We start from the raw sequence: 144,179 nt of genomic DNA, 5'->3' as shown, positions 1-144,179 counted from the left end.
AACTGGAGGACTTCAAGCCCTCTAAGATAGGTCAGCAATACATTTGAGAGGAATGGGGATGCAGGGTTACTCAAACATCAATAAACGAAATGACTCAGAAGTTGGCAAAAAGATAACTGTTTTAATATAATTTATCTAAAACAGGAAGTACAATGGACATCAACGGAAATCTCACAGCATGATCTCAACGAACTTTATAAAGAAACAAACTTTTATACTAAAATCTCATTATAGGTGACGTACAACCTGCGTATTACTAACGTCATCCTACGTGGCAAACTACAAAAACCTACTGAAGAGAGTGATAGGGTTTAAGGGAACATCTAAGTATACAATACATACTGGTTTAATGAGCGTGAGAAAGGTGATAGATTTCTTAACATCAGGTGGGGCAACTAAGCCCTTCCCTAAAACCAGGTCACTATGAACGTCACTAAATACATGACATCCTATTGGTTATTTGACTATAGGACCCCCAATCATGCGATCCTCTATCATTGGTTGGCTTCTAACCTTGGTCAGCATCCTTCAGCCCACGCTAGCCGCACGCAGGCCAGGCTGCCAGGTGCTGATGAGTTAGTCTTAAACATCTGCTGCCCACTAATTAGAACATCAGTCATCATCACCTCAGTGGTCGGTTGTCAATTAGGGTCTTTGAACTTGAAGTGTTCTTTTGCTCTGGAAGATACATGGGCTTCGGGGCACGCTCTGCCCTCATGCATAGGTGTGACCATCCTGCTCGTCCAACTCTTTCTCCCCACGTGAGTGAAGACCACGAATTTGAGCTTTCAGTGTATTCAAATTTTTTTTTTTCCAATGAGTCTATGACGTCTTCTTTGTTCTCTCCAAGCTTCTGAACAGGAGGTTCATTCCTTCACAAGATTGTAAATAATTTCTGTTTTTCTCAGCCAGGTACGACCTTGACTTCTTAGCTCGTTCAACCTTGCCTTCTGAACTTCATTTGTAATCCATTTATTTTCTAACTGCGCCACACTTGGAAAACATGACCTTTCTTCTTACGCTCAACTCTGCTCACAGTTCATAATGGGACCATCCATTCTTTGCTCATTCCTATGTATCCATACATTGGCGCTTGCTGCAATCTATTCACTATAAAGCTAGCCTCATGAAAACTTTGTCTGCTTGATTTATTTTGCGTTTGTACACGTGTAAACTGGCTTAATATTTTCATCGTTTCTGTAGCATAAGCCTCTTCATCTTGATCCCAAGATGTTGCTTATCTTTGATACTTTCTTGATGCCTTATAGAATATCTGCATTCTCTCATCTCTGCATCTCCTCTATTGTACGTCTGCTTGACTCTCGCATGACGTCACCACTCTGCTTCTCAAGCAGGCGTCCTGCTTCTTCTGGGATTTCATTTAAACAGCCATCATACTGTCTTGAATGCAGGTGTGGTATTCTCAATGGGAACCTAGCCTCTGTCGTTTTATTCGTTCTGTATAGGTCACATAATCTGGTTGAGTGGTTGAGGTGGGGGTACTTAGCTCCTCATCTACAGAACGCTCTTCAGTGTTAATATGTATATTTGAATATTTATCTGATATTGCAAAAAATCTTCATCAGACTTCTCATACATTGATTGATTGATCGTTGTTGGGTCCATGTTTTGTTTATGATTCGTATTCTTGTGTTCTACCCTGCACCATTGGTTCTCATCATCTTCCCCTTCTGATTCCATATTATATGGCCACCCAATATGGAATCAGAAGGGGAAGATGTACAACTTGCAAGAGATTATCATGATAACCGCCTGATAAGTTGCATTACTGAACTGGCGACTTGAAGTCATTGCAAAACCCCTGGTAGCAATTCAAATAAATGCCAAGAGAAGAAGAAAAACAACACTTCTGACTCAGAGTCCAAAGTCCTAGAGGTAAAGTCCAGTACAAACCTAGCTTTATAAACTAACCAAAGCAAGACCATTGCTCAGAAGAGTCAACAGAATGAACCGCCTCCTGAGAAGGTGAGTCCTGGAAATTCTGGGTCTTCCACAACCACACTTCAGAGCATTGATGATTCTAAGCAGCCTAATTACGTCTGTCCTCATTATAAAGGTTCTAACCGCATCATTGAGTTTCGTTATAGCCTAAATTAGCAAAGGACTCATCAAATTCAGACTTTGTTCGATGGACCAAGAGAGTTAGATGCGGGGCCCAGGTCATAGATACTTCCCATGTCTCTAGGAAAGGTACATTTTCCTGACATGAGATATCTGAAAAGGTTGCCAGATACATCTATGCCACAGAGAGGAGATAACTCAAAAAATTGCAATTATGAGCCTGGTGTAACCCCTTAGAAATATGATATGGTAGTCATCAAGAATCAATTGGACCCAAGAATGATGCCAAGATCCCCCTCCCAGGGTAAACCATAAGTTTGGGGAGAATCCAAATTATCTACAATTTCCTGAGCACTATAACAGAGATCCCAATAACCAGTATATGCCTAGATTTCAGCAATATGAACAGAGAATTTGGAAGGTCAGATGAGAATGCTGACTGAACAAATCTGGAAATTATTTGGCAGCATAATGAAAAATGCAAACTGGTCTGGATCTACCATCCAGCTAAAATATTTGATATAGTTTTGATATCCATGTATATCTAGAATCTTGTATGAACGCTCTACAGTGTTCATATGTATATTTGAATATTTTCAGTGCGGCTACTGCATTACATGAGAATGCTCTGAGCACCACACCGAACTCAAGCAAGTGAGTAATTAAAAGAAAATTGATTCAATACCAACCAGATACTCTGGGAAATCAATCAGGCATTGTATCCATTGGTGCATTTAGGGTTGGCACTATTGAGAGTTATGACCCAAAGGTGGGTACCCCAGAACAAGACACAAGTAAGGAAAAAACGAGATACCAAAGAGAAAGATCAGGTTTGATCTAGGATGCAACTAAGTGAAGGAATTCATATCAGAGATAGAATGCCCCAAAAACAGAGCCAAAAATGAAAGATACACCATCTCAGCCAGTATGTTCCAGCGAAGAACCAAAAGAACAAAAAATAAGACTGAACCCTAAGTGTAGGACTAAGGTTACCAGAACTAGCACAGGAAGGGTACTGCGAGTGTGCTTTAGTACCTAATCCAGGCAACAACAAATATCAACAAAGCAAGAGTGTAACACAATGTAATACAAACGTATTAGTGGGGCTAACATTTTCTTATGCTTGAAGACATATGTTGGTTCCCATCCATTGCACTTATAACTGCTTAGGTTAACCATGGCAATGCACAGTGTTTATATGAAGGCGTCCTTGATTTCACACTTAGTAGACTCCTTTGGTTAGTGTTTGTAGAACTTGAAAGATATGTAGAAAGACTATAAAGGTAACCTCTCTATGTTGCTTAGAGAATCCTGCTATCCTAGTTTCTATGGTAGCCTGTCAGTCCCGCCTAGAAGATGTTCTAGGACAGCCAGTCTATTGCACTTGGTAGATTTGAGGGTAGCCTGTACATAATGCCTAGAAAAGTCTATGACGGTATCTGGCTTTTTCTTCCCCACAAGAGATTGGATGAGACAGCAACATTCAAGTTAAGCTCCGTCTAAGCTTCAGGTATGCATAAACGCACCACTTTGGTGGACATTTATCCATCCGCGCACTTTAGAATGCAGTTACAGCTATGAAAAATTCAGTCTAGCTAACCACTTTCACGCTAAATAACATAACCACTTTCACACTAAAACACCTGACTTGCCTCAACACCTCTGCCATTAGAATACAATGACACCCTATGAAACATTTGGTCTAGCTGGGTACATATCGAGTCTGTCGTGACCTCCCTCAGCTTCGATCCACATGCCTAGCCTCTTGCGTTATTTACTGAAGCCTTGCCTGCCCTCCCATGTCCTAAATATTGTCAAAATGCACACATGCATTGTACGCCTCCTCTGAGAACTTTCCCATACCTGGACTTTGGTCCCTGAGGGTGTTCCTAGCACAGATCACTTTGAGGCCAAACAAATGGGAAAAGGCGACATATAAATGACTAATACAATACAATAAAATACAATGCTCAATCAACTGAAGATGAATTAATAATGGGTGGTGCAGTTTCCTATAAACCCTCAGAACCATCACCTTCAGAGTGGATACCTGTAAACAAAGGAGCATGCCAAAAGGTGAAAAATTCTATTGACATAATGCTGAATAATAAAAAAGAATGGGGTGAGGGAAGACATGGTAAAGACACAATAGAAGGGAAAAGTGAGAAACAAAGTCGAATCTTTCCGGTTGACATGGGAATTATGGTTTCTTCATCTTCCAATGTAGCTAACTACACATCTGATCCCAACATGACTGAAAAGAATTTAGCCAATGAACCTGACTCAGAAGATTGTTTTATTCCATAATTGTTTGATGATGGGCAATTAGCAGGTACAGTAGATATATCCGGTGCTGTCTGCTTTTCCATTCAGTCTCCTATGTAGGCTGAAGGACATGTTCAAGAGTGGGAAGAAACCAGAGGTCAAATTGCTGTGACATACTGAGAACCCAACCCAGAGGTAAGTCTATATGTGGATGGCAATGGAGGGACTGAAAAGGAGAGTGCACCATGAGTCAGTTTAAGAAAATACTGGTAAGTGTCCAAATTTCTCTTGCAAGCGTAGGAAATATGTGAAAGACATATCCAATGAGAGAAGTCAGGCTTCATTTCACATGACAGTATGTCTTGCAAGAAGTATGGCAGGGTTAAGGACATTAAGCCCTAAATTCAGTAACAATTCTAATTTTCTGTGCACACTGGAAATTGTTGGAGACCAGTATTATGCACCCATTACTATTCAGGGCCAATGGCAGGTAATTCACATTAGTTGACAAAGGATCTGAAGCGCCAATTATGACCAGGTAAATTCTTGAATCAATAAACGAGGAAAAGGAAAAGGAGCAACATCTGAAAATGCAGCCAGTACAAGATCCAGTATACAAATTTGATGGAGAAGGAATCCCAATATAAGGAGTTGTCGAGGTCGATATCAAGATAGGAAAGCATAAACTGAAAGATTCAGTTTAATAACACCAATTCAGGAGACACCAGTCTTGATGGGAAATGATCTGTTAAGAAAACTGTCACCATTATGTGATGGACTGAATGGGGTGTGTGGTCTCTAGCCTGCAGGTCTCTGAAACTGCTAAAAGTGAACAACAGGATGGACGTTTCCTTGGGTGTCACACAGTGGCAAGATAAGGTTATGAAATCATCAATCTTGGAAAACAGGCTTCGATTAGAATGGCCATCAGCGAGGATCATTACACTGCAGATAAGAACAATCTGATGATTGAGAACATACCCAAACCATGTGTCAACAACGAAGGAGTAACAACCTAATGTTTTCAAACAAGGCCGGAGGGGATTCAGCATACCCACATGAGGTTTTGGATGTAATACGTCACTCTTAAAATGATCAGAGATGACCAAGAACAAGATGATAATGAAGCTGCAGAAAAACGTGATGACAAGAAAAAAAACTGCATACTGGAGCTAAGGTTTCTTTACTAAAGGCACAGTGGTGTAGAAAAAAAGAACTTCCTAGGTTGTAAAGTGCTGATTTAAGGTCTTAATATGGGAAAAGAAAAATATTGAAGCATTGCAAGAAGAAGATGCTACAAATGTTAAGGAATTAAGTAGTGACTATGACCAGTTACAGTAGAAATTGTATACCCAGGTAAGCTTAAATTATGCAACCTCTTACCAAATTGTTAAAAAAGGGCATTCCTTGACAATGGGGAAGTGAGAAGCGCGGGGCACTCATTTCACTGAAAAAGTGCATGGCTCAACCCTGATGTCTTGCTTACCCATTCAAAGGTCAGAAAGGTTTCCTGGAGACTTTATTTTCTGAGACCTGTATGAATGGAGTAGGAATAGATAAACAAAGAAGAAGGCGATAAAAACGATACTACTAAGTTCATCTCCCAAATTGAGTGCTGCTTCAATTAATGTCAACGTGCGTTGTTGCCGACCATATGAGCGCCACAACATTTTTCGTCCAATCATCCGAGATGAAAGGGTGATAATGAGACTGCAGTTCAACCTTTGCGATAGCTTCCAAGTAAGAAAATTAGGCTCACAAATCTTGACGATTTTATTATTACCTCTTTGATTTTATCAATGCAGGATTTTCTAGTAGAAATCAGTTATGGGCAGAATAAAAAGAATCTAATTACTCAAAGATTGGCAGAGTTGCATGACTGTGCACAAATAGAGGATACTGAATAATTACAGTGTGATGATAACCTGGAAAATGACTTGAAATCCCATCCAAAGATTTAATAGCTGCCCAACGAACATATCCCATCCTGAGAATATTTTATGCTTGTGTTGAAGTTCCTGAGAAGAATCCTATTTCAGAAGAAAATTGTGCAGGAAAGGAGTATTGATGAAGAACATTTTTTTCTCAATTTTTCAAGGCTCTTTGAACAGAGACCAATATTAGGATTTACTCAAAGGGTTCTACCCATATCTTTCAGTGGGTTGATGATGCATCATGCACATGAGCCATTACTGCAGGATATGGGGGAGGGAAGATATCAGTGAGGTAGGCTGTGAAGGTCTGGAAGAAGTGAGAGGTGTAGGTGGAGGGCAAGTGTTTGCTAAGGGAGGGATCGATGTGGGGGCAGAGCAAGAGGCTTGCATGGGTAGGCAAGAATCAGAGTTTATGTGAATTACCAAGGACGATGATGGGGTGCACCTGAGTCTGAGTGGTAAATGTATTCCTCGGGTGATGGCAGGGAAACACCAGGCCTTCAGAAATGTCCTGAAGAGGAGGTGGTCCTCTATGCAATGGATGGTTAGTGGGGTTCCAGATTGTAGGTGCTTGAACTGAGAAGGAAGAGATGCCAAGCTGTGCATACTTGATCACTAGGTTGCTGAGGAGAGATGCAGAGGCTGATCTGAGGGGTCTGGTGGGTATGTATTTTGCAAGTATTCAGAGCCTTTATGATGGAAAGTGTGATGAGCCATGTACATGGCTTTTCAGGTGATTCACTGAGCAATTGGGAGCCAGTGTAGTATGTGGAGGGCAGGTGAGATTAGACCCCTCGATCTTAGGTGTAGGAGCAGTCTTGCTGCTGCGTTCTGAATTCGCTGTAATTTTCGCAGAGGTGATGAGGGAGCTCCGAGGAGAAGCACATTGGCATTGTTTTAGCGGGAGAAGATGATGGTAATAATTGCAGACACTCTGTGTGAGAAGGTAAGAAATGGGAAAATGTGTCAGTTGGAGTGGGGACTGGGAGACCCGATTTTGTTGTCACTTGCTGCAGAAAGGGCATTTCATTGTGTGGGCTGGCACTTCTTGTTTGCGGTATTAAAGCAGGTGGGTCTAAGACCTCGCCTTAGGAGAGTGATTAAATCGCTATATGACAGTCTGGTGGCGCAGGTGATTGTGAATGGAAGAAAGGAGACGTGGTTTGGATTGGACAGGTGAACCAGGCAGGGTTGCCCGCTATCCCTCTTAATGTTTGTTTTGGCCCTTGAACCTCTGGCAAGGCAAATCAGTATGATCTCATTAAAAGAGGTATTCAGGCAGGGGATCAGGAATGTATGCAGACTATATGTTTCTGCACCTGGAGGAGCCCCTTGGGTCAAATCCCAGAGGATCTGAGAGAGATGACGACTTATGGTCAACTAGCAGGCCTCAAAATAAACAAGGGGAATCGGTCCTTTTTCACATTCAGAGCTGAAATGATGTAATTTTAATTTCAATTAAGAATGTTTAATAAATATATGCTCTCATATACGAGTTTACCTGTGACATTCAATTTATATCCCTAATCAGTTCATAGAATTAAAAAAGATCTTGGCAAGTGCAACAAAATGCATACTGGGCGCATTAGACGTCATTGTACATGACTGGAAGAATCCTGACTGAATACAAATTAATGTGAAGAGACAATAGGGGTTTCTAGCACATGAAAGTTAACCATTACACTTTAAAATCCCTACATAACATTATATCAGGTGCTTGTTATCCCCCACAAGGTCTGCGCCTAAATCTTGAATCGTTCTGTGGACACAGAGTTTAATGATGGTGGTCGATCAATTAGAAGAAATGATGGAGTTGCCAAGTGTGGTGATGTTACAGTAGACAATGACGAATTTGCATTGCAGGATCATTTATGATAAAGATACATTGACATGAATGTGTTCCTTACATACAAGGGTGATTCCTCCACCCCTTTTACATTTACAGTTAGCATGAGCATTTTTAGGTGGGTTAGCCCCAAGATGAACCACTTGGTAATCGCGTGTCAGCCATGTTTACATAATGAAATGTAGGTCTAGGAGAAGGTTGTAGGTGTCTCTTCTGTGTTTGTAGATTATTTACGCATTGATCGTGATTAGGAGGCAGCGTGTTCCTTGCTTGAATCCTGATCCCATGTAGAGTCTGTCTGTGGATCTTCCAGCTGTGTCATAATTAGTTTGGTTGTGCTTCTTCAGTTGGCTGTATTTTTTTTTCTTGATGCATAGGCCTTTCTTTTGTTCTCCTCTTCCTTTTCCTATTTTCAGGCTGCAAGTGTGCTGGGTCTAAGTGCTCTGGTTTGTGTATGGATCTTTGCTGAATTGGCCAAGCCTTGGGTCAACATCCATATAGTCCCTTTGGTCAACTTGGGTTTTGAGACATGCATTGAGTGTTGTGCTTTGTCTTTCGTGATGATTATTGGTGTGTCCATCAGTGTATTCTATGGTAGAGCTTTGCAATGCACCCGCAGCTGAACAAAGCGGCAGCTTGGAGTTGGTTTATTGTGGCTCAAGTGAGGACTATAAAGGAGGTTCATTTCTGTGACCTTTTGTGTGTTTCTGCATCTTCGATTAATGTGCTGAGGCTGTTTTGTCCCCCTTGTAATTATTCCTGTGGTTTTTATGTTCATCAGTTAGCTTTGCTTTGTCCCTGGCCTGCAAGTGTCTTGAAGGTTTTCTGGTTTCGTAGACTGAGATGTGAAGGGTTTCTGGTCTGGCTGCTGGAGGTGTATTCTCCTGTTCCTTTCCCTGAGTCAGGTTGATTGTGGGTGTTCTGTAGATCTGTGGTTGGGCTCTTGTCTCCTTTCTAGCAGTGTTCAATGGATTCCTCCTGTTCAATTCATTCCTTCTGGTTGCAGCATTCCTTGCTTGTTGGCGTCATAGTTTGGGTTGGTGCATTAACCTTTTTGGAGGAGAAGCTAATGCAGGAAAACTTGACTGGCAACAGAGCGCCTGCCTTGTCACCAATTCTTAAACATTGTTCCAGGAGTCCTGGGCTCAAAAGGCAGCAGCAGCAGGGACATCATCCCTTACAATGGAGAGCCACAACCATAGCTTTACCCCTCCCCCTCCCCCATCAAGGGGAAGATTTGTGCTATGGAGGGGGTTGTTTCCAGCCACCTGCAAGAAAAATTAAGTGCGAGAAATACAAGTACCAGAATCATTAGAGTCAATTAACTTGCCACACCTGAAAAAGAAATGAAGACATGCCTGAAAAAGCAAAGAAACACAGCCTCCCTGAAGATTGATGGAGTCATGAAAACGTGCGTTTGGAGGAGAAGCTAATGCAGGAAAACTTGACTGGCAACAGAGCGCCTGCCTTGTCACCAATTCTTAAACATTGTTCCAGGAGTCCCGGGCTCAGAAGGCAGCAGGGACATCATGCCTTACAATGGAGAGCCACAACCATGGCTTTCCTTCTCCCCCCATCAAGGGGAAGATTTGTGCTATGGAGGGAGTTGTTTCCAGCCACCTGCAAGAAAAATTAAGTGCGAAAAATACAAGTACCAGAATCCTTAGAGTCAATTAACTTGCCACACCTGAAAAAGAAATGAAGACATGCCTGAAAAAGCAAAGAAACACAGCCTCCCAGAAGATTGATGGAGTCATGAAAACGTTCGTTTGGAGGAGAAGCTAATGCAGGAAAACTTGACTGGCAACAGAGCGCCTGCCTTGTCACCAATTCTTAACCTTTTTGGGAGCCTTGTGTGTCATCCTTGTGGTTGTGTGCCCTGATTTGGAGGTTTTCTTTAGGCCCTGGTGAGTTTGAGACAGTTTGGTTTGGGCGAGAGTACTCCCCGTTGTTCAGGATCTTGAGGTTTATTAGGTTGCAGAGGTCTTTGGTCTCACAGGTGTATGATTTTTGGGCCCATTTAGGCATAGCGGCAGTGTATTAAGTGAATATGCTGACAAATGGTGAAGAATAACTCAGCCCCATCGAGGAGAGGAAAACATACAGAACAAGTCCACATCTCAGCACAATCTGTCAGCCACCACATACTACCCAGCTATAGATTAGTGGCCCACTTCCCAGAAGTCACAATGAGTTCAAACGTTAGGGAGGCAGCAAAGACGAAATGTCAATGAACAAACCCTTCCTCTAACACTCTCCCCTCCCATCAGCGTTTGCAAAACCCTTTAATTGCAAAGTGCTACATCCTCTTTTACGCAGATCTTTCGGAAGGCCTATCTGCGCTGTAGCATGAGGGCTGCACATTTGATATTCATTGCATGCACCTCTGAGCTCTGTGGCTTACTTCTAAAGGGGGAAGCCACTGCCAGTGAGGGAAAAGAGACAGAATAATGTAATATTATTGTAGTTGCTCATTTAGCTCCTTCACTGCCCTGAGCCCGTGTGAAAGCACTAAGGGGGGCCTAGCGAGTGGGGAGGAGTAGCACAGATAGGCCAGGAAGCAAGGAAGGAGGAAGAGGACAATATGGAGTTATGTTATGATAGCTGTTCACTAATGCCTACAATGCACTGGCCAATTTCATGGTACTGGGGTGGAGAAGAAGGGGAGCAATAGTGGTAGGCAGGGGAGGTAGGGAGAGAAGGTGGGGAGGAGAGGAGGTATCCCTCTACAGAGGGAGGAAACATATTGTTATATTACATCAGTTGCTTCTATCACAACCACACCATCCTGGAGCAGTTTCAGTGTGTCAAGGGTGAAGGTGAGACAGAAACTCTGGGCGAGTTTTGCAGGGATGTGGCTAGTAGAGAATATTAATAAATGCCTGTGCTACATTAAGCCACAAACTTCACAGAGAAGCACAGATCTCTGAAGCTGGCATTGAAAAACCCTCATTATAGTCATTTGCTAGAAGTCTTTGCTAGATAAAACAATTAAACATTGGACAAAAGACAAATTAATGGAAAACAAGGCTTAAATATATATTTATTACCATCCAGGGCGACACACACATCAGGTTCTAGAACTTTCAAAGCCCTGTGCAGCAGAGGATGTCCTGGGCTCCATAATATGCGTATGTATTAACCTTACTGAAAGTGACATCACAGAAACTGGCGCCACAGGGAATGACATCAATGTTGTTAATTGGGTGCATCATTGGAAGTGACATTACAAGAAGTTATCATGTATAGGTCAAGGAACCAAGGGACGTGCAATAAATGTATGGTCACTATTATGATTACATATGGGGTAACAGCATGGATTACTGAATATGATTATAGCTTTGTTGAATAGCATTGTATGGTGTGTTGACAGAACTCCCCATTCTAATATTTGAACGCGCAAGACGCAAAGGACTGGGTTAGTCTGGCCAGAACCCAATTTGCCTCCCACACGATGGAACGAGTAGGATCCTTGAGGCTTACCAACCCAACCAAAGTGTGGTGTCATTCCATGCAGGGTGTCTAAAACCTCTCTATCAGGGGTGTTTAGAACCTCAAACCAAAACAGAGAGTATAATGCTCAGGACCATTGGCACACTGTTTAAACAGTGCAGATGTCAAACCTAAAACGTGATGGGAGACACTCCGGGTTCACTGTTGAATGTTCAAATATTCTACAGCTGGCGCTCGCTGAGCTTTCCAGATGAGCGAAGGGAGGAGGTGAAGTAACCGTGAGCCGCCTGGTCAGGCAACAAGAGTGCAGGAGACCATCTGTCTGGCCCTAGAAGACACAGAATGCTGCCTTCAGAAGAGCTGCTTTGAGATAGGGTCCAAGATGGCAGCGATGTTGCAGAGCACCATTCAAGCAATAGAGACAACAGTTGAAAGAAACGGAGTAATTAACCAATGCAGAAAGGCTCATTGCTACCAGTTTACAGATCTGTTAACGGAAACTGAAAGAAGTACCCAACCCAACACCCATAGACAAAACCAAACACCTAAAACAATTAAAAAGATATAAGTATATGTTGAGAACTATGTTGTGGAGAAAGCGAACCCAACCAGGTCCCGGAGAAACCTAATCAAGTGAATGTTTAAAAGCAGGTTGTGGTTAGAGCTAATCAAGTGCATGTTGTTGAGAAACAGGTAAACTCCCCAGTGAATCCCTTTTTTTGATTCTTTGCACCTATAAGAATCTGGAGCCCAGCCACAGCCATATGACACACAAGTCTGGGGCACTCGGATGTTTCTTAGATGGAAGTGAAGACACCTATCCCAAGAAGCATATCATTATTCACATCATCCTCTTCTTCCTCTAATGATGAGATGGCAGAGGCAATAGGTTGAAATATGAAGAGATTGCAGAAAGATTAAAGGAGGGACCATGCATTCTGCCCTCTTGAGGCTCAGGAAAGTATCTGGCAAGCAGTTCTCAGAGCTGACAGATGTTAAAAAAGCTCCAGCCCAAAACTCATCCTGAAACTGTCTGACCAGGAGGGGGGAGGCGACTGTTTCACTCCACTGCTGCTCAGGTGGATTCACTGCTCCTCACATTGCCAATAGCAAAGCAGTTTCGACAGATGATGACACACCTGTATCATGGATCGTGGCATCTTACTTGAACAATCCTCAAACATGGGTGGGCATCAAAGGAACCGTCTTAAATAGTTCCTCTCCAGCAGGAGCCAACTAATCAGAATCAACTCTTCCACCTCCTCTTCCGGAAGCATCGATCGTGGCATCAGCAGGGCTCCTCTTTGCTACCACAGCTTCTCAACATCTGGATGAGACCCTTCGCGCAAGTGATTGGTCATTATCAGCTGTCAGCGCAAATTTACCTTGGTGATGCACAGATCCACCTGTGATTGTACCAAAGTCTTCAGCACCAAAACAAGACCTCAGAATTTCTACTTGGTGGATGTGTCTAATGCCTTTAAAGCTGAAACGTTAATAGCAATAGCAAGGTAGATAACATGCCTTTTGCCAGTGCTTCAAGAACTTGACACTGGCTACAACTCCAGTTGTGAAAGCTATGAAGCAGTGGATCTCGCTCTGTACTTGACACGGCTTACGTGTTTAGCTTTAGGAGCTTCAATGATTGTCACATGCAACATCTGTATGAGGGTCTAGCAAGTGGAGGGGTCTCAGCACACGAGTCATTTGGTGCCTAATTTCCCTGGCCAGCATTTTTTCACAGACCAATTGGTCATATTATGAAGAGTTGCCAGTATTTTCTTAATTTTTAGCCTAAAGCAAATTCATCCACATCCTGTCTCCAATCTTTCTGCCAGATGTAAAGGCATCCCTTTTACCATCTGGGTGAACCAAGACAGAGGCAAAAGTGTGCACAGATTGAAGTGCCTGTAAAGCTTAGCCAACTTTCTTTTGTGCCACTTTCTGACGATGTCAAGCAGTGAATCCTGGATCGTCTAGCTGGCGGGCATCGTATTCCTTTGTTGAGCTGTTGAATAGCACATGGGTTGTGTATCATCAGGGATAGTCACCATCGTGAATTCATACCATGGCTCTAGTCCAGACTCTAGAATCATACTTTCAGCTTGTGTTTGCTTGTGTTTAATGCCTGGGTTAATTATTGGTAATCTTCATTACTCAATGCCTTACTCTTCCTTGTCCCAGTTCTTGTTTGAGACTGGAATGGGAAACAGAGTTGGGGGCCCCGATGGCAGATGGGTTGTGGGAGCGTGCCTTGGGGTATCATAAAAAAGTATCGAGGAATGCCAGGTTTAAGCAAATACAGCTTTATATAACGCACAGGGCATACATGACCCCCTTGAGAATATCCAAATTTCGGGACACTGGACGCCAGGCGTGCCCCAAGTGTGACGAGGAGAATGCAGACATGATACACATGTTCTGGGCGTGCCCAGTAATTGCAGGCTACTGGGGTGAAGTGGCGCAGAAGCTGGCAGGAAAGGGTATCACGCTCAAAGTGGATTCAGCCTGGGCCTGCTTACTGGGGGGATATCCCAGAGCGCGTAAACTCAGACATGTTGAGAAATTGAAAGATTTGGCTTATGTGCTTGCTAAACGTAGGATTGCCATGGGATGGAAGGAGTGTCATAAGCCACGAGTGGAGGTCTGGTGGAGGGATCTCCAAAAATGGGCGGAGGCCGAGACGGCGGTGTGGCGGGATACCAGTATTGCAGGGGAGGAGGAGGAAATGTGCTCCCTCGCGGCATGGAAATTGATGATAGCCGAGCTGTTTGGAACAGGGTCGGCTCAAATTGAATCTGAGAGCGATGACGCCCCTCCGCTCGCAGCGGATACCGATGGCGGACACCATACAGGCTCATAGGGGGGAGGGATGGGGATTGCAGTGCTTTTGTTGTTAAATGTGTTTATTTATGTTCTGTTGTATTGTTGTTTGGTTTATATAAAATAAAAATATATTTAAAAAAAATAAATAAATAAACAAGTACTGGGATGAGGTAGCTGGATGTGGATGTAATGCTGGCTTAGTTACCCATAATCTTCATTACTCCTAATCCAAGTCGTCCTCGTCCCAGTACTTACCTATGAGGCAACGTGGAGAATGAGATGATTGGCAGAGAGATGATTTTGGCAGTTGGGGTGGTAGTCAAGGCCAGCCCAGAGTGTGGTGTGACCTGTGATTTTTTGTAGGATGTGGGGATGGGGCCCTCAGCAAAGCCTGCAGAGGGCCCCCATAATTTTGTACTATGCCACTGAGTATGGGAGGGCTATGTGGCGTCTCCGCCTGCAAATAATTCCGTTACAAAGTGCAAAAAAAACAGCATTTTCAGCCGCAGGATTTTTCCTATGACCGATCACATAGAACCAAAAAAAGATAGTAAAGAATAGTTATGTTTGTGTTTAGTGGTCACCAAAAACCTGAATTACACTGTTCAGGAAAAGCACATGTACCAGAAAATTGGGGAAAGAACTCCACCAATATTAGTTCCACCTGAGTAGTAAATACTACATCAGTTATAAACACACATGAAATCATATTCCAGAGAGTTCCAGAAAGAGTTCTTCAATTCTTTTATCTGTATGAACCATCCTTTATTAAACAAGCTCCTTCAACAGAGATGTCTTGAGTGGCAGAAACAGCAGCCATGGCCAATGCATTTCGGACTCGTGTCCTTCATGAGGGCGGTCTCTGGAAATAACATAATATAACACCTGCTAGGGGCCAGACAATCTGGCTTCCGTCCCCAGCATGGCACGGAAATGGCCCTCATTGACCTTAAGTCCCAAATTGATGAGCTTAAAGATAAGGGGACCTCAGCACTTCTCCTCCTTTTAGATCTCTCAGCGGCCTTCGTTCTTGTTGACCACTACATGTTATGCAACCACCTCAACACAGCAGCACATTTCTCCCATCAAGCCATCACCTGGATTAGATCCTTTTTAAATGGCAGAACAATGAGGGTCTTCTCGCCGCTAGCGCCCGCTGACCCCATACCCATCACCTGTGGTGTGCCTCAGGGATCTTGTGTCTCGCCAACACTCTACAACATTTTTACTAAGCCCCTTTTGGATGATCTGGATCATCTTGGTATCACCTACACTAACTATGCAGATGATACCCAGATACTCCTCCCGCTTTCTGGGGATTACGAAAAGGATTTGGCCTTGGTGAATAGAGTGTATATCATCATCCAGGCATGGATGGCTACTCATGGCCGGTGCCTGAACGATGATAAAACGGAACTCATCATCCTAGGCACTCAACCCAACCTAAAAAAACTAGGACCCAAATACTCATCGTTCACAATCGATGGTAACATCATAAAAGTAGAGCATGAGGTAAAAACACTTGGCTTCTACCTCGATTCACAATTATCATTCACTAAACAGGTTAACTCCCTTGCATCTTCCACAGCATACACATGCAAATTGATACGTACTGGCAAACCATTCCTTTCAGATAACAGCTGCATTACTTTAGCCAGAGCTCTCATCCTCTCACGTCTTGACTACTGTAATGCACTCTACTTAGGATCATCTAAAGCCATTATCAAACGCATCCAAATCCTTCAAAACAATGACCTGAGAGCTGCCCTAGGCATGTCCCGAAAAGAACACATCTCCCAGGTTAGCCGACAGCACAACTGGCTCCCAACCTATGAGAAAATTCTCCTGAAAACACTATCTCTGACTTATAAATCCCTCAACAATGCCGCTCCCATCTATCTTGTGGAGAGATTCCACAAGCAGACATCCTCCAGACCCACCAGATCTGCCAATAAAGACTGTCTTATCGTACCCACTTTCAACCGGGCCACAATTGGAGGTAACAGTTTCTTGGTGAAAGCATCCAAACTTTGGAACAATCTGCCTCCTATCTTAAGAATGAACCAAACCTACAACAAATTCAGATCAAACATTATTACATGGCTAAAATCTGAACAAACCCACTCACTTTACAAATAGTAGGCTATCTATCTGACCACGTAGTCCTCTGTATATTATGTATGTAAACATGTCTCCTTGTAAATAACCCCCACATGCCTACACTATGCATACTGACATGTATATAAGCCTTGTATAACTCTTGTATAATTTCTGGTGTATTGCTATTGTCATATTTTGTGTGTAACCAAGTCTCGCATAATCTTGTATCTGCTGCGCCCTGTTACCCCTGGGTATGATGCGCATTATAAATAATAAACAAACAAACAAAGAAACAAACAAACAAACATTACTTATTGAGGTCTCTCTTCTTTCTAGGGAATACCAGTGTCATATCTAAACATGTCTTATCCAACACAAAACAAAAATGTACCTCTCTGGTAGATGACTCATACCTGATAACAAGCAGTGCTTAGAACGAGGGTGCCTATTGCAATGAACCATGCCTTAAGGAATGTATCCATCATGAACATATTTGATGCTGCAGGTACATCAGGCTAAAGCCCAAACTGATTAAGGGCCGGTCCACCCCTGAATACAGATGTTTCACTGCAATGACTTTTACTTTTGCTTGGACCAGGATTTGAAGTTGGGACATCCATAGACTTACAAAGTGGACCTTTACACTAAACATGTCAATGGTGAATATGTTCAGTTGCTAACACAATCTTCTTGAGTCTTCAGGAACCATTAGGACACCCGTCCAACCAGCCAAGAATATATATTATTTGTTTATCTTGCAATATCAAACCAAAGTGTGCCACATGTGGCTTTGACTTTCGTTCTGTCTTTGTTCCGACGCTTGTCCCTCAGAGGAGAAACGCTGCCTGCAAAAAGACAAGGCCTGCAAGTAGACTACAGAGGAAGAAAAAAGCTGCATAAAATAGAACGTAGAGAGAAGAAGAAGGAGACTCAAGAAGCCACAAATATTGTTAGCCCAATTTTCAGGAGCAAGAAACTGTGATTAGGCCAAATATGTCTCAATGAACAATAATGCAAACAGGCTCATGTACCTTGCTGTATGATGTTGCACTTAAACTAAAACATTATAAAACCAGAAGCGAGAAGATAGAATTTCTGTGCTTAGTCTGAGAAGAGTGTAAGAATCCAACTGGCAGGAAATAAGACGGGTCAACTGCGTGTAGTTCTCCCAGCCTGAGGGAGCAATAGCCATCCGCCATCACTTTCTATCTGAGGTGCCCACACACTGAAGCCTTGAGGATGATGGTCTGACATGCCAACATCATGTCAACACTGGAGCACTCAGCACAAGGGAATACATTGAGAGTGAGAGAAGATAAGTAAAAGGTTACGAATGCCATTCCTGGTGGACGCAAGCCATTTGCCAAAGAACAAAGGACAATAGGGAGTAACAGGCACGTATGTGTCTTACACTTTATGCCAGCTGCACTGATCATGTGATGTGTTTAGACCAGTGAAACAAGCAGCATCTTCCATCTCGGTAGCCTACACTGACTGCAGAACAATGGCTGACTTCAGAAGAAGCAGATTCATACCCTCAAGCACCTTGCCTCATAGGTAAGTACTGGAACGAGGGTTGAATTAGGAGTAATGAAGAGTACAGGTAAGTAATCAGAGAGTTCAGCATACACTCTCTCACACACACACAGTCACCCATACATGTACATGTACAACCTTTCACCATACGCTCACACACAGGCAGCTAACCATACATCATGCACTCACTCACTCACACAAGAACAGTCTCGGGAGGATAGCTCAAGTGGCAACGTGCTCGCCTTGGAAGCACTACGACACGGAGCAACACAGGTTCGATCCCCGGGTCTGTGCTTAGAAACCCCTGGCTATTAAGCATGTTATACATAACCTATCATATCATTACATTATGTACACATACACATTTGCATGCATGCACACACATTTACGCAAAATACATTTTCTTACCTTTCAATCCGTTGATCCACAACAGAGAACGACACCGCCGGCTCCATGCAGCAGGAACGCGTGGCCCCATCATGGAGCTGGAGGCCTCCATATCAGGGTGTGCAGGGGATCCCATTGACTTAAAAAGCAAAAAGGAGTCCTCCAACCTAGAAGCCACCATGTCCTGAGGTGGGCTGGGGGGCGCCTTTGACTTCAAAAAGAAATCGTTTCTTTTTTAAGTCAATCTAACTGGACTTTAAAAAGAAACTAGTTAGTTAGTTGACCCCCTAACCCCACCTCATGACATGGAGGCTTCTAAGTTGGAGGCCTCAGTGTTGCAGGGTGGAGGGAGCCCTATGACTTCAAAAAGAAATACTTTCTTTTTGAAGTCCTTCTGTATTCATAAAGAAAGGATTTCTGTTACATTAACGGAAATCATTTCTTTATGAAGTCAGAGTGACTTCAAAAAGAAACTATTCCTTTTTTAAGTCTGAGCCCCCTCCCCTCTCTGCCAGGACATATTGCAGCGAGGACCCCTACACTGTGGGGGCTGCAGGGGCCTCTTATACGCCACCGCCCATATGCCCCTTACATTAAATGATTACTCTAAGCCACTCCCCACATATAATTGAATTCAAAAGTGCAAAAAAGAATAGTTTTTTCGGCTGTAGGATTTATTCCCGTGACCAGATTATTTTAGTTACATTGACCTTAAACACTCCAAACCATTCATATAACTATTGTTTACTATCAAATCACAACCTATCTGCTCAATTTAAGTTGGTGCTCGCCTTAACCTATTTCATACCTGTAGCAATAAAGCTCAGGGGTTGCTCTCCTGTAGATTGATGTATGCCTCCCTGCCCTTCCTCTTCCATCTCATGTCGCTGGGCCCCTCGAAAGACAACACAATTGAAAGGGACACAGCATAAATAAAGGGTGTGTGAAACGTGGCCCTCCCGCCTGCAGTCATCAGGGCAAACACTAGTCATAAGTATCTCCATGCCTCGTGTTCCCAAGCATTGCATATAGCCTTTAAAAAAATATATTTTTAAATGTTTGTGTTTGGTTTCAACAGAACCTTTACAAAACATGACAAAACCTTAGCAATTAATAAAAGCAATACAAGATATCATAGATACCTAATCAAAAAACACAAAAACAAGTATATGTAAAAAAAACTATCTGTGCAAAGTAATTTCAACATATCATAAAATACAGATTATTTAAAGATATATGTATAAGTGTTTGACTATACCACACAGTAATACATTCTAACAGTATTAAAAACTCAGTACACCGCAAACGCAACAGAGTGACAGAGCATGTTGAAGACATTTTGTTCACAAAATCAATCTATGTACAAAAGGAAAAAAGAAGTACTGAGAAATAGCATAAACAAGAAGTTAAATAATCACTTAATATTTCAAAATATACATAATTAATCATCAGTTCTAGTCAAGTGAGCAGTGAGGGAAGCTTCCATTTTATATAGGAATCTTTTTAATGCTAACAGCAGTCCAATGCTATCCCATTCATGCAGCTAGTCCAAAAGAGCTGTCTTGCAAAAACAATCAATCGAGGATAATGAATACCTAATAGTTTAACTCTGTCATGTTCAAAGATGGAGCAATATAATACCAAATGTTTAAGAGTTTCAAGGGTGCCTTTACTATGACAAAATCGGCAATCACTATTTTGTACATTGCCCTCTAGTTTGGTCCAGCCACAGATGCGCACATATGTTGAGAATTGATTTAATTTAAAGCGCAAATAAATTCTTTGTGCCTTATCGCATGGAAATTTGGATAAGTAAGCTGATCTTAGAGAGCTCTTTCTTGGGAAGGCGGCATATTCAACATATGTTTTGTAGTTGTTATTAGTCTCAATAGTGCTAGTCCGATCAGATTCAAGAGGTTTTCTTTTAACACTCGGTAGTCCTGACGTAAGCTCATCGACAGTGGCAGTTATATTAGATAGTGTCTGATTCACCTCCAGTTCAAAGTTAACAAGAGAAGGCAGATTGCCTCCAATTAATAGTGTATTCAGGTGTTGGTACAAGGAGTTACGCGGAGGCTCTAACATTTTGGCATAGCTAGAAAGTTTACGCCATTTGAATCTGGTGGATAAAGATGTAAGCCCCAACTCATGGCGTATAATTTTATTAGAGATTGATAGAGCCAGTCCAAGGGTTAGTTTCCAAAGCGTCCCTTAGATTCTATCGAGAATAAATTCAATAAGCATGTGTCTAAGCCAAATAAAAGAATAGGTTCAACCTTCAACAAATAAAAATCAATGATGGGTGTTAATGTAAATGTACAGAATGTTTTCAAAATAATCCTCATTTGCGAAAGGGTCTCAGCTTAGTGTTGAATATGGATGCCCAAGATTTTATCTAATTCATGTGTCTGATTGTGCATCCCAAATATTTCAAAGAATCCATGCGTTGCAATGTGACATTAGAATGTTTCCACATAGAGGTTTACATTTTTTTCTTGTTAGTGAAAATGGTGATTTTTGACTTAGCTGAATTGGCCTGCAGATTCCGCATACTCAGTAAATATATTTAAAGATATTTAATTTATTCTGCAACCAATGCAGAGTCCTGTAAAAAAATATGACATCATCAACAAAGCCCATCCAGTGCAAGCTCAGACTACCAAGTCTTATTGCATAAAGGGAGTCATTGATCCATAGTTCGTCCATGTCGCAAATGTATACATTAAACAGTGTGGATGCAAGGTTGCACCCCTGCTTGAGCCCTGTGGATGTGGGTCTGGGAGCTGTAAGAGCACGCTCTTGGTTTATGCGAACTTGGAATGTTGTGTGTGTGCAGCATAGCTACAAGATGCACCACTCCACATGGAAAACCAACTTGAGAATTGTTGCCCATAAAATTTCTCTGATCACGCAATCGAAAGCTGATGACATATCTAGTGCAGCCATATATATAGGTCCTGTGTTAACTATTTTAGATTTACCCATCACGTGTGCCATTCAAGGAGGCGCCCATGGCCTTATGATAGCTTACCTGATATTGAGAATAAATGTTGTGATCACAAATGTAGGTTTCATGATATGTGAAGGTTAAAATGGCAAAAACTTTGGCTGCAGCCTCCATCAGAGCGATGGGATGATAATTCGCTAGCTCATGCGGCTCTCCCTTTTTGTACACAGGAATAATTATAAGCAGATAGCTCACCGCTTTAGGTGCATTCAAGTAAGATCTGTGCTTACAGTATTCGACTCTAGGAAGGACCAATAATTTTCATTCGGATGTTGAGGAGCTGTGTCTTAATTAATTAATTAATACATTTTTTGTATACCTATTCAAATAGCTGATATTAGAAAAAGATCAGCAAAAGTGCTGTAAAGCTGGGCAAGCAGAATCATGACCTCTGCACTCTACGGTTGTATCCGCAGCAGGGTATTTGAGTGAGAACTTCAATCCTTACTATGTTGTGTATGCAGAGGAATAGTTGAACATTTTTTGTTCTGGGCTGGAGTCCCTTACTACCCGGGCTGCTGGTGGCCTCCCAGTCTAGCCCTGTCTATATTGTGAATATCACAGCATGTTGGCTAAGTAGTGAAGCGCTTTAGAACACTTGTGAGTCCCTCTTTGTACTCGAGGCTCAAGCATTTTGCCAGGAGCAGACTGGCAAGGCTCCGGCACCTGTCAGATTATGCCAAAAACATGTGCGCAAGCGCAGAGAGGCGCAGAGCGCGCACGAAACACTGGAGAGTGACCAGAGTGCCGGGGGGAGAGAAGCAGCCACCAGCCAGCTTCAAGGATCACATACCTTTTACTCTAGTTACAGTGGTGAATCAACTGCTGTGCAACATCCAGGGACCCCCACCCAGTTATATTATTGCCTCGTTGATAAATACTTATCTGCAATAAAACCCTTCATGCAGAAGCAGAAGCAGTGTCCAGTCAACTGTACACCACTACACATATGATGAAGCTCTTCCCATTGTTCTCTGCATTTCATGTGCTTTTTCTGCCTTACATTCTTTCCAACTATTCCTCTTGCTTCTGTTTATTGCTCATTTCTTTCCTTTCTCTCGTTCTCTCTGTTCCCTCTTTACAATGCACTCACACTGTCTCCTCAATCGCTTCCTTTTATCTTCACGACCACCAGATGTGCTGGGCGTTGGGTGGCATAAAATGTGTGGCCCCCTCTTTATTTTTTATACATGGTGACATCAGCGATATTACAGAAAATGATATCACAGAAAGAGTCTTTAATACACAAAGGTATAATGGGAAGTTAAATTAAAAACTCGTTGCCACGTGTAAGGCAGGAGACATACACTGCAACCTCCAGTATATGTTTTATCACTGTTTTTACCAATGTGACAATATCAAGAGTGAGGCTTTGAGTAGGGGACAGTGTTAGCTGAACACCTGGTAGAGACTTCTAACTTTGGCAGATAAGGCACAGGATTTGCACGGGAACACACACCTTGGTTAAGTGGCAAAGTTGGGATTTGAGACAAGTCTGCAGGTCAGGAAATTGAACACATCTCTTCTCAGATGTAATTGGTAGAAATATTAATTGCAAAATGTATTTTTGAACTTTGGTTTGAAAACACCATCTGACTAAAGAAGTACTTCTTCTAAAATATGGTTATTGTGCTTTGCTAACTAAAGGTAACTGCGTTTTTTTCGGAAGTTTGATAATTGTTTTAATTTTTATTGTGTATATATTTGGCTATATTGTCCAAATTAGCAATATGCTTTTATTCTAGAAGGGACCGATCAGGATTACGTTGACTGCCATAAGAAATTAACTCCAAGAAGGTTCCAAGGATGTCATGTTAGGGCAAGGATTTGGTCTGGGACAGACAGAGCATGTTTTGTATACGCCCCATCGCCTTATAGTGTAATAGAGCCTATTTATTTGGGAGGTCTTGAGGCAGTAAGTGTAAGCAATTTTGCAGGTCTTCAAATGTACAGGGATCAAGTCCTAAAAAAACTTGGGGCTCTATAATATGCACATAGGAGCTGAGTACACAGGGGGCCGAGGGCATAGGGGCACCTGTTCTCCTTGAAAATAGAGGGAAGGAGTTTATTTTGGCCCCCGGAGAAATTCTACAAAGTATTTGCACGGGGCGACCAAAAATGAAAAAAATCCAGATTGAGTGCCATGGACCTCCAGGGTTGTTGCTAGGTCTTGAAAAGACCCAGGGCTATGCTGATGTCAGAACTGTCGGGAATGGGGCTAGCTAGCATTTTGGTTGGAGTTCCTGAGATTCTATTCGGGGCTACAACCAAAAGATCAGGTGCTATAGATCTTTACCACCCCCCAATCCCCCAGCAACGCCTCTGTGGACCTGTAAATCACTGTGTTTGTCAGGATTTCTGACTCCTCTCCTGCTTGGTTCAGGCTTGGTGAAGTGTTAGCATGTATCTTGCAAAATGTCTCGGAGGATAGCTCAGCAGCAACGTGCTTGCCTTGGAAGCAAGACGACACGAAACACCACAGGTTCGATCCCCGCTATAATATCATATCAAGTGCTGCACACTTCTAAATGAGAAGCAATCCCCATCAATGTACCACCTGAGCCTTTATTGGCGGGGGAGAGCAGGCCAAAACAGTTTGGTGGGGCGCATGAATTGCAGCGGATACTATGGCAGAATTTCACAAAAGTAACTCAGCAGGTTAAGTGACTGTTCCTCAGATGCAATAGGTTTATATCTTCCTGTAAAACATATGGCTTTTTAAAATGATATTCCTTCTTCAAAATGTGCTGTAAATTGTGGTGTATCAACCTGGGGTTTGGTATGGATCCTTTGCTATACTTGATGTGGGAACTTCTGCACCCATATTGAAAATCAAAGGCTGGCACCTATATGTACACTAAGTGAACATGTCGTAAAGTCAAATATACATTAATTTGACCTTCAATTGAAAGAAAGTATACAAAACAAAAATTCATCCACACTAGAAAAATAACCAGAGAGGGGAGATTTTCCAATAACTATGCTGGCAACGTATAAAAGGTACCCACCTTTTAAAGGCAACAATCTATATTGAAACAATCCCTGTATAAACACAATTCCGATATGATACATTTTCTTTGATGACACTTTAATGTAATCGTGTAAGCGTCTGCACTTGGAACATGACAAACTGGGTCAAATGGTGGTAGCCAAACACCTGAGCAAGATTGCTTGCCTCAAAAACACCCAAGCGGTGTGGCGTGTGCCCTCTGAAAAAAGTGTGTATACCCACATGTATCCTCTACTTGTGTTCTGAAATGCAACACATGGCTACAACGAGGATTGCAACCTCCCTTACACATTCTGGGCAAATATTCATGAGTCACTTGCACACTCATCATTTCCCCTCATCACCCGCCATATTTGACTTTGAACAGTGCTCTGTTTTATAAAGATGACCTGAAAAGTACACAAACCATAGTAAGGTACTCACACAAATATATAAACCCTTATATGAAATATGTTAGGCAAAGAGTGTACAACTGTGACATTATTCCCCCCATCTTGAATGGGAGACCAGAATGCAATTCAGTAGAATGCAAAAAGAATTCTTTGGCTTTTGAAAATGTACTTTCAAGACTTAGGGGGTCATTATTAGTTTGCCGGTATCCCGCTGGCAATTACAGCAGGGTACCAGCAAAATAATCTGCCGTTTCCACCGCCTGATATCCTGGTATTACCGGGATATTACAGGTGGTGGAAAGGGTGATAAATCCCCATTCTATGGAGTTTCATAGAACTCCATGGGAGGGATTGGCAGTATTACCGGTGCTGGAAATATAGGCTGTTTTTTGCCAAGGGTGCCCCGATTTACCTCCAGCTCTTGGCTGGAGGTCCATCAGTGAACCCCCACCAGCGAGTAGTTAGCCGGTCCAGAAAAAGTGCTGGTCACAGAATTACCAGCACTTTTCCAGAATGGCAAACATATAATGACCCCCTTAGACTCATAACGAAAGGTAATGGGTGAAAAGGTTACCTGTTTTTGGTTCAGTGTTTGACAAATGCAGGCTTTATATATGGTGCAATGAAAATATTACATTCTACCAACAATAAAAAAACGTGTTGGTGTGTCAAAAATTAACATCTGAAAATAAAGTTAGTTTAAAACTGTTTTGTGTGATATATTCGAATTGGCCTCTAGGTAGCTATCTGATGCTTTGTGTGTGCGGTCAGAAATAATACCGCTTTGAAATTCTTAACACGGAAACATAAAGAAAGTCTTGTCCAAAGCAATGGTCTCCTAAATGTGCATGACTTGTGTAGCATCGCCCGTGATCACCTGATAAGGGACACAGCGGTGTGCGTGACGTGGTCAGCTGACCAAGGATTATGTGAGCATGCCGTGTGCGCAAATAAAGTAGTTTCTGTTTGACACTCATGGTGTGTGGTTGTGTCTTTGTGCTGTCCGCGCTGCTCGGGGCCCAGGTCCTACGCCTGAGACCAAGACCTCACACTGGCTACGAGGTAAACCAGCGGCACCAGCATGTTGCAGCATGTTGCTGCTCATCAAAGCAACTCCGGTCCCCACTGGCTCAGGAGATCAGTGAAGCGTGGGAGGGGTGGAGTATCAGCCGGCTCGGCAGTTTTCACACAGGCCAGACGGGAGACTGACTGAGGAAGAGAAAAGCCTGCCCAGGGTCTGCGAGACTTGCTCACTGTTAAATCCAAACGGTGAGTTGAATTGGAGCGCCAATACAGCAGCTACACCATGGGCCTAAAGCACAAGGGGCATGTGAGGTTGTCAAGGCCCAGGGATATGGGGAGAGGCTGGGAGGTCACAGGGCTTCGTGTCAGCCCACCCCAGACCATCATGACCCTGCCCATAAAATCCTAGAAAGGAGCCAGCATGGGTCCGCCTTCTGAATTACTCAACAGGGGTAGAGCGCCCTACCTTGCCCCAACACCATGTCTGACCCAGTGCAAGGACAGGACCAGGCAGTTACAGCTCCCAGTCCTGCTACAAAAAGGGAGAGATGTGTTCCCAGTACCGTCAATAATACCTTTTGACACCATAGACAACACCAGTCTAGGTCTGAGGCGGACTAGGTGGATGAAAGAATTCAATGCCTACTTAGACTCAGTTGGCCTACAAGAAGACACGAGCATCATGTGGTTGCTCACAGTCACGACTGGCCCAGAGGTATGGGATATTATTTTTGAATTACCAGAGGATGTAGAATACAAATATGAAGACCTCAAGAAAATATTAAAGGAACATTTTGCAACCGACAGAAACAACGACTATGAGAGACACATGTTCCACAACACGACACAACTCCCGGGCGAAAGCATGGACAAGTTTGTGACACGCCTTAAATCTAGAGAAAAAAACTGTGAATTCTACCTATACACAATGAGGAGGACATCAAGTCGCACATAATCGCAGTGAGTCCATAATAGTAAAAAAGAAACAGCTACAGGTACCACACACATTAGCTGAAATCTTAGTCCTGACAAGAACGTCTTCAGCTCTGGAACTTCAAATATCCACCCTGAGTAAAACTCACATCTCTGCAACACCAAATATCAAAGAAGAGGGAATAAATAAACTCATGACTCAACAAAATTGGCGCAATACACCAGACAGGAGAAACTATAGTGTTTTTGATGCAGCTATGATCTCCCACAGGCTGGCTTGTGCCCAGCCATCGGCCAAATATGTTCTGCCTGTGGGGCGAAGACCATTTTTGCGCTATGTGTTGGAATCCAAAGGTTGCAAGAACTAGCTCTTCAGAACAGAAACCACACCGGCACAAGTCACCACCCCGGCATCACCGGGAAGAAAGGACGAGGATCCCAGAGAGAAGACACTATAAGGAGAGAAGCCACATGAGAGGAAAGACTTCCTAACACCTGTCACCTGACAGCCGCCACAGTGGCAGGACGCAGATTCACCATCTGCACATGAACACGCCATCCAGCACGGATAGGAAGAGGAGAGGATACCTATATGCCCTTGGTAATCCCACCACACCTGAATACAGTCCCACTCTGCTGCTATCCATTCAAGGACAAGAGTTTCAGTTCCTTGTAGACTCAGGAGCCACCATTAATGCAATGCCGGAATCAGAGTATCAGAAACTTACACACAAACCCAAACTGAAAAAAACATGAGTGGCTATTTATGCATATGGGGTCAAGAGACCTCTGCAATGCCTGGGCGCCTTCAAGACCCCCTGCAGACACAAAGACAAGCAAAATTGCATACTCGTCCACATCCTGGCGACAGAAGCAGTGAGTGGATGTGTACTTTGTTTTAAATCGGCCGTTCAAATTTGACTTATACACATACTTTATCAGATCATGGCGAATAAATACATTTAACCCACTGCCAAAATAGCAAAAAGCTTTCTCCAACTATTCAAGGGGATTGGAGAACTAAAAGGACAGAAGATCCAGCTGCATGTTGACAAAACAATGAAACCTATAGCCCAACACTTCAGGGGTATCCCTTTCAGTATTCATCACCAGGTAAAAAAAGAACTAATTTCTCTCATAGAGGTGGACATTGTTGAACCTGCATCAGGACCAATGTCATGGGTTTCACAGGTGGTGCCTCTGCCAAAAAGGGGCCCGGAAGGCCAGATAAGACTGTGCGTGGACATGAGGGCACCCAACCAAGCCATCCTCAGCTGAGCCTGAGTTCGGGATTTCATCAGCCGCGGAAATATTTCAGGAGGAAATATGCGGGATCATCTTTCACATACCGCACTGCATCAATTACAGAGACAATATCTTAATATTAGGACATTCCCAGGAAGCCCATGATGCCACTCTGACGAAAGCCTGCGCAGCACTCAATGACGCCAACCTTACACTTACCAAAGACAAATGTACCTTCAATAAGAGTACACTAAGGTTTTTCAGCCACATTTTGTCCGAAAATGGAATTTAGCCTGTCCGGGACAAAATCTGCACATTGACAGATGCCCCTCACCCATTGAACAATGCACAAGTAAGATCATTCTTAGGCTTGGCGAGCTACTGTACCAGATAGATTTTGCCACTAAAAGCGCCCCTCTTCGCTTACTCATGAAGCAGGACAGACCCTTCGAATGGGGTCCATCAGAGCAGGTGGCCTTCCACTGAATCCGGAGATACATTGCCTCGGCCGTGTGCATGTCCTACTTGGACCCCAACATGCACACCAAAGTCACGGTGAATGCAAGCACAGTGGGTCTCGGGGCAGTCCTGGCTCAGCACTCAGTGAGTGAGCATGCACAGAGGAAAATAGTATCTTATTCTAGAAAGAGCCTCACCTAGGCCAAAAGGAGATACTCACAGGTGGAAAATGAGTCCCTGGCAGTTGTCTGGGCATGCAAACACTTCCACTTGTTCCTTTACGCAAAACCCTTCACAATAATTACAGACCATCAGGCCCTCGTAACCATCTACGCGCAACCAACTGCTCAGATGCCGCCTAGGATAGCAAGATGGGGATTGTGCCTGCAGGAGTATAAATACATCATCATACACAAGGTCGGAAAAGACGAGAATCCAGTTGATTCTCTCTCTCGTCGCCTGTTCACTGGCCCCCACACATCGAGCAACCGAGTGGATGGTTCCATAAATGATATCATCCACCATGCAGTGCCACTGGCCATCTCGATGGCGGAACTGACAAAGTGCACAGCGGAATATGCAACGCTCTCTCTTTTGACTTCATGCATCAGAAACGGACGGTGGAACTCAGTCGTAGCTTCTATACGAGATAACCAGGCATTCGATGGGCCCTTACTCATGACACTAGCTAAATCCAAAGACGAGCTGTCCATGTCTCCCTCGTCTTTGATACTTAAGGGGACTGGATTGTACTGCCAGCAGCCATCCACCAATGCACGGTTGAAATTGCGCATGAAAATCACAGGGGTATCATGTCTACCAAACGCACGCTTTGAGGAAAGTATGGACAAGATGATCTAGAGGATGTGGAAATCATGCCACATATGTTTCAATTTGCAACCCCCAGCATTCACAGAGCATGTGCACATGACCCCACTCCCGGAAGGGGTGTGGGAGGAAGTAGTGATTGAATTTTAAAGCCCACTGAGATCGAGGGAATACGTACCGGTAGTACTAGATGTACAATGGAGATACCCCGAATCAGAAATAGTGTCCTCCACAGCTGCCACGGCCATAATACCTGTGCTAGACCAGATCTTTTCGACATTCGGTGTCCCCAAGGCGGTGAAGTCGGACAATGGTCCTCCGTTCACCAGTAGAGGCTTCTACCATTTCACCACATACATGGGTTTCCAACACTGCAAAATCACACCACTTTGATCCCAAGCGAACAGAGCTGTGGAGCGATTCATGGCAAACGTTAAGAGAGCATCCGCATAGCCCACATCACCCAAATGCCCATGGAACAATCGCTGTACCAGCTCCTGCGGGATTTCTGGAACACGCTGCATGACTCCACAGGAACATGTCCAGCTGAACTGATGTTTTGTCGCCGCGTGTGTTCGAGATTGCCCCAAGAATGCCAAATCTCATAGGAGAACGCAGAAGAATTTGAAGTAAGTAGAAGGGACGGTCAAGCAGAGGACAGAATGAAATCATATGCAGAACAAAGGAACCGGGCACGAGACGCAGACCTGAGGGTAGGAGACCAGGTCCTAATATCGCAGGCCCAGTCCCAGAAGGACATCTCGCCTTTCTACCCTCTGCCCTTCACCATTACTCATGTGAAAGGATCTATGGTAACGGCGGAAATGAACGGATGGGTCGTGACAAGGAACAGCTCACTTTTCAGGAAGGCAGGCGACAACAGACCATAAGTAGTTTGATTATGGAGCGAGAAAGAGGAGACTTTGGATATGAGGATGAATCGGAAGATGGGGAACAAAGTACACCTGAAGGAGCAACTGAGGTTGAAAGTGTATCACACAAAATCAACAACAGACCCTGCCCCACCATTCGAAAACCGAGATGATGGATCGAGGAAATGGGGTAGGACAATGTTATTTTGGGGGAAGATGTAGCATCGCCCATGATCACGTGATTAGGGACACGGTGGTGCGCGTAACATGGTCAGCTGCCTAAGGCTTATGTTAGCGTGCCTAGCATGCAAATAAAGTAGTTTCTGTATGACACTCATGGTGCGTGGTTGTGTCTTTGTGCTGTCCGCGTTGCTCGGCGCGCGCACCCTGCGCCTGAGGCCAAGACCTCACAGCTTGTAAATCACTCTTACTTTAAATGCTCTGCTAAAAAAAAGGAAGTGATAAGCAGTAATTATGGGATTTTCAGCATTTAATGGCTCGCTGCTAGAGGGTTTTTGTCCTTAGAGCATCATAAGGGCTAAACAAGTGACTCTGTGGCCTCACGCGGACAAACGTGAAAAGAGATTCGTACAGCACAGCCCCTCTTTAAAATAATATTACTTTGAATAGTGGAGGCAGGCATTGGTGCCTATGCCCCTGCCCCCCATGACAGCAGGTCAGTGGGTGGCCACCAGTGACCCGCTGCCAAGTGGGGGCATGGGGAGCTGACAGATGTCCATGCTGCCGGCCGGCTCTGACTACCTCCATGCCTCCCATTTGTCACTTGCCTGTCTCGGGTGTGCATCTAGACAAAAATTTCAGGGTGAGGGGGAGCTAATCCTTCAAATTTTGGTAGACTAGGGGCTAACTACAGAGACTGTGGGGAAGGGGCAAACTTACTTGTGTGGGGGCAACTAACTTCTTTACACATTTTAATGAGACTATTCTGATACACCTTCAGTGTTACAAACAGTTAACTCTCTCCTTCACATATGAAACCACACACTTAAGGACTGCTGTGAGAATGAGCGGTTTCCGGTCCCTGCTACCCTTCCATTCACTCCCTTGACATGCAAGTGCTAACAGCCCATCACGTTTTCAATTGTTTGAAAAGTATGTATACAAATGCAGCTGCTAACAATGAAATGTTTTAATGTTTTAAATTAGTAATGGCAGCGCCTTTGTAAACTGCGCAGCCACAAGCACTGATTATTGTCTCTATCCTGTCCTTAGATCAAGCCAATATAACCCAAAATGTCCAGGGGGGTGAGGGTGCATAAAGCTCAATTTGCCCAACGATCATTGCGCCGCTGACCTGTCTCTTTTCCCTTTCTCGGCTGCCCACTTTCCACCTCTACCACCTCCCTGTCCTGTCTCTCTGTTCTCCATGCTGCCTGCCAGTGCACTCGCCCCCTCTTCCCAGCAGACGCGCAGTGCCAGGCTTCCGCCGCCGCCTCCCACGCGCTGGCCTAATAAAGGAGCGAGGCCTCCTCGGTGCGCAGTCGTGCCGAAGCAATCCGGCAATCTTCGCCAAATATTTCATGAGATTGTTGCTCATTACTCTCGGTTCGACGCCCGGGGGGTGCCGATAATATATGATATTGTATCATCACTAAGCCTTAGTCAATATTTGCCTCTTCTCATGAGCATGCCAGAGGCCTGGATCACAGGCAGCTGGCGTATAAAATGGTTTCCTGCCGGCACTCAGCGCCCAGCCATGGGAACAAAAGCGGCTGCCTCTTCATTAGATTACTACTGCACCTCACGGCCAGGTAAACAGCCAGCAGAGGCGGGCGAAGGCAAACACGTCTTTATCAAGCGCGGGCGCAAGCTCTCGGGGCTCTGACAAGCAGGAGACCCTGGTGGAAACGGGCAGCTTGCATTTACACCATTCACTGTTTATCTGTAAATGCTCTACAGCTTTTTGTGTTAACTGCTGAAGGGTGATTAACATCACTTATCGGTTTTCATGTTGTTTAAACTCGCTATCGGCCCGTGTTTGTCTACCATGGCAAGCCCCATGGTTGCAATGGAGGATGCTGACTCCACATACCAGACTGCAGTGTAGTTAGGTAGCATCTATGGTCGTCACCCACTTGAGCGTTCAGCTCAGGTAACAAGGAGCAGTGCTGGAAATGGAAATTGTTTACTGTGGGATCCCACAAGCGATGGGTAGGGTTGGTCTGTCCCTTCCCCTATAACGTTCTCATGATGTTTGTGTGATTGCTACCAATGTCCATCATAAGTGCCACAGCCCATAAAGTAATACACCTGCCTTGCCACAGGACCCGGTCCCATCTGACCCTGCTCCCCCTGCCACCCCATAGACACACAGACACGCATACACACACATTACCACATAGACAGTTTTTAAATTTCCAACCTTTCGGCACAGTCTCTTTGCTACTCCTTCCACATCCAGGGTCACATGCACAGGAACCACGTGGTGCTGGAACCAGGAAATCACGTGCACTGCATGCAGCTGGTGTTTATGTTGGGGATCTGACACGTGATGCTTCGGCACTTCAGGGCCACTGCAGGTTCAGTTATAGCCGGGACAAACTGCATGACCGGTTTGACTAATGCTGGCACTAGCATAATGTCACTGGAATAAGTATCCCCTACATAATTAAATATTCTATATTCAGAAACGCAGAAGTAAACAACGGAGCCCCCTTAAACAAGTCACACAATTGCCCCGCTGCTTTCCTCTTTTTTGGAGTCATCTTCTGTCTTTGACCCTTTTCAGTCGGGTTTTCGCCCAAGCAGGGGTACTGAGAGTGTCCTAGTGTCCGCAGTCGATGATTTGACCATATTGGTTGATCGGGGCGTTTGGGAGCCCTGATACTATTAGATCTGTCCGCGGCATTTCACACTGTTGACCATGCCATCCTGTTATCTCGCATACAGGAGGCAGGCCTCTCAAGCCCAATCCTGGCCTGGTTCTCTTCTTTTCTACTGATCGTGGCCAATTTTTTTCTCTACCTCTCTATTGTTCACCTTCTCAGATTCTTTCTTGAGGGGTCCCTCAGGGTTCGGCCCTGACCCCATGTTGTTTAATATCTACATTCAGCTGCTGATTCACCTCATCCGTTCCTTTGGTTTTCGTTGCTACTTCTATGCTGACGGCACTCAGATCCTGGTCCGTTTGGATCAGGGACGTGATACGGTGGCCGCAAGGTTTCTTGAGTGTCTGTCGGTAGTAGGAAACTGGATGAGTGCGAATTGGCTGAAGCTGAATGAGGACAAAACTGAAGTCTTGGTGGGGGGGTTCTTCTCTGATCACAGCGGAATGGTCGGGTTCTTTCTGGCCTTCCACTTTGGGTGACTGTCCTACTCCTGTGAAGGTGGTTAAGAATCTTGGGGTCCTTCTGTCTTCTGATCTGTCTATGTCACCGCAGGTCAGTGCTGTTTGTAAGACTGGCCATTTCGTTCTCAGGTTCTTCACTGTGTCCTGCCTTTTCTGCTGGAAAAGCTGTGGCCCCTAATGGTATTCTCCTTGATTACCAGCCAGCTAGACTACTGCAATGCACTATATCTGGCGCAGCCCCGTAGGGTGGTGCACCATCTCTAATTGCTACAGAATTTAGCGGCCAGGGTGGCGACTGCATCACCTTATGGTGCTCATATAAGTCCTGCACTGCAAAGGCTCCCGGTGGCCAAAGACTCCAATTCAAGTCCCTGTGTCTGGTACACCAGGCTTTCTTTAAACAAGGACCTGACTATCTTCAGGAAAAGTTCTCTCCGTATGTCCCAGGCAGACCCTTGTGGTCGGGAGATGCTAAACTACTGGACATTCCAAAGATACGTAGGGCCTGCGTTTTCTTATGCGGCCTGCCGGCTCTGGAATAAGCTGCCTGCTGACCCGAGAGCCGTAATAGATCATTTTAAATTCAGGAAAGCTGCCTTTGGGTGATAGTGCGCGTAACAAATTGCCTTAACATAACATAACAACACCCACCGCCAACGAGCTATTAACACCCATTGCCACACATGCATAAATAGGGGTGGGCAAGCCAAGAAACGTACGGGGAAAGCCAAGATAGAGCTCGGGCGTAGCCCTTAGAACCAAACCACGAGCCGAGCCAAAGGTAAAAATTCATGTAAAAAGCAAATATTTTGGAAAATAACAGACCATAACATAATAAACGTGTTTTATTTATCAATATAATATACTATAAAAAAAGAGAAAACATTTGTAATAATTTATCTATTTATTTTATTTTGTATTTACATTTGTAGAGCGCACACAAACCAGTGGGCATCAGGGCGCTTGTTCCAGTTACACGAGCCCTGTTTGGGCATAAGCATAAGTGCAATAGAACACCTTACAGGAGATATAGTTCGGGAAAGGTAATACAGATGTGGATTGCTAGAGTAGATACACAGAAGAAACCAGAACACCATAAACATATTGATGGTGCAGGCAGGCTGTGGACTAGTATGAGGAATTAGATGAATAACCAGGTCTTGAATTTTTTGCGAAAGACCCAGTAATATTCCTCCGCTCTGAGGGCAGGTGGGAGAGAGATCCAGTAACCTGGACTAGAAGGTCCCTCAAGACTAATTTAGTCCCAACATTACTATGAACCACTTGCATGAATGCCTAGAGGAACACTGACATCATGAACTCTGGCCTTTGTACTTACTGTGGTGTGGTCGAATGCCATTAAACTGCAAAATCATCACACTTCATCATCAGTATACCAGGCTTGAGGTTGGACTGAGCCCGAGGTACACATTGCACATTTCAGGTTCACTGGAACAGACTGGCACAGAGCCTTATGTTTTCAGTGGCCCTCATTAGGAGTCTGCCGGTAACATGCCGGTGCTACCAGCGGGGTACCAGCAGACTTGCCTTACCGTTTCCGCAACCTGATATCCCGGTGCTACTGAGATATTACAGGTGGCGATAGGAACGGTAAATTCCTATTCCTGTGGAGTCCTATACGACTCCACAGGAATGGGAACCCTGATTTTTCAGTGAAATATCTGGCGGTAGGGACCAGAACCCCCAGCAGGTAGGCCTGCTGGTAATTCACAGCCCCTACCGCCAGAATCGAAGTGAGCCGGTCTGGAAAAGTTGCCTGTTACGTTGTTACCGGCACCTTTATTTCTGGACCAGCTCACTTATAATGCGGGCATTGTCTTTCATTGAGGGGTGGTGGGTGGAAGCTATTGTGCACCGTTTCAGCTTCAATGCCTGGCCAATGAATGCCTGAGATTTTCTTTACCAATTTCCCTGTCTTTACTCTGCCTATTTCATGCAATGGTAAAAACAGATATTAGAGTAGATGCATTGCAAAAAAGTTTTTGCCAAACATGTTTCCATTTTCTTTCACAGTGAGTTTGGACTGTTCCTTGGATTCTGGGATGATAGTGTGTGTTCCACTCTAGTCCTTAGTTAGTGCACTGATGTTTTAAAAGGAGGCAGCCACCCACACAGTTTTTCCATGCACTGCATAAATATTGGCTTTAGAGGGCACGATAGACTGTGCATATGCTTCTGTGATCCTCTATGTGTTTGCCTAAGTGGGTGACCGCTGCTAGGAAAAGCAGTGTCCATAGTTACACTTCAAGATAAATTGACTCACACCTCACTGAGGGAAATCATTTTACAATTATCTCCTACTCATCTTGTTTTTTAACATGTATGTACGTCTCCCCAAATGTCCTCATGTCCTTCTCAGTCGCTGCTTATTCGCCTCTACTTTATCTGTTCACACTCCTTGTCTTTCCTTCATCTATCCTTGCCCACCCTTTCCCCTCTAACCCTCTTTTTCTTTCTCAATCATCTTTCTGTCTGCCTTTTATGCCTCTTACTAGGTCCCACCTCTGGCAAAGACAGCACGCCAAAAGGCTGCCTCGGCTCTTGTTTGGCTCTGGAATTTCAGAAGACCTAGAGCCAAGTTAGAGTCAGACTCGCCCTCTTCCATGCATAAATGCCACCGGGAGCACAGCAGAGTACCATCTACTACTAAAATATACTCCTAACCTAACTCCGAAATATAACTGTCATTAGAGAAAATGGTCCAAATACACGTCCCAGGAATCACAGTTGTAATACGAATTGTATAATCATCCTGCACCCAGAGGGGAAGCCACCCAAATCCAGCTCCTCATCCGATATTAATCATTGCATTAACAGGTGCAGAGACTGAATTCACCTTTGTTACTGAAAAACCCTGAGTACCCCATGTCCTACCAAGTTCAGAGAGCATCCAAGGCTTCAGCAACCATGTTGCTCTGGCCTCATCTCCATCAAGTCAGCATGAACAGTCACAGCAACACAAGCCCCACTCAACAGCAGACCAGATGCCTGCATGCTGTGGCTTCCTCTAATTATCCTAGACACAGAGCCATCTTCTCGAAAAAGATGCCTTCTGCAGCCATCCAGGCCTAGGCCCCTCTGGCCCAGCTGGTAAAGTAAGGGCTGCTATTGAGGAGATCTGTTGGGGGCCTAACAAAGTAATGAAAGGCACAATGTGTGAGCGTGGGTCTCGCGAGACGAACTGGGACATTGCTGGTTTCTTGCGAGCCCAAGGCTTAATCAGAGGGCGTGAGCAAGAAGAAGATATGCCTGCTGGGAGAGGAGGGAGGGTTGCATGAAGGAGCTGCTCCCATCCATTACACTTATTGAAAATTGCACATGCTTTGTAAAACAAAGCAACGCCTTTACTTACTTTAAGAAATGCATGTGAGATTGATTTATAGAATTAAACAAAGCATATTGTATCAGATCACAATATTTTGGCCACAAAGTCTGAAGATAGGTAGTTTGTGGCCCCTGAAGAAGGACTCTTTACAAGACATGACTGGACGATATGGGATTTCTATTTGTGATTTCAATCTACCATTGGAGGAACCTTTCTAAAGAACCACAGACTTTACGTAGAACTCTTTTGTACGTTTACACAGGAGGTCCTTCCAATCTCCTTGATCACCATTTCAAGGAACCTGCCAATGTCAGTAAAGAGGTCATCAGAAGTATGTCGGAGGTTCACAAACCAAGAAAACGTAGAGTTGTATTGGTTGACGTTTTATACCAGGAAACAAGAGCTCCCTGAAACAGTAGATGACTTTGTAATACAGTTAGGAGGAATGGTGGCATTGTGTGAGTATGGGGATTATGCTGAAAGCATTCTGCATGCTTCCAGATATGCTCACAGTACATACAAACTTCAAGAAAGTTCAAGATAAATTCATCCAAAAAGTAGGTGTCATTAGACAAAGGGGTTCAGATTGCCAGAGTATCTGAAGAGACACAACGAGATGGAAGACACTCTTAAAAATTGAAATGCACGCATTATAGATACGCAAAAAAGATGGAAAAAATACCACCCCCACAATTGCTACATTCCCTTTCCTTGCCAGCCATTGTCTATCACTGGCTAAGTATGCCATTTTTCAAAAGTATGCATCCTAAAGGACTGTAAATCAATGCCTGGTAACACTGACAAATGTGAAGGGGAGGATTCATTGTCAGATGAGGATGATCACACGGTACTGGCAGTGCATTCATGGAGGACTAGAACAAAGAATCTGCGTTGTGATATCAAGATTGATGGTAGAGAAACTCATGGGATGGCAGATTTGGAGTTAGATCGGACTATACGGCCCATATGCAATTATAAGAAAATGCCAGGACTGGACAGTCTAGCCCCCGTGTTTCTTCATCCGGTCCCACTGGAGTTCGACATTGCCAATAGGCAAGGGTGGAACCACTCAGCCCCCCTCCTACCCACAGACCAGCTACAAAGAGAAGGGCCCTATGCAACCTGCAATTTAAAAGATGTTAATTCCTCCCTGCACAACAGGAGATTTGTGTTCTTACCCACCATAGCCGCTGTTAACAACTTTAAAAGTACTGACACCAGGGTTGATATTTTGAAGCCCCAATGGGGGACCTCTTTTCTTTAATAACCAAAAACAAAGTGTTATGTATGGCTTGCCTGGGCAAGATGGAATGTGGTGATGTCATGTGGAGTGTTGATGCTTGAGTGTTGTAATGCATGGGTCAAAGTTCTAGCCTGGTCAGTTGGTCAACCCTCTGCCTGGGTGATGGGCTGCCAGTGTTTATTGTCCTATATGTGACTTGAATGTAACTTATAAAAGTACTTGTAAAGATACCTGTGAAACCGGTATTAAACCTAGCAAGTCAACCTATGAAGGCTGGGAGCTGCTTCATTTCACAAACCTTATAACCTTGAATACTTCTTCACTTCTCAAAACTCCCTTTTTGTGTGTCTGTACCCTGAGATGGTACCCCTCCCTGGGGCATGCTCTGTTAGCCCATCCTTTCACTAGCGAGTCATAGAGGAATCACCAGGGGCTGGGCAAAGGGAACAAATCCCTTCTCCCTACCTCTGACCACCCACCCAAATGAGTAACCAGAGGATGGCCTTGTGGCCTGCACCATAGCCGCGACAGCCTCTGGAAGTCTGCCACCTCCACCAACCCTCTCACGTCAGGACTCGTACCGTATAACCCTTCTTATTCTTGCAAACCTCCCAACTTAACTAAATCGCAATAACACCTACCTACTATATATATATATATATATATATATATATATATATATATATATATATATATATATATATATATTCAGTGAAAAAACTTTGTTAAAGGGACGTTATGGTTAAGTTGCGCTACTAAAAACCTATGAAATTCAGTGAAAAACCTTTGTTAAAGGGACGTTATGGTTCAAAGTAAAACCGAAAACCCCCTGAAATTCGGCATAACTCGCGCCACCGTGCACTGCTAACACTAACACCCAGGACATCAAAGATGACATCACAAATGGCCCCATTTTGCCTATGTCACGATTTACAGACTCCAGCGGATGGGGTCTTCAACTGCCAGGTGCAGGTCCAAATATGCAACTTCATGACCCTCACCATTTTATGGGACAATCGCCAAGGACCAATATGCCCTTACGCAGTACTAGCGGCTACAAACAACATACCAACCAATAGGGTGGTCTAATGGCTCGTTGTTGGAGCAACCTTCCGATTATCAGAGCGACCATTTACTGCTTTTATCATAAACCAACAGCCCATCTACCGCAAAGGAACAACGCGTGGCTCAAAATAAACTTTTGCTGATCGACAGCAGAGACAATAGCAAATCGCTGAGTATTCACTAAACATTTCATGTGAAATAAATGTACTTTACCAAATGTACAATCCTGCTGTTTACTTTTAAACCACAGTTTCATATTCCGAATTGTGGCGCACTGAGTTGTAAGCTGATCTAACACCCTCTGTACCGCAAAGGAACATCGCGTGCCTCAACATGAACTTTTGCGGATCGACAACAAAGACAAATGCAAATTGCTGAATATTCTCTAAACATTTGATGTCAAATAAATGTACTTTACAAAATTTACAATCTTGTTGTTTGCTTTTAAATCACTGTTTCATATTCCGAATTGAGGCGCGCTGTGTTGTGACATAATATGTGTTGTCTTCCGGGTTCTGTGTAAAGTCACTTAGGACTGCAGAGAACTGGGCGCGTTTGATGACGCACCCTGTAACGTCACAGAGAGAGGCGGGGAATATGAATGCTTTGATAATATCAGGCTTAGGGGCGGGAGATATGATTTAGTGTCGCAAAAGCAAGTCAGCCAGGTCAATAGCACCAGTCATAGGATTATCACATAATGTCGGCGCACACCAGCCGGATTTATCGTTTCTTTAGTGGACAAAAAGTCGGTTGACGCCCATAGGAAATTGTACTATTAGCGGACAAAAGGAGTGGTCTTAAAACACTTTCACCCTGACAACGAACAATACAAACAACGTTCTCAGAACACCCCCATTTTGTGTAATTGCAACCATTTCGGGACACTGCAAGTGTTCTTAGAACACATTCAACTAGACAGATTACAATACGGACAGCGTCCTGAGGACACCCCCAGTTTGCGTATTTACGAACAATTAAGTACACCGCGAGTGTTCATAGCTCATTTTTACCTTCCTTGTGAACAAAAATGACATATACTCCGTCCTCTAAACACCCCACCATTTAGTTTATTTACAAAATGTCAGAACAGCTGTGTTCTCCACGGACAAATCGAACGCAACAAAAACATCTAGCACATAAAAAAAAAACATTGAACCTATCTCATACTCCCCCACCCTCCCCAAACACTCTTACACACCAACACACGGCACTAAATACAATTTTTTATCCACGTTTCACCGCGCTGTACGCGGTCGACGGCGAATACAAGATGCCGGGCGCACAGAAAATCTGACGCGCTCCACGCCCCTCGCCGTCCAATCAGCGAACACGTTGCATGTCTGCGGACATGATGCAAGGCCATGGGCCAATCGGGGTGCTGTCCGCGGAGCGAACAGGGAAGTCCGTCCGCGAAGCGAAAACAGATATCACTAATTTTTTTGCCTTACGTTTTGGTCATTTTGTAAAAAACTACGGGATGGATTTACACCAAATTTGCAAAAGCACACTTTTGGGACCACACCCCCGCTCCTGCCGCAAATTTGGTGTAAATCCGTCCAGCGGTTTGGCCTGTGGCCGTGCGCAAAGTTTTTTCCCCATTATGTCTATAGGAAAAAACACACGTTTTGGGACCCCCCCTATAACTTTTTCCCCCCTGGACGAATCCTCACCAAACTTTGCAAAAAAATCCAGAGTGGGCCATATACTTTTTTTGCAAAGTTTGGTGAGGATTCGTCCAGAGGGAGCGAAGTTATAAGCCACCCAACAAATGCTCTTCCTATGGAAACACCAACTTAACCATAACTACATGGACGCTACCGCGTCCATGTAATATCAGGGATCACATACGGTGCTGCTGGCGGGCAATTCTAATGTAAAATGTGGCAACAGGCCCCCATCAGATCTACTAGATAATGCAGAGGATCTCTTGCTACGAGTTCCCTACCCAGAATTCAGAATTGATGGATCCCAGAATGTGTGGGGATGGGCTTAGGTTAACATATTGGTTGCACCAATGGGGCCGGATATCAACTAATGGTCGTACTAAGGGTGATAGACCGGGAAAAGCAACATTTAGAGGCTCTGAAGGATGCACAACAATTGATTACTGTTGCCTCTCAATCCGTTTTTTGAACAGGATTAAGGATTTCTATATTCTAGGGGATGTGCTTAGTGATCACCATCCTTTACTATTGGAACTTGTGACCATTAACGTGGAAGAGAAAAGGGCCATCTTGCATCTTGGTGCAAACATATTGGAAGGCACTAAAGGCACAATAAGGTGGCAACCGAACAATAAAGACAAGTTGCTGCAGAAGATCTATAATAATGTCTTACCGTTCCTTATTCAAATGAGAGAAGAACTCGCTGAGCCCCATTGAGACACTAATATATCAGATGATTTGGATCTCTTGTGCAGGAAACTGACTGCAGAGTGCCAGAAGGAGGCCATTCAATTTGTCCCAATAAAATAGGCCTAAATTAGGCCTGTTAGTTTAACGGCAAGTGCAAGAAGCCAAAACTGCCTTTGCTTGCTCTGTTGAAAAGGAAAGAGACAAAATAGAAACCTTATATGATCAGCTAGAGCAAGTTACAAGCAGATAGTAGTGGAGTGTAAGTGAGATCTAGCTAGGGAGGCATGGGATGACTTGGTGGTGGCCGCTGAGAATAACGACACCTAGAAGTCTGGGGACCTAGTGTGATGCTGGAAATGCATCGGCGGGACAGAACCTCCGAATCCTTGTCCTATACTGATTTTTATTGTGTGTTCTGTTGTGGTTTCCTCTCCTTTGGTTTTGGTGAACGGACCCCATGGGATACCCTTATGGCACCCATGGGTGGGGGTGCAACCCTGTGTGCCACTAGTGTATGTTTTTGGGCACTTGTGTGTGGCCCACAGAGCAGGGTACAGACTGGTGTTAGCTCCGTGCTGAGTTGACTGGTGCCCTGAGCATCCTCCATTTTGGATGCCCAGGCCCTGTCATTGGAATCGGTAGATTCCGGATGGAGACAAGATGGCCCCCGTGGCCTCTTGCCTTCCATCGCCTGTTACCTTGATCTTCCCGAAGTCCTGGAAGCCTTGACTCTGTCCCTACCCCCTGAATGGCTGTTGGGTGGAAGTTCCATATACGGTAGTGTGGGTAAGTGCCGACCAGACTGCTGGAGCCTTCCCAATGACCGTATGTTGTGGGTACGCCTGTGGGTGGGACCTGGGTGAATGAAGTGTGTGACGAATACACATTCTGTGTTGTGGATGTCTGGTATCTGGTGTTTGACACAATGACTGAGACAGCCCTGCCCGAAATTGGTATGAATGCAGTGTGGAGTGTTGAATGGCTGGGTACCTTTCCCAATACACATAACCTGTTGTGAGTGTCTGGAGAGAAGTGAATGGCTTGAATGCACTATGCACCTGATTGGCTGCCTGCCTCCATGAATGCCCTTCGCAGTGATTGGATGCTTGAGTATGACCCAGCAAAATGAATGGGAGATCAACAGTATATCTGGGGACCTCCCACTGCTAGGAATCGTGTTCAGACGCTGAAGTCCACTACGAGGAGTATCTGGAGTAAACCCGAAGCTTAACCTTGAAGCCCTGCTGGAAGAGAAGAATTGTTGTTGCTCTCCTTCATCAATCTGAAAGCTGCTGTGTCTCCAAGGACTGACCCAGGAAGGACCTGGTAAGACGCCCTCTTCCCGAGCTACGAGGGACCATCGTGCACCAGCTGACCTTTGCCAAAGCTCCCTGGTAGACAGACCTACGACAGGCTGCCAACCGGAGATGGGGCTGCCGTGGAATCCCAAAGAGAAGCACCCGGACTGTCGCTGACCGGAGCTGCCGTGCTCCCACCGGAGCCGCCGTGCTCCCGTTGCCTAAGAACTTCATTTGATCCAAGGACGATCTTGCCTGCACCGCCGCCCACCTTATCCCGCCGGAGAAGGCCAGGCGGTCGACGCGCCGAGGAGCATCCACCGGTGGGTTTCCCGCCACCCAACGGCCACAGAGACGCTGACGACTCGACGCCCCTGCTGGGCCACAGTTCTTCAAACTCTTTGCGGTCCAGAGCTATCGACACCGAGGTGCCCTGCATGCCTCTTCCTTGCAGGACATTTACGCTTTCCCGTCAATGAGCACCGCAAGGAAAGAAGCTGCCACTTCACTGTCGTAGCTCACCCTGTTCTCCGTCAGACGTTCGACACTCAAGAATGGCCGTCGATTCCCCGACGAGGAACGCTACAACACCAGGTACTTTGGGGTTGCAGAACTATTGGAAAGTGTCTTGTGAACAATATATGGACTGGGCTTGTGATATATCTTTATTCTCCAGGTTGCCCAGGTGGGGGGATCTCCACACAGAACTGTGTCTAGGTATCGGGGCCAGTATTCTGCCAATTGTTCTAACCAACTGCTTTCCTCTTATATCTATTGTTGGCTTCCTTTACGAACTGATTTGTGTGACATTTAACCGTACAGTTGATGCACTTTAAAGAGATCTAATAGTAATTGTGGTACCACGTAGAACTGTATATTTGCCATTATAGATAACCGAGTACAAAGTGAGTTATCGTGATATTTTACATAACCTTGAATATCAATTATATAAAGACTGTGTTTTAACTAATACAGTGTGCGGACATTCCTTTGTGGGTGCTTGGGGACTACACTGTACTTAAGAACCAGCCTGGATCACCTCCTGAGAAGCTAGGCCTTGATTGCTTGACCACGTACCAATAATAGGGAATTTTGGCTGGGGTCCTCCATGCCTCTACTCTACCCTATAGAGAGCGGACGTACAGACTCCCCTCTCCGGTTCTTCACACCTAGTCACTCTGGGTCCCAGTTGGTTGATGGGTTAGAAACTAACATCGCAGATACAGACTGGACTGCACACGTTGTTACCCTTTACAATCATCCTGAGGTGGCAACAGGCGTGGAAAATACTGACCTACATGATGCACTTAGGTCTCTAGAAATAGGACAACTGAGAGAGGAAGTGCAACTGGTGTCATTTTCCAATGTAGAAGTAGTAGACGTCATTGCCAATCAGAGATTCGGCTGCTCACCAGATCCGGAGAGCATTCCGGCTGACCTGTTCAGAGAAGATGTTGAACTATGAGCTCCAGTATTGACACATTGATTTAATGCTATTTGTGAGAATGTGCAATTCCCAGAAACATGATCATCCAATCCATTTACAAAAAGGGTCCAAGAGACACCCCTTTCTCGTGTACAGACCAATTTCTCTCCTTGACTCTTTGTTCAAGATCTTTGGAAGAATTCTGCTGGGTAAAATCGAATTTTGGATTGATACGAGCAGCATTCTTGATGAGATACAATTGGGTTTCCGCCCAGGACTGGGCACAAGTGAACACATTTTACATCTCTATCTGATCCTGGCTAATTCACTTGATTTAAAGTGCAAACCAATATATCTTTCGTTTATGGACCTTTATGGACCTGAGCACAGCCTTTGATAAGGTTAATAGGAAAAAGCTATGGGCTGTGCTCGGGTCGCAGGGCTGTCCGATGGGGATAATAGATTTGTTCACTGGTTTGCACAAAAACACCCAGGCCTGTTTGAGAAGTGGCTCCTTTGGCCATTGCACTCTTTATTTTCAGGTTAAGGCGGGAGTACGCCAAGGACGTGTAATGACCCCTGTTTTGTTTTGCCTGTAGATCAACGGGCTAAGGGAGGCATTGATGCAGGCTAGTACAGATGTGGCGAAAATGAATGGGAAGTCATACCCAGTCTTTGCATATGCCGATGACATGGTCCCGATTGCTCGTACACAAAGAGCCTTGCAGAACCATGTCACAGTGTATACAGACTTCATGACATCATTAGGGTTGAAAGTTAATGCTGCCAAATTGGCTGTCATGTCGTGTCACCTGTGTAAGAAGCGCCTGAAAATGGCACTAACGCTTACGAATGGTGAAATAATCCAGAGAGTACTGTCCTTTTATTGTCTCGGGAAACATCATCCTCCAAACCTGAAACTAGCAGCTCATATTGAGAAACAAGGGGTCATGTTTAAGCAAGCTCTTGCGGGTGTTAGTAGATTCATTGTCAATGGGCCTCATTACAACCTGTCAGGTTAGGACCGCAGTGATTCTGTGACGGCGGTAACACAGTTTCCGTGTCCGCAAGGTTGCGGAAAGACCGTCCGATTACGTGCTGTCGGTCGCGCGCACCACATGGACGCGGAAACATTGTTACCGCCATCACGGAAAAAGCCACGGAAATGGACATAGCGCTGCCACAAGTAGCGCAAAACCCGTGTCCGCTTCCGTCGCCACGGACATGGAACCGGAAATACCATGATCGCCAAAACAGGAAACAGAGAGGCGGCCATCATATAAAGCCCAATCCATTGCCATCCAGAGTCAGCACAAGCAGAATCCACACTGTGAGAAGGCAAAATGGACCACCAGCATGTCTGCCAGGATTCAGCTCAGAGGCAGCGCAAACAGCGCTTTAGTGAGGTGGAGCTAACTGTTCTGGTGGAGCATATAGTGGAGCATGCAGAGATGCTGTTCAGTGCCGATCAACGGCGTGCCACACAGCAGCGGAGGAAGGAAGTGTGGGCGGAAACAGCACGCAAGTGTACCGCTGTGGACGTGACTGTGAGGAGCGTCAAGCACTGCCACAAGCGGTGGGACGACCTCAGGCTGAGGGTTCAGACCCTGATCTCCACACACCGCCAACGCAGCAGTGGGACAGGTGGAGGACCCCCCTTCCCCCCTGAGGCTGCAAGCATGGGAGGAGATTTGCAGCAGTGTCCTCCACCTTGAGGGCATCCATGGGATCGAGGTGGCTGAGGCAGGAGTGAGCTCACCTGCAGATGCTGGTAAGTGGTGAAACATGAATGCCACATGAGAATATGTTGATGGCAAGACTGGGCCAAAGGACCCATTAACAACCCCACCCCCCAAAGCAGTGCATGACTGGGACAAAGGACCCATTAACAACCCCCCCAAAGCAGTGCATGACTGGACCAAAGGACCCATCATGATCTGTATGGCAACCAATATCACAACAATGCATACCCCCAACAATCAGATGCATGTAACTAACACTATTGAATGATCAACCTGTATGATGCATGTGATGCACCCATCAGCCACCACCACAACACTAATTGCATGTCCTCTGTGTCCCCACAGCCGTATCAAGTGACAGTGATACTGCACAACAGGCCAGACAATCTGCACCAGCACGTGTCCAAGCCACCGCCCCTGCACAAGAGGATGCTGCCAGCAGTTCGGCATCTCTGCCCCCAGTACCAACTGCAACAAATGTGCCGGCCACCACCACCAACATCCCCAGCGTCTCCACGCTGCCTGAGGCAACACAGGTGCCACGGGAACCCATCATGCCCACCCAAACCAACACAGAAGGCAGCTGCACTGCAGAGAAGGCGTCCTGTAGTGACAACAGTGCCCCAGCAGAGCACTCTGATACTGGGCCACAGGGGGAGATGGCCACATTTGATGACCTGGGATCCTTCCATCAGCTGGAGTTTAGCCCCACATCACTCCGTAGTCCCATGAGGTCACCCACCCCATCTATGGCAGAGCTTAATTCCCGCATGCAGCGGATGGAAGAGCAGCAGGCTACCCTCACCCAGCTGGTGGAGAGGCAGCTCGAGGAATCTAGGCTGCAGAGGGAGTGCTACAGTACGTCAGTGCGTCGCCTATCAAGGTCCATTGAACGCTTTGCCAGCACTATTGTCACCCTGGCACGCCATGTGCGGGAGGGTAATGACAACACCTCCAGGCTCATAGAGTCCATGTGGATTGGGCAACAGGCAAATATTGCACGCATGCCATCTGTACCTGATTCTGTGCCATCCAATACCACCACCCCTTCCAGCTTCACTACTGCCAGTCCAAGGAGGCGCTCGAGTCGGCTAACGGGGCTCTCGGGCAAGGATGCACAGGCACAGAAGCGCACAAGGAAGTGATGGCATGTGTGTGGGGCACTGCAGGACACACGTGGACTTGAAGGGTGTGAGGGGTGGGTACGTTTGGGTGGTGGGGGAGGTTGTTTTGGGTGTTTGAACATTGGGGCCTGGGCGGGGATGGGTACATTTGGGTGGTGGGGGAGGTTGTTTTGGGTGTTTGAACATTGGGGCCTGGGTGGGGGTGTGTACGGTTGGGTGGCGGGTGGGCACGGGTGTACAGCTTCCCTAACCATTGCACCTCCTTCTCTGTTGTTAATTCATCAATATATCATCATTTGAAATCAAAACATGCATGTGTGGACATCTATCATTTCATTTGCAGTACAACAAATCATTAATTGTCATGACCATGTCCATCCATTGCTGTGAATGTGCTGTGTCTCAAAAGTAAATTCGAATCAGTTCATCCTGTGCTCTTTGGCCATCAAGTGGACCCCCAGGGGGAGGTGGTGCCATCCCATCTCCATCTCCATCTCCATCCCCATCTCCATCCCCATCTTCTTCATCTGCGTCTGGGGGCATTGGGATGTTCCTGCGCAGGCAGAGATTGTGCATCATGGCACATACGAGCGTGACTTTACCCGTCTTCACTGGGCTGTACAGCAGTGATCCGCCAGATCTGCTCAAACAGCGGAACCAGGCCTTCAGCAGTCCGAATCTCCTCTCAATCATTCCACGTGTGCGGACATGTGCCCTATTGTACGCCTCTTTATGCCTGTTCCTTGGTCTTCGTACAGGTGTCATCATCCATGGCGTGAGTGCATATCAAGCATCACCTACATGGGATGTAGATGGGGGGACATGTCAGTGTTTGTGGTATCATGCCTTCATCTGATGCTGTGCTATCTTGTATCATTGTTCATTCATGCATGTGTGCCATGCAGTGGTTGGAAGTGTTTATTGGCCATCACAGTGGATGTAACCAAATGGATATTGACCTACACATTTACGTGCATGTGTACTCTGCCCTGCGGGTGACATTTGATTGTGAGTATGGCATAGTGCAGTGATGTGCACACATGGCAGAGTCACTCCACTGTAATGAAGTAGTTAATGCAGGACGTCTCATTTACAGGCATCATGTGCATTGGGAGGGCAGTGTTCCATTTGTGGGTGGGTGTTTGCAGTGGCACAAGGTGTATGGGACAGTGACAGTATCGGCTGTGTGTGTCATGTGGCAGGGTGTGTACGGGCACACTGTGTTGACCTGCCATGTCTTCCTTTGTGATTTTTGGGATCCGCTGTCTATTTGGTTGATGGCAGGGGGGGGTGATGCATGTGCGATCACAGCGGCACACTCACATTGCTCATTGGCTTGGAGACACACACACCACTTCAACAGGGTCGGAGCATTGTCACCTAATAGCCATGTGGTTTGTCCAGCATAGCGTTCCATGTACCGTGGTAACGTGGAATTCCGCAGTACCATTGAGTCATGGGTTGAGCCTGGGAAATGTGCACAGCAGTGTGTAATCAGTAGCGTGGCATCACATACCATCTGTACATTCAACGAGTGATACTGTTTCCTATTGCGGAACACCATCTCAATTGCACGTGGTACTGTCAGCTCAATGTGGGTGCAGTCAACTGCACGTATGCAATTTGGAATGCCTGCTATGGCATGGAAGGCCGACTTGGTGGTAATGACCTCGGGGAGGGTACGGGGTAGGGCTATGTGTTCCGACACATGGCGCAACAGGGCATCCAGTACCTGTACCAGGATTTTTGAAAAACAGGGTTGTGATATGCCGTGCAGCTCACCGACCGTGTGTTGATATGTGCCAGTGCCAAGGAAATGCAGCACAGACACAACCTTCAGGAGGGGGGGGGTGGCGGTGGGGGTGTCTATGTGGCTGCTGATGTTGTCCTCAATCATAGCAGTGATGTACAGTATTGTTGGACGGTCCAGCCGGTATAGTGTGTGGATCTGTCCTGGGGTAAGGTTCCAGGGTGAGGCCCTGATGCGTGGTATTGCAGGCTGTCTGCGGGGTTGTGCTGGCTGGACAATGGGGTTTGCTATAGGTGCAGGGTTGGATGGTTGGTGCCTGCGCCTCCTCCGCCTCCGCCTCCTCCTCTGCACCATTACTGCCATCATGTGCAGTGCTGCCTGTTGGTTGAGTAGGCCCAGTCCAAGTGCTACTAGAGCTGCTGCCTGCATGGTTCTGTGTTGTGTTGGGCTGGGTGTGGCCCTTTTGTAAGCTCCCAGTGTACTGCTGGGTCCAGCTGGGCTGATTTGGTGCAGTTGTGCCCTGATTCAGTTGAGCAGGCACTGTTTAACGTCATGTTCGCGGTGGCGGTGGTACCGCCACCGTGATCACGGTTTTAACGCCATTTTTCTGCCGGTGTTTCCGTGTCCGCGCTAGTTGTGATGCTCGCAGTGTTTCGTATTGCCGGTAACGGAGGGGTTTCCGTGCAGGTGGACTTTACGGGACCCTTAACTCCGCGGTGGCGGTTGGGGGAGGTGATATTTCCGGGGCCGCGGGTCATGATTGGGCGGACGTGGAAACGGTGCCGGTATGGTTTTACCGGCTGGGTTAACTCCGGACCTGTGTACTTGTAATGAGGCCCAATGTCTAGTACAAGTCACTAGACCTGAGAAAGACTGTGTGCACTGGCAAAGGATAAGCAGCTGTAAAATATGGAGCCTCATTATGGGTCTGTGGCAACGCACAGAGCTTCCAAGTTTCAAAGAATTTCTTGTTAAAATGAATCCTCTTCTTTCCTCAATCAGCACCATGCTAGTGCGTCATGTTGTGCTTCGGTGATGAAATGGTGCTGGAACCAATCTTGCAATGGTTTAGACTATGGGCGAATCCGAAGGCTGGTGTAACACACTCATAAATTTAACATTTGTTGGCCAAAGGGGGGGGGTTCAGACAGTTCCATGGCTGTCACATGTGAGGAAGTGGTTGGTAAAATGAAATGCTGAACACCATCTGACCAACCCCGCGCTCATCACTGAAGCTTCTGCGACACAGCTCAAGCATCAGCTGTTAACCATCTCTAGAGCTGAGAGAGAATTTATGGAAATGCAGAAGGGCACTAACAGAAATGTGGCCTTTATTTCAATTGATGCAATTCCAAATGATTTATTATGGGCAAGTAATCCTGCAGAGAGAAACCTCTTGACTCGAGCATGATTTGATTGCCCCCCTATAAGAGCTACAGAGTCCTGCTTGTCAGGGTGCGGGGAAGACAAAATGTCCCCCTTTGGTTGCAGGGCAGAGGAGGAAATTCTGCATTTTGTCCTCTTGTGTCCAGTTTTTAAAGACATCAGAGCAAGAACGCTAGTTCCAGCTCTAAAAAGATAGACAATTTGCACAATATCGACCTGCCTTGTTATATCTCCTCTGGGCAGAGAGCCTGTATGTGAGCTGGTCGCTTCTGTTGTTTCTACGACAAGCCTTTGCTAGAAGGGTATCTGTGTTATCTATTATTTGATGGATGTCCCGTGCTTATCTGGCTCATAAAAACAAATAGGGCAGAAACATATGACTGTGTGAAAGTCAAAGAAACCGAATGGGATGGAAATCATTTTAGCATATTCAAGCTTCTACCTTTTATGCTTTTGAAATGATTATCTATGTATAGTTTTGTCTTGCTGAACCGGTATTTATGAACAGGTTTTGAAACCTAGTATCCATGGAATTCTTATTAATGTTTTAGATATTTGCATTTTTGTTAATGTTGTATGTATATTTTTATGCTTTTATGGCTATATTGCCGAAGTAAAGTGATTTGATTTGATAGTAGCTGCCTTGTAGTTTTGGTTAAGTTGCTCAACCCATAGGAAGAGCACTTTTTGGGAGGCTTATAGCTTTGCATCCCCTGGACGAATCCTCGCAAAACTTTGCAAAAAAAGTATATGCCCTGTCAGATTGATTCTGCGAAGATTGGTGAGGTTTCGTGGAGTTGGGGGGGCTGGGCAAATTTATAGGGGGTCCCAAAATATGTGGTTGTTCGCATAGACGCAATGGAAATATTTTTTTCTGCTCACGCCTACAGCCCAAACCGATGGACAGATTTTCACCAAATTTGCGGCAGGCGTGGCGGCTTGGTCCCGTAAGCGTGCTTTTGTAAATTTGGTGTAAATCCGTCCAGTAGTTTTTTTTTGCCAAAAAGTAGGTGCCAAAAAATGGTGATATCTGGGTTCTGTCTGTGGACTCACTTCCCTGTTCGGTCTGGTGACGGGCCTCCGATTGGCCCAGAGGGTGGCGTGATGTTTGCGGACATCGGACGCTCCCGCAAATTGGATGTTGTAAAGTGTGAGGAGCGTCATATTTCTGGAAACGCATGCCATTGTGGATTCGCGGACAGCGCCCGTTGTCCGCGAACATCGTAGTAATAACATATTAAAAAACAGAACAATGCACTTGTCAAACTAATGGAACAATCTCTGGAGAGGTGAGGGGTGATGAGGATGGGATGGGATATGGCTCAGCGTTTTTTCATTTCTGATGTCCGCAAACAGTCTGGGGACATCCTTGTACATTTCTGATGTTCGGGGGCATCGATACATATTTTTGCATTGCAGGGTTGGTGAAAAGCAGATTTTGGATGGCATATAACTTTGGTGCCACTCAATGAAACTGTATGATATTATTCTAGACGTGACCTTGAATGGTTCAGCAAAGTTTGGTGCTGCTTTGCCATGAGGGAACAAAATTAGAGGGGCAGTCCCAAAATATTTGAAAGGCTTATACATTTGGTACTGTTTCACAAATCTGCACACAAGTTTGCAAAACGATTCAAGATCCAGATTTCAATATTTTTGCAAAGTTTGGAGGGATTTTGCGAAGTGGGGGCAAAGTTAAAGGGGGTTTTAACATTTTTAGATGGGTTATAACATTGTTGCTGTTTGACGAATGTGCACAAAAGATTTTAGAAAGATTATAGAGCAAATCTTGAATTTTTGTGCAAAGTCTGAATCAATTTTGTCAACTGGGAGCTAGGTTATATGACTATTTTATGTTTGTACATTTTGACACTTTTCAAAACATAAAACATGGTTGGATTTGCCGGGAAGTTGTGGAAGCAGCATTGGCAAGGACTTGAAAGCGTGGTTTTGTAAATGTGTCCGTGTTTTATTTTTTGAAAACTGTCATAATGTAGGTACAAAAAATTTCAATATGCCATTGGTGACTGAGGTATAGCTGGAGGCCATGGGCAGTGGATAGATTGTCCGAGTCATGGCATATGGCTAAAATTCTGCACAGGATTGCATCAACAGATCGCCGTGATTATCACTGCATAGACTCAGAGACAATGCTAATCAGCAGATAATTACCAAGCACGCCAAACCAGGTGCCCACGTGGTCACCAGGCCGTCCCTTGTAATTATTAATCACCCTTATTTGCGACCATTGGGGCACAAGACATTGGGATTGGATGCTGGACTCAATTCCACAACCTTGCAGCAATGACTGGCCTACAATCCATATGCCTTGAGAAAGACTCTAGAGAGTCGAATTACTTGTCGGCTGAGTTCTAACAATAAATATAGCATTAATAAAGATTTTGAAGACTGCTTCATTGTGACAACAGTTACTTATTGAATAACCCAGGGCTCTCTCCTATTCATAACCTAGGGAATGGCACCTTCACAAATGTACCCCATCACCCGGAACAGGGTAATCTGTTTAAAGTACTAGAAATAGCGCAGTGATCTACCCATTCTACCACCCTGCAATTACTGGATAATGATGTACTCTGATTTGATTATTGGGGCATGCAGCATGGCCGAACACTTGGTTTGAATGGGAAGAAATATTTTGCTTGCGGCTACAGCCTGAAGTGCTGTACTGAATGACAACAAACCTGCGCGAGGAGCATCAGCAAGGACATGAAAGCATGGTTTTGCAAATCTGTTTTGTGTTTTATTTTTCCAAAGTGTCCAAATGTAAGCACAACAAATAGTGATATAATTTTGGTGCATGGACAATGGGCCTGGCCCTCGGCAAGGACGAATACTTACTCTGAGTTACTTATTGTGGAATGTGGCATGGCTGAAGTTCTAGGTTGAAATGGGAAAAAAAATCTGATTGCGGCTGCAGTCCTGAGTGCTGGACTGGATTGCAGCAAACATGCGCACGGAGCTTCAGCAAGGACCTAAAAGGAGGCTTTTGCAAATCTGTCTTGTGTTTTATTTTTTTGAAAGTGTGGAAATGCAAGTACAAAAAAGTGATATAACTTTTCTGCAGTGGGCAGTGGCACAACAATTAGTGATATAAGTTTGGTGCATGGATAATGGGACTTGCGCTATGCAAGGACAAATGCCTACTTTGTTTTACTTGTTGGGGTATGCAGCATGGCTGAAGCTGTAGGTCTAAATGGGGGAAAAAATGGTTTGCGACTGCAGAACGGAGTGCTGGACGGGATTGGAGCAAAGTTGTGTGAGGAGCGTCAGCCAGGACCTGAAAGGATGCTTTTGTAAATCTGTCCTGTGTTTTACTTTTTTGAAATGGTCGAAACGTAAGTACACAAAATAGTAATATAACTTTTCTGCCATGGGCAGGGGGCCTGGCCTTCAGCAAGGACAAATGTCTACTTTGATTTGCCCATTGGGGTATGCTCTGCTGATAACGTTGCTAACAATATGTTTATTAAAGAATGGTTATAGTTTTTTCAAATATGTTAAAAGAGGAATTATTAATAACTTATATGTAGGGATGTAACATTATTAAACATTTTCACGTATCAAAACCTATTCAATTGACAGAAAATACTCTGTTAAAGGGACGTTACGGTTAAGATGTACCCCACCCTTGCGACTCCTCTGACACAGCAGTTAGCTAGTGGCCTGCCATTTTGGGATCCTTTGGCACTTCCGTCCTGGGCTCCCATGAGCACTTGTCCATCGTACTGCCCCTTTTATTTTTGGACTTCTGTCACTGCACAATGCATATGTGCATTTATACGTGCACTATGTACAATTGTTTGGTATACGTATGGGAAATGTAGATGCAAAAGATTTGTAGAACATTGTTAAGTGGCAGTTGGCGGGTGGAAGTTTAATATATTGATAGGCTATGTGTGAATGGTTTAAAGCAGGGAGTGCTACAAACATAACTGTAAAAAGAGCAGAAGGGCTGTTTTGTGTGATGGTGTTCAGGTTTTCTAATAATGCATGGGCTAGACAGGCAAATGCAGACACTGTGGATAGTTATAAACAGCAATGGATTATGGTGTTTATTGTGTAACTAAAGAGAGGAATTTCGGACAGAAATTTGTTTCTGTGCTTTTTTCTTTTTCTCTAGTATACAATTGTCCGTTATTTCCATTAGCATAGTAGAAAATACTGAGGGGAAAGTTGGAGAATCTTATTGGATCTAATTACTTTACTGAAAAAAGTAAAGTAGGCAGAGCCTATAAGCTTATTGGTTTAGTTCTATTTTTGAACTGTGAAAGCTGGTTCCTAAAGAAACCTTTTTTATTTTGTTTTATTTGATTTTTAGAAAGTAAGTTGGGGAGGGAAATGAGGTACGGGGCACTAACCACACATGTGGAGGGGCACGTGGACAGGGGAAGATGTTGCGCGTGTGTTACATCTAAGGTAGGGGTAGTGTTTCTCATGTTCCTTGATTACAGCTTCAAAATCACTTTGAAATTGCTCCCCCTTGCAGAGTGGTGTGTTGCAGTATATACAGAGTAGTGTTGTTTTAGAAAGATATGGATCAACAGCCTCTTTCATTGTTTGCAAGGTAGCTGGTGGGAATTCTTCCCACAGAAGTAGGCTGTGTGGTTACAGCATTGGTTGAGGAAGATGAGGTAGAGGAAGACAGCCTACTACTTCCTAAGAAAAGTACAGCCTTTCTGAGAACATTGTGGTTGTATTTGGTGTGGCACTGCATGGAGGTGGTCCTATAGGAGTAGTGATTAGGTTGTCCGTGACTCAGTACAATGTTGCACTCAGTGCATTTCACTTTGGTAGCTTTAGCATTTGTTACATTTCCAACAGTGGTAAAGAACTACAACACCCATGATTCTCTCTGAGTGCTAGAGGTAGGCAATTCTTCTTCCTCATCTTCCTGGTCTTCTTGATTGTCTTTTGAAGTATTGCGCTTCTTTTGTTGTGTAGGTCCTCCAGCTGGTGGTGGTGGCTGTGGTGGCTCGTGGGGAGGAGGGATGGCAATAGCTGATGCAGTTTTTAAGATAAATAGCAGTTTTCCTAATATTCCTCCAAGTATGTGCTGCGTGCTAGGTTGTTAACGGATAATGAGGTAAGAATAGGTGTAGGAGCTGTGCAAGGGTACATTTTGAGCTTCAATGTCCCTAGATCATCAGAAACTGCAGTTCCGTACTATTCGCAAAGCACGGACCTGTTCGCTGATTGTGGACGCGTTCACGGACATGTCATCATGCAATGATGTCAGAAGTTTGCGAACGTCGGCGAACACAAAAATAGGGGAAAAAGTTGCAAAATGTGTATAGAAGTGTTATAAATGATACTAGAATGTGGGGAATGGCAGTTTTAAGGTGAAACTTCATATATTGGAGAACAATGTTGCTAAATTAGGGTAAGTATGATATTAGTAAGTTGTAGCAAATAAGGGTGCACTGGTAAAAACCCATGAACTTCACTGAAAAAACTTTGTTAAAGGGACTTTATTGTCAGAAGTAAAACCGAAAAGCCGAGAAATGTGCCAGTTATGATATGCTAAGAAACCATAACTCGCGCCACCACCGTGCACTGCCAAGACAAACATCCAATACATGAAAGATGACATCACACATGTGCCCTGCTGTCTCTTGGGGCGCTGCGTGTTAACCACTGTGACCCAGCCTTTACCATATGCTCCCTTTGACCATCATCACCCCAGGGTGGCACTGATGGTTGAGGGTGGGGCGGTGCCCTCCAACGCAGATGGAGGCTTCCTTCGCTGTGGTTCTTCACCTGATCTGCTGCAAGGACTTCTTCTCTTTGCTGGCCTCACTAGTGACACTTTTCCTGGTTCCTGTGCTTCTCCTCACATACGACGTACGTGGCGCAGGAGCAGTGATCTTCTGGGTCCACCCAGATGGGCCCTGGGGCAGGCAACATTCCTCAGGCCACAGTGTTTGGTCCAGCCAGCCTATGGTCCCGGCTGGGTGACCCTGTTCTTCACCCATGCCGCACCCCACATTTAGCCTTGGACTTTCTGCTTCTGGACCAGCCTAGCCTGGCCCCAAGGTGAGCCGACAAGCCTGCCAGCCATGTGGGTGCCTGTGCTGCACCAGAAACACAGCCAGAGATGCACAAAACAGAATTCACAGAAACTGGAATATTCTACTGACATTGTAATGCCACTGAAGTAACACAAATAATTGAAACATTTGAGTGACATGTAAAATGGTAAACTTTTTTATTACCACAAGTACAATAGGGTATAAACACTTTACACAAAACAGCATAAATCAGTTTTCTTCTCTTTTTCTTTTCTTCTCTTTCTATGATTTAATCATATTATTTATATAGTTTTTTTATTTGATTTATTCAAAACCTTTACAATACGGGCTTAAACGTTGATACATTAAATACATCAAGAGAAAAAATACAATAAATATCATAAGACACAAAACATCAAAGTCTTCGTTACAAAGAGCACAATACACTTCTGTGTTAATACACTATCACAAGATAGATTTCTTTGAGTTACCCTTTCTCTTTTGTTAGCTTTTGATTTCTCATACAATGCAAGTTTTTATAATGCAGCATGTTGAATATCTTTACCCATGAACAAACTCACGCAATTTTGTATTCATAACAGTTAAAAAATGAGTGAGGGAATTAATCAATGCATTGCTTTCACCCCACATGAGACTTGACCATAAGAAGTTTCTGGAAAAACTCAGTTTCACCAATATTATCCCGACCAAATGTTTTGAGCCTAATAGGATCAAAATGGGGACATAATGTTGCCAAGTGTCTCAGCGTTTCTAATTGAGAAGAGCTAGAACAAAACCGACAAGTCATAATGTGTAGGTTCACCGCCGATGCTGCCCAATGTTTTGTATGTTCTCTGGTTAAAAAATTATTAAATTTAAATCTCATGTAGAGTGCCTGTGCATTGTTACAGGGGAAGCGCATCAGATAGGGGCATAAATAATCTCTTTTCCTTGGAAAACAAGCATACTCCCGATGCAGCCCACAGCTACCCATAGAATCAACAGTGTTAGTCCAGTCATGTGTATATAATATTTTTTAACACTCTCTGGGCGACATATTTATTCTTCCTCACAGGCTCCTATATCAAACAACAATGATTGCATCCTTGACCCATATTTTAGTACAGATTTAGGAGCACCTTCTTTCATCATTTTATTCAAATCCTCATATAAGGTGTTATGAGGCGGATCTAAAAACTAAGAATAGTTGAGTAATAACCTCCAGAGAAATCTGGACGATAAGGATACAAGCCCCAATTCAAGCCTAATTATTGCATTAGATAAGGAATTAGAAAACCCAAGAACTTCCTTCCGTAGGTGTCCCTGAATGCTATTCAAGTAGTCACCCAAGTCAAGAAAAATTGGTTCAATCTAAGAGACATAATATTCGATTGCTGGCAACAAAGAGAATTTGCAAAGCTTTCTGAAGAGGCACTTCATCTGGGACAATTTGCTTACCAAAGACTCCTTCCACATATTAACCGCAGAAGAATTACATAAATTATACCCAAGGTATTGAAGGTCCAAATGACAGTTTTTGTTCTCTTGGAGCCTGAGAAAACTACAATTTTGGATTTGCGAGCATGCACCTGTAAATTGTGAGCGCTAGTATATTGCATAAAAAGATGAAGTTTGGTTTGCAGTCCGATAGATGTCCTATTGAAAAAAATCTAATAATCAGCAAAAGCTAACCAATCGAGTCTCAGATTACCTAGTCTAACAGGAGTTATTCTTAGATCTTTCCATATGTCATCCATGTCACACAGATAAAGATTGAACAACGTGGAAACCATTTTACACCCCTGTTTGACTCCAAAATGTGTCTGGATTGAACGAGTTAAGGATCCTTCCTGATTAATACGTGTTCTATATGATGTCTCTCGGTGTATTCTAGACACCAAATGAATCAAATTTACAGGGATGCCATAGCTCAGTAATTTCTGCCATAGAATTGATCTAATAACAGTCAAATGCTGATATCATGTCTAATGATGCAATGAATATTGGACCTGTAGAACTGTGTTTGGCTGTCTCTAAAGGATGAGCCAAAAGTGATGTTCCCATTCTTTTGCGCAATCCTAATTGGAAGCGTGATAAAATAGTTGATTGTTGAATGATGCTCTCCAGATCTTTAAGAATTAAAATAGAAAAGACCTTTGAAGAGGCATTAGTGAGCGCTATTGGTCTATAATAAGATGCATTGGGGGGGGGTCACTTTTTTTATGGATGTATATTTGTATATGAATGTCAATGTACCGCAATACATGCTTGACACCCAGTATCATTTAATATGTGTTTAACATATATGGACATTCTACATCATTCTACATATATTTGCTACTTACGTTATGGCTTCAAATGTATCAATGTAAATATGTTTATCAGAATTAATTACATGATGGAAAAAGATGGATTGTGATTGGTCAGTCTGCCTTTCCTGGGTGCGAATACGTTTTTATATTATCGTAATACTTGTAGTTTACCATTTGCTCCGAGACAGGGGTACACCAGAAATTATTTCAGGAACAAATATCACTTCAAATACCTTTGAATGCTTGCCTTTGGGGGTCAACAGCATCAAGCTAGGCTTCTGAGTGCTTTAAATCGGCTGAGTCAATATCTTGAATTGGTCAAATCATCTCAAAAGTGTCACGCAACGCAATGTGTTTCTTCAACGGTGATTGTGTCAAAACCACTGGAGCGCATTCATGCAATGGCTCGCGTCAGCGGCTCAACAGCAGGTCGCAAAAGTGGTGATTGTCAAAGGCAGCTCTTGGTGTTCTCAGTGGCTGAAAAAGCATCTTAAAGCGGCTGAGCCAACTCAAAAACAGATCAACGATGGAAAATGGTTTTGTGATGTCTCCGCAATAAAATGTGTTCAAAGACCATTTGGTCAATTTATCATTTTCTTTACACATTTCACTGCAAAGCGGGCAGAGACCCTCACAACCCTGCCACACCCTCCACCTTAATAAGTACTTAAATCTAACCCCCATCTACATTTGCGGCAAAATACTTGAACAAATGGGCCTCGAACAAATGGACTAGTATCTGGAAAACAGCATTGAGAGCTGGGTGTGGCAGTCAAGGCTCTCCAGAGGCCAGGTAAGTCCTTTCTTCTGTATTTTGCAACAGGGAAGGTATTAGAGAGCACTTTGTCACCCCAGTGAACAGGCTGCTGGGTACTAGTGATCTCAGCAATAGCATGCCTGGGCCCGCAAACAGATAATCCCAAATGACCCTTGGGATAGTTATGGGGGAAAGAGCTTGCCTCTTCCATGGCGATCTTGGTCTTTCACTCAATGAAAGAGGACTTTGGAGCAGACTGTACACCCAGCCAGGTTCCAAGACAATCATTTTGCTTAAAGTGTCCAAAGATTAATCCACTAAGGAGAAGGTCGCCCCTTGTCTACGCAAAAACCACAGTGGATTTGTTCCCTTATAGCCCTGTGTAAGGTGACAATCCTCTAACAAGAATCCTTTGCCTTATACTGTCATTCCTTGGGTGCTCTGTCTGCAGGGAGGGTAAAAGGAAGTTTGAGAGCCCTATGGAATGCCAAGATGGTAGAACCCCTCCTACTCTGAGGGCCCTCTCCTATGCTACGTTAACTCTGCCCCCGTCCTCTGCCAGCCTACTTGAAAGTCTCCCATAATCAGCACTCTGGTGATAATGGCTCATTGTACTGATAAGGTTGACTTTCAAGCACTGTTTCCGAGCTAACCCTCAAGGGAGAATTTCTGTGCCCTGGAGAAAGTTACAGGACTTCTCAGGGAGGGAGGTCAAACAGAGGGTTTCTTTGGTGGGAACCGAATGGTTGCTTTGGGTGAGCCCGGCCCAGGCAAATTAATACACACCAGCGCCCTGCCAAGAATAAGTCACTGCTCACCAAGCTGACAACAAAATGGTATCAATTGCTTGTGGCTGTATAATTGAGTAACCCCAGTAGCCACCAAGTCACAACCAGACATTGCTTATATTGAGATAATACTTAATCTGCCACCTGACTCGAATCCCAAAATGATATAATTTTGATCAGGGCTACTTAAGGTACAAAGCAGACCATGTATGTTGCAAATATAGTTTTCAGGCTTTGTTCAGGAATGCACATGTGACCTTTGAACTAGTCATATTGCCACTACAAGATAGCTGCTGGGGATGCCAGTAGGTACATGTGTGCATTATACATTTTGGGATGGAGCATTATGAAAATGAGCTTCATTAGCAGAGCTTACTTTCAAGGGCAGAATTACCTGCATCATTTTTTATCACCAATATCATAAAAGCTCAGGCTATAATGCCCTCAAATATAACATTCTGACACATGCCCACAGCCAAAAATGGTTGACGAAAATCCAGGTCTGGCACATCGTCAAGGTGAAAGCATCTTCAGAGGCCATATGCATTGTCGAACTTTGATTCAGTTTTATGCTGGATGTCCAAATTCTGTCCTTGTAGGATCTCGACTAGGACAGCAAGTTGTGATTACTTTTAGTTTTTTTTTAATTGTGGTTTGGTTTATAATATAAACATTTCACATTCTCAAATGATACAATTGATCATTCAATTTATCCCAACACCCCAAAAAATACATGGTTATAATTGACACATAATTTCTAAGAACAAGTAAAGTGTGCAGTGTATACTTAGAGCAGATAATGCTGATTTGGTTTAAATATGGACCTTTCACGTTTTTAAAACAATGTAATTAATCATACACTACATCATAACAAAGCCTATTGATACATATGTGGGTGTAATTCACAAGCAAATGCTCAAGGCAGATAAAATTTATAGTTCCTACTTACAGTGCATCATACTGATGGTAAATCCCCACCATCAGAAATCATATAATTGATCTAGCGTAGAATTATCCCTCAATTCTAATAAAGATTACAACATGTAAATATCAATGGTGAATCACATTGTCCAAAAACATTTGTGTTAATTTGGCGGCAGCAAAGGTCAAAGGTGTATAATATCCTGAGGACATTCTATGCCAGAGCCAACAGATCATGGACAAATCCACAGAATGTACAAAAGGACTAAAAGACAATAAACGGCATTGTATTGTACCTGAGCATTTACTCAGTAGATGTCTCCATGATTCTGACTGTCATAGTTCATTACAGAATTTGCATGTTACGATCATAACTCTTGGTTCGGCTTGGATGTGTTGGGAAGGGGGCAGCCCCGTCCCCCCCTAGGCGCTTTTAAAGTAAGGTGAGATGCATTTGAGGCACTGTGATGAGCCAGGCGGCGGGAGCACAGTGAGAGGGGCGCCTTCCCATCCAGCAGGTCCCCATGTTAATAGAACCAATTACAGTTTAACTACATGGGGTGTCCCAAGGCACGGGCGGCATCACTATTTTGCATAGATATTAGTAATCCTAGGTAGAAGGGAAGGCCTGCGCAGTAAATGCACCATTGCATGCACTAGACCCAAATTCACTAGACCACAGAAATCTCCAGTCATGCCAGATCTCCAATGAGGACAGTTCCCAACCCCACCCACCCGACCGTCGATTAATTGTTCTAAAAGTGTTGCAAAAATGTGTTTTAACCCAAGAGGATTGTACCCAACAAGCCCACGATCAGAGACCGGTGCCTGGTGTGCATGTTATCTCACACTGGCCAAAGCATGACCCGGCCCATTCCCGGGTGACCATGAGTTATAGCCCTGAATAAACCCTAAGATCCCTGAATGGCACCAGGTTCCCTTTGACCACCAACCCCAAAGTAACAAGTCCTGAAATGTTCAAAGAGGATGGACAGGGCATATTGTTGAAACAACAATCGTGTGAATTGTATTGGTGCTGGGAGGCATACATTATAGTTAAAAATGAGGGTGGAGACCATGGAGCTGGATGGCGCGGAGAGAGTGAGTGAAATGTGTGTGCAAGGTTAGAGTGCCCCAGAATCTCCTGTGTGTCTGTCTTAAGGCCTGCCAAGTGCACAGTATGAGTGATAAAACAAGCTGAATAGTAGGAGTATAATTAATTTGTTTTCTGATCTTTGATGTGAGAAGATGAGGCCTGCAGCACCCACGTGATGTAAGACCGACGGACTGGGCTTGGACCAATAAACTTGTATCCCTTATGGATAGATGTAGTACATGTGTAGGAACCATCCGATCAGCCGTGTCAGTCTGTACCGTATGTATTTATGACAATGTTTTCCTTTATAAGGTTCTGCTTGTACTACTTTCCAACAGACCGTTCCTAGCAGCAGAGTTCTTTGCTGTTGCTCTCATCTGTGTGTGAGATTATACTTGTTATCCTTACAATATCGACTTGGGCCTTTCTTCCTCAGTGGGTTGTATTCTCTCTGGTGTGGGGGCGTCCCTTCAGATGTTAACTATTTTGGTACACAGTCAAATATTTAGCCTGACCCTTAGAAAAATGTCTCTTAAATAAAAACTGGGAAATTGACATAAATACAAAGGAAGGGATTCATGTGTTTTTACCTCCCTATGCAACAGTTTATAGAATTTCTAACAAGCCAAAGTCTAAAGTGCATTCATCCTGTCCGATGCCCACAATTGCTGTTCCACGCCTTGGCATAAGGCGCTTTATAAATCAATAAATAAATACAAATACAAACCTGGTTGGGGCGCTCAGTAAGAGTCAAAGGTTCTACATTTAGATTATCAAGATCAGCGTGCTGAGTGGATATTAGTGCATTCAACCAGAGTTGTACATCTTCAAATAGTGTATTTTTGGAGGAGAAAGGAGTTTGGAATAGAATGATAATAAATTCCATTGCAGACAGGATCTTAATGACTTGAGGCCTAGTTCGAAGTGAATTGCAGAAACCAGAACAAGGTTTTGGAGACCCAAAACAGACATTCAAAAAGGCCTTCTAGTTTCTCCAGAAATGTCCCGCCGTACACGGACCATAACTCCAAGCCATATATTAAGCTAGGAATTATTTTCTGTTAGGAAGTTTTTCTAAAATCTACCCCTGGTAGGACTTTAGAAGAATCCAACTCTTAGGTTTGGCCTGAACTACCCAAAAGGTTTGGTAGCATTGGATGAGCAGCCAGGCTTAGTCTAGGAGGGAGAATGGCTGTAGTTGAGTATAAAAGACCGCTGAACACACTTATGGTCAAGGAAACACTCACATGCTGTAGTTATATAAAATTTGGTTATTTATTATATACTAAGACAATGTTAAAATCATGACAATTCAGGTTAGTAAAAATAAATCACACAGATAGAGATATACAGTAGACATTTGCTGTTGCAATACTCAGTTCAATAGTATGTTATATAACTAATGCAGCCTTATGACAACCAAGGGCGAGCTCTTGATTTACGTTTGATTTGGTGCTTTTGTTCTTTGGGCTGCAGTGGTATGGTGCTCTTACATTGAGGCTGCCCAATGTACTGTAAAAATGCAAAAAAAAAGATAGAATCACCTGTGTTACTGCGCCTCAAACAAATTGACTTTAGTAGTAAATAGCAATGATGACCATTAGATACATGTGTTTATGCAAGGGTTTTCTTTTAATTGCTGCAAGGTTTTTCTCTTGTTGAGGGTAATCTCAAAATGTTACTTCACATCAAAAGGCGTATTTGTCGCAAATCCCTCGACTCGTGTTTCTCCAAAACAATCAATTGGTTCTTCAGGAGGGTTAGTTTAACATTCAGACATTGCGAACATTCATGTGTGTGATTATCATCATAGGTTGAAATTCAATATTGTTCCTTTGATTGAACTTCTGTAGTTTTCTTACAATTTTGCCAATATATTTATTCTCTCCTTAAGGAGCTCGATTTGTACCCAATGTTGGGGAATATCATGTTGAGCCTGATTCTTAAATATGTAAACAATCTTAATTGTAGAAGAAATGCTCTGGCATGATAACCGCAGCTGTTTTACTCAGTTCAATATATACCTTTAGATGAATAACAGTTAAGTATAAGAGTAGCTTCAGGTTAGCAAATCATTCATCAACCAACATTTACTTAAAATAGCAATACTGGTATGTAGACTACTTTAGAAAGCCTCTTCTTTAGAAGTCCAACCCTATCTGGGGTGTAAGAGGATTCAATTCAACACTACAGCTAAGTCAACGCCTAGTCTATAATACTGAATGAAAACCCTTATTGATATAACTTTATGTCCAGTTCATGCGTTCTGGATGACTACCCCTATATAACACCCCTCTCTTGGAATCCCCCTGACCCCACTGAGCCAAGAAGTAGTTCTGTTTTGCAAGTTAAAAGGTTTATTTGATAATTTAAAATATATATATATCACACTTTATAATAAATTAATAATTGAATATCACACTTAATCTGATATGATAATGATTAACAACGGAGAATCTGGCACTAACACGCTTCTCTATAATCAATAAGGAGTTGGCATGAAATGGATAAGGTAGCACACAGGTGAATAGGAACAAAAGAAGAAGGTGATACAGAATGCTTTATAGAGTTCAAATGGATGCAAGGTTGAATGAATGAAATGCAGTATAGAAATACTCAATATGATTTCAACAAAACAATGTAATCACTTTTCTCTGGCAATCCCCTCCCCCCCTTGATGCAAGGTAAGGAAATGGAAGGAAAACACACAGTTCTCAGAAATGCAATCAATGTAATTCAGTTCAATCCCCAGCAAGCTTAAAGAAAACAGATAGGAGTTTTGAAAACACAGGCCCAAATGCTTTTATATGTGCTAGCAATGGATGAGAAATATGCTGGAAATGCTTTTAATTCCCTTTCAGAGGTTCAGGGTGAGTGATAGCTACTCTCTATGAATTCAGGATCACCTTAACAATGCTTTAGTAGTAACTAGCAGGTAAACAAAGTTTTTGGCAAGGAAAAGCAAAACTGCTGTCTTTTTACACGTGGAGACATTTGCAAATCGCGGCAAAATTCGCACGTGCGTTTTCCGTGATTGCGGTAAAACTATAAGGGGTAGGAATGTGCTTGGTGCGATTCAAAGCTAAGATTCTAAGCTTTCAAATGAAAGTTACTGCAAGTCTCTAGCACAAACGGTCGCGGAGATATGAGCGATTAAATAAAGGTCGTTTTTCAGATTTGAAATTTTAAAGTTCAAAAAGACAAGTGCAGCTTGCAACTAGAAAATGACAAGTCACAGCTTTACAAATGACAGGTGACAGTTAGGAGGCAGTTCTACTTAGATTAAATAGATTGAATCATATTATTTTAACTAGGAGATTGGTTCTGCACAGTTTTCTAGGTACTCACACTATATTCTTGAGTGAAATGGGCCTTGCCATGGATCTGGTCAGGTTTTAAACTCGCCTCTGGTCTCTGCACTTCACAGTGATCTGGGTCAGCTCTCTCTGGTTCTCTGGTCTGGGTCTCTAGTTCTGGATAGATTGAAGTCTCTAGTTTGGCTCTCTGGAGGTTTGATGGAGGTAAAGTATGGATTTTTCCGGCAGAGCTTCCAGCGGCAGATGGATTTGAAAGTCCCTATCTGTCCTGTCTGTCTGCTTTTATGTGTTTAGAATGTGGGTGTGTTCTAGCATCACTGATCCTACCTCTCTCTCAGCTTCTAATTGGTCAAACTTCCATTTGTCATTTGATTGGGGAAGGAAGTGTGTGTCAGCGTGATGTCATTTTATGGCTTGCAGAGAGTCCACTCCTCCTGTCAACTTACACACAAATCTAGATTTGAAACAAATACATATTTGCAGAGGTACATATTGTTTTAAAATCATATGCACCCATCATGCATTACAGGAGGTATACCCTGTTCAAACTCTGCTCTTCCTGGGAGCTTGCATTCAGAAATGGCACATAATTGACTTTTTAACTGATTTTTCAATTTCTGACATTGACCCAACTTTACATACATGTGCGCGGGGAGTATGGACATTAACTGATGAAGTTTCAGATTTTTAACATGCATACATTTAGAGTAATATCCACTTTTCCGCTAAAACCCCCCTGAACATACCACCGGTTCTAAAAACCTCTTAAACTGTGGGCAGAAAAATCACAAGAATTATGGTATCATTTATAAAATTTTCACATGTCTGCTCTATGAATGATCCATCTTTTTAAAGTTATGTTCTGGCTCCAAAGGGGTGTGGTTTCCTCTCAGCACAAGGTAGAAATACTGGTTTATCCAGTTCTGCCAAGCCAGCTTGCTCTCACAGGCAGTGCCCCTCCCAGCTTCTGCCAAGAGGAAGCTACATTTTACGACGGCTGTAATAAAACCTTTGCCTGAGTCAGGAGAGGCTTTGTTCAGAGCTCCTGTAGAGCACAGGTAATTCAATTATCAGATAGATGGCATATCCTTAGTGTTGCCAGCAAAAGGCAGATAGCCTGGGAACACAGTTGTGACTCAAGTTTCACTCCTGATGGGGGTAGCTGTCAAGCAAAATCAAGTTCCTTAAACCAGACTTTCAGCTAACTGTCATGTTTTTTGTTGCTTTTTGAATTAACTTGCACTTTTACACATGCAGCTAGAATGCTGATTCTAAGTTTAAACTATGACATTTAAACAATTGCAAAGGCATGTGACACCAAACATAGGTCACTCATTTAATCTAAACATTTTCGATTTTAGTGTCTTTAAATCCAGTGCAACTTAAACTGCTGCCTCCATAGCAGTTTTGTTATAAGCATTGTTTTGGGCTCTTCATTTCCCAGATTTTGTAGGCCCACAACACTTCATTCTACCAAATGTCTGCTGGTGTCCAGTGAGTTTTTAGATGTGTTGCAATGTTTAAAATAGACAGTTTGAGCCTGCCTTCAGAGAAACACAGGGTGGTTTTAAACTGCCGGCTTTTGGATAGTGGTGAGTACTGGTACTGCACCCATTTTTGTGATTTAAGAAAATGAATTCCCAACAATTCTAGGTTGCATTTGGCAATCAGCATTGCCATTCCCAATGGTTTCAGACTACTGTGCGGGTAGTCCAATGGTGGTTTTAGGCACTTTGAAGTTAACCGGCGCTACTGTTTTTCCTTTGGCAACCCATTTCCCTCATGGCAACCCGGCCTTTCATTCTCGCACTGGTGGGTGGCAAGTGAGGCAACCATTTTGGTGTGCGCACAAACTGCGCAGCTTTCCTGGATTTCGGCGCACATGTGGGTTTTCTGCCATCTTGAATTTTCTAAGCCCACAGCACCAAATGTTGTGGCATGATAGCTTAAACGTGGGTCAGGACACCCAACAGGGGTATGAGAGTCTCATAATGTCAGATGGAGACATTGAAGGACAAGTGACCCTTGGCCAGTAGAACAAAGGAAGGCAGATGCTAACAAAGTTTTCAAATATCAGAAGAAGCTTTTTTGTAAGATATAGGTAATGGAATTGGATTCAAATGGTTCACAGGCATAGACAGGCCCTCTGAAGTATTTCAGCCTCTAGGTCGGATGTCCTAAGGTCTGGGAGAACAAGGTTGGGTCATCCACCCCAACGTGACTCAGGACGCTCGGGAGGAGCAAGCAGCAACACAAGAACTGCCCAGGTAAGTACCCAGGAGTTAGACAGTACCTTCTATGATGATGAACAGCAATGTCACAAGGGGTCCCCAAGGTAGGATGACAGCAGCTCTGGTTTGGGTCTCTGGCCTTGTCGGCTAGAGGAAGGACTTTTTGCGGGAGCAGACAGTGAGGCTCGGTCACAGGGATGCCCAGCAGATGCTCTTCGTGGCATTGGTTGTGGAGACTCGACACATGTTTTGGAGTAGCGATGGTATTTACCCAACAGACTTTCTTCCTTCTATCGGCCCACAACTCAGCTGAGGGGACTTCTATGATCGGATGGAGTCTGTGTAGGCCCAGACAGATGCCCATAACTTTGCAACCAGAACTGCACTTGATGAGATGATGCACTGTAGCAATGCCAGATGTTCCAGGGTATTTGGGTATTACAGGCCTGGAAGGTTGTAGCACTTTGTGGGATGGCTCAAACTGTAGCTTGTCTCAAGTCTAGTTAGGCCCACCAGTTGTCTGGTCTGGATCTTCCCTGCTACTCAGAAGAGAGGGATGGAGCAGCAGCAGTCACTCAGTTGGTTTTTTGCGGTCGCTGGAGGTAGCTGCAGACCTCCTCTTCTTTTTTCTTCTTTGGAATGGATCTTCCAGTGGTTGACTCTGGCCTCAACATCATAAGCCTGACCTTTTTTGCAGGAACTTAGCCAATCAGCCTACATGCTACATGCAAACCTTGGGTGGTGGCTGTCCAGATAGGATAGACAGGCACGCCGTTAGAACGGGATCTAAGCAGGCACACTGGAGGACAAAGACCTCAGTAGTTTCATTGTCCTCCCAGCTTATTGTCCTCCAAGACACACTGGCGCCTCTGGGCTGGCTTCCCAATGAGAGTCCATCGAAGACAAAGGAGTGAGCATGACCTTCCCCACCCAGGTTAGCAGAGGAAGGCTCACGAAAGGGTCATCGTGAGTTGGAGAAAAAGGAAGACTTTTTAGGTCTATGGTAACCCATGTGACCTTTAGAAAATATTCACTTCCAACAGCTACTCAGATAGACTTGCCACTGTAACTAGACAGTTATAGGAGAAGTGAGAAAAGGGATACTATGTGTCCCCTCAGCCCTCCACATAAGGTGGGATGTGGTGGGCTGAACTCACAAAAGAAAAGCAAAGGTAGGAAAAAAGGTATCCCCATATCCTGGAAACATCATCTTAGCACAGGAAAATAAAAGAAAACCAAAGAGGGAATCTCACGGAGCATCCGGCAACCCGGAAGAGAAGGTGCTGCAGACTGCAATAGTAAAATACAGATGCCACAAAAAGATGGATGAATGCAGACTCCTTCAAAGAAAAAAGCTCCCACTCATTCAGAAAAGTAAGAACAAATTCCAACAGTCCAGCAAAAAGTGCTGGAGAACTCACCAAGTGGTGAGAATTACACACAAAATCGAAATTCTAACCAACACTTTTCCATTGTAAAAAATGATTAGTGAGATGTAGGAGAATCAGCGGTGTCCATACCAAATATGTTTCATTTGGGCCTCCAATAAAAGCACCCTCCTTTTCAAGTGGGCATAAAAAAGTTCTAGGCTAAACTTATCGTACGTTTGGAAACCTAGGTAAGGAACGTGTTGGATTTGTTCAAGTCTGGATTCCTTGCGACACAAAGAAAAGGATGTAGGTTTTCTTTTTTTTAGTGAAGTGGATTTGATTTGTTTTCTGTGTATTGAGCTCTAAGTCGTTCATGGATAAATATATCTTTAGTGAGGTGAGAGCTCACTAAACTCACTGAAATTGTGATTCTCTCCATGCCTTGCCATTAACCACCCAAGTGGTCTGTGGTCAATTTGGATAGTAAAATCTTCTCTTATCTCTCCTCTCTTTCTACACTCCTTCCGGCTCCCTTCGCTCAGCTGACCACTTCCTTCTCACTGTTCCTCCTTCCCCATGTGCCTCCTCCCGTTTCCGCTCCTTTCAGCTCCTAGCCCCCATGCACTGGAACTCCTTACCTCTCTCGATCCGCTCTATACCTACCTTCTCCTTCTTCCGTACTTTCCTGAAATCTCTCCTCCTTCATTCCCCGCCAAGAAACCATCCACTCCTCTCATTCCCTCTCCTTCCCTCAAATCTTCCCTATGATCCTCTACCTTCCCCTTCCCCTTACCCTCCCTCATTCTCGCCCTTATGCCCTGTCTGTCTACCTCCTCCGTCCCTTCCTCACCCTTCCCTCTTCCCTCAGAGTTTAATTGCTCTACTTACTGTTTTGTTGGTTTGATTCATAATTGTAAATTGCTTCTACTGTTATAATGTTATATGTATTCTGTTGTTAAAATGTAAAGCGTTTTGGATTAAAGCGCTACATAAACACAATAAATACAAATACAAAACCAAAAATGACACACAAGAAATGTAGAGTTTCATTTTGCATACTGCCTCCTCAATTTGGCCCAGTTTCCCAGTCTCACGATCAGTCGCATAGTAATGTAGGCAACAGGATGTTTAAGCGCTTCTGTGTTTAGCTGGGCTAAACCTGCTCCAATTCCAAATTCACAGGTTTATGTCTGGATAATGCACTCCTATCCATAACCTGTTATCTTTATAAGTGGGTCCCTGAACAAACCATTCGCCATAGCTCGGCCAACTCACTTCCGCGTTGTCGGAAACAGAGAAAGTCACACAAGGCGGAAGTGAGTTGGCCGAGCTATGCCGGCTTGTGTTAGACGAGAGCATTTCACTGCAACTTCGGGGCTTAGGTGTTTTGAAAATTTATTAACATCAGTGCGTGGACGTTATAAGTGAACTCACGTCGGATTGATGTCCATCGGCACTGTGATTCGCAGTCCGCCACAAATAAGACCTTTGTGTTGAATTTTGAAAATTGAACAGTTTTGTAATATTTCCAGCTGGTTTGACGACATCCGTTGATAGGATGTGTTTAGGACCCCTACTGCACAATATTGAAAGAATTTTAAACTACAGAAAAGAAGTTTTTGTTTCCCCTGAAGAGAGTTCAGCCATTTTGAGGCATCAAGAACTGAAACATGTTACATGTCGGGAATATATGTACTGTCTGGAACACATTTGTTTTATGATATTGTGATATGCTGCTAATGTTGTGTTCATGTATGTGGTGTAAATGTTTTATGTATAATGGTTTTGTATGTGAACGGAGTAACTTTACTGTATTTTTTATGATCAGTTATTGTGCAAAATTGTGGGTCTTTTTCATGTATTGAATTTTTCATTTTTTATGTGTAATAAACATATATATTTTTGTATCTTTCTGTACTCTATCTATTTTTTCAAGATACGAGTACGCGATTTCTAGTCAGAGATACGTGTAGGTTCTCAGTTATACACTTGGATTCTATTATTTCATTGTCCTATCTCTTTGTTTAAGAATACATATCTTTATCTCCCCTACAGGTAGAGATAGTGAATATTAGGTGTCATTTCTGTTTTGCCCTTTTTTGATTCACTGGCCTCCTCCATGAGACAGCAATGAACCTGGCCTGTTTGGGTCTATCCTTACAGGCTGGATCTCCCTTATTATGGGTCAATTCACCACACAGAGAACATGCTTTGGGTGTTGAGGTTGTTAGTGCCCCAGTGTGCTGTCACTATTCTTTTCTGTGGGCCTTTCTAAGAAGAAGGATGAGAACCTTTTTCCTTACCCTGCTTTTGATGTCTTTCATCAGAAGCCTTTTTGGTGTGCGAGTTGTATTTTGCCTAGGGTCTCTGATTTTCTTGGCTACTAGATGCAGGGGAAGCTGCCTCACAATGTATGGGAATATTCTTGCATGCAACCAAACTATACATTACCAAGTGTGTAAGCGCCGCAAAAGTTTGATTTACCCTTTTGGTGAGTTCTCTAAAACTCCTAACGTATTGTTCTGGGCCTTGCCGAACTTGAAGGTGGCAGCCATCATTTCGCCTCAGGAGCTAACTGAATAATTTCATATGTACCCTCAAAGGCTTAATAGAGTGCTTCAAACCAATCCAATATGTCTTTCCCCACATTATATGACTGAATTATGTCCTTGGGTGCCTGGGATTTCCCTGGGTGCCACCACTGAAAAAACTTGCTGCCCCGTCAGAGCTTTGTCTACCGGTCTCCCTTTTCTCCTCAAGCTTCAGCTTGCACTGCTGCAGGGTTACCCAGTCCTTCTGTTTTCAATCTGCTCAGGCTATCTTCCTCTCCTCCAGAACTTGCTTCTTAGTAGCTGAGTCAGTTCTAGTGTGGCTACCCTGGGAACAAGCTAAACATTGTGACCAAACTGAACAATGGGATCTAGCTGGAATGCAAGATCTCCGGAATAACACACTACTGCCCTTTAGGAAGAATGATGCAAACAATTATAACTATTGCTATCTGCCTCCACTTCCAAGCCCTCACTAGAATGGGTTCTTGCCCAATGGTTCTCCTTCGCCACCCCAGCTCCCTCAAATGATTTGAAGCTCTTTAGCATTTAGTGTTTGCTAACCCTCTGCTCTGAGGGAGTCCCCTTTCCTGACACAGCTCGCAAAGGGCGCTGTACTTCATGCCCTTCAATGCATGTGCTGCTCCATTGTGCAAAAATCAGAAAATTGACTGTCAGGGGTTCTAGCGTTTCATGTATGGTTTCTTATTTTGGCTGACTAAGCTGCAGGCACGGTCTGCACCAGATCCAACCACTAGCAACCAGTGTGATGAATGGAATACTTTCTCTTGCTCTCCCATAAATGATGGCACCCATTGGGAGGTACTTGTTGCATCCTTGCTGTTCTGTTGGGTCATCATTTATGTCTACCGAAATTGCACTGTCATGGTCCAGGGCTCTAAGCCCAACCTCCTCTCTTCAAACATCCCCATCTCCAACCCTCTCATTACTCCTCTCTCCTGGTCTGATCATGCTCTCCTTTCTTCTCACCTGGACCTTCTAGGTTCCCTGGCTAAGCCCCAACCCACACTGCCGGCCTCCTTCTCTGTCATTTAACCCATGAAGCAAGTGTCAGTTGCCGCTTTTGCCGCCACCTTTACTCCCGCACCATCTCACTCTCCACCTGCGGAATTCGTTGGCTGTTCAACATCTACATTGCTCCCTTAGCCCACTTGATCTACACCTTCACTCCTAACCTCCAGTGTTATGCGGATAACGTGCAGCTCTCCTTCAAGCTCCCTCCTCTTCCACTTCCTCCATCCTTCCCGTCTGCCTGTCTGCTATTAAGGCATGGAGCTCTGCTAATGATCTCTGCCTTAATGCCAGTAAGAGAGAGATCCTTCTCATTGGGACCCCTGCTCCCTCTTTCCCTCCCACACTCTGGCCGCCCTCCATGGGCCCGCTCCCCTCACCCTCTTGTGAGTAAAAAACCTTGATGTGATCTTTTCGACTCATCTCGCTCCTTCTCTCCTCACACCACGGACCTTTCCAAGAAGGGCCACTTTCAGCTGCACCTCCTCAGAGGTATTCTCCCTTTCCTCACCTTCCCCCAGAAACTCAATGTCCCCAGAGCACTAGTCATCTGCAGGCTGGACTACTGCAACAGCCTCTTCCTCAATCTGCATAAATCCTCCCTTCACCCCTTCAACTAATCCAGAATAGGACTGTGATGATATGATATGATATGATAGTTTATTTATATAGCGCCTATACACAATGTGTTTCAAAGCGCTTCAAGGCAAGGGAGGGAACAAGGGAAAAAACAATGACATTCTTACAGTCCATGAACAGTAAGGATGTGAAATTAACTATCGTACTCGGCCTGACGACATTTCAGATAGTGCAAAAGCTAAAACATAGATAAGGAAGGGAGGGTGAGAGTGGGAAAGAAATGGAAACAGACAGGCGACTACCGTACTAGGCCTGAGCCAGAAAAGAAACAAGAGGTGAGGGAGAGGGGTGCAGAAAGGTAGGGGAGGAACAAAACAAGCGACTATCATATTAGGCCTGACGACATTTCAGATAGTGCTGGAGGGGGATGGGGAGGAAAAAAACAGTAAGGGGAGGGAAGAGGAGACAGAAGAGGTTGCTATCATACTAGGTCCAGGGACAATTCTGATAGAGTAAGTGCATATAAGAAAGTAAGGGGAGGAGATAGGAAAAGGGAGAAGGGAAAGGAGGAGAGAACAGAGAGTTAGCAGTCAAAAGAGTGGAGAAGCAAGGAGAGTGAATACAATTGCAGTCAGTAGTAACACATAATGTTGCAAGCCAGGATACAAGATGAATATGCGAACAGCATGATTCAGGGCCACCATGAGTACAAGATGCAAAAGAAGTTCAGCATGAGAGTTGAGAAAGGGTGACGCACCAATAAATGAATGAAGTCCATAAAAGTCAAATCCAGCATTGTCCACAAGAAGGTGATGGTGAAACCAGAATGTATCAGGACAGACTCCTGCAGAAGTAGGCTTGAGTGGGGTGAGGGGGGAGTAGGGTAGAAGAATGAAGCAAAACAGGCAACACCTGTGAGCTAGAATGGAGGAGCACAAGGGAACATCATGGGGGACCAGAGGGAGTAACACATGTTGGTGCATGCCTACCTGCTGTCTGAGCAGGGGGTTGGGCCTTGGGTCCTCCTGGTCCGAACAGGTCCAAACAGGAATTCCCCTTTTCATCGTCTGCCCTTCGCTTAGGATGCCTGGGTGAGAGACGCCCTTGATCTAATAGTTAGGAGCAGGAAGGAAGAGACAGGGCTAATCTTTGGCCTCTAGCTCAGGGACCACATCTCTACAGCCCTAAAATCTCTACACTTGCTCCCGGGTTGCTTCAATGATCAAGTTCAAGACCCTCTGCATCATCCACAAGGCTTTTCGGGATCTCAGAGCCCTCTACATCCAACTCTCTCTCCCTAAATACCACCCTGCTAGAGCCCTTCAGTCATCTAGCTCTAACTCTCTGCAGATCAGACACTCTTCCAAGCAGAGAGTGGGGAGTAGATCTCCCTCCTCCGGAGGAGCCTCCTCCTGGAACAGCCTCCCTGCCCCTCTCAGACTTGAGCTGGTTCTCCTTAAGTTCTGCAAGCTTCTCAAGACCTTCCTTTTCTCCTCTTCCTTCCCTCTCCCCCTCTCCTGCTAATGTCCTTGTCTGCTTCTTGACTGGCTGCCTGGTTCCTTCAGAGTCTTCAGGGCACCAAGCGCCCCTATTCCAGTCTACTCCTGCACTTGGTCTCCCCGGGCCCCCCCTCAACCTGCACTGCCCTACCGGACCCCTCCCCTGCACTGCCCTGGCTGTGTGTACACCCTGTAGCCCTTCCTTCCCATTACCTCACGCTTAGCTTGTGGACCTTCCTTCCCCTGCACTCACTGCTTTTCCCCTGGCTCTGCTCACCTGGCACTCACTTCTGTCACAGGGCCTTCTCCTCTGACCGGCACTTCTCTACTATCACCTCTCCCCTGCACTTCTCTTATTGCACTTGCACATTCCGAATGTCACAAGGCCTAGTAGGATTGTTTTTGGTTTTGTTTTATACTCCCGCCCCCCACCCTCTTGTCTTGTTGCACCTCAAGCACATTGTGTATAGGCATATTATAAATAATCAATCAATCAATCAATCAAGTAGTATAAAATTTCACACTCAGTTCCACACTACTACTAAATTAGCAATGATCTTAATGATAAAGGTGAAACAGGTACAACCCGACAGGTATACCTCTTTCACCTCTTAGGAGAGCGGTGGACAAAAGCAGGATCTTCAGGAGGGATGTTAGCTGATACAGAAGCAAACCAAACAGCAATAGTACTGCGGTACAAAATAAAAGTACGTCCAATCAAGGTTCTATAAAAATAGGAACTTTCATGAAACTAACAACATACAGACATCTAATAAAAACACTAGTAAACCATCCCTGTAAGGGAAAACACAGAGAATACAGTCTTTGGAATGAAGGAGGAGACAGACTTGCACAGGTAATGATTTCATCAGCAAATAGCAAAATTATTGAAAATATATTTAGAAAGGTAGGGAGTGGGATCTTACAAATCACTCGGGCCCTTTAGCGCAGGCCAGTGAGATAGAACCACTTTAAATACCTTTTAATACCTGTCTTTGACACTCAACAGCAACAAACCAGGCTTGTAAGCACTTTAAATGGGTCAAGTTGGTGTTGTGGCATTTCGAGTCAGTGATTACCAATGGATCAAGGTGTTGAGTCAGTTCAAGGCAGTTCCATGATGCCATGCTGTCATGTAGTGGTTATCTGCTGGAATTTGGATGAAGAAACCAGGCAGGGATGGGTCTCGTCAGCATATCAAGTTGTTTGAGTTGCCTGTAAGTGGTCCCACGACACAATCCATTTTTTCAATGGCATTCTACTGGAAAACGCTGAGGCACAGGCAGACGAGCTCAATCAAGCCAGAAGCTCGACAATGGATTAAAAAAGCGGCAATTGTTAAAGACATCTATGTGTGCTCAAAACAGCACGAAAAGCATCTCAAAGCCAGCTTGAAAATGTATTGAATTTGGAAAAACTGTGCCCAGAGCTGATGCTTGATTTTTGTGACCTGGGCAGTCCCATCCAGGCTCTCCAGCAAGACAGAAGAACAGTGTAGAAATGACTCAGAACACATGTTGACAGTACTATCAGGAAAAGGGTACATGGTAGACAAAGCCAAGCTACAATATTGCCAGACAGAACTGTTGTACATTGAACAGATGATATCCCAAAATGGCAGAAGAGTAACACCAGACAGGGCAGAAGCAATAATACAGGAAAGCAAAACTCACAACTGTAAGACAAATGCAGCAGTTCCTAGGACTCTGTAATTACTGCAGGGCGTGGGTATTTGACTACAACATTTACACTAGGCCCTTACTGAGTGCACTGAAGGAAGCATAAATAGGGGAGACAACATTACATTGGACAACAGAAATGACAGAGGCATTTGATGAGCTGAAAGAATCAATATGCACAGCTCCTGTGTTAGGGATCCCTGATTATCAAAGAGAATTATTCCTATTCTCACACACCAATGGAGTGGTTATGCCCACAGTGCTGACACGAAGGATGAGCTTGGGACACAAGCCTCTAGGATATTATAGTGGGAAATTAGAACCAGTGATGAGGGGACACTATCCATGCAAACATGCATTGGCTACAGCCACATTTGCAGTGGACAAGTCAGAAAGTATTACCATGGGATACAGCACCACTCTCTATGTGAAGCATGCTCTCTTTGCAATACTGGAAATATCGAAAAGCACATTGACAACATAGAGAGCTTCGGGGTATGTCGTGTTACTATCAAACCCGTTTCTCAAGATAGTGAGATACAGACTTGTCAACCCGGCGACCTTTATTGCTGATGTCTTACAGGAGGGGGACTATGAACACGACTGCACAGCAAACATAGAAGAATTCAGTGACACTCGCAAGGTTCAGGAGGACGCACTTGAGGGGGCAGACATAGGGCCTCATTACACGGAAGGCGGTAATGGTTAGCGGCCACCGTTAATGGTAACGGTGACCGTTAACCATTACCGCCTTACTACGAGGTCCCTTAGCGGGTTGGTGCTTTAACGCCTGCTTTTTGCAGGCGTTAAAAACCAACCCGCTAAGGGACCTCGGAGCTAATTACGGCACCGCAAAATTGCGGTGCCGTAATTAGCGCCTTCCCCATTCCCATAGAGCCCTATGGGGCAGAAATGGGAATGGGGAAGGGCAATGGCGGAAGGGGGATTTACCGCCCCACCAACCTTGGAATGGGGCGGTAAATCCCCTTTCCGCTAAGGCGGTGCCGGTATTTTACCGGCATGAGCCATGGCGCTAATAGCGCCATGGCTCACCGCCTTCCGTGTAATGAGGCCCATACTCTACATTGATGGGTCGTCAACCATTGACAAAATAAACTTGGTAAAGGCATACTGGGAGAGCAGTGTGAGGTTGAGAGAGAACAGGACAAGCAAGGTAGTGACAAGTGCACGTCTGCCGTCACATTATTCCACACAAGAAGCAGAATGAGTGGCCTTAATATTGGCATTAAAGCACAACAGGGAGAAGGAAGTGACAATCTATTCAGATTCAGCCTATGTGACATCCACAGTGCTTTCTGGGCTGGCACGATGGATGAGGAGGGGCTTCAGGATGCTGATGGGTCACTAGTACAGCCTGCACTCTTATTGGGCAGAGTGATAGAGGTCATAGACCTCTTACAGCGAATAGCAATAGCGAAGTGCCAGGCACACACGAGGGAGGAGGACCCCATCTCCAGGGGGAGAAAAGCAGCAGTTGCGGAAGCAAAACGCAACGCCTATTTTGGGGACATTTTAGAAATGGAGGCATCCCCTCACACGCGCGATTATGCAAGAACTATGATACTAAAAGAAAGGTACAACACATTACCAGTGACACAGATTATGGAGCTGCAGGGAGCTGCACCTAGGGAAGAAATAGAGCTGTGGATAAGGAGGGGATGTACAGTGTCTCCAACAGATGCCCTATTGTGGCAAACCACTACAGGGAAGATGGTAAAGCCTTTCTCATTATTGCACACTGCACTAACATAATTACGCTATCCGACCCATACAGGGAAGGAAGTGCTTTCTGCGCATATTGGAGAAACATGCTTCAGTCCTAACTTGGCGGAATACGTTGCTGAATTCATGACTAATTGTCTAGTGTATAAAAAGTTTACTGCAGGTCATACATTAACGGTAGTGAGAGGAGCCATACCTCACCCAGTGGGTCCATTCCAACACCTGCACGTCGACTATGTCGACATGATCCAAGTTTGCCAAGGTTACCGCTACATCATAGTGGTTGTATTTCTATTTTCCGTTGGATCTAGGCCCTTCCATGTTCCCATCCTGACACCCTTAGAGCGGCGAAATTCCTGATCCAGGAGATATTCCCACGATGGGGCATGTGTGAGGTCCTGCAGTCTGACAATGGCTCTCACTTTGCCAATGAGATGTTCCAGTACATCACAACCTTGTTAGGAATCCAACACAAATTCTCTTGTGAATATCACCTGCAAGCAAACAGGATGTGTGAGCACCTCAACGGCTTGCTCAAGGAAGCTGTCGCCAAAACTAAAAAGACGCTGAATAAAAAGTGGCTCCATTGCCTTCCCTTAGCCTACCTCGCACTGTGCAATGAATCCCAGCCTCGACCACATTTTAACCCCACATGAGGTGGTGACAGGATGGTACATGTGACTTCCCCGAGCTCCTCGTACTAGGGCAATCAAAGATGCTGAGAGTGTATCTGATGTATTGTGCTAGGAAATGTACGAGTATACAACTTCTTTGATTGCTAGTGCCTCTTTTATTCCTCACCAGCTGCGGAGGCAACGGGAAAGGCCTAAAGCTGGAGAAGAGAGGGACAGCACCGAGACCAACAAGGACTTACTTAAGCAGCCAGCATTGTATCCAGGAAATCAAGTACTTTTACACAATTTCTCCAGAAAGTGGGATGCCCCGCGGATCATAGGACTGCAGGTTCTGGAACTGATAATTGAGCGAGCAGTTAAACTGGCCGGGAAGAACACTTGTAACCACCTTGGTGACATCAAGCCCTACAAAGCAGTGGCCTCTCCTAGCACCGACTTCGACAGGGCTAATGATCCACAACCAGAGGAGCAAAACAATAACCTGTAATCAGCAGAGCCGAGCAGAGGACACCCAATGGTTACTCGCTCACGGGCAGTATAAATAAGGCAAGGACATCCTATACATCCAGAGTGAGGGTACACTGTCTGTTTGTTATTTTTGCTTTCCACACACATTCATCGTGAAAGTGTGACTGTTTTGTTGCATTTGTTCCACACTTCCCTGTAATCCTCATCCCGAAACCTTCCATGGCCAATTTGTCCAATTTGTTAGGAGAGCCAACACCACACGGAGATGTCATCCTAATGTATATTTCCGTGTCTTCATGGCATATTTGGCCCAAGACTATCCACACATTGAAAGGGGAAATCTCTCAGTCATTGCAGTACTCTGAGACCCTGGAATTATGGCTGTGTGGTAACAGCTATTCCTTCTTGTTATGGGAGATTACTTTGTTCGGAGGACTTGGACTAATACAATATTAACACAATAAAGCTTGTTTTGCGCATTTCAGGTGGGCAACTGATATCGTCAAGCTGCACCAGGATCCAAGCAGCGTAAGTCATGGAAATGGTTTTTGAAAAAGTGCTCTTTTTGCCTTGTCTCTTATTTCCAAGTGGTGTTTTTGCTTTAATTTTCTGTGGAATATCCCTTGTATCTAGTGCTACCACTATATCCTCTACTAACATTACCTTAACTTCAGCAGGTGGAACGACCATGGCAGGTGGACAGGGAAGCACTGTAAGCTCAGAAAGGAGAGGTAAGCACAGTGCTGATACAGACGTGGGAGGGGTGGACCTATATCTCACTGATACAGCTTGAGTATCTAACAACATGTGGTACACGCACATAACCAAAGTAGGTAAAGAAACCACTGGGGAGAGCTGCTATGTCTGCTCACTAATCCCCTATGCCATGAGTGGCTCCAGAAAGTGTACTGCAACTGAAATACCAGCTGCAAGAGCACAATGCCTTATGTACCTATCCATGGTTACAACCTGAGGAAGATTTCAAGGGAAAGCAAAAACATTGAGATGGATGTCCAAGGCAACATTTCCCTATGAAAACAGTTATATAAGACTCTTGACACAATTAATAATTACTGACAACTAGACCAGGCCATAAAATACGTAACTGATGGCCCACAGAAAGGAGAAACAAAATTGATAACACTCAAGGAATTACTATGATATTATATGAGATGATATGATATTTTATTTATAGCATGCCTATACACAAGTGTTTCAAGGCGCGCCGAGGAAAGGGAGAGGTACAAGGGAGGACAAGACAACAATCTTACTAGGCCGAGTCACATTGAGATCATGCAAGTGCAGGGGAGAGGGAAGGGGAAAGTGCAAGGGGCAGGGGAGGAGTGGAAGGTGCGGAACACAGGATCAAAACAACAAGTAGTGTAGCCAGCAGGTGGCAAGTGCAAGAGTTAAGTGCAGACAAACGGGTGTCTAATAAGTGCAGGTAAGGGGAATGTAGGATTGCAGATACAGACCCAAGTGCAAGGGTTGCCAGGAGGCAGTGCCTGAATTGAGAAGGTAGCCAGGTGCTTAGTTGCAAATTGCAGACAGGGATCAGCAGGGGAGAGTAAGAAAGAAGGCAGAAGCAAAGCGGAAGGTCATGAGGTGCTCCCAGAACCGAAGATGGTTCTCCTCGAGTTTCAGAGATGCAGAAAGGCTGTTCCAGAGGGAGGCCCCAGCCAAAGAAAGATATCTACAACCAACCTGTTTCTTAGAGAAGTGACTGACCCTGAAGGAGTTGGAGGTGGAGGAGCGAAGAGTTTGAGTAGGAAGGTATTTTCAAAGGGAGCGTTCAAGGTATTGTGGACCCAGGCCCCAGAAGGCCGCGTGGACAATGCAGAGAGCCTTGAACTTAATCCTTGCACCCACTGTGAGTGAATGAAGAGATCTCAGGGCTGGAGAGATACGATCCCAGGGCTTGAGGCAAAGGACAAGTCTCGCAGTCCTGTTCTGGATGAGTTGCAGAGGACGGAGAGTAGAAGCAGGCAGATTTGGAAAGAGGCTGTTGCAGTAGTACAGCCTAGAGAGAACCAGAGCTCTAGAGACAGTGAGCTTCTGGGGGAAGGTGAGGAAAGGAAGAATGCCTCTGAGGAGGTGCAGTTGGTAGTTTGACTTCATAGAGACGTCAGAGATGTGAGGAGAAAAGGAAAGTGTGGTGTTGAAGATGACCCCGAGGTTTTTAGCCTCGTTGGTGGGAGCAGGTAGAGGGCAAAGGGAGGCCAGCCAGAGAGTGACAGGAAAGGAAGGTGCAAGTGTGCCGATGAGGAGGATCTCCGTCTTACTGGCATTAAGGCAGAGGTTGTTGGTGGTACACCACTCCTGGATTGCAGACAGGCAGTCAGAGATGAGAGAAGGAGAAGAGGTAGCAGAGGGGAGCCTGAAAAATGAGCTTAGGGTTATCTGCACTGAAAGTTGAAGCAGAGAGCAGCAAAGTGGTGGCCGAGAGATGCCAGGTATTGGTTGAAAAGCCAGGGAAAGAGGTTAGACCCCTGGGGAACACCACAGGTAGATAGTGGGATAGAGGAAAGGAAGGACCCAAGTTGGACCTGGGAGGGTCGGTTGGAGAGGAAAGAGGTCAGCCAGGCCAGGGCCTGATCAGTGATACCCAGGTTATCCCGGAGGCAGTTGAGCAGGATACCATGCCCCAAGAAGGGACCCAAGGAGATAGGAGGAGTACCGGGATGTTGGAAAAGACCACACATGCTCATGTATAGCCAAGTATACACAGTTGAAGGATGGACAGAGGGAGTAGTAGGTAGCAAGGAACACACCCTAGTACAAGCACCGGTAAACACAGTACAAGGAGAAAATGACAAGTACCTGAAGAAATGGGATGCGAGCACCAAGTTACTGATGTGGGTGGACAAAGAAGCTGAACCAATGCCCATAATACCACTGAAAAAAAACAGCATTATGTTTCCAGAATGACGGTGTAGTAAAGGTTGGAGAAAACATGGAGCGCAGTGACACAGAAAAGCATCCAGCAATGAAGATTGGAATGTCAGTGTTAATGGATCATTATTGGGCTGGTGGATCCAAGACATATGAGAAGCTACCACCCAACTGGGGAGGAGTTTGCTCGTTGGTACACATATATATGCAAGTACTTGTGGTGTCACAAAAGGATATCAAGATGGATGATGTCCCGAAAATTGATAATAACAAAAGAAAAAAGAGATCAGTGGAAGTAGAAGAAAAGGGTGGAAAGATGAGGTCAGTAGAAGTGAGTAGAGTGAAAAGAGACAACTATTTCTCACCAGCATCAGAAGCATCACTGGACGATGTGCCACCCGAACACCGGCTGTTCTGTAAGACAGAAATGTTTTTCGCATCAGTAGTTCTAGCTGTGCAAATGTACAAAATGCAAAATGGTTGCAGATAACAAGATGGGAGCTGATGCAGACAATAAACTCAACAATAAAGGGCTTCAACGTGACAAAAGAAGAGCTTGGAGCAGTAAAGTTGATGGCTCTCCAGAACAGATACGTTCTAGAACTCCTTGCAGCAGGGAAGGAGGAGTTTGCGCTAAGATCGGGAGTTCCTGTTGCACGTTTGTGCCCACAAATGACAGAGAGAATGGCACACTGACAGAAGCAATGACCAGATTATTGAAAATGCACACCAAAATAGAGGAGGAAGCCGAAGGAACAGGAAAAAACCAGAGCTGGTTGTCATACATATGGTCATGGATGTCAACATGGCTGGCGAACGGACTGAAAGTATAACTTGGGGCACTGATACTGGTAGTAGTGGGACTGTGTGTGATCAAGATCTACATTACACAATGTCACAAAACTACTGAGAAAAAGATAGGGATGAAAGTGTTAGTAGATGTAAACATTGTATAAGAAAAGCACAAGATACTGGAAGAAAGAAATAACCTGAGAGCAAAGATAAAGGAGTGCCCACTGTTCCCGACTGAGATGATAACATTCAACAATCCCTTTGACAACAACCAATACTGGGCAAAATGGGAATGGTTCAACCGGGAAGGGGACTGCAGTTATATTACATGGAGTTTTGATGACCATGCAAATAACTATGGACATCTTTGAGGAGTAACCAAGATATAGCTACCAAAAGCAACGGTAACGGTGGTTTTGTTGATAAGTCAACCAGAGGGGGGACCGAAGAGGATGTCTCTGAAATGCCCCCCTTCACCCCATCAACATGGCACCTGAAGAGTTTAGAATGCACAAAGCAACTCACTATTCGGACAGCTCCCAGGAGGGCCAGTGACATTCACATATGTGGACAGATACCCTCTCAGTCAACCATTCAAACCTTATCCAGTGAATGTGTTGACACAGGTGCCTCAACACTGGTCATGGACCCAAATGCCTCGATGGATGACGTTGACTAATGCAGAGAAACCATTCTACTGACGTCATTAATGACACCAGCCATGTTAGTCACAAAGTAAACTCACAGCCATGCACAAAGATACACAAACACGCACGCGCACTCATGAAGAACATGCTTACACAGATCTGTAGATAGAGGACAGATACATATACATACTGTCAAAAGCTTTTATTGATTTACCTATTAGCCAAGTGCAGAAACGCTAAACGCAAGGCAAAGAAGAACTGTAGAGCAAGCTTGCAGATGTGTATCGCAGCTAACCCTATGGAACTACAGGATCCTATAAGGAGCCTAGAAGGACCAAATGACGACTAACCTATAAGGAACATACCACAGTATAGATATATAGAAATCACAGTACAACTATAATGAGGTTACATGAGGCCGCAGGCCACAGGACGAGATAAAAGAAAAGCAGAACTAGGCTGCACAGAACTGTAGACCAGTGCTCGCAGCCACAGTCAGAGACAAGCAGCACATTCCGAAGCTAAAACAATAAAGAGCCATCTGCAGAATAAGAGGCATAATTTGCATAAATTGCAGATCAGAGAGCTTGATTTTGCGTTCCTCAACCACGTGGTGCAGCCGAACCAGACAATGGTCATTCACATGCAGTGGGAAGAAGGACGGTTCTTAGTAACACAGACAATAAGTGAAACATGGAATCTTTAACATAGTTACAACACTCAGGGCACTCTCACAGGCAGAAGTGGAAGTACTAACAGTTACTTTGGGAATACCTAGTCTTTCTCATCACTTGAGAAGGTGCACAGAGGGCTGAGAACAGAGCTGTGTCTCAGGCCTGGGGAGATCAGCTCCAGCCAATCAGGGAACAGAAATCTAGGGATAGATGTCAGAGGGCAAGGGCCAATGGTACTCCTGCGACCCTGCAACAATGTAATAGATAGTTTCTTGGGGAAGGGGCAGGCCAGCCACCTGACATGTGAGGACCAAATATATTAATATCTATAGGTGCCATCCATAGGTGATACCAACCCAATCACCCAACCAGGCAGACTCTTAGGTTTTTTGGGGAAGGGCTCATGTTGTGGTGTTGAAATTAAACAAAATGGCCCAACACAGGTTCGGGAGCAGTGATTCTGGGAATTTCCAAATATCCTGCATGATCCCTGTCTATGTAATAAATGACAGTTATGACTTGCCCTTGGCTGAGTCCACTGTGTACTGGGGGAGGGTTGATGGGCCCTGGGAGCTGAACCGGTGAGCTTGTAGTAACCCCCAGTCCCTCTGGCATACCTAGGCCAACCGAAACAAATGCTGGCATGTCCAGAAGCTGTGAATTGCTTTTGTTTGCAAATGTTGGGTACCAAATTCCTTGTGGTAATAAACCACAGATCACGTATTTATCTCTAAAGCCGGGCGGGGTGAAGGCAGTCACTCCAATATTGGCTAGAATCTCTGCCAAGCTTCACGGATGAACATTCAGAATTCTTCATATACATGGATGAAAATGCTTCTGACTGACTGCTTGTCACGCATTCTGCTCAAATCAGAGAAAGCTGTCACGTTTCTCAAGGAAGAGTGTGTGGTTGTATCAGTAGAGGATAGTTGTTCAGAGGATTGTGCATCCATGAGCAAACAGCAATGAATAGAAGAAATGAGCATAGTAGTGAACGCCATGCCTGGACTGGAACAATGCATTAAGACGGGTTGGCCAGGTGAAATATCTGTTCAGGAAAGTGGTGTCGGACCTATACATGAAAGGTGATGTCCTCTTTAGAAATGAAAACATAATTTCTCCTGAATGAATACAAAGAACTATAATTGATAGAGTACATACTGGCCATCTGGGATAAACTGTGGGTAAGAAGAAAGTAAGGGTGACTTAGTGGTTGATGTCACAGAGGGCCTTAAGAATAATCTAACTCTCGAAGACAGTTAAGGATTTTTCTTTTGAGAAATGTAAAGGGTCTCAATAAGGGATCGGCACAGTTGTCCCTTAACTCCAGGATGGTCTCTAGAGAAGGTAACCTCTTCTATATAAAAATTCTGTTGGCCTGGTGGGGATTGCTAAGGGCAAACACCCTTTATAACTATCTCCCTCTGGGAATCAAGGTGGTGGCTAACGGTTCTAAGTTCTCTCAAAATTTTTATTTTTCAATGGGTTTTTCACCGAACATTTTTTTTCAAAACCCATTGAATTTGTTTCCTTTTTACGGGGGGGGGCTTGTTCCCCCCCAAGACCCTCTTCCCTATCGCCCCTAACCCCTTATATCCCTTTTCCCACCTCCCCTTATTTTTGTTGATGGGTTTTTTCGATGAAAAGGTTTTGGTAAAAAGCCCATCGAAAAAATGACTACATCTTACCATTGCTAACCTAGGTTTCCCAATACAATTAAGTATAAGAATAGTTGCATTCCATACTGTCAGACCCTACATGGTCCTTCCTTTCAGCACCTATGCACACCTCTTCCTTATGTTCTATCTACCCTTCTTTCCCTTTCTTCTATTCTCCTCCACTTCTTCCTCCTTTCTCTCCGAGTCAGCTTCTTATTCACTCCCTACTCTCCCTCCATTAGTGCCACTCACACACCTTTCATGCATACCCAAAACTAAGTACCAGTTTCTCCCACCAAACAATTCCTCACCTTGCACACACCTTCAGCAATCCATCTCCAGGCTCCTCTAAATCGTCTTTCCTCCACTTGGTGCCTGGGTCTTCCTTCTCCTCCTTTGACCTCACCCAAATAACACCACCTTTAAGTTTTCTGTCCAATTTGTATCCTCTGCCTTCCGTCTACATTGCCTCGCTCATTCTTCTGACTCCCCTGCCAACCAATGTCCTTCCTTTGCCCAGGTGACGTGTTACAAGAGAGCAAAAACATAAAAGGGGTCTGAAGTCCTGCCCCCTTCTTGTACACAGGTCTGCCTGCTACAGGCAATGACAGTCCACTATAATCACAGTCAATGTCCCTGTTTGTAATACACTGAGCGATGTGAGGGCCGCTTTGTTGTGCAGCCTGGTCACAGATGAACTGAACATTGGCAGTGTGTAGAGCGCTGGGAGCGCTGCTCCATGGCAGTGACCTTTCCATGGTCTCATGGCATATAAATGGCAATTCTCCTCTTTGCTGTGCAGAACACTCTGCAGCTCCATTGAGGATACACAGCAATTCTGTCTTACAGCGAGTGGCGAAATTCCTAATTTGTTTCTGGTATTGCCCTGCCAGTTTGCCATCCCTTGTTGTCACTCTCCGAGTTGGCCTGCTTTTTATTCTTCCCTTAACCCCCTGTGTCTTCTGGGGACTGACGTCATAAGGGAAAAGCAGAAAGAGGCTGGTCTGCATTATAAAATACTTATGACAAACAAGCAGTCGTGCAGACAGGAGCAGGACGCACATGGGGCGACCGTTAATCACGGCCAAAGGACCTAACAAGGACCCAAAAATTAATAAAGTATGAAAAAAGAGTCTTCAGTATAAAAAACTACTGAAAACCAAGAACAAAAAGAAAAATTAATAAGAAACATGCAATTTACCTAAGCAATAGAATCTGATCGACACATTCTTACCTAATATTCACAAGAAGTACAGGCTACTCGTCCATTCAGCGTCATAGACTGTAGTAACAGAGGGAAACTTGTATACCTTACATCATTTTTGTTTGTGACTAAACTAACAAAACACCAAAAGACAAATGTTTGAAAAATACAATATCTAATTGTTGAATAACCTGCAATATTTGTGCCTTGAAAAAGCCTGAGTAAGGGCGAAACGCAGGCACGTGCCTCCAGGTGGAGTTTGTTGGCAGCATTGTACGCCACTACTGCACAAACACTGATGTTTGAAATAACTCGTATGAATCCATATGAATGCATCACAATAAATTCTGAATAACCAGACCCATCTTTAGTTTGTTCTTTGGACAATTTGAATATAATTACCAATGGAAGCGCACAGGCCAACATAGAACACCAAACATTTTATTAGAAAATACAGGTGTGGGGCAAGAAAAGCTGGTACCTATTTTATGTCAGCTCCCACCCCCATCTCTGGGGCAGGACCTGCCCGCTCTGGTGAAACCCTGGTAGCCCCCTTCCGCAGGTTGAGAGGGCTCTCCATCACCTCTTGTCAGTGTCAATTCTCTGACATGTCACATAGCCCAGAATGGATGACGAAATCCCAATGCCATAGGTCAACTGCCCCGAATGTGCAAACAGTGATAAATGCCTGCATTTATGTAAAGCTCTGCTTATCAACACAGTGATACCTTCGGAAGCATGAGAAAAACCTGGATTTCATAGGACCTTTGAAAGATCTGCGCCCTGAATATACATATGATATAATAGTAGTGGGCTGCGTTTCGAAATAGAAAGAGTTTTTTTTTTTCTTTTTGTGTGTTAGATATTACCACTGTTGACAGTGGTTAGAACATTCAAAACATGGTTGATGAGAGAACAATTGCCTTGGGAGATGGAGATGGATTGGCGGACAACTTAGTTCAGCTTAAGTGGAAACATTTTATAATATAAAGCAAATAAAAGTTGCCTCGTATAAATTACAAGCCAGTGGCTTAGTTGAGAGTGCCAAAAGGTTCATGAAGCGAATTATTCAACCTCTCATGGCATCAAGGGAGGACGTCCACGACATAACAATAGAAGTGGTGGCTTCACATCGTTTAACCCCTAATGTGATGACAAGGATATGCCCTTTCCAAAGGATATGGGCAAGGACGGCTGCATCCACCATGTTTCTTCATCTTTCCAAAGTAATAGAAAATACTACCAACAACATGAAAGCTATTGTGTGGAGAATGAAAAGGGCGAAGGACAGAAATCCTGGTATGATGAAAGAAGATCAGTAAACAGCCAATTACATCCGCACAGAGGATTAACGCAAGTGGAATTTGGAAAGGGTGGTTCTGAATAGCAGGTACAGAAACATCTACTCTAGAGAATAGTATCCGGGACAACAGTACAGAACCTGCAAAGGACAATCAGAAAAAACATGAAGATTCATTCAGAGCTGATGGTACATAGAGAATAAGCATCTTCCCCCATGATGGGAACTGGATACCATGGAGTGCCACTCACAAGGCTAGATTGGTCACTTCAATTAAACACAGGAAGAAACTAGTGAGGTGCTGATACTTTTTTGTCATGAACTAAACATTTCCTGTTTCTCAAAATAGGACAGAGGTATGTGGGAGTCGTGCTAGACCAAGGCTGAACTCGTGAAGAGGATACACGCGCTGGGAGCAGAGGGAGTGGTCGCATGAAGGAGCCACTACCAATCCTTTACACTTATTGACAACTGTGCGTTCTTTGTAAAATAAAGCAAAGCCTGTAATTACCATAATAACTGCCTGGTGATATTTATTGATAGAGTTTAGGAACCACGTGCATCAGAACACAACAGGTACATACACAGATCTCTTCCTGACCAATGTTTGGCGCAATATGTTCAATTCAGCTAGAAAACAGTTTGGTAGACATGTCAAGATACAGCATACAGCTCTTACTGATGGAATGCCACAGTGCACGTCCTAATTCTGAAATGAACCACCACAGAGAAACAACCTGTGCCACTGCACGGTCACCTCACCTCATCTGCATTCAAAGTCACAGCAGCACTTCGCCAGTTTGTAGACCTTCTCTGACAGCTACCAAGCACAAAAGCCCCTCCCCCCCCCCCCCGCACTTTCAAGATTATTCCCATTCACCCAATCATTCAGCACTGCTCAGGAGCACGCTTTCACTGATCCGTGCAGCAGCTGCAACATCTATAGACATACGGGCACGTGTCAGCTCACAGGTACCCACCAAGGTATGTATACAGGCCCAAGCAGGCTCCTGCTGCACCACATTACTAAGCAGGATGGAAGCACCTGACCTCCATTGCAGAGGAGATGTGTGCACCACACGGCAGTAAGCCCCATACTCAACAGCTGACTTCTTTGCCACACCAGTCATTCCAGGGACTCTCCGGCACCTCCAGGTCTCACAGCAGCACTTCACACCAGGGTCACCAATACAAGACTCCTCAATTCCATGATTCCTGTTACTAGAACATATCAGTAGTCGCTACCCCCAATGTTGTAGCCTCCTGAGCCATCTGAGTTCCCCTTCCGGGCCTGCTACCACCCCAAGATAAAAATGCCTTCCTCTGGTTTGTAGTGGGGCATCTCATCTTCTCTACACCCTCCCTCCCCTCACAGCCAGAGTGTTGCAGTAAGAATGACACTGCAGTGATTGCATTTCTGTTGTCTTTATTTCAGGGTTCACATCTAAAGACCCCCAGGAGCTCTTCTCTCTCTGCCTCCATCACTCTCCTATTCCCACTGCTCTCCCTCCTTGTTCTTCGGGCTAGATCTCTCACGGGTTTACCTTTGGATGTGATTGGTTCTTCCTGGGTGCATTTTACAGACTTTGAACGTAAACACATATGATTCACAATATAACACACCTCCCCCATTCCGTTCAATGGCTACATAAATTATGTATTTAATGCAATTTTACTCTGTACTGCACTCTTCCATCATCTTTCAACACATACTCCACAATTTTAGGAACCATACATCTTTGATCACCTTTGACACATACACCCTGTTTTCATATATACTTGTTGTCCTACCCTCTTGTCCAGATCCCTGGCACATTTGACTCTATCATATAGTTCCTTAACACTGTCTACATTGCTGTCAACCTGCCTTTGCATCTCCTTCTGATCGCATCCAACATACCTAGCTAAGCCCATCCATGGTGGACACAACATAGTACACGGTTTCCTTCTCCTAAGTACCTCGACAGGAACAAGTCCTGTGGTAGAGTGAGGGGACAGCTTATATGCCATTAACTTCTTCTCTACCTCTTCCTTTCCAATTTCTCCCATTACTAAACGTCATTCTAACTGAGTCCATGAGTGTTCTATTGAATCCTTCAACAGCTCCAATGGTCTGTGGGTGATATAACAAGGTTTTCACATGGTGCACTTCAATACGTCTTAAATAGGCTTCAATCTAATACAAGGTTAACTGCAGCCCATTGCCTGTCAACAACTTTGTGGGGACTATTATCTAAAATCTTTATGACTGCCTTAGTATCGACTACATACACCATTGTGATCCTATTCCATTTTGAGTATAAATCCAAGAGCACTGTTTTTTCTTTCTTCCAACCTCGTACATCATGTAAAGGTCCCAATATGTCTAAGGCAACAAACATCCAGGTCATTTCTGGTAGTTCTATTGGAGTCAAGGTTTGCAATCTTGTCTTTAGTGTTTCCCCACTATCCCTGCAATTCTCACACATCCTCGCCAATTTTCCCACATCTCCATCTATACCCCGCCACCACTAATATCCTCAAACTCTTCCTTTCACTTTGTCTAAGTGCTCTTCATGAGAAATGTCTAAGATCTATTTTCTCACTCTTTTAAGCACTATTACTTTGTTCCATTTTACTATGACATTCCCTTCCAATCTCAATGCATCTCTGACTCTGTGATATGGTCTAAGTCCTTATTCATATTCATATCCCCTCCAACTATTCTTCATCATCTCCATCTTCCAACTCTGCTACATTCCACTTCTCCTGGTCAATGACTTATCCAGCAATGGGAAATACCTGTTTCTTTACCTCTATATTTTTTTTATTCTCCCCTCTCTTGCTGACCTTCACCACTGTATCAAGATTGGTAACCTGCTATAACATTCTCCTTCCCTGAGATATGTTCTTTTCTCATGTCATGTGCTTGAAGTTTTGTCACCCATCTCAATGTCCTAAGAGATCAACCTCCCAGCCCTTTGTTGCTAAAAATGGCAACCAAAGGTTTATGATCTATCCTTACACTAAATGTCTTACCCCACAAAAATGATTTAAACTAACCAATTGCCCAGACAATACTGAGCATGTCTCAAGGTGTGAGAAACAAAATCTATCACTCTTTCCATTCCTCCCTTCTCTTGTTTAATGTACTCCTCCCATTCCTCTGTCTCTAGCTTCGGTCATCACTTCATAGTTGTCCTCCACACCAAAATATGATAGAGCAGTGACTTTCAGTATTGAACCTTTGATGTCCCTAAGCTCTTCTTCACAAGTCTCCAACCGTTCATATTTCACACCTGCCTTGCACAGTCTTTCTATGGTATTGCACCCATCTGCTAAATGAGGTTTGAACTTGGAATAATATTCTACTAATTCAAGAAAAGACAGACATAACTCCCTATTTATCTCTGGGTACCCCACTGTTAACAATTGCATCTACTAATTTCTTCCTAGACCCCTACTACTAGCCCAAGATAATTCAAAGAGTCCAACCTTAATCTGTACTTCTCCTTTTTTAATGTCAAGCCAGCAGCTTTGACTTCCTCCGTTACCATTTCTAACCTTGATTATGTTTCTCAAATGTCTTCCCTACTATCAGTATGTCATCTTGAAAGAATGATACTCCCTGCATTTTCCTGAAGTGCCTATGCATGACCCATTGGAACGTGGCTGACCAACCCAAAAGGCATTCTTCTGAACTGAAAGATTCCCTCTAGTGTGATAAATGCCTTAACTCTCCTTGACTTGGCATGTAGCTTTGTCTGATGATAGTCAAAAGCTAAGTTTAATATACTAAATACCTTAGCTTCTTCTACTAAACTCACCAACTCTCCTATATCAGGGACAGAGAACTCATCAACTACAGCCGCCCTATTGACGGCCCTTAGGTCAGCACACAATCTTATTCTCCCTGTGGGTTTCTGCACAACTACTATAGGAGAGACCCACCCCGTGGCCTCCACTCACTCAATTACTCTTTGTCTTTACAGTTTATTCAATTCTCCAGCCACCTCGTCCTTCAGACTTATGGGGACATTTTGCAGTTTGACCGCCACAGTATCTACTCCCTGTTGTAACTTAATTTCATGTTGATAACATAGCAAGCATCCTAACCTTTCACTGAAGACTTGTTCAAACCTATTTTCTACTTGACATGCTTCCTGTCCTTCCACAACTCTCACATGTCTGAAAATACTTACATCAATGATAATATTCATAACCCACCCAATGTACAACCACCAACCTCAGAAACATACACATTCGTACACGCAGCTCAACACATATACCTCAATTCTGCTTTGAACATTCCCACTATATCTATTTTCACTCCACCATATGCACTGGCAAAAATGTCTGGTGGATGCAATTTGTCCACATCCCTATTGAATTTATTCTCCCATGTCACACGATCAATTAGTGTTCAGTCAGACCCAGAATCCACTTGCAAGTTCACAATTTTTCCCATTTACATTAAGTTCTGCCTTGGGCTTCTTCCCTCTCATTTTTTTTAATCCAATCTCACTCTCAGAAAAGGCAGCACCATGTCTCTTCTTTGGTCCAATTTTGGCCATGGACACGCCACTGTGGTTCACTTCCCCACTGGAATCATATTCTGCCCTCGTTTTGATGATCTCCCTCACAATGCCCTTCCTGAAATTCCCAAAATATCGAGCAAAAGATCCCTTTTTTCTGTACATTCTACATACTGCCCCACTTGCTGGACAGATGGGGGAACTTGCCATTTGATAATAGCTGCCATATCTGTAACACGCCCTGGTCCGATTCAGTCAACCTTCTTTCTTTCCTTCCGCCAATACTTTCTTCTCCCACAGGGAATGACTGGATTGGAATTTCCCTTTTCCCTGGTGATGATTGCGATCAGGACGGTCATTCTTGTCACTTCTACTAACTGCTGCACAGTTCTTAATGCTTTTTTTACCATCCTGTCCATCCAGTTCCTTTACACAAGCTAACAGGTGCTCCATCTATTTCGCCGGGTCAATTACCTCATCTAATGTGTGATCACCATTGGTCCATATTTCTTCTCTTATTTAGTGCTCCTCCACTTTCAACATAAATTGATCATGCATGTGTTCATCATACAAGAGACCAACATTGTATTTATTAGCTAGTTCACGAAGAGCAGTAATATTGTTTTCATCAGACTCCCCTTGATTCTGCTCCCTCATACCAAAGTGGTATCTTTCCAGTATCACACGTGTCTTCTTCTCATAGTGCATATCCATTTTCTTTAAAATCACTTCATATGGATTAAGTGCTGTACTATATTCTCCTTGCCCAGAACCTTGCCCCCTGTATTCAGGTAGACTTTTCAATATTCTTCTGCCCTCAGACACCAAACAATTAATCTAATCAAAATGGCTCCTTTTTCTCTCAGGGCTGAATGATGGGCCATGAATGGCCAAAACATAGTCTTGGAAGTCCTCCTTCCAAGTTTCCCATTAGAAGGGAGGTTTGCCAACGTTTTGTAAAAAATGAGTTGGCAGGTTGCACATTGTCAGTGGGATGATACAAATACAGTGACAAATGGCTGCTGGTATGTCACTACCAGGCTCACTCCTACTGCAGTGACTTCCTCTTCAGGTTAATAGGACTCAGCGCTGAGTCGTACTGCAGTTTCTACTGCTCGTTCAGTCCTCTTTCTCCAGATTTAGAAGTAGTATGCATGCCCTTTACTGAGGTCATGTTAAAACATGTGCAATTTATGCCTGTGCAATGATTAAACAGGCTATTTTTGTGATGATTACCTCTATCATTGCTGGGAATCCACTGCAAAACTGCAGACCCAGCTTAGCGTGTATCCTGGAATGTTCATGAGCGAACAATCCGGTTAGGCATAAAAGAGTTATTTCATACCAGAATTCAAATATTTACAGGAAGCTGACAATGAGAAACTTGAAAAAGGGAGAGTAACCCAGAAGGTCTCAACCACACATTGCTCTGAAGAGGGGGAGATGGGGAATTCTATCCTCCTCAGTAAAAATTCACCCGGTCGAGTATTATCCACCCTTAAAGACGTAGATGGCCACGTAGTATCACTTAACACTAAAATGTTGGATTCTACTGGTCTGATTTACAATATTATATGTGCACACATTTCAACCGGATCCTCCTGATTCGGCTACTGGACTCTTCCGCAGCCTCTGTGACTTTCTTTCCCTTGCCATTCATCCGTCCAGTCTGACACACTCAGCCGGACAATCCTTGGATGCTCTCATTTCAGGAGACATCCCCATCTCCAACCCTCTCACTACACCTCTCTCCTGGTCTGACCATGCGTCCTGTCGTCTTACCTGGATCTCTTAGGTCCCCCGGCTAAGCCTTTGCCTGCACTGCATGTCTCCTTCTCTGGCATTCGACTGATGAAGCGTGTGTCAGTTGCTGCTTTTGCCTCCACTTTCATTCCCCCTCCCATGCCTGCCATGGACTCCCACACTGACTCTGCCTTTGCTAATATTCACCTGTCTATCATAAACTCCCTGGACATCCTCGCCCCTGTCATGAGGATCCGCATGAAGCCTGCCTCCAAGCGCAACACCTGGTATGACTCCGACCTAGCCTCTCTGAAACACAAGTGCAGAGTTGCTGATCGGTAGTGGACTCTCCATCTGGTCAAGGAAGAGGGCCCATATCCAAGCCTGCCACTAACAACATGGGCAAACTGTTTAGAATCTGCAAGGAACTCACCCATCCTACTGCAGTCTCCACTTCTCCCCTGCACCCCTGGACCCTCTGTAGTTCACTGGCCTCCCACTTCTTAACCACAACTCAGGACATCCTTTCCTCACTCGCCTCCACTCCCCTCCACTCCTCTCACTCTTGCCTTCCCAACTCTCAGGCCTTCCTTGCCCCTCTATACCCTTCCCTCCTACTATCCTCTTTCTCACCAATAGCACTGAATGAGGTTTCTAAACCAGTCCTTTGAAGTACTCCTCCAAACAGGTGCTCCCCTGCTCCTCCAGAACTATCAAGGACAGCATTTCCTTCCTTGTACCAGCCTTGGCTGATTTCTGTAATCCTCCTTTCCCTTTCTGGGCAAACTCCTTGAAACACTGGTCATCTCCCAACTGATCCAACTCACGGAATCTGTTGGTTCTCTCCACGACCACCAGTCTGACTTCAGACCAAGCAGAGGCACGGAAACTGTTCTACTGAACACCTGTGAAGACTTGCTCTCATATCTCGATTCCTTCCGTTCTTATTCTTCTGGATCTTTCCTCTACCTTTGGCACGGTCAATCATGCACCTTGACAAATCGGCTCCATGACACCCTTGCCATTATGGGCCTGCCACTGGACTGGTTGACCTCATTCCTCTTGACCAACCTTCCCAAGTTCAATGGGGCCCTTTTCTCTCCCCTATCACACTCTCCACCTGCAGCGTCTCTCAAGGCTTTATCCTCTCGCCATGGCTCTTCAACATCTACCTTACCCCTCTGGCACACCTGATTTCCTCCTTCTCTCCTCACTTACAGTGTTATGCAGAGGACATGCAGCCCTCCTTCAAGCTTCCCTCTACTGCCTCCTCTTCCTCGTCGCTCGTCCCTAACTGTCTGATTGCTATTCAGGCATGGTGTGCCTTAATTCCAGTAAGACTGAGATCCTTCTCATTGGGACCCCAGCTCCCTCCTTCTCTCCTACCCTCTGGCCACCCTCTATGGGTCCACGCCCCTCACCCTCTTTTGAGGCAAAATACCTTGGTGTCATCTTTGACTCCTTTCTCTCCTCTCCTCACATCGCAGACCTGGCCAAGAAAGCCCACTATCAGCTGCACCTTCTCAAAGGCATTCTCCCTTTCCACACCTTCCCCCAGAAACTCAATGTCTCCAGTCCTATGGTCCTCTCTAGGCTGGACTACTGCAACAGCCTCTTCATTAATCTTCCTTTATCCTCCCTTCTCCCCCTTCAACTAATCCAGAAGAGGACTGCAAGACTTATCCTTTGCCTCAAGCCCAGGGACCACATCTTTCCAGTCCTAAAATCTCTCCACTGGCCTCCAGTCACTGCGAGTATCAGGTTCACAACCTTCTGCATCATCCACAAGGCTTTCTGTGGCCTGGGACGCTGCTACATCCACTCTCTTTCCCTAAATACCTCCCTGCTAGAGCCCTTCGTTCTTCAAGCTCCAACTCTCTGCAGAACAGACGCTTCTCTAAGCAGAATGTGAGGGGTAGATCTCGCTCCTCCACAGAAGCCTCCCTCCAGAATGGTCTGCCTGCCCCTCTCAGGCTTGAGCCGGATCTCCTTAAGTTCCGGATGCTACTCAAGACCCTCCTTTTTCTTTTTCCTTCCCCCCTGCTAGCACCCATATCTGCTGCAGTGACTAGCTGCCTGGTTCTCTCTGAGGTCTACAGGGCATCAGCCCCCCACCCAGTCCACCCCCTCCTCGCACTTAGCATGTGGACCCTCACCCCCTGCACCCCATGAAATTCCTGGCAGTTGCCCTCCTAGCCTCCACTGAGCACTCGCCTAGCCCCCGTGGCCCTCTTCCCCTCATCCTCCATCCCCCTTTTCACTTCCACTCTCCCCTCTTTACCCTGCACTTCCCTTCCCACCCTAGCACTTTTGTCACAAGGCCTAGTAGGATAGTTATTGTTATCTTTCTCCCATGTCCCCCCACTTTCTTGTCTTGTCGTGCCTTTAAACACCATTTGTTGTATAGGCGCCTTACAAATATCTAATAAAATAAATAAAATAATTGACCCTTTGCTTTTTTCACAACTTGGCCCAAGGCTTTTAGGAGTATATAGTAGGGTGGTATTGCGTGGTGCTTTTCTAGACTGTAGTGGAGGTGTAGAAATGTTGTATCTGTCTAGAAATACGAGGATACTGTTTGCAATAATAAGAACGTGTATGCTTTTAGTTGTTTGAAGGACAGAATGTCCGGTTGAAGTGGAATATAGCTTTCACTAAACCGCTTTTGTTTCCATCTTTAGATTAGATGTTTCTTAGATGGTTCACTGATTGCTGCGAAAGTGACCTCTAGTTGTGTTTCTCCCTCTCTTCACACTATAGTGCTTTCTGACCATGCCTGTTTCCTCTTTAGATTACACTCTGTTGTAATCCCGCAAATGAAAGCTTTGGATCTGCTAAATGGGGTTAAGACCAGCCTCATTGAGGAAGCAGGCTTCTTCAGCAGGCTATGTAGGATTGAAAGTAGTCACTATATATGAGGCTGTTCCTGATGAGAGGCACACATAGATAAAGGAAGGGGTGGTCAGATATGAACACATTGAATATATCTCTTCAAAGAACTCTGACCCACAGCTGAAGTTGAATAGGCAGCAACATGAATTGAACAAGTTGACAAAGACAAAATTAACTGTTTAAGTTGCGTCTAAACTACTTTGAGCAGGGTGGGAAGTGTGTCCGCTTGCCGGCTCACCAGTTAAAGCAGCTGGGAAGTGATAGATCAAGCGAAAAAAAGTTTTACCTGCTGCCCTTGGTTCTTGCAGGAAGCAAACAGATACCCCTCTGCCCCGTTAAACCCACTACCAATGTTAGGACATACACAGGGCTTTTATTTGGGACATATATTTATAGTAGATAATAAGTAAACCTGGAGGATTTTAGAGACTGATGTAGTGTAAGGTTTGTTGGAGTGGCTTTCAGCCAAATTGAATTTACTTGGCCAAACTCAGAGGATATGTAGATGATGCCTTTACCCCTTCAGAGTTGCATCTGACAAGAGATATACTGGCTATTGGGAAAACTCCTGGTGCTGTTGTTTGCCCTTCAGAGCTCAGCAAGATTTTCGTGGATCTAGCATTCAACATACTCCCTTGGCTGTCCTCCATAAATTGCCCAATGCATGTGCTTGGCAGAGACGCATTGCTGGTCATTCACGTGTAACATGTCCTTTCCGCACTTCAACATATGTGGTTATTAGGGATAGAGTAAAGGAGCACGGGGCATGCTTGTGCTGGGGTAGTCAGGAAATGTTCCAACGATAAATGATAAAGAGGCGTTTATGTAGCGCGTGCCAAATTTTTGACTGGGAATGCATGCGAACTGGGCATGCTGTTGCAATTTTGTGTGTATCCAGTGTAGTTAAATGTGAATGGGATATGTTACTTTAAGATTACTTTTTGTTTAACGTTGATACATATTAGATTTGCATGTGCATAGAATGATAAAATGCTAATTTCGCCAAATGAAATATAAACGCAGCTCACACATGGTGTGCTACGGAGTCCTTAGAAATCTAGAGACAGGGAGTTTTTAAATGCGCAGTGCCAAGAAGGGGCCTAAACTGAAGAACCCACTGTAAAGGAGAGATGATATTTATCAGACATGCATGCACACTGAGGAACATACAAAGGGAATTTATAAATCTGCATGTAGTCAGCTTTTTATTAATTCATTCAGACTTTGCAGACAGCAGTTTGTGCAGTGAATTTCAGGTGGCTTGGAAAAACCTGAGTCTGCAGGACTGAGGTTTGGGAGAGGAACAATAATTAACCAAGCAGGTGGCCAGCTGCTGAACAGTACACAATGTTTATGGCTTGGTAGGTCTGCAGGAGACAAATGTAATCTGATTAAGGGCATTGAAGTTTACCAGAAGGACCCACCCAAATGTTTTGACAAGCAATAAATAAGGGGTGAAGTAACGCTGAAGGCTAAAGTGATTGAAACACGGGAGTTTCAACTGTATTCTCAGATGTGCTGTGTGTGATGAAATGGCAATTATTTAGATTAGAATGCTTCAAAGGAGCCAGTGGATGAGATGGTTATTGTCAGTTCAAAGAGAACATGTTTATTCAGCCTTCCTCATGTTGCCCGCAGTAGCCATGCAAACCATGTGCTATTACAATTAAGGTAAAAAAAGGTTAGGCCAGTTGTTACTAGTAATGAATTATGTTGGACAACAAATGCTTAACTGTGCGATGATGTCATAACTTGCATGAGGGAATCCCAAGAAGAGGTGTGCTATGAATATGATCTGTAGATAAGGTATTTAAGATAACGAGTGGTCAATGAGAATGGAAGAAATGGAGGAAAATGGGATGTGTTTGTAGAGGATTTGTCAAATCACGTGTGGAGGGTGGATTGTAATAAAATATATGGGAGTGTTTTAACTGTTGCAAAAATGTTTATAATGTGTCAACGTATGTGGTTCAGTCTGACTTGGGTTAGTTTAACCTTGCGGCGTCATCTAACTCCTCCCGGACGATTGTACAATAAACGTGCTTTACGTACATACGTGCACTTGTTCCTTAAGTGGGGAGCCTGCTTTGGGTTAAGGTAAGTAGGGGCCAGCCCCTACACTTGCATTATTTGTCAAAGTTGCTGCAAGAATGCCAACCTGAGTGTATGGGCATTCGGTTCACGCGGTGGTTGCCATGTTTATTCTACATAGCGTGACAGCATTGTGTTCAATGAGTGATTGTGTGTCTGTGGAGTGATTGTGTTCATAACCCTGTGTGGTCTTTCTTTTGTATGCATCCGTGGCATGTGTTAGTTTGCATGGGTTCCCACCATGCATGTTTTAGCTTGTGCATGTCTAAAAGCCAGTGTTCTGGGTGGGAGGCGGGGGCAAACCAACATAAAAATGCTGCATAAAATGCAGGGAAATGTTCCATGCGGGAAATGACACATACCTATTTTTGTATAAAAAATAAATAGTTTTGCCTTGCCTGCTTACTTAGAGCATCCACCTGTGTCTCTTTATAACTACATTTTTTGTACATTTCTTTTCTACTGTCTACGTGTTGGTTTCTTTATTTGTGCAACAATCTGTGTGTTGGCTTGTGTGTACCCGTCCAATGTCCTGTTTCTGTGTGTGTGAAAATCTGTGTGTCTCCGTATGTTCCTTTCTACAATGTGTGTGGTTTGTGGTTGCAGCAGCGTGGGGCTCTGTGTGTGGGGGAGGTGGAAGCAGGGGGTGATGGGGTGTGGCGTGTTTCTGAACATGTGTCGATTATGTGGAACCCGTGTGTGTGTGTGTGTGTGTGTGTGTGTGTGTGTGTGTGTGTGTGTGTGTGTGTGTGTGTGTGTGTGTGTGTGTGTGTGTGTGTGTGTGTGTGTGTGTGTGTGTGTGTGTGTGTGTGTGTGTGTGTGTGTGTGTGTGTGTGTGTGTGTGTGTGTGTGTGTGTGTGTGTGTGTGTGTGTGTGTGTGTGTGTGTGTGTGTGTGTGTGTGTGTGTGTGTGTGTGTGTGTGTGTGTGTGTGTGTGTGTGTGTGTGTGTGTGTGTCCATCTTTGTATGGATGCTTGCCTACTACTGTCTACCTGTTGTCCCACCCGTATTTGTGTTTTATGTTTTTGTTTCTCTCGGTTTGTGTGTGTCTTTCTGTATGTGTTTTCTTGTATTTCTGAATGTGAAACGATGAAGCCACAGCGTGCTTGTGTCTCTATGAATTTCTAGCTGTATGTATGCCGTATGTGTCTGTGTGTGATTTTATTTTCATTCAACAGTGGCTGTTAGTGTATATGTCTTTCATTGTGCTAGTGTCATTCTGACTGTGTATAGCACACCTCTTCAAGCAGGCTTAATCTGACATTTGACTGGGCTCCAGGGCATGGCCGATCTCCGTTTGTGTCGCGTGTCTGGGCCGTGGTGGGCTGTCGGGGGCAGTTTTGGCTGCTCGTCTTGCTTTCGGTCGCGCCCTGCACGTCTTTATTGCACAGAACTATGCCCCTTTGGGCATAAAGTTTCTATTGCCAGCAGGGGTGTTGCTAGGTCTGGAAAGGACCCGGGGCTACGCTAGTGTCGGAACTGTTGGGACTGGGGGCTAGCTAGCCTTTTGGTTGTAGCCCCTGAGATTCTATCCGGGCTACAGCCAAAAGACCCGGGGCTATAGCCCCCTTAGCCACCCCCTAGCAACGCCTCTGATTGCCAGGTTCTTGGGATACTCTCCTCTCAGGCTTTCATGAGTACAGCTAAGCACGTATGCATTTCCAGCCTTAAGACTTCTCTTCCTTCCTTCTTCCCATGTTTGAATTCTCAGAGAAGTGTGAATTACCTTTTCTCTTCTCTTCCCCTTCTTTGAGTTTTCCCCTTCCCTGCGTCATTTTTTTGCGTGGGGTGCCACGAAATCCATACTGCATTTTACCGTTTTATCAATATGCAATAAAAGTATTAATAATCTTTTTTCCGCTTGCCTGTCTAGTTTGCATTTACGTTCGTAGCCCATTCGAGAATCCCAGTCGGTTAATGCACCTGCAACAGAAATATGTGTTCTGCATTCTGATCATGGATTCAGATTTAGAACTTTCTTCATCCCTAATTCGATAGACATGTTTGCCATCGAGTTTGCCAATAGCAGCAAGCGAGACTGTGGGAGCAAGCCCTGTGTAAACACAGTATTCATCTGTCAGCCTTTCTGTGTGTGTGTCTGCATGCCTCGTGTGGGATATACGCGGTTGCCCGCTACATCTTTTCATGTTGTTTTGCAGTAACTCCTGCTCGGCACAATCTCCTTTCATTGCACGCATGCACTGCGACGTTTTTGCTCTATTAAATTCATTAGCGATTCATTAAGACTATGCTATTGTGAGTTGTGTCCCAGGAAACTATTCTTGGTATTTATGTATCCAACTGGCTTTATAATTGCAAAAGCAAATTCAGGCTGGAAACTGACGATTCCCCTTTTGTTTCTTACTACTTGTGTTTACTTGAACTATGCATTCATTTTATTTTATTCAGTGAATTGTGTCTTTAAAAATCTTTTTTTGATATCTTGCATGCAAATAAAATATATTGGGCATCATTACGAGTGGGGCATCATTACCACTGCATTACCGCACCGCCCAACTATGAGTTTGACAGAAAGTTGGAGGATTCACGTCCAGCTATGAGTTGGAGGTAAAAGCGCCACTTTCCTGGTAATTCCGCCAAAATCTCCCATGAAGTCCTATGGACTCCGAATTAATGTGACTAACACCAGCACCACCACTTGTAATACGGTGGTATTACCAAGTGGCGGTAATGCTAAATCCATTGGACGGTATTCTGGCAGATTTACCACTGGAATGCCACCCAACTTCTAAGGTGCCCCATTGTTTGTAAAGCACAGGTAATTTCACCATAACATAATTCACATTGCCGTGGTTTCTTTCTTTGTGGCACATATAGCGCCACAATAGAATTTTAGGAGCACTGGCATATATTGGAGTCTATAAGCTTGATGGCATTTATAAAGTAGTGAATAGGGGAGCTACTTAACCATGCAGTTTGTATGTAAACATGTTATTTTATTTTGTGTTATGACACTAGTGTTTTATACTGCACGTATCACCACTGTAGCGGAACTTAAAGCATCAAGCATTCTCCAGGTTAAGGCGAGTAGGAAAGGCGAAGAGTGGGAAAAGTCAAAGATAAAACCCGTACACACTTAACTGACAACAAGCAGGGAAATGTAAACATAAGAGTGAATGAAAGTGAATGTTGGGATGAATGAAAAGATTTAGGGCATGATTTACAAAAGCATTTTACAATCCCATTGAAAAACTATTCGTAAATCAGGCCCTTAGTGTTTTGACCAAAAGAAAATTAATAAAAAAGAAGGGACTGGCACTTGCAGTATTGGCCAGCCAGACTTTATGGAGACAGATAATCATATTAAATTGTATTTATTGCGATTTATATAGCAGTTAAGTCAAAGCATTTAACATAAAGAAAGAACGGTACAGACAAGGAAGGCAATAATAGGGGTACAAAAATGCTCATCAGATGTTAAGAATCAGGGAGAAGAGATAGAAGATGGGCTTTAAGAGGAGTCCGGAAAATGTGGTAGGCGGGAGAAGAGCGGATGGGAAGAGGTAGACAATTCCAATGAAAGGAGGCAAGTAAACAAAATGAGCAAAAATGAGATGATGCGCTGAGAGGTTTGGGAACAACAAGGCCTAACGTAGATTGTGAGCGATGACAGCTAGTAGGGGAATAGAAGGAGACAAGAGATGAAAGATAGGAAGGTGCAATGCTGTTGTGGGGAAATCTATCCCAAAGGAAAAGATGCAGAAATGCACCATTTTAAAAACAAACATGTGACCGGCGGCTATGAGCAGGATATGGAGGAAAAAATATGCCAAACCTGAGAGAACGCTTTTTTTCTGACTGACACAACAACACCTGAATTAAATAAAGGAATGCAAGAAACTAGTATCAGTAACTCTTTCCACTGGGAACTAGAATGAAAAGAATAGACAAAAAGAGTGACATTCCTAGAAAAGAAAAATAGAATAGTCACCATTGAGAGGGAGGAAAACCCAGAAAAGAAATTTTTCTCTTTCGGGGATGGTGACACCTCCTAAAGAAAAGTTGGTCAAAAACCATACATCTGAGAGTGTAGAAAAAGAAAGAGACCAATAGAAACCCCTATATACATGCTCTAGAAATAAATTACATCAAGAAAATTCACGCTAAGCTATCTAATAACTCACACTTTCTTTGTAAACTAGAGTCTACAAAAGGTAGATTCAATGCTCCTGTCCAGACACAAGGTCAGTGTGATTTATCAGCTCTGGTAGGCACAGGGTCGCAGGTGACCTTGATTTCAAAACAAACATTTGACAAACTTCACCTAGGAAGGGAGGAGAGTCATACAATTCCTCACAAACATCTTCCAGGAGATCTCAAACATTTTAATGGAAAGTATATTTCTTTCAATGAGATTGTGGATCTAAAAATCAAAATCGGATGATACCGTCTGAAACATCCGGTGATCATCGTGGCTTCAGAGGGCACACCCTGTTTACTGGAGCACAATTTCCTTCGGAGGCTGTCCCTTCTAATTGATTGCATGATCTAGGATCCCTGCACCCAAACTATCCCATCAAGCTGAAGAGAAGAACAAATTATGTTAGCCACCTGATTGAACAACATCCCAGTGAAATTTAATTTCTATTTCAGAATAATCAGGTTGCTGAGATCAGCATCTTTTCAATAGGAGAACAGAGTAATGAGGGGTCATCATCCCAATTCCTAAAAATGTATCCCCCGCCTTACAACAAATGGTTTTCTGAGTTTGAATTAGATACTTTGGAATTCTATATTCAGGAGGACCCCAAAGAAATCCAAGGTTCTCCTGAAAAGAGTCTTGAAAAATATATTCATAATTTGACCGACATCTAGAAAAATGGTGGACGCACATTCTACACCATTCAGATGAATGAAAGAAAAAATCCTGAGCTCGCCACAGTCAGCCCAAACAATAAAAAATATTTCATAAGCAAAGCACTGTTTTGGCGACTCCAAAAAGATTAGGCTATTCATTCTTTCAATTTGACAAATAAATGGGAAGTTGACCTGGAAACCCAAAACTCAAAACATGTAAAAAGTTTGATTTGCCGATAACACTATTGACCATAATGGGTGGATCGTTAGAGATGCGACTTCTGAATTTTATCTAGGTAGTGATATTCTCCATCAATTTGCAATTTATTTGGATTTTATTAATAACAAAGTTTGGTAAAGACTATGGGGTAGCCAAATGAGCTTTGACACTGTTGAGCATTCGGTCAGCACAACTGTTGCCATATGCTATTGAAGTCCAAACAAAAGAAGAGTATATCCCAAGGCATGTGTGACAATTTACAGTACCAATCAAAATAAAAAGATGACAAACCCTGAAAAATCCGGAAGTGTTCATAAATTAGAGTCGTATGCTCCAACAACAATGATTGTCCCTACATTCAACCCCACCAGTTGATCAAAAAGACAACACCAGTCGAATATTGGTGGATAGCAGCAATCCTCAATGTGTCATTTTGAGCGCAGATACCTCTATTGGAATAGCAGATGATTCCCAATACTATTCTATTGATTTAGAAAATTAAATCATAGGTTCATGAAGATTACAACAAAAAGACAGACAGTATTTAACCAGGAAAGGTTAACATCTGGCAGGGGTCATGTTTCCCTGGTGTATTCATCATGCCCTTACAGGGTAGAAGATATTGCCTGTTACATCTTGGAAGATGAGGTTGTATTTTGAGTTAATAATAATCATTTCAAATCCATGGAAACCCCAGTCCAGGTAAACACCATTGAAGGAGATCTCTTCACCCAACTGAGGATAGTGCTGAAATGTTGACACCAGAGGTATTTCCGGGTTTCAGGCAGATGGTCAAGGAACAGATAATTCTGGCCAATGTCTGTGACACCAGTGAACAGCGACAACAACCGAGACAGCTATTGGTGGATTGCAGAGTATCTTTTCAGTTGACACCTATGCTTGTGGTTATACTACTATTCATTCAACAACAACACACATGGACCCTGAAATGGCTCCCATGTTTGTAAGACTATACCGGTTGACTCTGGCATCCATGGAATCACTCACAGAGATTATCAGAAATCTGGAAACCTGTAGCAAAATTTGTACGATACACAGTACCAACAACAACCAAGTACTGGGGATTCTAAAACCCAACGGACAATGGAGACTTTGTGCTGACCTGAGTAAGTTGAATAAACAGGTCCACATGTCAAGGCGGCCTCTGCCCTATATTGACCAAGAACTGGCATAGATCCAAGGATCACAGATGGTACTGTGTATCGTACAAATTTTGCCACAGGTTTCCAGATTTCTGATAATCTCTGTGAGTGATTCCATGGATGCCCTAGACTTGACAAACGGTTATTGGATAATATCTGTGAATAAGGAAGATCACTACATGCATGCCTTCACCTTTAGGGGCAACAATATACGTGTAACTGTACGCCCATTCGCATATGTGAATTCAGCAAAGGAGTTCAGCATTTTCCTTCACAAGCCCAGGATGGATCCGAGCAAAAGAGGGAACTTGGCCTATGTGTACAATCATTCGATAAAAAGCTCAACTGTGGAAGAACATCTGGGAGAAATCATATATGTTTTTGCCCAGTTGCAAAAACCTGGTGCGAAATTTTTCGTTTCAGAAAGCACAATGGTGCAAAATCAAAGTGAACTTTCTGAGACATGAAATTAGAGCTGAGGGTCACAATCTCCAGAAAAAGAAGGTTGAAGCTTTACTCAAATTAAAGAACCCCACAACTCTGCATGAGTTGCAAAGCCTCCACTCAATCTTTATTCCGCTTATTTAAGGCCGGAGTAAAATGGGAGTGGGATGAACCGCAATCTGAGATAGTGAAGCAATCGAACAGAAACCTATCACAAGCTCCTTGCTTGACTTACCCCATCAAAAATAAGGTTTTTTTTCTTAGAGACTGGTTTCTAAGACACCAGCTTTATTTATACAACAGTGTTATTTTAAAAAACATGACTCGATGAACAAGGTAATCTCCTACACGAGCAAAACCATATCCTCTGTAGAAGAAAAAATCAATGATTGTGAAAAATTACTTCTGAAAACGGTGTGGGCGTTAAATAACTACCACTCATTTATCCAGCAAGAGCACATCATACTAGAGACCTCCCACCAACCATTCCAATTTCAACAAAGTGATAGAAAATGGGCTGAGGCTGTCTCTAATTCAAGATTCACTTCTGTCAGGGTTTTCCTGTGGAGGTCAGGTACCACCAAAATAAGAAGAGCCCTATAGCTCAGGGATTGGCAGATTTACATGATTGTGATGAAGAACACTGTCTGAGGACAAGAGTATTATCACCCATAAAAATATGGAGGCATAACTGGCATCCCTCAACAAGATAACTGAAGAAAACACTTGTCAGGGGATGCCCACAGTTTATGTGGATGGGTGGTTCTACCATATTATTAAAGACAGGGAGAAGGAATTGGTTGCTAGCGTTTGGAAGGCTTGGGTAAATTATCTTCCCAAATCCCCTGCTAGTTACAAAATAGGTCCCCAAAGTAGTCAGGTGACCGAGCTGATGGCAATTTTTCAAGCTGTCATCACTGCTGTAAAACACCAACTCACAGAAATGATAATTATCACTGATTCTGATTATGTGCGAAATGGGTTTGTGGGACACTTGATTAATTGGAAGAACAGAGGCATGATTTGTGCAAATAAAAAAACATTAAAACATGGTACATTGATCCAGACTATTGTTGATCTGGTGATGACTAATGAAATGACCATCTCTTGGAAATAAAATCAAAGGTCATTCCAAGATAGAGGGTCCTGATAAAACTCGAAATGGCTTGGCTGACCAGTTGGTCAAAACAAGAACTCAACAGGGAAACTTCATCGATATGGAACATCTCTTTGGAGAAATCCAGGTCATGCAGTGACCAGATCACAAACCTGCCATGACAGTGAACTTAAAACTGCTCATTGGAGCAAGATGTTTATAATGCAGACTTGATCACTGCTGAAAAAGAGTATACCGTTATTGGGAAATTCTACAAATATTTAGATGATCCAACCCGTTTCCTCTAACAAAATCAAATTATCAAGCAAAGGAAGTCCTTTGTATCGTCAAGAAAGGGCTGGGCACTGCTGATCATAGGGTTTTTCAAAAGACTCTTGAGATACTGCGTGAGGTCTGTAAGGATATATTTGGGGATTTTATTGGCAGTATGTAGCATGCAGTATGGAAATGCAGCCATTTCGAAATAGGTGCCAGGCAGAGTTTTTCAGCAAGCATTATTTTTAAAAGCATTTAGCAAAATGTTTTAGAAACATGCCAGTCATTTTAAAGTGCAGAAATGCATAGGTACAATTTGGATGTTTTCATGTGCGTAAAACTGCATTAGAAATACATAATTAACTAACCCTGTACTAATTGTCTTACTAACATATTAACTGCCCCTCTACCATTGTAATGCAGTTCGTGAGCACTGTGAGATTCATTAAATTTTTCGTGAAGAGCAGAAATATGTGCGAAAGGAAGGTAAATGGAAACATTTGCCTGAAGCTTTCATTGTTCTGGAGCAGAGAGAGTTTTTTACAAAACATTTTTCCACAATGATTAGTAGGAATGGAGAGGTGGTACAGCTGATGTCATGGGAGGATGACTTGCAGTTGATAGACAGGGAGAGTTTTTTTAATGGATGGGCAGAATAAGGGGAAGAGCTCAGAGCTGCCTGGGATTTAAATGCGAACAGTGACTTCCAGGGATGGGAGATCCGTGGCTGCACTCTTGAAGACAAGAGAAGGGGAGAGCTGGCTGGCTTTGAAGCATTCCGAGGCAGTGCAAGGCTGTGTTCCCGGGAGTTACGCGAGGGAGGTTCGCATAGATTAAGCTCCGGTGCCAAGTGCTTCAGAATTCGCACATTTTGTTGAATCAGGTCAAAGATGATGAGCTTGAGAATGTATGAGATGCATTACACTTATTGAAAGACAGTGTAGTGAGATAACTTTAAAAAGAAAAATATCATGTTTCTCTAAGCATGTTTGCACTGGCTAAGAAAATGATGCACACTGAGTACATTTTGCGATGTGTTTTATTTTGATATTTTTTTAATGCATTTATTTAAAAAAGAATTGAATACAATGTTTTTATTTCTTCCATGTTGCTATCTTTTCACTGTGGTTATATTCTAGAAGACAAGGTCATGCTCGCTGTTGGTAAGCTGGATTGTGTATAACATAAATATATTATAACAAAAAGCAAAGCTGGTGCAACTTTTTTGGTTTTATTTTATGTCTCTCATGTTTACTGTATTAGGGGAAAAAGTCAATGGGCCTCATTACGACCCAGGTGGTAAGTTACCGCCTGGGTCGTACCTTTACCACCATGGCGTAAACTATGTTTACGCCATGGTGGTTGGTGGACTTACCGCCCCATTCCGAGGTTGGCGGGGCGGTAAGTCCCCAATCCCCATTTACCCTTCCCCATTCCCATTTTTGCCCCATAGGGCATAATGGGAGTGGGGAAGGCGTTAATTACGCCACCGTAAATTACGGTGGCGTAATTAACATCAAGGTCCCTTAGCGCCATGGATTTTAACACCTGCTAAAAGCAGGTGTTAAAACCTCCATGGCGCTAAGGGACCTCGGAATCAGGCGGTAAGGGTCAGCGCTGTTTACGCCGCCGTAAACCCCTTACCGCCTGAGTCGTAATGAGGCCCAATGGGTAATTCTAGTGTTATACCAATGTGGTAAAGAATTTTGCTACCTCATTTACCACATGGGACAAGTTTAGGACAAGAGTAAACATATACAAATAAGCAAGACAGAAGGTTGTGTGGGTGTGAATGTGCTTTTCTCTGCATGCTGTGATGAGAAAGCGGTGCATCAGAGCACACAGGTTACTGAATGTACATAAGTCAGTAACACAGGTTATATATAATTAGTGGCATTTTGAATAAACTCACTGGGCTGCCTAAAGGTGCTAAGTCCACAGAGTACCTGCAGACAGCCAAGAAGGGGGTGACAATTGTAACAAGGGAGGGTGTGTTCTATGATGGGGCAGTAGTATAAAAAAAGATATGCTCACCCCTATACCACAAAAATAAGGTAATCCTAAAAATACCACAAAAATAAGATACCACTAAAACATTATCACCAATATAAGCTAACACCATATTAGCACAAAAATAGGGAAATACTGAACTATCTCTAATGGTAAGGCCAGTTTACCACCAGTTTACTACCAAAATATCACGGTAAGAAAATACTGCCACATCCCGAATTTACCCAAAAGACAGAAAAAAAAATACATAAATGGTGCGTTGGCCCTGTGGGAACAGACAATAGAGCAACTACTGGGCATGGCAAGTGTGCTCCACACTGCCATATGTGCATTAAAGGGAACTCATCTTGTGAGAGCAGTGTGATGCTGAAAGTGAATCTCAGAATGTCTCAAATTGATGCCACATTCCCAGAATTGGTAAATATTTAGAGACAAAATTATATGCACATGGAACATGGTCATCAAATGATGCCACAGAATGGCACGACTGTATCTATGGGGATGTTCAGAAAGAACCACTGGACAGCATTTTTGAAGAGGGTAGCATAATTCAGGTCTGTATTTTGGGATTATTTAATACTGCTGACAAACATTCAGAGAAAGACTATTTGATACGGCTCTGTGCCAAAACGTGGTTCATTTTAAATAGGTCTCTGTGAATGCAAGAAAATGATTCTCAGCTAATTAGCAGACTAAAAGTTGAATTAGATGGAGCTATTGAACATGAGAAAAAGTTAAGTGCCGAACTGGAAGTATGTCAAAAAGACATGCAATCAAAGTGTAATGAATTCGACACTCAATTGTCTCAAAGGAGAAAACAGTTTGAGGACAGTGAACAAGAATAAAAATACCTGAAAGGGTTGGTAAGTCACATTAGACAAGATAAAGAGGAGGCTATTATAGAAATGCAAGTTTTACAAAGAGAGAATCTAGAGAAAGAAGGTGAGCTCCAGACTGTTGAACAAGAGATAGCTAAAATGTTTCAATAAAGGGACAAGCGGGACAAAGAGTTTTGTGAATGTCAAATACAGATGAGCGATATGCAAACCGACTCTTTAAAAAGTGCAAAGATTTGAAATAGCAGATGTGCGATTTCAGGTCTCAGGACCAGCAACAGGGTACCACATTCAATGGGATTGAGGTGAACTCCATTTCTACGCCGGGAAATAGCGTCCCAGTGGCTGTGCCGGTGTCTGGTCTTGGTTACAGCGCCCTTGGGGGGTTTGACTCACCCATTGGGGGTTGCCACTAATCCCATGCACCTGAGACAAGGGTTGAACTACAAAGTAATGCAATTCCAAATATAGCGCCAAGTAGCCCTATCAAGATAATGAAGCCAATCAAGGCCCTGATCAAACCGTTAAAAAAACGAGGGGAGTGCTGTATAGAGGACTACTTAGAAGCGGTGCACAATATATTTAAAGCCCTAAACATCCCCAAGGAACAATACAGACAATACTTTTACTTAACTCTGAATGCTCCAACAGCGAGCATCATCAGAGGATTGAATGAACAGGAGAACATGTCATGGGCAGAATTTGAAAAAGAGGTTAGGCATCATTTTTCTCCATTTCAGTCATTACAGGAGGCAAAGAAAGCTGCATATACGATAATAGCTGGGCCAAAAACATCACCTCACCAATTTTTTCAAGACTTAAAAAGAGCCTTTTCTCATTTTGATGTATCTTTTAATCCCAATTCCAATGAGTTTAAAACTGCCTATTTTTATGGTTTGCAGAAAGACATTATATCACAGTTAGTCTGCGAGTTTGATCGTGAGAAGTCCCTTGAATGGATTGTGCACCAAAGTATCAAACTGTATGAGGTGCTCTACTGTCAGGGTAGAGAGGGTAATAAAATGAAAGAAACAAGATCAAAATCTAAAGAATCCTCGGCAACAGTAATGGAGATCAGGTAGGCTAAAAAGTTCACTTGAGTCCACTCAAAGATCAGGCAAAAATAATATGACACCCGAACAAAGGGGTACTCCCAGAGGTTGCGGCCCTCGGCTCCGATGTTTCAGTCACATGATCCTAATAAAAGAGAGAGTTACATTAGTCCTGGGGACCTAGGAGACATACCCCGGGTAGGATACAGGTCCGATATGTCAGGCATGAACAACAATCAGAGACAAAATCAAGATCAAAGAAGTAAGAGTCCCTACCAGACATTGGGGACACAGAGAGGATTTGATCCCCAACACCATGATATATGGTAACCAAGACAGACCACGGTATGTGGATCGATTTATTGAAAATGGTAATCAGCATAGGGAACAGTACTCACAAAATGAGAAACAGAACATGAGGCAGAATATAAACTATGCTCCACGTCAATACAATCAATCACCACAATCACCACAACCAAAGAATGGGTACACCCCGCTCCCCGCCTCACATGAATCAAAAGTTCAGGAACCAATCCCCTGAGAGATAGCAGAACAGATTTAACCAGGGGGAGAACAACCAATACTGGCCTAGGCCACAAAGCGAAGACTCTAGAGAAATGGACAGGTTTCAATGTCTTGAGGCCCAGGTAGAAATGTGGGCTGAACAAATAGGGAAACTCTGTACAGTTCAAAGACATTCATCAAATGAGGGGGCAGAAGGTCATAGGATTGACCTGGTGGCTTCTGATAATAAGTGACTAAGTATTCATGACACCTGCAATGATAAAAAGACAGATTCCCACGAGCCGGTTTTGCATAATGACCCTGAGCTGCTTGATGATTTAAACATAATAATACCTGCAAATGAACATGAGGCAGGATTTGCAACCACATCTAAAAAAAAGGTTTGGTTTAACCTAGCATTGAATCAAACATTGGAAGTCTGTACAAATGAAAAAGGAAAAGGAGAAAAACATAAAGTTCCAAAGGAACAAAGAGACAGATTTAAGAAAGACAATTTATGCACTGATAAAATAACTGATGAGGGAGTAGATGTGAATGTTAGAACACCCTCCCTAGGCAATCAAGATGCTAATAAAATGCAGACAGGAAAAATAAGTACTAAAAAGGAGGGTACAGATCAATCATCTGAAGAGTTCTTTGAGACACATACTTTTGAAGAAATGAAAACGACTGATATCATGCCAAATATCAATAAATGTCCAGGATTAGAAAATGACAACCTATCATGTGATGTTTATAAGCATATTCAGTTAGAGAATTACAGTGTGAACTCTGATGATCTCCGTACAGATGGGCGAACCATGGCGACACTCCAAATGACCTCTGAACATGGGGAGATGGGCAAGGTTTCTCAAAAGGAAATGGAAAAAAGGAGAGAAAAATGTATTTTCATTTACCGATGTGTTTAGCCAAGAGTGAGAAGTGTCTGAGAAAAGTGAATCCTGAAATCAATAAAAATTCACACTTTTTGTGTCTATTGGAGGAAGTTGAGGACAGGTATTATGCTCCCATTACTGTGGAAGAGAAGTGCAATACATTTGCAATGATTGACACAGGTGCACAGGCCACAATTATGTCCAATGAATTGGTAAAAAGTATCAATGAAGGGAGATCCCCACATAATCAGATCAAAGTGAGAAGAGATTGCCTGAAAAGATTGTCTTCTCTCATTGATGGGGTAAATGGGGTTCTGTGGTCTTTAACCAAAAAACCATTAAGGCCTAGGAAAATAAAGTCACAAAACAGCAGTGTAAACAAATGCCATAATATTGCTAAATGAAATGATGCAGTGGAAGTGTATCTCCAGAACAGCTGTGTGCCTAGTGTCACTGTTATTTTAATGTGTCAGGGCAAAGTGCAAAGTGAAAAATAAAAACAATCCGTGCAGATGTATTTGGATCCTAGGAAGAAATGGCAAACTGAAATAAATGAACCCACATTGCGCTTCTATTTAAAAGAAAAGAAGTGCAAACAAAACACCATCCCTTAAGCAGACACAGAAAAACACATCACCACTCTTGCTGAAATACAAATGGAAGATAAGCAGCCATGGATTCATGTTGGTGTAAACGGCCATTCTGAAGTGATAAAAGCCACTTTGGCACTTGAACAGGAAAGGAGTTTTATTAATGAGAAATTACTTCAAAAAATAATTGAGAGGGAGGAGATTCTGAAGTTTAGAATTAAAAACCAATACATCTCTGGATTGTACAATCCATATTTTGAAAATCAAATTGCAGAAAGGTGCAGGATGTTTATGCTATTAAATTTCCTTAACCAAAAAGTATGGTCCCAGCTAGGCCGGCCTGCGCCCGAATTTGAAGACAAAAGAAAGGCTTATCACTGTGCACAATTGGTGCCGTATGCAATTGAACTACAGGTGAAGAAGGATATTACTATTCCTGCATTCATCAGGCAGGTTTCAATAACAATAAAACGCAAAAATGGACAGCAAAGGAAGGATTCTCAAGCATTTGTATGCTTGAATGAGTCCATGAAACAGCAAGGACTGGACTATGAATATACCCCATTGGTAGATATTGGAGAAGGGTCCGTCAAAATTATGGTGGATAATAAAGGGTGTCAAGATTATTATTTTTATTATTATTATTATTATTATTATTATTATTGTTATTATTATTATTATTATTATTATTACTAATAATAATAAGATGGTCATTTAGAAGAGAATTCCGTGCTAGGAATGGCAATACAAAAATCACATTATACTGCAGATTTCAACAATATGGTGATTGGAAATATACCTGAGAGAAATGTAGATGCACAGGGTATGTTGCCAGAGTACATGGATTCTCAACCCAAAGGGATGTTCAAAATTCAGTCTGTGTACCCTTATGATTCCAATGAGACAGTGTGCTGTCACCAAGAGAATTGTATATTATTTGATTTAAATGAAAATGAAACAGGAAATCAGCACATTGAAATGGAGGTTGATATGCAAAAATATTTAAAAGTGGCAACTCTGCAGAGAGATGCAGCCGCACAGTTGGAAGAAAGCACAGAGGTTCCTCCATTGGAGGATTTCCCGGAATTTTCAAAAATGGTAGAGGTGCAGATTCTGTTAGGAAATGCCTGTGATAGCGAAGCGGATAAGAATGAATTGAGAAAAATATTTATGGAATTTAAGGAAGTTTTTGCCAAAGACGCATATTATTGCGGCCTAACTAATTTACATGTTGCCACTTTTCCAGAGGGGTGTGGTACAAATCCAGTATTTGTGCGCCAATATCGATTGTCACTGGCATGCTTGGAGTCATTGGCAGAGATAATTAAAAACTTGGAGTCTAGGGGGATTCTCAGACCCATTCATAGTACCTCCAACACTCCTAATTTGGGTGTATTAAAGCCAAATGGTCAATGGCATCTGTGTGCAGACCTGAGGGAATTAAATAAAAGTGTCCCAGTGTCTAGATGGCTGCTGCCATTCATTGAGCAAGGCCTTGCTCAGGTGCATGGTTCAAAGGTATTTACCACATTAGATCTTTCATCTGGGTACTGGTGTGTGCCATTGGCAGAAGATATTCAGAATCTGTTTGCATTTTAATTTGATAAAACTCAATACGCTTGGTCCAGAACACCATTTGGGTATGTCAATAGTGGGAGCGAATTTGGCATATTTTTGAGAAAAGCTATGCCAGATGCAGCAGAAAGAGGGACCAAAGTTTATGTAGATGATGTCCTGATAAAAAATGAAAGCCTAGAAAGTCATTTTGATGAAATTAGACATGTACTTGACCAATTGCAGAAGGCAGGTGCCAAAGTATCTTTACAGAAAGCCCAATGGTGCAAGAAAAAGGGGAATTTATTAGGCCATGAAGTAACAGAACATGGGTTAAATCCATAAAAGAAAAAGGTGGAGGCCATACAGAAATTGAAAGATCCCAAAACATGAAAGGTTTAAAAAGTCTATTAGGAATGACAGGATATAACAGGAAATGTATTGAAAATTATGCTGAAATTACTCAACCATTGACTAAACTATTAAAGCTGAATACACCCTGGAAATGGGAAAAGGAGCAATCTGAGGCAGTTGCTAAATTGAAGGAATGTCTCATAAAGGCACCATGCTTGGCCTATCTTATAAAGAATAGTGATTTTTTTGTAGAAATAGGATTCACAGAGCAGTGTATGTCTGCAGTGTTATCTCAAAAATATGATTTGAACCACAATAATATTGCTTATGCAAGTAATGCATTTTCTCAGGTTGAAACTAAATTCAGTGAATGTGAAAAGGCCATTCTGACCACTATATGGGCATTGCAACATTTTCGTCCCATTGTTCAAGGGGAAAGATGATCATTGAGACAAATCATCAACCATTACAGTTTTTACAGAGTAAAAGGATTAAATCAGGCAATCTAGCACAGTCCAGAATTACTTCATGGAAATTGGCATTGTAGGGTTTTCCTGTAGAATTGGGATATGGCCAGAATAAAAAGAGCCTAATTGCTCAAGGGTTGGCAGATCTACATGACGGTGCAGCTGAGTGTGTATCAGATGAGGTAGAGGTGGAGTCCAGTTTGCAGGAGTTTAAACAATCACCACATAAAGCTTTTGGTGAAAATACATGCCAGGAATTGCCAATTGTGTATGTCTACGGGTGTTCTTTTCACATTGAAAATGACAGCAAGAAACAGTTGGTATCAGGGATAGGAAACGTCTGGTTGAGATGTGAGGACGTGCAAAGAGAGATGCCCTGAAGTAACAGGGTATAACTAGGGGCACACACAAAAACTAACCAGTTCAATATTTTAGTTAGTCAAATATGCCATAAGCAATGTTCAAGAAAAAATACTTATCAGTCATTCAATACTTAATAGATAATCAAGCCTTTGTGTCATTTAAGGGTAAGTATCAGTCTGTTTTCCAGACACTTTTAATTTCAACAAAAAAATCACATATGTATAGGGTTCCACAACTCTGGGAATGCTTACGTAAACATTTCATACATTCTTCTTGAAAAAATTCAAAACATAAAAGTTTATATTCACAGATGAACAAGTTACATCATTTTTGAACACTTTTTGTATATGTGTATGTGTATGGATCTCCAGGACAACAGACAGGTGGTGTTGTTCTATATCTATCTGTCTATCTACTACGCGTTTCGGGCCAATCTAGCCCTTCTTCAGGTTACCTGGTAGCACAGACCCACTAGGGAGCACCTGGAATTTGTTAAAATTATTGGTACAAATTGTTAAAATTGCTTCTTATTTTCAGTCTACAAGGAGTGCACCTCTACCTTTAGCTTTGAGATGTGAGGACATTCATAGTATAGGAATGAAAATTGGGGCTAGGAGTAGCCAGATAGCAGAGTTAGCTGCCATTTATAAAGCAATTACTACTGCGGTTGATAACAAGTTCAGAGAAATTGTCCTGGTGACTGATTCTGATTATGCACAAAATAGCTTTGTAGAATATTTGGCTGGCTGGAAAGCAAGAGGCATGCTCACATATAACAAAAGCCCTTCAAACATGGGAAAATGATTCAAGCTATAGATACATTAGAGAATGATTTAACAATACACTGGAGAAAAATGTGTGGACATTTGAAAACACCAGGAGAGGATAAGGAGGGAAATGATAGAGCAGATCAATTGGCCAAGATTGGGGATGTTATGGGAGAATTGTTGCCCATTGAACACCTAACTGGTGAAATACAAATAGATGCAGTTACATGCTCTAAATCAATAAAAGAAGCTGAACAACCTGTAGTGCAATGGATTTATTATACACCAGATCAGGATCTGATTAAGGCAGAAAAAGAAGATCCAGTATTGGGGGTCTATTATAATCATTTGATGGACCCCGAACAAAATCCTTTAACTGAAAATGATTTTACAGGAAAAGAAGAGTTGAGAGTGTTATTAAAGAACAAAAAATTAATTAAACTACAGGATGGTCTGATGATCAGGGAATCCATAACAGGGCAGATAGAGTGGGTGGTACCTCTTTCATTCAGAGGGCTAATGTTACACCATGCATATGATGCGATAACTGCAGGACACACAGGTTCACAAAAGACTTTAGAACTATTGAAAGATTATGCTTACTGGCCACATATGTCCCAAGATGTGGAATTATATACGCGGGGGTGTCTGTTATGTGCATCATTTAAACCTGCTTCACCAATGCATAGAGCCAAAATGGACTATTGCAAAGCCCTCCTAGCAGGCATATCGGCAAAAAACCTAAACAGACTACAAGTCACACAGAACAATGCTCTCCGGGCTGTTCTTAGCATCCCAAGAAAAGAGCACATCTCCCAGGCCAGACACTCAACCCAATGGATCCCGGTCAAAGAGCGGATCACACTCAAAATCCTCACCCTCACACCCAAATACCTCTCTCTTTCCACTCCGTCCTACCTATCAGAGACCATCTCCAAACCCTCCTCCTCACGTCCCACCAATTTACTCCATATCCCACGCATCAAAAAAGCCAAAGCCGGTGGCCTAAGCTTCCCCTACATTGCTGCAGAGTCCTGGAACGCTCTACCTGCAGAAATTAGAGCAGAGAACTCACTCCAGATTTTTCGCAGGAAACTTAAGACCTCCTTCCTTGCACAATAATATGTGACACTCGTTAACCTATGTAAATATACTGCACTGTCATACCTGCTCCTGTAAATTATGTATTACTTGTGTATATGCAACTAAGCTATGTCTGTAACAAGCGCCACAATGCCCCCGGGCTGACGTGCGCTCTACAAATCCGAATAAATAATAAAACTAATAATAATAATAATAATAATAATAATAATAATAATAATAATAATACATTAATGAAAAGAGGTTTAACCCTTCCATGGTTGGATTTACAAATTGACTATGTAGGGCCTGTAAAGAGTTTGAGTAAAGGAACCGGTATTTGTTGACGGTGGTGTGTTTAATGTCGAAATGGGTGGAATTTATGCACCAGATTGTAGTGCACAAACAGCAGTTACGTTGCTGGTAAATCACATATTTTCAAGATTTGGGTTACCACAAAGAATAGAGTCAGACAGAGGAAGTCATTTCACAAGCACCTTAATGAGCAAGGTGTGACAGATATTGGGGGTAAAAAGGAAATTGCATATCGCATATCGGCCTGCCTCTTCGGGGAACGTTGAGAAAAGCAATAGATCTGTCGTGGAAATACTAAAGAGGTTTGTAGCAGAGGCAGGTTCTAGTTGGAATTTATGATTACCTTTAGTGTTGATGGCCATTAGGGTGACTCCTGCTAAAGCAACATGTATCAGTCCTCATGAGGCATTGACAGGAAGAAAAATGGTATTGCCACAACATTTATTGTACATGACGTATGAGCAAACACTTGTGAGTGCATCTACAGTTGACAAGTATGTGGAAAAACGGAGGAAGCATTTACAACATGCATTTGCATTTGTACAGCGAAATTTGGAAAGTGCTGCTGAGAGCGCAAAATCCTATTATGATAAAAAGACATCTGTGAAGAATATCAGATAGGTGATCAGGTATACAAGTTCAATTTTGGCAAAAATAAACATAAAAATGCAAAATTCCTCGGAGCATGGCAAGGACCATTTAGAATTGTAGATAAAATATCCCCTGTAGTGTACAAAATATTAAAAACAGAGGGTGAAATAGTGACAGGGCAATTTGTCCATGTCAATCAAATTAAGCCCTGTCATCCAAAGCATGAAATCCAGAGACTGGAGAAGGTGGAGACATGTTGAGTGTACTAATTGCGGGGAAAAGGAATCTGAATGTAAATGACAAAAACATAGTGAGATGGTATTGACAGATGCATGGAAGAACAGTTGACTATTTCATAATGCATTTGGTTAACCTAATATCAAGGTGGTATGTTTCACTCCATGTGAAACCAAAAATATAGTGGTAGACTAGTAAATGAAGAAGCAAATGAGATTGTCACATTTAGCCTTAAGAAAAAGATTAATCTATTACAGTACAGTGTTGTAAAGTTAGTCTGCATGCAGTTTGTAGTGAGGTATAATAATGTGAGATGCAAATATTGTTTGTTTCTCGAATGTGTGTTTATTTACAGAACCAAAATTGATAAGTCATGATGGTTTAAGAGAACATTTTTATTTTTGGCTGAGTGGTGAAAGGGATAGAAAATGATTTTGTATTATGTACTTAATCTGTTCCTTTTCTATTTGATTCAGAGTCTACTTACTATTGTCCTGATAGGGACCGGAGACCGCTGGACTGGGAACCATGGAAGTCCACAGTAGGCCACAGGACCGAGGACCCAGGAAAGCCTCCGGACCAAAGTATGGAGGTGAAGATTAATAGTAAACAGTTTGAAATGCCAAAAGAGATGATTTCCATGGAGAAAGCCCATGAGCGCCGAATCGGAGGGATTACACTGGATGCGAGTATGAAAGTTTGGTGATGAGGACATCTCAGAGGTGCGGTCATGAAGATGGTAAATGCTATCAATGGAACAGTATTATTTTATTTTAATATTTATATTGCGCCGGTAGCTTGCAAGCCTTAGGCGCAGATACAAGAACACGGTACAGGGGACAGAGTCTACACGAATGGGACGGACAAATAAGAAACACACAGAAGCTAGGTAGGTACTGAGGATCTCATTTAAAGAAGTGGGTTTTTACCAGTTTGCGAAAGCGCATATAGTTGGTTTCCAATCTTATGTGGTTGGAGTGTTTGTTCCACAGACCAGCTGCAAGTATGGGGAAGGATCTGCCCATGCCGCATTTGAGTTTGTGTGGAGCCACAATGATTTTACCAAGGTAGGGAGATCTTAGTGTTCTACTGGGAATGTATGGTTGAATCCTGGATTTTAGGTAGGCCAGGGTTTTTCCACATCTGTGCACAAGAGTTAAGGCCTTGAAGTGTAACCTGTCTACAATTTTCAGGTAGTGTATGTCCCTTCTGGAATCATTGATGTGCTGTAATCTGGTTTTATGTTTAACTATCCTTACCATATTATTCTGGACAACTTGGTAACTGTGCAAACACATTTTACAGGAACCCAAAGGCAATGCGTTACCATGGTCAAGGCGAGACATTATGATGGCTCTAGCAATAGTGGCACAGTTGTCTTCTGATATGTATGGACGGATGGATTTTAGTAGTCTGAGATGGTAGGCACAGTTTTTTTTTAATGTATTGTGCTTGAGCATCGGCCCCCAAGGATGCTTCCAGCATCATACCAAGGGTTTTGACCTTACTCAGAACCTGTATGTGTGTATATTTGATCTGGAATGACTTATAGGAGGTGCATAGTTTAGCTCTGGCTAGAGGAGAGCCAAATACCATGAGCTCTGTTTTTTTTCTGTTGAGAGACATCCAATTGGAGTCCATCCATTGTTCCACGTTGTTGTAGATCATGGTGAGCTGGTCACTATCTTTCTGATAATCTCCACTCAGCTCCAGCACCAGTTGGGTGTCGTCAGCATAGTTGGTGAAAAAGGTGTTAATATGGTCGAGGACAAGGCATAGGTATCTCAGGTAAAGGTTAAATAGCAAAGGTGACATGTTGGCCCCTTGTGGAACTCCACATAGAATTTCCTTTGCCAGGGAGAACTTGTCACCCCAATGGACCCTGGATATCCTGTTATTTAAGAATGACATTATCCAGCCTATGGCTTCATCTGAACAGTTGGATGTTTTCTTTAGAGCTGTCTGGAGTAAGTTATCAAGTAAATTGAACGCTGCGCTTTGGTCGAGGAGGATGAGCAGGCATGTCTTTCCCTTGTCTATGATGCTAAGCATTTTGGTCTGTAAGTCTAGCATGGCCATCTCTGTGCTATGGGCAGGGCAGAAACCAGACTGTTGGGGGTGGAGGGAGTTTGTAGATTCCACATGGGCCTGGAGTTGGCTAGTAGCAATCCTGTCCATGATCTTTAGGACAAAGTTGCAGTTAGTGATAGGTCTCAAATTATTGGGATCTCTTTGGTCGAGGTTGGGTTTCTTGACCAGAGGCGTTACTGTGATCTTTTTTATGGAGTCAGGTACTTTCTGGTCTCTAAAAAATGCATTGATGATTTTGGTTAGTATTGGGGCGAAAAATGTCATTGTTGTCCAAAGTTATTTTAGGTGGGAGAATGTTCTCCGCGCATGTGGTGGGTTTCATAGAGGCGAGTGCCTTAGTCATGTCACTGATGGTGATTTCTGAGAACTTGAAAGTTTTGGTGAGTTGAGGTGGAGTCTCAATTGGCAGGGTGACATTAGACTTTTTGTTGAACAGGGAGTTTGTAATAGAATCCCTGGCTTTGGAAATGTTATTAAAAAAGGCAATTTGGGTTGTGTCACATTCTTCTTGAGTAGGTGAGAATGGTAGTCAGTTGAATTTAATTTTGCAGCGTTGCTGGTGGGGCATCGTATTGTCCTATGCTTTACCAATGGAGACTGAAAATGGGAATGATGGAGACCCATAATTTTGTTATTTTATTTTATTGTTTTAGTTAGTTATATTAGCCATTTATTTGTTTTATTTTATTGTTCTGTTGTCATGCATACACACTAATGAGAAATTTTCATTTTATACATATATAGAGACTATAATTCAAAAAGACATTGTGGCCATGAACATATATGGACACTTCGGTATGCACATACAATGTTTCTTTATACATGCACATACACATGCGTGTGAGAACTGATAGGCTTTATTTGGGATCTGCTTCACTTTTGCTTTATGATTAAGCAATGGTTTGTTGTGAAATGTTTAAATCTTCATTTTATTAAGATGCTATTATTTCAACCCTGATTCATCTAACAACAATGGAAAAAGAGAGATGTCTCGGAGTAATGCAGGTTTCCTCCAATTGTGGGTTTATTAGCCAGAATTGTCAGAAGAAAGGAGGGTATGTAACGATATATTTGGGGATTGTATTGGCAGTATGCAGTATGCAGTATGGAAATGCAGCCATTATGATATAGGTGCCACACACAGTTTTTCAGCAAGCATTATTTTTAAAAGCATTTAGCAAAACGTTCTAGAAACATGCCAGTCATTTTAAAGTGCAGAAGTGCATAGGTACAATTTGGATGTTTTCATGTGCGTAAAACTGCATTACAAATACATAATTAACTAACCCTGTACTAATTGTCTTACTAACACATTAACTGCCCCTCTAACATTCTAATGCAGTTCGTGAGCACAGTGAGATTCATTCAATTTTTTCATGAAGAGCAGAAATATGTGCAACAGGAAGGTAAATGGAAACATTTGCCTTATGCTTTCATTGTTCTGGAGCAGAGAGAGTTTTTTTACAAAACATTTTTGGACGATGATTGGTAGGAATGGAGAGGTTGTACAGCTGATGTCATGGGAGGTGACTTGCAGTGGATAGATAGGAGAGAGTTTTTTTTAATGGGCCGAATGAGGGGAAGAGCTCAGAGCTGCCTGGGATTTGAATGTGAACGGTTATTTCCATGGATGGAATATCCATGGCTGCAGTCTTGAAGACAAGAAAGGGGGAGAGCTGGCTGGCTTTGAAGCATTCTGAGGCAGTGCAAAGCTGTGTTCCCGGTAGTTGCGCGAGGGAGGTTTGTATAGATAAAGCTCTGGTGGCAAGTGCTTCAGAATTCACACATTTTGGTGAGTCATGTCAAAGATGAGGAGCGTGAGAATGTATGAGATGCATTACACTTATTGAAAGACATTGTGGTGAGATAACTTTAAAAAGAAAAATATCATGTTTCTCTAAGCATGTTTGCACTGGCTAAGAAAATGATGCACACTGAGTTCATTTTGCGATGTGTTTTTATTTTGACATTTTTTTTTCATTTTTCACTGTGTTTATTTTCTAGAAGACAAGGTTATGCTCGCTGTTGGTAAACTGGATTGTGTATAACATAATTATATTATAACTAAAAGCAAAGCTGGTGCAATTTTATTGGTTTTATTTTATGTCTCCCATGTTTACTGTATTAGGGGAAAAAGACAATGGGTAATTCTAGTGTTATACCAATGTGGTAAAGACTTTTGCTACCTCATTCACCGCATGGGACAAGTTTAGGACAAGAGTAAATATATACAAATATGTAAGACAGAAGGTTATGTGGGTGTGAATGTGCTTTTCTCTGTATGCTGTGATGAGAAAACAGTGCATCAGAGCACATAGGTTACTGAATGTACATAAGTCAGTAACACGGGTTATATACAATGAGTTGCATTCTGAATAAACTCACGGAGCCTCATTTCGAGGAGGGCGGTAAGGGGTTAGCGGTGCTGGTAAAGGTGCCGGAGCCATTAACCCCATACCGCCCTATTATAAGCAATAATATTACGAGGTCACCTTGCCGGACCCCCTCAGACGTCTGGTTTTACCAGACGTCCTTTGCCGGGTCCCGTGAGGTGACAAGCATGCTAACAATGGGCCTGTCATTAACGGGCCCGTTGTTGGCATTCTCCCCAATCCCATTGAGCCCTATGGGGGCTCTAAAGGGAATGGGGATGGTCCTGGTCCGGGTTCCCTGAATGGGGAAATACCGAGCCCTCCAAAGTCAGAATGGCCCGGTATTTCCCCATTCAGGGACCATGGGCCCGGACCCGAGTTTGGAGGCATCCATGCCCCCTTGTGACTGTTTTTTTTAATATAATGGTTTTGTAATGGCTGCCTCCAAACTCGTAATGAGGCCCACTGGGTTTCCTAAAGGTGCTAAGTCCACAGATCACCTGTAGACAGCCATAAAGGGGGTCACAATTACACAATAACAAGAGAGGGTTTGTTCTATGATGGGGCAGTAGTATAAAAAGGATATACTCACCACTATACCACAAAAATAAGGTAATTCTAAAAATACCACAAAAATAAGGTACCACTAAAAAATAAGCGCCAATATAAGCTAACACCATACTATCACAAAAATAGGGTAATACTGAACTCTCTCTAATGGTAAGGCTAGTTTACTGCCAAAATATCACGGTAAGAAAATACCGCCAAATCCCGAATTTACCCAAAAGACAAAAAAAACCTACATGTCGCTTACTGGCCACACATGGGCCAGGATCTCAATACACATTTAAAGGAATGTCTTGTGTGTGCTCAGTTCCAACCAAGTTCTCCTACACACAGAGTTCTTCTACAGAAAAGCAAAATGATGTTAACATGGTCTGATTTGAAAGTAGACTTAATTGGACCAGTTCCCCACTTTTTCAGAGGAAACAAATATATGTTGACGGTTACATGCCTCTTTACAAAGTGGATTGAGTGTCTTTTAACTCCAAATCATAAGGCAGAGACAGCAGCCACTTTGATGATCGACCACATCTTTTCTCGTTTTGGTCTTCCCCAAGGGATTGTGTCTGACAGAGATAGTTGTTTTACCAGTGAGGTGATGACTGAGATGTAGGATGTAGGAGTAAGTGAAAATAAAAGTCCACATCGCCCACCACCCAGCATCGAACAAGGGTGTGGAGAGATATAACAAAACAATTGTGAGTATCTTGAAGAAGTTTGTGGTTGATTCGGGACCAAGTTGGGACATCTGATTGCCACTTGTCCTAATGTCCATTCAATTTACATCTTCTGCTATCAAGATGTCTCCAATTTAATTAATGACAGTATTACCTGAGTGCCTGCTTTACCGAACTCAGGAACAGATGTTGATAAACGCCTCAACTACTCATGAATACATTGAGAACTTGAGGAAACACCAACAACATGCTTTTGCATATGCCTAGCACAATCTGGAGCAGTCTGCTGAAGGGATGAGTTGAGTTTGTGATCATCGATAAGATCTCTCCTGTTGCCTGCAAGATCTGCATTCCCAAAGCATTACCTGATTGAGGAAAAAAGGGTCAATATCAATCAACTCAAAAGCTGTCATACTCGACCAGCTGTAAGAATGATTGAGGAGCCCCACGAAGTAAGGGCTGAAGTGAATATTGAAGAATGAAATCTGAAGAATAGAAAAGGTGAAGGAATAACAAGGAAAATTAACTGGTAAGACATCAAATGAGTTTGCAAGAGAATGACTGGATGAAAATATCAGTATAAATAAGTGAAATTAATGTAAAAATTCCATGATATGATGTACAGTTTTTGTACACAATGTGTGTCTCTATGTGTTACTAAACCAGTCATTCTACCTCTCCCTGTAGTTATGAGGAACGGGAAGGATACTCCCAAGAAAATAAACAGATAACGGAGAAGATCCAGTTGGGAAAGGATGTCAGGCATGGGAATTTGCGTACGGGTTTTCGTGCGCCTTCAGCAGCTGGACAAAGTAAACAAAAGAAAGCGCTGGGACAGCGGCATTGGGTTGCCAGAAACGCGATCCGCGGCAGAGCCTGGAGGTTGCCATGGAAACTTAGTGACACGTTGTTAAGGAGGGGTAACGTTTGTGCACTATCACGACGTTGATCAGGTGATCTTGGGTATTTAGTCCCTCCTCCTTAGTTGCTCAGCGCTTCTGATTGAGCATTTTTGGCGTTCTGTTTCTTGTCTCATAGTTCTACGATCTTTCCTCGTGTTTTGACCCGGATTCGTACCTGTTTTGGCTTTGGATTACCCCACTGTTTTGGCGACTTTTCCTCATAGTTTTTCATGGTTCCTGGATCTCTGGCTTCTGTGACCCGATTTCGTTTTTGCTATCTCCTTGACTGTTGTTTGGCGACCGCTAGGTATATTTGGACTCGGACCGGCTTAAGGATTACTCTTTTTGGATTCTGAATTCACGTCTCGTGTGCTCTAGTATCTGCGACAGCCTCTGCTGCTCCTCCGTGGGACAGCCTCTGCTGCTCCGTGGGACAGCCACCGCTGCTCCGTGGGACAGCCTCCGCTGCACCGTGGGACAGCCTCCACTGCAACGCGGGAATTTGAACCCTTGGAAGAACTGTTCCGCGCACCGTGAGAGTATTGTTTATTATCGCGGATTGCTGAAGGTGGCTCATGTCATCCATTCATTCTACGGACTCCCTCATGGATATTCCCTGGTAAGGAAATTCTTGTGTTAAAGTTCACCTAGTTCAATATCCTTATTCTCTCAGGCACATAGCGTTACTTATAGAGAATATTGTTTGTTTGCAGAACTTTTCTGGGCTTTTTTTTTACCTGACCGTGGTAGTACTTACCTACTATTCAGTTCACTCAGGTTAGTGTATTGAGTTTTAGATTAGAATTGTGATTTTCAGTCTTTTTGTACTAATTGTGTTATTTCCCCCTACAGCCACGTGGTCTCGGTGGGATATCCATTCTTTCAACTAATTGATTCCTCTGCGCTGTGTATTTCTTACATACAAAGGGGTACATTGGTGGGAAGAATTCTTTTTCTACACTACGGGTCAATATTGTGAAGAGGAATTCTGACAGAATCAGAAGCCTTCTTTAACATGGACCCCAACGAGACCGTGGCTACTTTGCTTCAGTTAGTGGCTGATTTAAGATCTGATATGGCCCATGCTCACGCTACTACACAACAACAAATCCTCGGATTACAAAACGCCATTCAGCCATCACCACCAGTGGCTTCGGCGATGCCCAATGTGCCTGTTGTTGAACCTGCTGTTAGGAAAGATTTCATAATTGTAGGTAATTTTCCTTCCATGTGGCAACCCCTAAACTTTTTGCTGTTGTTTTTCACCTTGTTCTTGACTTTGCCAGAGAAGTGCAGCCTTCTGCCGCACTCCTCTGGGCTTTCGCTCCTTTCTTACGGGGAAACTGACATGCCCTTAAGACAGTCAGTACCGGGGAACGCTGTTTCCCGTAGTTTCTTTTATCATGTTGCGGCTTTCGTGCAACATGACACAAGAGGGCACTGTAAGCTAAGTTACAGCTCTCTTGGGTCTCTAGCCTTCTACAGGCCCTAGATACTCGTTTAGGATTGTATCTGATCGGTGCAAGTGATTCAGGGACGGGAATGGTGGCAGCGATCGTTTCTTGTGTTTTGGGCTCCTTTTTTAGCGTTCTAAGCGCGTTTCTTGCGCTTAACCCAAAATGGTGGCCTGGCTCCCAAAATGGCTAGACCACGACGCTCCTTTGTCCTGTCCGCTGACCGTCTTGCTCCCTTCACCTTCCCCAGGTCGAGCTGACCCGGGGCCTTCCTTATTTGGGCATGTACTTTCCCGCGAAACACGGATGCTTTCGCTGGCTTCTACATGTCTTGTGTGTGCCTCCAGGATGTGGGCTGGGATGTCTGGTCCCAATACACATCCTGGGTGCCAGAGAGTCTAGGGTGGTGTGAATGCCTGGGACCACCGTGGTCCGTGATTGGTCCACGAATGGTGTGAGTGTTGATGAGTGGATCTCCCATTGGGTCCCCTCCGTTTTGGCGCGAAGGGAACCGTGGCTAAGAGGGGGCTGGAAACACCACTACCATGTCGATCTCCTGAGTTCTCACGAACGAAGGAATACAGGAGCCAAGTATCCTGCAACCAAGAGGCTGGACCGAGGAATCGCTGGTGACCCGCTGAAGGACTTCTCCTCTGCACTGCTGTCGCCTTGTGAAACCCTTTTCACCTTTGATCGAACCAGAAGGCCTGTACTGGTACTTCGACCCTTGGAATAGCGGGAACAGCTATTCTCGGCATCTTCACCATCTCCTGCCAGTAAACCTTCGGAAGCGTCTCTGGGCCATCCAGCTGACTGACCAGCTTACACGGGAGTCTTGCTCTGTAACCGCCGCCAGGTTGTGTAGTATTTCGAGTCCTTGTCACTCTCACATGCTTCGTACACTTGGCGTTCCCAGGTCTGAAGTGAGTAGTGTACATTTGGCTCAGATACACACGGCCGCTCCGTTGCCCTGCTGTGGTAACAAACTGTGTGGGTTTCTTCGATTGGGACGTCTTTTTACTCAACACGACGACGAGGCGTTCCCTGCTCTTCTGAACCTGCCAGCTACTGAAACGGATGCGGAGAAGCCTGGGTCTGCTTGCATCGGGGACCGGTGAGTAGCATAGCTAGGATCTGGTCGCCCTCCTGCAGGAGCCCATTGCTTTTCCCCGCTGTGTCAAACAGCACCCTTTCCCGTACTCGCGCTCTGCTTCTGCCCACTGTGGAGGCTGCGCTTGAGTCGCGGAACTTGTTCTTCTTCTTTTGTGCACTAAACTGAACTGCCTGATTTCCCTCGAAGAGCTTCTCCTTTTGCCCGTTGGCACCAGCGCGTGCAGGTACTTTTGAGCACAAGGCTCCACTCTTCGCAGGGCTCGGACTTCCATCTAGTTAGGTGCCTCTGAAGGCGAACTGGGTCTAAGCATTATTTCGCACTGCCTGTCTTCCTTCCCTCTTAGGTGGACTACCCAATTCGTGCATATAACGCTTGGTTGTATTTGTATATATATTGTGTTGATATGGTATGTGTTGGTTTACTATCGTTATATTGTGATTTTCTCGCTACGGTCATTGTTCTAAAGGCCTTGAAATAAATGTGTATATATTTTTAATATAACAACTGTTTGGAGTAGTTTGTAAGTGATCTTGCTTTGTGTGCTCATTGCGGGCTTTCAGTCACCCTCACCCCTCTTGGGACCTAGTCTTGACCGCCGCGATCGCTACCTTGATTGGTCTGGCTCGTCTAGAGGTTACCCTGTTCCAAGTAATTAGGTTGGCCTTCTGAACTTCTGCGCCACCAGGACAGAGTTCAGAAATCCGTTTTAACACCTGCACAGGCAGAAGCTGGCCCTGTATACATTACCTCACAGTTCCCGTTGGCTCTCCCAGAAAGGTTCCATGGGGATCCCAAGCAGTACAGGACATTTTTGAATCAATGTCGTTTACATTTTTTATGCCGACCAGGTTCTTTTCCTGATTCTGCTACCAAAGCAGCTTTTTTACTGTCGCATCTTGGAGGTACTGCCGCAGCTTGGGCTAACCCTCTTTTGGAAGAGGGTAGCCCATTATTGTTTGATTGTGATGCGTTAATTGAAGCAATGGGTAAAGTATTTGATACCCGATACAAGTCTCAAGTTATGGAACTGGAATTGTTAAATCTACAGCAAGGGGATTTGACTCTTCTGGCATATTTAGCCAAATTTAATCAATTGGCTGCAGAAACTGGATGGCCTGATGATAAGAAAGCGTCATTATTCCACAAAGGATTATCAGACTCGTTGAAGGATACTCTTGCTTTAGTACCGGTAGTTCCGGTTACTTTTCCAGAGTTATTGGAATTAGTTCTTCAGATCGATGCCTGTAAGGCTGCCAGGAAAGGGGAAAAAAGTGGTGTTCCACCTATAATCCAAGTAAATCCTACACCCGTTGCAGGTACCCCTGAACCCATGCAAATCGGAGCCGCTACACGGGGTCCTCTTTCTCAAGAGGAGAGAGATCATCGTAAGAAGAGCAATTTGTGTTTTTATTGTGGTTCTTCTGAACATTTGTTAAAAGAATGTACCAAGAAACCCAATAGGAAACAGGGAAACTTGAAAGCTCGACAATAAGAGGAGTCCGATTGTCGAGTACTAATGTTTCTATGGACTCCAATCTCAACCGACCTATTTCCTTACAGGTGAGATTAGGTTGTCCCAAGACCAGGTCGTCCAGGCCAGTGCTATTCTGGATTCCGGTGCTACCGGAAATTACATTGACACTCAATATGCTAAGACATTAGGTGTATCAACTATTGAAAAGACAAACCCGGTTGTAGTTAATGCTGTTGATGGTTCCACTTTGATATCTGGTCTGGTGGTACAACAGACGGAGGATTTGGTGATGGAGACACTTCAGGGTCATTCAGAGTGCATTTATTTCGATTTGATCTCTGCGCCCCAGTTCAAGCTTATATTAGGTATTCCATGGCTCAAGTTGCACAATCCTTCGATTGACTGGCACACTGGCAGTATTGAATTCCTATCTGAGTACTGTGAATCCAGGTGTTTGGAGGGGAAGGTTTCAACTTGCAATCCATGTCATCTATTATTGGATACTGCAGTCACGATTGGGGCGGCCATGGCCGTCGAATTACCGATTGAGTATTCTGATTTCAGAGATGTGTTTGATGAAGGTGGGGGTACTGTGTTACCTCCTCACAGACAGTATGACTTTCCCATTGATTTGGTCCCTGGGGCCAAAATTCCTTCAGGAAGAATTTGCTCTTTAACCCACAAGGAGGATGTCATTCTGAAGGAATACATTGATCAATCTCTAAAATCAGGTTTCATAGTCCCATCCCGTTCTCCGCAGCCTCCCCTTTGTTTTTTGTTCCTAAGAAAGAAGGGGAGCTCCGTCCATGTATTGATTATCATGCCCTCAATTCCATTACTATACGTAATCAGTACCCCATACCACTGATTTCTGTACTCTTGGACAAACTAGGGTCATCCGTGATATTTACCAAATTGGACCTTCGAGGGGCTTATAATTTGGTAAGGATCCGAAGCGGAGACGAGTGGAAAACGGCCTTTAAGACCAAATATGGATTATTCGAATACAGAGTCATGCCATTTGGACTCTGCAACGCGCCCTCTACCTTCCAGTACTTCATTAACGACGTTTTCCATGATATGATGGACCAGTTTCTTGTGGTGTATTTGGATGACATATTAATTTATTCTGCATCTTACGAATTACATGTACAACATGTTACGAGGGTTCTAAAGAGGCTTTGTGACAATCATTTATATGCAAAGTTAGAGAAGTGCATTTTTCATGCATCTGAGGTAGAATTTCTGGGCTATGAGATTACTTGTAACGGAGTACAAATGAGTCAGTCTAAGGTTCAAGTAGTTCTAGACTGGCCAATCCCTACCTCCTTGAAAGCTTTACAATCATTTTTGGGGTTCTCTAATTTCTACAGAAGGTTCATTAAAGATTTCTCTTCTCCGGTCGCCCCCTTGACCGCTTTAACAAGCAATAAGAGGCCTTTCTTTTTCTTGGAATGATGACTGTAACAAAGCCTTTCAACATCTTAAATACGCTTTCACCAGCGCACCTGTTCTTCAACACCCTAATCCGAAGCTACCATTTGTGGTAGAGGCGGATGCTTCAGACATAGCCTTAGGGCCGATTTTGTCTCAGGAATGTCCGGAAACTAAGGGGTTACACCCGGTGGCCTTTCACTCTAGAAAACGTACCTCTTACGAAAAGAATTACACTATCACAGAGAGAGAGTTGTTAGCCGTTCGTGATTCATTCATGGTTTGGCGACATCATTTATTGGGGTCGGTTTTTCCTGTTCAGGTATACACTGATCACAAGAATTTGGTAGCCCTACAGTCTGTTAAGTGCTCCACAGCCAGGCATGCCAGATGGCATGAGTTCTTTTCGATGTTCGATTTCACGATTACTTATCGCCCTGGTGCTCTGCACACTAAGGCAGATGCCCTCTCACGTATCCATGGAGAATCTCTCCCTCGCAGATCGAAAGGTCCTCTTTTGTTACCACATCAAGTGATTTGTGGTTGTACCATTCAACCAACACTTAGAAGCGATCTACAGGATTGGGTGAGAGACAATCCTGCAGAACCGGCAAAACTCAATCTTGAAATCATTCGGGGGTTGCCACATATCAAGGGGTTACTGTTTATTCCGGATAGTGGTACTCGGAAGAAGGCTATTCAATGGTGTCATGATTCACGTTTAGCATCACATCCCGGCAGTAGGAAGACTCTTGACCTCTTGCAGCGCTGGTGTTGGTGGCCATCGATGTCTAAGGACGTTGTTCAATACATTTCCCATTGCTACGTCTGTGCTCAATGTAAAGCTCCTAATGTTAAACCGGTTGAACTCTTGCAATCCATGCCCGTTCCTGAGTATCCTTGGTATATGATCTCGATGGACTTTGTGGTTGATTTGCCTCCGGTATCAGGTTTTGACACTGTCTGGGTAATCATTGATTACTTCACCAAATTGGCGTTGTTTGTGCCTTGTCAAGGCCTACCATCTGCCCCGAGCCTGGCGGATTTGTTTCTGAAGAACGTTTTTCGCCTCTTCGGTCTTCCCTGCGTCATCATCTCGGATAGGGGTTTGCAGTTTACTTCACATTTCTGGAAGTCACTTACTGCCTCTTTTGGAATTGATGAAAGATATTCCAGTTCTTATCATCCCCAAACGGATGGACAAACTGAACGCCTCAATTCCACCATGGAAAAATATCTAAGGTGCCTTATTCATCAATATCAGGATTCCTGGCTTTCACTGCTTCCTATGGCTGAATTTGCGTATAACAATTCTTTACATTCTTCTACGCGTTCTTCCCCATTTTTTGCCATGTTCGGTCGTCATACTCGGTCTTTGCCTGTTGCCCCTGTTCTTCCCACACGACAGCCGGCAGCTTCTTCTTGCATTAAGAATCTGTGTACAATCCATGATCAGGTGAAGAAACACCTTGTTGTTGCACAAGAAAACGCCAAGCGCTTTGCTGATGCCCAACGGTCCCCGGCTCCTCAGTATACTGTGGGAAATAAGGTTTGGCTATCTACAAAAAATCTGCATATTCCTGGCAGGAGAGCTCTCCTTCCGCGTTACGTAGGACCATATGATATCACTGCAATAATCAACCCCGTAGTGGTTCGGCTGTCTCTTCCAGCTAAATGGAGGATACATCCCGTTTTTCATGTATCTCTAATCAAACCTTTTCTTCCCGGAACCACTCTTCCTGCACGCTCTCCTTCCATCACGGTGCAGGGGGAGGAGGAGTATGAGGTCCATAAAATTCTGGATACTAAGGTTTCTAGAGGTACCAGGATGTATTACGTGGACTGGAAGGGTTATGGACCGGAGGAAAGAACCTGGGAACCAGTACAGCACTTTCATGCTCCTCGCTTGATCTCTGAGTTCTGGGCCTCAAGGAGACGGAGTCTATCTTTAGGGGAGGGTACTGTCAGGCATGGGAATTTGCGTATGGGTTTTCGTGCGCCTTCAGCAGCTGGACAAAGTAAACAAAAGAAAGCGCTGGGACAGCGGCATTGGGTTGCCAGAAACGCGATCCGCGGCAGAGCCTGGAGGTTGCCATGGAAGCTTAGTGACACGTTGCTAAGGAGGGGTAACGTTCGTGCACTATCACGACGTTGATCAGGTGATCTTGGGTATTTAGTCCCTCCTCCTTAGTTGCTCAGCGCTTCTGATTGAGCATTTTTGGCGTTCTGTTTCTTGTCTCATAGTTCTACGATCTTTCCTTGTGTTTTGACCCGGATTCGTAGCTGTTTTGGCTTTGGATTACCCCACTGTTTTGGCGACTTTTCCTCATAGTTTTTCATGGTTCCTGGATCTCTGGCTTCTGTGACCTGATTTCGTTTTTGCTATCTCCTTGACTGTTGTTTGGCGACCGCTAGGTATATTTGGACTCGGACAGGCTTAAGGATTACTCTTTTTGGATTCTGAATTCACGTCTCGTGTGCTCTAGTATCTGCGACAGCCTCTGCTGCTCCATGGGACAGCCTATGCTGCTCCGTGCGACAGCCTCTGCTGCTCTGTGGGACAGCCACCGCTGCTCCGTGGGACAGCCTCCGCTGCACCGTGGGACAGCCTCTACTGCAACGCAGGAATTTGAACCCTTGGAAGAACTGTTCCCCGCACCGTGAGAGTATTGTTTATTATCGCGGATTGCTGAAGGTGGCTCGTGTCATCCATTCATTCTACGGACTCCCTCATGGATATTCCCTAGTAAGAAAATTCTTGTGTTAAAGTTCACCTAGTTCAATATCCTTATTCTCTCAGGCACATAGCGTTACTTATAGAGAATATTGTTAGTTTGCAGAACTTTTCTGGGCTTTTTCTTGACCTGACCGTGGTAGTACTTACCTACTATTCAGTTCACTCAGGTTAGTGTATTGAGTTTTAGATTAGAATTGTGATTTTCAAGTATCAGTCTTTTGGTACTAATTGTGTTATTTCCCCCTACAGCCACGTGGTCTCGGTGGGATATCCATTCTTTCAACTAATTGATTCCTTTGCGCTGTGTATTTCTTACATACAAAGGGGTACATTGGTGGGAAGAATTCTTCTTCTACACTACGGGTCAATATTGTGAAGAGGAATTCTGACAAAGGAAGATGTCCATCATTCCTAATGGAAGGTGATGGTGGAGGAAAGCTCGCCCAAAGTCGGCTGGAATAAAAGAAAAGAGTCCAGATCAACTCCCTTGTCCACCATCATTTGTTGCCACAAAGAGTAAGAACAAAGGTGTGGGATGTTTGTAGGGAAATCTATTCCAAAGGAAAATATGCAGAAACACACCATGTGAACGGTGGCCTGAAAACAGCATCTGAAAAATCCACATGTGCAAGGAATATGGGTAATGTGTATAGTTCCTTGAAAATAAAAATATAATTGACAAAGCTCGAGATAAATATTTCCAAGTACTAGAAAGTATCCTGCAACTTTTATTAAAAAGAAAAATGGATCAATCTAAGATTAAAAGCACAGCATTAAAGATGAGTCTTGTATAGAACTTCAATGAGCAAAAGCAATGTTTTACTGTTGTGCTGTTTGAAGAATAAAAATACTTTTAAATGCTACATTTTTAAATCAAGCACCAGCTATAGGTTTGAACTGAAATATGATACTCTTCCATACCACAACACCCCAGCAACAAGATGGGAACTGAGATGCATTGCTTTCTCAAGGAAGTTAAACTCTTTTAGAAGCTGAGCAATAAAAGCTGTCAGGAAGCCAGACCCAGCAATAAAGTCCAAACATCACATTTACACCATGCATCTGTCTAGGTGCTTAGGCTTAACATCTTACATGTACACGGAATTCAGCTTGACCAGTGGTTCTCTCTCATCTTATCTGATATTTCAATCAGCGAAGACTTTTCTGAATGAAGGAATGCAACAATGTTTTTAGACTGAATGGCTTATCTATGGCCAGCCAGTCCCTGGGACCACTCTCAGGAGACAGGACTGAAGTCAAAGATGGCACCATCAGCTTAAACTACAACTTTACCGTGGTGACAAGCGTCTGGGTCATAAATACTCTGTGGTATGGGCAGAAAAACTAAAGGCTGCCATACAACATTTATGTGTAATGGGAAAAAGATTAAAACAAATAATCATTGAAAGTTCATTGGAGACATGGTTCTGTTGATAACTTTTATAAAACATGACATAGAGAGCTAATTTGGTTAAAACAAATATTCAGCTTAAAAGCTCTTATTCGATGGGCTAATATATTTGTCACACAGAAACGGGGGACATTATCGATTTATATATCCTAGAGTCCATATTAGTATTAGTGAACCTGTTGCTTTGAAATAGCAAAATAGTATAAATGATTTAAGGGTGAACATGTTTAACTTGTACACTGTAGGTCTTATTGAGATAACATTGCATTATTTCATTTGTGACAGAGAGGGTAATTTTGTGAATCTATTGGTAACATGATTACATGGTGGACACCCAGGGATCAGTATCTCACTGACAAATCTCACAGCAAGGCTCCCAGTCATAGGCATTGGACTGAAGAGATAGTTTGAAGTGTCACAGGAAGATAAGGATGATGGAAGGCTAATTGTACTAAAGATAATTTGAGAGGGTCACTTGAGGGCTATGGTTATCTAGGCTTCTAAGGGGCTGGGCTACATGTAGAAACTGGAGACAACTGAACCATTGGAAAAAAAGATATGTACATTATACAGCAAAGTGTTGAGTAAATAACAGAACTGACATAATAAAAGATGTAGTGCCTTCACCATTAAACTTTTCAGTATAAAGGGGTAATATTTAATTTACCAGAGAGTAAAATGAAAGGGAGCTTATCATTTACACAGCAGGGTGATGGAAGAATATCACTTTTTAATATAGCACTTCTTACTGGATTCAACCCACTTCTATGTGCTGTAATAATCAGTTGTATTACTAGCCAATTTAATGGTACTCATTTTATCAAATCCCAAGGCTAAAGGGATGAATAGCCTCACCAGGATTTAAATCATTGATTATGGCATGCAAATATTGGCAGTAAGCACTGTCAAGGGGGGAAGGCCTTAACACCCCTAAGTGTGCATTGCATATGACTACTGGTGACACTGTCCTTCCAAAATGCTTGTCAGCATCTCTTCTGGCCAGAGTTCTCTTTTGTCATTTTCAGAACTGCCACTTCCAGAAGGCACCTTGGTGCAGCCGAGAAAACATGGATTGGAATCGGAGGAATGCAATTGACTTGGATGGAATTGGATTTTGCCTGGTCTAAAGGAATGAGACACGCACAGATTGACTCACCAATGCCAGACTAACCTCATGGGAATGATGGGGGCAACAGAAAAAAAACAGAGTGAGAATGAATTACAGAGACGCAAGGGAGACACGGAAATCCTCACCAACCCCAACTGGAAATGAAACTCAGCCCCACATGGAGAAAGCCACAAAGAAAACAAGCAGTCAAAGCACCTGGCTGATACCCTGAAATGGAGACTGTGGGATGTACTGATCCACTAGCTCTGCCCTGCGACATCACTGTGTGCTTGTGGCACCAGAACCAGCAAAATAGCCGCAAAAAGCCCTATGCGCGCAGAACCTATGAAAATTGTGCAGTGAAACTGGAAAAGATGGCTGCCAATCTATGTTGCCTGTGTCAGTGGTGGAACAGGAGACCACCCTGCTGAAACCTGTCATTGTGCTGCCCAGAGAGTGAAAATGGAAACTTCATGAAAGGCAGTGCTACATGGCAAGGAAACCCAAAGGTGCTCTGAAATCCTGTTTTCCTTGGTTGCTGAAATTGCAAAAATAATGGTTCCAAGCATCAGAAAATATCCAACATCCTTGCTGGGTGTTACCCGTCACCTTATTTAAGGAATCCATGTAAGCACACAATGTCAGGAGAAGAAGAATCCATCATAGGAATATCCACATTAAAAAATGTGCTTGTCTGTGAAAATCTGTAAAATATGGGTGCAGTACCGTCGGCCGCCTGGAAGATTAAACTTGTGCAGTTAAAATCAAATTGTTGGAATTAAGTGACTTGCCATCAAAAGCAATATAGTTTGCAACTATTTAATCTCTATGTTTAAAAAGACTGGAATTAGAGATCTCTTTGCCTGTTTTGAAAAATATAAGCTTATTTTTCAACTAAGAATAATGTAACAATTGACTTTAAAGTAAATCTGATGCAAGCCAAAGAACTTCAAAGCAAATTCCACAGTTTGCTCCAACAAAAGGCATCTCTCCTGCTTCTCATCTGGACCAGGAACTCCCATCCAGGTGTTAATGAAGAGGGGAGGGGATTTTGCTCTGCTGCTCCTAGAAGAGACAAAGGACTTTCTTGGCTGAAAAGAATATGTAGATGCAAGTGTCAACAGAAACCCCTGGCAGAGACAAGAGCCGGGGTTTGCTCTTGAGCCACCTAAACTTTGGGGGCGGGACAGACAGTGTTGTATATTCTGAAAGCACAGAAAAGTATATTTTTGAAAAGGACTGACACAGAAATGTGCGAAATTGTAAAAAAAAGTAAAATTACAGCATTGTTAATATGAACATTCTGGTCACGTTTTAAAAGTACTCAGAACTCTGTGCTATGTTCAGGGACATGACTACAGAATTTGTGGTTTTGTAGCAATTGTGGTGATGCCAGAAACAGGAAACTTCACATGATTATGCCCAGATATCATGCGCACATATGTGTAAAAATGTGGACGAATCTGACATTGGGTACCAGACCAAAAGTGTGAACAATTGCCAAATCTAGACCCAAGCTCTCACCGAGACGGGGCTGGGATGAATACTTGCTCCACCAAATCTGTATTATCAATATGCTATTGCTAGCACGTTTGTAAAATTGTAAATATGTCTTGTATTGAAAATAGATTTCATGTGCAGAAACCAGGGGGAGGTTCTCCCTGGATCATAAAATACATCGTCATGACACCATGTTTTCTTCTCGAATCAGGGGAAAGGAATGACCCTAACCAATAGAATACCTAGGGGTGTGCCTAGTATAATTTAGCCTACCCACCCTTAGAAAATACATAAATAGAGACAATTTAGGACCTAGAGAAACACATTCACCCACCATCCGAATGCTGGCGGAGCACTTTGCAAGAGAAATCCATATCCAAGACTCCAGACTCCAGACTCCAGACTCCAGAATTTTGAAAGCAGAAAGGCCCATTTCCAAAGCTGAACCATTCTCAGCTTAGCCTTTAATAATAATAAATCCTGAAACCAGATTTTCCCCCAGACCTCCAAGGGGAACCAAAATGAACAGCCTGGCTGTACTGTTGCTGCTTTCTTGCTAAGAATTTTCGCCAGAATCCAGAGATCCAACCCAGTAGAGCAGAGCTGTGACCAGATAGCTGCGAACCAGAACCAACCCGTCAGATCCAGTCCAATCCACCGTGCAATGTTCCTAGTGCCGTGCTGAGTGCAGAACCAGAGCACCTTGAGTCCAGTCCAGTGTGCTAGGAGAATTCCTGTCCTGAAAGGATCCCTGACCAGATTCCAGACGGGTCCATTCCAAACATTGGTAGTGAGTATCCATAGCATAGGATTGTCCCTAGCAAATATTTATCCATAAGTCATCCTATCCAAACCCATTCTATTATATCCAGAAATGCATTGTAGAAAATCTTTTGTCTTGCGTGAATTTTTCTCTCATCCCTATAGTCCTTTGGTAATGGTAGTGTTAAAATCATCTTTGCGCTCATATATTTTCTGAAGAAAGGAGAGCGTCTCGGCAGGCAGAAACCATCCAGAGGTGTTGCTGGGCTGGTGGCTGTGCTGTCATGTAGTTTGCGGCTTCATAGTCTCCCTAGTGTAAAGAAACTTTGTTTGTAATTTTAAAAAGCGCATCTTTCTTTTGCAGATTTTGACTCTTTCTGAATAACCCAACCTCTACAAAAACCTTCATAACTTCTTCACCGTCTATGCTAGAAACGAAATTTAAGTGCCTAATTGAAGCTAACATCCTCGGATTTCCAACGAATCCAGAACCGCATCCTTATAATTATTCTGCAATCATGGTCACCGCGCACAGAAAGGTTTGCCGCAAATTTTTCGTTTGGCTCAAATCTCTCACGTGTGAAATAGCTTTTCCTTGCATCTGACCTCAGAAATAAGTTTTCAACCAGCTAGTTACACAATAATCATTCATAGTGTTTATCTGATAGCATGCCAAGTGGCTCCCACTAGTCTAGTATTAAAACAATTTTAGTGATTTAAATCCATTTTCAGTGTTTTTATCATTCCATTCAAAGCCAAATTCATAACCATTTGACAAGTTTGCAATCATCCCTGTTTTTTTTCTGTGTTGCTGGGGGGAAATTGGGATTGATACTATTTTGTTGAAATCTGTATTCCTGAAACCTGTATTCTCTCCTTCCATCTCTTTATACTGCATATTGGAGGGATTGAGTAGTGTGCAGGGGGAAAGAGTAATCACATTGCATTTTGACTGAACACACAAAAGTATTATTCTATGCTGCATTATTTCCTATTATTACTCCGTGTGATTAAAGAGAGTTGTTGTGACATCACCCCATTGGTGATCCTTGTATAAATATTAAATAGTGTGATATATATATATATATATATATATTGTGAAATACATAAAATAAATCCTTTTAACTTTGCAAAACAGCCTGCTTCCTGGTTCAGTGTGACTGGGGGGGATTCAAAGAGAGGGGCATAATATAAGGGTACATCATTCAGAAATAAAAGAACTTATAGACATAAATAAATAATTAAGGGTTTCAATTGTGCATCCCGCGCTAGGCTTTGACTGAAGGGCCGGGTTGAAATCACTTACAAGACTGAAAAGGGGGTGGGGCTTAAGCCATTCTTAAAACCTTCCAGGGGAAGTTCCAACCACAGAGAGACAGAGAAAAACCACTAATTTTTCCTATACCAAACCCAAAAAAAAATACATTAAAAAAAAAGCATTCAAACTTTATTTTTTCGATCCTTGTGGTTCGAACGTATTATATTCGACCCTTTTGTATTCGAAATAATGACTGGACACCCACCTGCATCCATACTTGCACACGATTTGTGATATGCTCTGAAGTGTGAAGGATGTGGAGCAACATTTGAGCACAGGGTCCAATGTTGCCATTACATCTCAAAATGGGTCCTCGGTTGGTTCCCTTAGGCCTTTCAGCATGACTTTAATGTTCCAAATCAGGCAAAGAAAATGGTAGGCATACAAGATGGTGAAGGCAATGTGTATGTATGGGATTTGAAAAGTGCACAACGTGCTGGAAACAATGGGGTGCTGTACATCAGGGACACATCCAGGGTGCTACATGTAGGATATGAGGGTAGCAATGGTTGCTGTGATGGAGACAGAGGTTTCTGAGGGTGAGACGTAGAGTTGAGTGGATTGATCAGTGACTGCCAACATATTCCTTGCAGAGAAGTGTCCTCAAGGTCCACCCGGAAGTCTAGGGTGGAGGGGTCAAGTGTGATGTGCATTGGTATCTTTTTTTAGAGACAGTTTGCATACAAGGAAAATGCCAATTTGCTAGTTTTTCCCTTGATGGTCAGATGCTTAGCCAGGCAGTGTGGTGTTCTGAAATTATCTGAATAATGTCACTATGGTACTGAAAATAAAATATTAGGGTGGTATGAAACGAGTTTCTGAACACCTAAAGGGACATTGGCTTATGTGAAAGGCAAAATCACACTTCACAAAATAAAACGTAAGGCCTTTGGTAGGGTGAGGGGTAGAGTAAGGGGTAGATTGATAAGGGCACCCAGGCTTTCAGAGGCTACTCTGATCCACAGGGTCTGTGGAATGGACAGGCTCATTGTTCATAAGTGGTCAGAAGCAAACTAAGGTAGATGTACATATATGGGTGTGGGATGTATTGACCCACTTATGCACTGGTATGCTGCATCACTCTATTATGATGGTGCCAGAAACAGCAAAATGGCCGCAAAACCCTTGTGCGCACCAAAACCCCTGAAAATCAAGCTTTTCCACACATAAAAAGATGGCTGCCCAATCTGCTACACATGTTGTCGGTGGTGGAACAGAGCTCTCACTACTGAAATGTGTCACTGGGCTCCACAACAATTGAAAGTGCAGTGCAGAAGGAAAAAGCAGTGCTTGCTAAATGAAACTCCAAGATTGCTTTAAATCTCTTTTTCTTTGTTGCTGAAACTTCAGAATGCCGGTACAAAACACCTTTCAAAAAATTCAAAATTCTTACTGGGTGCTACAATTCACTTAGTTATGAAATCATTGTGAACTTACAAGGTCCTGAAAGGCTGAAAGTATAGAGAGATTTTCACAACAAAAGTGGCCTGCCTGTGGATCTGTCAAAAATCTCTGTGCAGCAAAGGGCTACTGTGATGACAGCTGTCAAGGGCCTGCCTGATTAAACTTTAATATGTATAAACTGAAAATCAAATGTTTGCAGTCTAAGAGGCCTGTTACTGATAGTAACCCTATTGTAATTGTTTGACCCCATGGTTTAAAATCTTGAATGAGAATTCTAGCTGTATTTGATACAACAAGTTTGTTTTGTGCTAAGGAAAAGGCCACAGGATTTAACAATTAATTTAAACCTGGCTGCTGCAGAACTTGAATAGCAGTTTTTTCTCGCAGAAGGAAGGTCTTTCCACCCAGCAGGAAATCACAGAGACGTGTTAATTATAGGGTAGGAAAGAACCTGGTCTACAGAGGCAAAAGGAACAATGACAAGCTGCAGCTCAGGAAATTCGAAGTGTGAAGACAGTCGTCAATGGCCTCTGCAAGGAACAAACATGGGGGATGGCTTCTGGGCTTCCAGGGAGAGACCAAGGGGTGGAGCCAAACAACCAGTTGTTGCTTAACATGGACAAAGAACATATTTTAAAAAAGACTGATAACTTATTAGTCAAAATTGTGAAAAATATAAAAATTACAGAGTTGTTAAACTAATTTATGGCTGCACGGGTGAAGAGGCGCCAGAACTGTGTGACATGTTCTGGCAGCAATGGCAAGAAATGTGATTTTACGCAAAATGTATTTCCACTAGAATTGTGAAACTTTATACACTTATTCCCATGTTAAAAACGCACACTTGTAGAAAATTGCTTAAAAATTGGACATTATGTTCCTAGTGAAAAGGGGAAAATTCTGTGAAAAGCGGAGACACGATCCCACAGCTACAGGGTTTTAAGGAATAGCTGCTATGTAAAATATGTAATCTGTATATGTGATTTTTATAGAGGTTGCACATGTGGAAATATGTATTTTGCCAAAAGTATATTTTGTGTTCCAGGGGTTAGGAGTGGATTCCAGGCCTCATAAAATTGCACCATAAATATGACACTCTGTTATTCTCCTCCTATCAAGGCAGAGAGTAGACTCTGACCCAATCACCTTTCAAAGGGGCAAGCTTAGGCTAAACAGGCACACACACCCCTTTATAATGTCATTTAATAGCATAAATAGAGACAGCTCACCACTCATAAGGACAGACAGATTCGCTTACTATCCTGATGATGGCGGAGCACCCTGCTGCTGAACTCTACATCTTCCTTGCTCCAGACTCCAGAAACTTGTCAAAGGCAAAGGGCCTATTGCATAGCTGAACCATTCTCAGCGAGGCCTCAAATTCCAGAACATAACCCCACAAGCCTAAGGGGAAGCATCATAATACAGCCGGGCTGTGCTGTTACTGCTTGCCTGCTGAAAATAAATATCCTCAGAACCGAAAAGGGCAGATCCGATCCAGTCCTGTACTGTGCTGTGACCAGAACGTCTTGCTGACCCAGACCAGTCCGATGTGCCAAGCTGTCTTTCCTAAACCAGATCCAATTCCCTGACCAGAACTGACGGTCCCATTTAAAAACTTAACCAGTGAGTATAAATAGGAGGAATTGTGTCACTAGCATATGTACTTTGCATAGTCTTAGTCCTATTTTAGACCCATTCTATCTTGTATTCAGACCCTGTATTGTTACGAGTATCTTTGCATTGTCTGAAACCTCTCTCCAAACCATCCTATTTTTCTCCAAACTAGTATTGTTAAAACTATCTCTGCGCTGATCCTTTTCTCATCTGAAGAAGGCAAGTTTCCTTAGCAGGCAGTCACCCTGATCAAGTGACTGTGTTCCTGTGTGGTATTCATTTTGTTCATAGTCCTCCTCTAGTATCAGAAACCTGTTTTCCATTTTTGCGCCTATCTCGAAAAACGACCTCCACTAAAACGTCTGTAACTTCCTCATTTTTTGTGATAGAAACTAACTATTTCAACGTCTGCTGGTAGCTAACATCCACAGCTTTCCATCACACCTAAAACCGCATTCCAAATCAATGCGATTCTCCTGTTATCGCGAATATCATGCAGCAAAACGTTTGCTGCAAATTTTCATTGTGGGAAACTTGTACACGTGTAAAACAGCTTTTAATTGCTTCCGACTTGAATTTTAAGATTTCAAATGTTTTCTTGGGGTTAAATTATTGCTTGTGTTTGTGTGCAACTATCAAAGCGGCTCCCATAAGAATTTATAACAATTTCAGCAATTTTGAGCATATTTGGTGTTTTTGCCCAGTCCATCCTAAAGATAACTTTAAAAGCCATTCTGACAGCTTGACAGTCAATTCAGTTTTCTCTTGTGTTTGAAAGGGGGAAAGTGGGATTGATATTATGTTTGAATTAGACCTCAGAAATGACTTACCCTACCCCTGTTTTAGACAAAGTCCTTACTTGGCTACGATCCAACGACTCCTAACCCACCGTGCTGGACCTCCAACCTATCTCCTATTACATTCACATTATGTCTGAACCTGCTACCCAAT

The sequence above is a fragment of the Ambystoma mexicanum genome, chromosome 3q (genome assembly GCF_040938575.1).
Source record: "Ambystoma mexicanum isolate Mex_15411 chromosome 3q, UKY_AmexF1_1, whole genome shotgun sequence".
Classification (NCBI taxonomy): Eukaryota; Metazoa; Chordata; class Amphibia; order Caudata; family Ambystomatidae; genus Ambystoma; species Ambystoma mexicanum.
Note: the sequence above shows the minus strand (reverse complement) of the source record.